The sequence below is a fragment of the Wolffia australiana genome, chromosome 10, assembly GCF_029677425.1.
Source record: "Wolffia australiana isolate 7733 chromosome 10, ASM2967742v1".
In the NCBI taxonomy this organism is placed as follows: Eukaryota; Viridiplantae; Streptophyta; class Magnoliopsida; order Alismatales; family Araceae; genus Wolffia; species Wolffia australiana.
In genome coordinates, this window is record NC_135844.1 from 8587460 (window position 1) to 8731638 (window position 144179).

Sequence of the window (144179 nt, forward strand, 5' to 3'; positions counted from 1 at the left end):
CTTTGGACAATTGGATTGATCCCCTGAGGTTACTCCCTGAAAAGGCTCTCCTGGCACTTTGATTCTGCGTCCCAAGTCTCCACAATAGGAGTGACATCCTCCAGTAGCCAGGCCGCTACCATCTCCCTCTTGATGCCAACTTCCTGCAACACTGTCTCTGCCAACATATAAATGAAAAGAAATAGAGAAGAAAGAGGAAAAATCAATGTGCAAGGATAATAGGAAGATAGTCCAAAGAAGTGGAGATGTAAGAAAATTGCAAGTCCAACAAGCCACGTAAAAGAAGGCAAAAGACAAAAGGAATAAGAACAAAAAGTTGTAGAATTGTTTATTTAAAAAGAATTAAACTTCTACAATTTTAAGTTGGAAAGTTTGGTCGAGAAGTTATAACTGAAGTCAGCAAAAAACTAACTAGTGGCATCATTTCTTTGGCTGGATGACATATATATGTTATTTACAGGGATATAAAAATTAAAGTGAAAATATGATTATCTTGTCTATTTGTTTAAACCTCATGGAAATTTTTTTCTCACATGAATATATACTTGTACCGAGAATTCTGAGAGCGGAACTATTGACTAAACAATGGTAAACGTACCAACACCGTAACATTATTATTTTATTTGATCAAGATAATCTAATCATATTTTTCGTAATAAGATGTATCAGATCCTCAATCGTTCAATTAATTTGCAGACATATATGTAAAATTAAAATTTATGGTATTGGTATAAGACGAATTGTGCTAGTCGTGCTTAAAAAAGAAAGGCTGAATGTCTAGAGGGCGGAACCTGTAATTCAAAACACAGCATGAGTATCTTCCTAATTTTACCGTCCATACAATGTTCAAGATATCTGATGTGTATGGGAGAAAAAAATTCTGTCTAATGAGATAAGATGTTCTTATATGAAACATAACTGGTCAAATATAAATGACTCTTATTTTTACTTCAAATAAATCAATATAAGTGTTTGTAAGAGATTATATCTTGTTGTTAGGCTTTAATATATGCTTCAAGTAAAAAATGAAGGGAAAAAGATTTATCTGATGATTTTATATTGCCTCCAAGAAACTCATGTACAATATGTCATTTAAAGTTCATTATTTTATTATTATTTATTAAAATCCTAGCATGATTTAGTAATTAAACTAATGATATAGGCATTGATGAGCATAATAGAGGAAGATTAAAATATAATGACTGATAATATATAAATGTGTATCTTAAACATTCATTTTGATTGTATACTTGACAATGACATCAAAATATCTAAATATAGTAGTAATATCTACTCCTGCTCATATGATGGTCATGGTTGATTCTGTAAGCATTTGTGTCAAGATACTCACAATCAATAATGAGAGCTCTTTAGAGAAAAATTTCACAAGGATCCATTCATATGAATCCCTTGATGGTCTCATACAAAACTATTAATTAGGATGATTCATGTCACAGATCTATCAGTGATTCATAGACCTTAAAAAGATATGACATCTTGTGGATGCAGGGATGTATTTTATCCTTGGCTTAAGAATCCCCAACCATGGAACTATACACAGTAATAACACGAATACAATGAGAAGTTGACAAATATGTTTGTGATGCAACCCTCCACTTTTGGTATGGAAAAAAACACAATTGTGGAAAAGAATGAAATGCAATACATAGCCAATGAAGTAAAAATGAAATTGGGTTATTCAATTATTCATCATGAAAAATTCATAAATCGTTTGATTAGGTTTTGAAAATTGTCCATGTCCTAAGTACATGGGAAAGGTTGATTGATGATACCAATCAAATTATATGTCAAAATTGAATTTATTGAGTTTGATGACATGATATTTGTAGAGACATTAAATTGTTAGTTTAAACTATATTTTTTAGGAATTTTATGAAATTAAAAAATTATTATATTTGTTTGAAGGTACTGATGACTATTTGATGGGGGATCATCTAGCTTCGAAAACCTGGTATTAACCAGTTTGTCGAGCGAGGGCTGACACGCAAGATCTGGCCTTCAAAGTACTTGGCCTAGTCAATAGGGCCCAGAGGTTTGAGTTTATTTTTCACATGTATTTCTTATTTTGTAGGCCCTGTATGTGTGACCGCATATGTGTTTTTGTGTGTTTGTTCACACGTGTTCGGGCCTCTGTATGGTCCTGCATGTTTGTGCGTGTGTGAGCCCGTGTGTGGGCCTGTTTGTGGGCCTCTATACTAGTAGGAGCCCATAGGACCCTTTATTTGGCCCTTCTCCCCTTTATTTCTAAGGAGGAGGGCCCATATTTACCCCCCTATAAGGGGGGAAGGCTACCCATTAGAAGGAAGAGAAAAATTGTGACCTTATTGGGGTTATCTCTTTTAAAACTTAGGTGTTTCTAAGTTAATTTTAGGGTTTTGGGTTAATTACAAAACTACCACCGATTGAAATCTGATGGGGGCTTCCCTCCTGTCGCCACCATCGCTGAAGCGACGGGCCACCGCCGCCATCTCCAGACTGATGAATATTTTGTGGCCATCAAGCCAATCACACCACCATGTTTATTTAAGTTCATATAATAAAATATTAACGTTCATTATTATTCCGGTGTGATTTTTATAATGAAGTCCACGAATATGTGCAATGACATAGTGAATTATGATGAGATCATGATACAATGATCACTAGTCTTTAAACATGTATTCTAAATATTCTTATTCGATGGATAGTCGAGACGGACATCGAATTATCTGGATAGAATAACACTACCTAATCCTACTTATACGATAAGTATAGCTGATCCTATGGCTATTAGTATGGAGATATAGCGGGTGCTCTTTGGAGAAAGAATTCACTGAATTGATCCGTACGAATCCCTGAATGACATTATACCTAAATGTCTATCAGGTTGATTCATGTCACGGTTGTTTAAGTGATCCACTAACATGAGACACCAAGGACATCTCATGAGTTGACGACTACATTTTGACTATGACTTACGAGCCTCTAATCATGGGATTCAAACAAGTCATAGCTCAGATGTAGTAAGAGGCTCACGGAAATGATTGAGTGGTTAAGGCGGGATAATCCGCACACGGTATAAGAGGAGATTAACTCACGGAAGACGATGCAGAAAAACCCGTGTCCAGGGTAGTCAGGATATTGAGGAAGGCGTTCTCCCTGTTACGCATCAGTACTGATCGAATGACGGATTAGGGTTTGACGATAAATCATACCCTAAGTCATTAGAGAGTCTCACACAGATGATGGATTATACATGTACAGTAACCGATGATGGTACATGTTCCATAGGAAAGTTCAACACTACTCAGTATCTTCTAGAGCACGAGGTGTAGCTTAGCACCCCACGGGTTGGAAACTTAACCTATCGGTTGGGTTAAATTGATCCTTATTTAGTTAATCTATATGTTGATATAGTTAATTAATAAGGTTGGTCAATGATTATTATTAGGTCATTAAAGTTATTAACTAGAATGATACATGGGCCTAGAGGGTCACACGCATAAGGTCATAAGGGCATTGGTGGATATAATTTACTTTTAGGGTTTTTGAGAAAAAACGTTCAAGTGAAATATAAGGAGGGAAAGGGCTCTCATTTCAAGCACCCAGGCCCCTCCCTTTCTCCACTCTCTTCTCCACTTATCAAAGGAGAGTGTCTTCATGGTGAGAAGATCTTCTAGATTTTCAAGAAGAGTTCAAGAAAAAGACATGGAGATCCAAGCGCCGAGTGATTGTGTGGATACTTCTAGAGGCTGGATGCATGAACGGCTTCAGAATGATCTCAGGGCGACAAAGTAAAGGGTGGAACAAGTTCCCCAAAAGGTACATTCAATGTTTGATTTTAAAGATCGATTATGAATTGATCAACACACTTTCACATCCATGGAATTGTGTTTTCCATGGACGAACCAAGGCAGAGAACCCAACATGGACCGCCCGCCACGAGTGCCGTAGGAAGACTGTGGCGCCCCCTATGGCCGACTTTGCTGCCGCACTGACTTCGCTGGAGCACTTCCTGCCACCGCACACACCGCTGCAATGTTGATGTGTCGTGCCGTCGTCACACCCACCGATAGAAGGTGTACATCGAAGGTGCACACACTAGCGGTAGTAGCTGTGCTCGCACCCTCAGCCTTCAGCCCGTCGTCCGGGTCATCGAGAGCCTAGTGGCATTCCCAGGGCTGCTTACCGTGGCTCAGTGGTTTTCGGTGTCTGTTGACTCCGGATGTTATACTTCTCATCGATTTTATCGTCGTGTTATCCTTTGCATTTCACCCACATTATTCATCTCTGCTGCATAACATGATTTCTCTAATCACCCTTTGGTGTAGCATGAACTGTTCGATCCTGACGTCTGTCGTGTTACATCACTATTTTTGAGTTTCTGATAATTTTTCACATGTGATGATATAATTGTTTTTATTACAGCCAATTATTTCAAGAGGAACCATTATTACATCACACATTACAATGCTATACTGGCTAATCATGAGCTGACATTCTGTTTTTTGTTAAATGTGTAGGGACATGTGCCCCAATAAAAAGAAATACAAATTTAAAATTTATTAAATATGTTGCTGAAGAACGATAAAGAAGAAAAAGTGTCTGAAAAATATGATAAGCACTTGCCTAGTCGCTACATAAGCAAATAAACTATGGTGGAATCTTTGAAAAATTTGAAGATTTGCTGACACACTGTCAATATGACATGTGGATTGATAAAACTCCACAATGTGATATCTGGCCAAATTCAAGGTCAGCTATGTCTTTTGATTGATCATATATCCATCCATACCCTCTATCTATAAATAGATCCTCTATTTTCTATTTAAGTTATATTGGAATTAATCCTACATTTGAATGGTCTGTGAATGAAAGTGCTTTAGAGATCTATCAATTTTTTTGGTGTTCGTCATCGATAGAAATCGAAGGCGAAGGAGAAGTGTAGAGGCTCTCCTGATATCTGATATTGCCTTAACCATGTTTGAATATAAGCATCTCACATTTCCTTATGATCTGGTTCACCATATTATTGATTATTTTAAATATCTCTTCTCATACTCTAATAACTATTTCAAAGACATTATGTTCCTGTATGAGTTTCTTGTGGAGAGGGCACTTGTTCATATTGTCTTACAAATCAAGGCGTTTTAAATTTTTTTGATTAAACTAAATATCAATGGCAAATCAACACCCCAAAATTTGAGTTCATTAATGGATATGATATGTAAAAGAGCTGTTAAACTCCTTCCATCTTTATTAAGCATAATGGGTGTTGGGACCTTGCTTCTTGCCAAGTGGACCTATTAATTAGATTTAATTAATAATATATAAATCTATATATGTGTCAGGTATAGCAAGTTAATTGGGAAAACCATTAGAAATTTGTTTTGAAAGCGATTTCATTAATTCAATCGTTAATTTGGCCTAAAGGGTCAAGCACATAGGCTTTTCATTTGATCCTAGATGATACAATGATAATATATAGAATTTTTTTCAAGCTTCATTAAGTGCAAAAGGATATTAAGTCCTAGGTGATAATGAACAAAAAACACCTCTCCTTGGCATCCTACCCTGCTTCTCTTTTTTCTCCTTGAATGCCTACCCTTCTAATATATCTAGAAACGGTGAGAATATCCCCATTAATATCTAGTGATACTACTCGGTAAGTAAGATTACATATTGAACCAACATGAATACTTGTAAAGGCCAGATATCTGTGGAGCTTGAAAAAATGTAATCAAAGAACAAAATGACTGAACATTAAAATATTTGGGGATCTATTTTGAGTTTCTTCCAAATACCCAGTATCTTTTTCTCTTAACTCGCACGACACAAATTTGATCTGGGATCAATCATGGCCAAACCCAACATGCACAGTTTCCCCTTCTTGGCATAAAGTTCTCCAAATTTGCTCTAATTTTAATCCCCTTGAATAATTACATAATTATATGCAGCAAATTGAAGAGCACCAAAATAATGGTCGGTATTGATCAACTATAAAGTCAGTCTTCCAAGACTTCATGGTGGGTCAGTCCTTCGTCCATTCCATAAGAGCCCACAATATCTCTCTCCTTCTCTATACAAAATGTGGGTACTCTCTCTGGGTATTATTAAAGAAGGGTCTTCCTTCTGCATTGTTATTGAAGCTTTAAGACAAAAATTTTAACCCAAAATTCTGGTTTATCAGTCACCAATAATCATAAGTATTTTGAGATTTTCCTTACAAACACTTATGATTCACACGTTATTACCTCTCTTCTCTCATAACATCTCATTTTTAATCCATTACTTTCACTTTCTGAGCATTAAAATTTTATCTCGGAGAGATGATCTGCTCACTAGGCAAAGAAAATGACACTCATAGATTACTGCACATATTTTAATCTGGACAAATTTAGGAGATACTGATAGAAATGAAGGTTTAATGAAAGTGACTACTTTTTGAACATGGATGGGTGTAGGGCACGTTATGTGAAGACTTTATTTTTATTACTTTATTTAGAAACATTGGAGAAGTTTGACGTTTTACATTTCCATCAATCCTTATATAGTTTGCATGACCCCCTTTAAAAGTCGTATCATTATAGTTACCTCAAAAGAAGTGAATTAAGCATTTGTACCCACACGAGAAATAATTGGAAGACTAATATAATTATACGCATGGAAATAAACACTCATAAGTATAGTTGCGATGATTTTAATATCTTTCCCACTTTAGTATCCATAAAAGTCACCTATTTACACCATCTATGTATGCCCTTCTGTGATTTTGAATCTAATAACAATATCAGAAAAGCAAAACGCTAATTCAAAGATATTTACATGAAGAAAACTCATCTTCCAACTCAATGTTTTCAGTATGAAGGAAACTTTTAATAATCCACGAAAACTTTAGCTGGCATGTAAGAGTAACTTATGCGTAAGAACTTAGGATTAAGGGATAATGAGTATATTACCTGACAATATTTGAAAGGGAACTCATTAGCGTATCCTGAAAGTGCTGGCCAGCCCCAACTTTTTATTCATATATCATGTGTTTGCATTAGTATTTAGTCCACTGTGTGTAACATCCAATGATCCACGTCCACATTTCAAAAATAAATACAATGTTGACAGGAATGCACGAGGAATAAAAACGAACATAGAAAAACAAGAGTATTTCTACTATTTTATTAAGCATTATCACTCACATTCTCTTAAGCAATGAAATATCTAACGGGTACCAACTAGGATTAGTCCAAACAAAAGAGACCAAAAGTCCTGCGACATGATTCACTCTCCTCTTAGATTTATCATTATTCCATTGATTCAACACAGAAAGGTATACATTTGATTTGATTTTCATGGGGCACACAAAGGGATATTTTTGTCCTTTAAACACAAGAAATTTCGAACCACGTCATGTAAGTAACGGGATACAAGTATTGAAACCAGAATGAGTTTGACAAGGAATTTTGCGCATAGAAAATCAGTAATGAAATAAGTTAAGTCAAAAGTGGGTTAGAAATGATCAGGAGAGAACTTATAGAAACAGCTATCCGAAAAAGAAAATAACATGCAAATAGCTCAAGAAAACGGATTGCAAGGAAGCAACAACATCGACCATTTTTGTAGGATGATACAAGACGACCTCCACAGAAAGAGGGTCGAGAAGCGTAAGAGCAATACCAAGTATCTCCCCATTAATGCAGAGAATGACGAACACGCATCACAGTTTATTACACAAGGGGGAGAGGCTCCCAATGAGAACAGAGGGTAGAAAGTGACGGACCTATTGATTCATCAGTCACCAATTTGGGTGTTCTAACTGGTTACTTCTTCTCTGGAGATAAAATGCCCTTCTAGCAGACGCAGACTCATTGCTCCATTAATGCCGCTTCAGTTTCAGAGAGAGGTGCTGCAAGAAATATACACAAGCAAGAATTAGAGAAAGACAATTTTTCTTCATTTTACCAGTTCAGGAAAAAGAATCAGTAATTTATTTTCTTTGCTTTCCCTTCTTTCCTTTCTTTCCTTATCATTTCTTTGTTTCTCAATGGACCAAGTAATATTTAGGCCCACTAGTAACCCTCTTTAAGTACCAGGAGCATAATGAATGTATTAGTGTTTTTGTCTTCCTGAAACCCTATGATTCAAAACCCTAGATGCTGTCAGGTTTGCCACCAGCTGGAGGAAGTAGGCTAGCCGATCGACAACAGAAATAATCCAGAAAACTGCTCGTGGGTCAGTAGTTTCAGTTTACGGGTTATGATGGAAAGCTGACTTTAAATATTCTCAGAATTAGTTTTCCCCCCATCTGTCATCAAGTCCTAAGAATAAGATAAGAATCAATAAATATTAGAAAATTTGCAAGCGAAACGTACCATCACACGTAGTTTTTAGAACAATTTTGTGTTTGTGGATGATTGTATTAATCATCATTATCCTTCAAAATTAGTGATTGTATTAATCATCATTGTCATCGTCCACTGTTTGTGTTGTCTTGCTTGACAAAGACAACACAAAGTTATCGACCTAAAACATTTGCCACAGACACCATAACACGTATTATTTGTGATCAATTTACCATTTGTAGACAATTACCAAAATTGACAATCCTCATCCAAAACCCATCATTTGTCATCTTTTTTCAGCTTGAGTGCTGATATTATTTTTTTGTCATTGTCATCCTAGTCACAGAAGAATGACGATTTTGTCATTATACATCTCTTGATACTTCTTGGCTGCCCTCATAAAGGAGGAGTCCCCTATTTAAAGGAATTACATAAGGTCTAAATGATTAGAATGCCCCTATTGGGCTGAAAGACGAAAGAGACCTAGACAAGAGGAGGGTCATATCATCAGCCACTTTAAGCATATTACAGATACAGGAGTAAAAAATGAAAGGACAAAATTCTCATATACAATATCATTTTTACCATTACAATGAAACCTTTGTTTTCTCTTCATTCATCAAGTATTGAGATTCTGTAAGAAATAATAAAGAGCCTCATGCTCCAGCGGTCACACATTCTGAAAGTGTCGCCATTAATGCTTCCAATTTAATTTCACGAATTAAGATATACAAAGCTTGATTCCTTTGTAATGAAGAAATGAAAAATTGAAATCAACAATTACAAAATAAAATGGAATATACATAGGAAGGATAGCTCACCTAGCAAATCCTCATATGTATCGGAGAGGAACGAGGAGTCTATCAGCAAGGGAGGCGAAAGTGTTTGGTCCAGAGCTCCATGGATACTATGAAGGGAAGGATGTGCAAATGGCGTTTTACAGTTTGCATCACTAGCTTGGAGACATTTACGAAACTCAAATCCTTTGCAATCAGTTTCACTGGAATAAGAGCCCAAATTAGGCACTTCATTCCTGCTTTTTGCATCGGGGAATTTAGGGCTGACAAGGCTCTTCATCTCACTCCTTAGGGGAGAGAAAAGCAGTGGATGCCCACCTCTGTTAGGAGATGCATCTACTAGTCTACGAGAATCTCCGCTCATTGATAGAGGTAAAAAGAAGTGCCTTGAATCATCAGACTCATTCTCATCATCAGAATGACCAGTCTTTTTCTCTGGATCAATGAAGTCTACCGGCTCCTGGCATGACAGGGCAGCTTCTCGAACAGAATGCTTTAAGTTATTTATATAATGAATGTCATCACCTAAGAAAACAACCGCAAAAAAAATTAAAAATCAGATTTAATTGGTACATAAAACTAAAAAATTAATGCATAATTTTTTTTAAAAAAGGATAGGGGAGATCACACAAAATTAATGCATAAATGAATCTGCATTAATCACAAAACTAGAAAATTAAACAAACTAATGAAATAGTAAACCTGAAAAGGGCACAAAACCTTCAATGTCAGCAGGGCCATCCGTAAAAGATTGCTTAGCATTTTTGTCTTCATAATATTGTTTTGATGAGTTACCACTTCTGCCAGATGAATTTGGAGCAGCACCGAACAGCTGAGGTAGCCTCAGAGAGGGGGTCACAGAAGACTTTTCAAGTTTAGTGCTAGATAATTTTGAAGCCAGCTCAGAAACTTCCTCGTTTTTTCCCTGCTATATAGTTAAATAAATAAGAAAGCAAGTTGATGCAAGATTACACGTAAAGGCTGCGCCTTCAGCCATGAGATCTGTAGTCGCAAACTGAAGAAATATTTATCGCAAGAATAGAATGCTTACAGATGATCTTCCATTTCTTTGTGAAGGAGGAGATGCGACAGTATTAATGCTGTATTCAGGCATTGGAAACAAATGGCATGCGTTGGTAACTTCATCGGTGAGGTCAGCTATTGATCTTTGCATGTTTGGAACAGACTCCTTCAGCTGGTTTATAAGACCCTATGGAGAACAAAAATAAATTTCACAACCCAACGAGGAAATCAAGTAGTCAAAAAATGTGAAAAGCTGACATCACTGATATAAATTGATAAGAACAGATATCATGAAGCTGCCATTCTTTTGTAGTAGAACCATCTAAGGTTGCCTCTTATTTTGTCACTTATTGGTCTTCGTTCTGGTCAGTATGTCTACCCGCGAACTTCCTATCATCCTCTCTCTTTCTCTCTATTAGGTGGAGAACACGTCAAGGGTGGAGGAGGGCATCCGGGGGTGATGAGGCGGATGATGCGTCATAGGGGCAGTAAGCATCTTTCTCTGCCATTCTGTCTCTCCCTCCCTCCCTCTCTTCCTCTCTCTATCGGCTGCTCTCTCCCCCCAATATCTGGAAACAGATATGTGATATCCAGAAGCGATATCTGCTACAGCACCAATATCTGGACCGATATCTGATATCAGCATCTGACACCATCTAACTGATCTCTCTCTCTCTCTGCCATTGTCCCTCACTCTCTACCATCTGTTGAAACACAAATCTGAAGTAGCCACAATAATTCGTTGTTTTACAAACCCACATCTCTCCTCAATTGGGTGATCTTCTTTATTGTTCAAAAAAAAGAAATCTCTCCTCAATTGGACGTAAAATCAATCAATTTCACACCACCAAGAGGCGCGAATCCATCAACTATTAGACTGATAGTATTTTGAAAGAGCAGGGCATCGTACACAAAACCTGATATTCCTATAACCCACAGCAATATGCTGTGCCTGAGCACAAGCTGGGTCACATTCTCAAAAAGACCAGGGCACTTACCATTCAGAGTTTGGTCCCCAAGAGTTCCTGTTGCAAGGCTACTATGTTTTTGGTATAGCTAATCAAACGATTTGCCAACTGTAGCTATCCACAGGAGCACACACCTTGAAGTCCTTGCAACCTCTTATCCTAATCTTGTGCGCTGTACTAGTTTGGAACTCAAAACCTTTCAGTGTGAATGTAACATCCATTTATAACCTCATCAAACCAATAAATTAGTCTCCTGAGCACTTCTGTCATCATTGATTACTCAAATACCCCAAAGGAAAATATATGCTAGCGCCCCTCCATTAGACATACAATTAATTCTAAAGATGTCACATTCAATGATTATTCTAGAGTATTTAATTATTATTAATATAATTTTTCTAGAGTATCGCCCCCAACTGAAAATATGTTCCCCCCTATTTCAGCTCATTCTACCGTAATTACTTATTCACCTCAAATTGCTTCATCTGATGAGGCACCTGCAACGATCTCCTCAACGACTCTAGGATCAGGTAGGAATACACATTCTACTCTCATATGTTACAAACTGGAACATCTTCTACCAATGACACTGTTACCTCAGCCCTTGGTTGAGCAAATTCACCCCCCCCTACTCGCATCTCCCCATATCCTCACCAATATATCCACATAAAGGTTAGAACATTACCGTCTCATGACCAGCACACTTCCTCTCCATCCAATTGTTCTGGCCCTTCCACAGAAGCTAATGAATCTCATGAGGATAGTATGCCCAGTCACCCTACACCATTTTCCTTCAGTGATATTCTCACTTATCAGAATATCATGCCCCCTTATCGAACTTTTCTGATGGATCTTCAATAGGTCTTTTTCAATGAAAGATAGGAGAGATCACACAAAATTGGCGACCCTCATGTCGCGAGATATAAATATGAACGTTAAGTACATAAATAGCCTATATGGCTGCCCCGTGGCATGACAATAGGCCTTTAAATCATGTAGAGGTAAAATATGCCACTGCTTGTACAACAGCATCTGTCGATGCTTCACGTCCATTGAAGATGACTCTGACGGACTGTCCATTGCCCTCTCGCCCCCTGCATGCAACGCCTTGTATAGAGTTCCAAAAGGTCTCCGCTGAGGAGACATCCACCCCAGGATTGGCTGATGGGTAGACTGACACTATCCTCTAGTACCGTTAACTGGTTTAGCAAAGTAGCAACTGGAGCATGAGATCCTTCAAATTCAATATCTATCCACCCTACTCCAACTCACCGATCTTCTAACCAAAGTTCTGACTAAGATTCAGCATGAGTACCTTGTGCCCAAGCTGGGTATGGAAGATCTCCATTCTCCAGTTTGTGGGGAGGTGTTACCACAGAGCATGTGGAACTCACGTGCTCCTCAAACCTAGCCGTTGCACCCTTACCCTACAGGGGGGAAGCAGTTTCTCTATATGTACTATTTTGTTATCAATAAATGATCATCAATGTGCTCATCTCTAATCTCTCTCCCAGTGCCCAATCAACTTCTTGACAATTATCATACAATAAAATATTCATAACATTCCACTCTTCTACATTCGATATGTCCATACCCCTGAAAGTTTTATACTCCCAACGTCTAAAAGTAGCTAAATAAAAGGTCCACCAGAGTGTCATCAAGCTTCTTCAATGGTTGGCTGCAGCCAAACCGCCAGTCAGAAAAAGGAAAGCGGAGAAAATAACCCTCTTCACTTGTTACTAAGGTTAAGCTGGTTTAAAACTGAGCAAGATACATCATGGGCTCGACCCACATGAGTGTGACTCAACAAGTCACATTTGCTAGATGACAAATAAACCTCTTACGGGACTCACATATGCAGAAATAATAAATAAAAAAGGGAAAAGATAGGGCATCTGCTGACACAGACAGTTTATGCTTATTCTTGTTGTTATATTTCTTTTCTGGACTAATGGGACAATATTAGCCTATTACCTGTATTTAAACCAAGGTCTCGTTAGCAAAAAAGTTAAGCCCTCACTGTTTGACTCTGGTTTAGTTCTCACTATCCAAGGGTTTCCTAGAGAAGATGAAGTTTCTAACTAAGTACTGGAGACACCTATCACCATTGACAACATGAAATATTATTAAGCACATAATATAATCGGATGAATTCAAGTAATGTAAGCTTTGAAGTACTCCAGAGAAAATCTTACTTGTGAGGTACTTTAAGAAATTCTTCCATAGAAACATCACGGAGAGGAGGTTATATAGCAGACAAAAATGGATCACAAAGAATAAAAGACAAAAGCTTCAATTACCTGCATGCTAATGAGATGTTGGCGATGTTCAGCAAGTGTAGCAGTCAGGGACTCAGTATGTGCATTACCAGACGCATCAGAACATTGAAGGAGCTCGGGACCGGATCCATCATTGGTCTTCACCTAGAAAAATGCCATCAATAAGAACCCCACACACCAATAATGTTGACCATCATTGATAAAAAGAGACAATTCGAAAAAAATGGAATTGTACTTTTTTTTTTTGAAAATTCATGAGGCGGTCACCCGAACTAATCGGTAACCACTCGACAAGTACACGCCTTGAGCCCTGAGGCTCTATTACATCTATGTTTGTCCTCTTCCCTCTACAGCCCCACCTCGAGGGAACCATGCCGCCATGAAACCTTCTACCTCATGGGCTAGCCCGTCCGTTGAAGCCTTCCCCCCTCTGAAGATCACCTCGTTTCTATGGATCCATATACCCCAGAGCACTGTCATCGCTCGTCCCCCCATTTCTCTTTGTCGTGGGCCGATTCTCTGGAGGGACTCCCGAAAGGCCTCCTCTGACGATACATTCACTGCCAATTTTGCATGGGTAGCCCAAACCGTGAGGGCGAACGGGCAACCGAAAAAAAGGTGATTGCAGTCCTCGTCGCCACTTGTACACAGCACGCATACTGACGGGGCATCTGGATACATCCTCTTGCAGAAGACAAGGGTCACCAGCCTCTTTCTGGGCAAGAGCCACCCAAAGATCTTTACCTTTAGCGGAACCTTTAGGTGTCAGATGACTCGACGTGCCCCGGTTGTTACTTGGTCTTCCTCATTAATCTGTCAGATCCGAGCGTACGCTTCCCGCACTGAAAAGGGAGATCCTGTCCACTCCCACCCATCTTTTTCCTCAGGGTGAGGGTGAATCTGACTCAGAGCTTGTAGCATACCCAAGAAATCGGTTAGTCTTTGGTCTGATAAGGCGCTGTCTACCCTCGGGCTCCATGTGCTGTCCCAGCACTCTCCCACTGTCGCCTCAGGGCAGCGGGTGAGCACAAAAAGCCGAGGGAAGGCTTCGTACAGGGGTCCATGCGGCGACCAGTGGTCTACCCAAAATTGAAAGATAGAACTGTCACCCAAATGAGCGGATGATAAGCTCCTACTTTTTGTGCTCTAAGAAGAGAAGGAGGGCTACTTCTACTCACGTCACATATGCAGGCTGATCTGGCATGTTCGAGCTTTGAATAAAAATGCACGGGAAAGGGCGCCGAAGCGGGAGAATATAAATAGCAGAGAAGGAGACAAGAAAGGGGGTGATTATTTTGTGTTTGTGAGCTACAGGAGATTCTCCGTTGCTGGTGCTGCCCGATCCGGACAGCAACTCTCCCGATCCGGGGAGTTTTCTATATCTTTTATCGATTATCTCTTCTATTGTGATTCAAGAACTCTTACACTTCTAAGATCGAACTTGAGTTGTGAATTGGGAACGATGCCACCCTAGGTTGATTGTGTATGAATGCCCGTTGTTTTCTTTGATCTAAGATCAGAGAGTCCAGTAACGGTATTTCGTATTATAGCATTATATCGATAAGATCCGTCGAGTTCTTTAGGATCTTAACAGCGGAGTAGAAATCTCAAATTCTTGGGAAGATTTTTCTGAGTCCTGCCCAGAATGCTGATGCCCCCTTAATGGGGCTTTTTTCGTGTCCCAATTCAATCCCCGACCAGTCTCTCAAAATTTGAATAGTTAGGTCCTCGCATGGTTGCATGATCCGTGTCACCCATTTAGATAATAATGCTGTATTCATGCTTTGGATATGCAATGCCCCTAGGCCTCCCAGTTTGACGGGCCTGCATACCATATCCCACGCCACCAGTGCCAGCCCTCGGCTTTGGTCATTTCCAGTGCCTTTCCAAAAGACGCGTCTCATCAGGCCTTCTATTCTCCGACAGATTCCAGTAGGGATCTTGAATACAGAGAGATAAAATATGGGAATTGCCGATAGGACTGCCTTCGGTAACACCAGCCTGCCACCTCTAGACAGCACTTTGGCTTGCCATCCTTCCAGCCGCCTCTCGACCTTCTCAATCACCGGCTGCCAATCTGCCTTAGTAATCCGGCCTTTGACTAATGGAAGGCATAAGTATCTCATAGGAAGGTTACTGGTCGTTGTTCTCAGCTCCTCCGCGCATTGTGTCTCCTCCTCTTGGGAGAGACTGTAGCTTACAAGTGCTGACTTGGCCTCTGGTAACTCCTATGGTGTTCCATCCTGCCCTCAGTTACGGTTCTGGCAGTTGAACTCCTGGCCCCTACTCCAGCTTTTTTGGACATTCTGTTTGTCGGTGACCTGTCCCCTTGCATTTGCGGCATACCAAGTTCCCCCGACACTCCCTTGCCCTATGTCCTTTCTTCAGGCATCTATAGCAGTATGCTTCTATTTCTTCCCTTCTTATACTTGAGAAGCGATTACGATTTCTGCGCCGCTGTGGTCCGACTGTCACCCATCCAGCCTCCGCTTCCGATGGTTGAGCTTCCCCTCCTCTATGAGCGGCTGTGGGCAACAGGTCTGTCTGTCTCATGCCGTTCTGGTGGTCTACTGCCTGTGTCATGGGCGTCCTCTTGTCTTGGGGGACGGGCTTCGCGAACGGCCGGTGGGAGTAGTTATTGCATCTTGCCTCCGTTGCCGTCACGCCCCCGACTTCAGCTTTACTGATCTTCTTGTCCCTTTGTGTCCCGGCACCCTCTTCTAGCGCGCCCTTTGACCTCCATCTTCTGTCATACATGATCTCCCTGTCTTCTCGTCGGCGTTGAGCTCGAAGTATCATTGCTGCTTTTGAGTATGGGGCCTGCCCGCGTAGCATTTTCCGCCCAGCTCGTTCAGCTCCTCCGGCCCTTTGAAGAAACTGCGACAATCCCAGCATCCTTGTACGGCTTCTTTCAGGGACATCTCTTTCACTTCTCCCTGCATGACTTTCATCCCAGCCGTTGCCTGTGCACGCTACTGGCCTTGTGCTTGCGGGGAGTACTCTGCTTCCAGTCGAGTATTGACGCGACCTCAGCTTCCTCGTGTATTTTGCACTGGACCTCCCCTCGAGCATTCTCCGGTGCTCCATCCTTTCCTTAGAGGTTTCCTTCGTCCCCGCCCTCGACTCGTTCGGCTGCCTCCTAACCTTGGTCCTCCGCCTAGCCACTTCCTCTTCAGCCAAATCCCGCTCCCGAATCACCTCCTCTGTCTCCTCCAAATCGGACTTTCCCATTTCTATGCCGCGCATTTCGGCGCAATCAGTCCCCTCTGTGGTCAACAGGACGGGCTCGCACGGCGGAGACTGCCGCGCGGGGGGTGGGGGGTGCGGGCTCGCACGGCGGAGGAGACCGCTGTGTTGGGGGTGGGGGGTGCGGGCTTGCACGGCGGAGGAGACCGCTGCATGGGGGGAGGGCCCTATCTTCTAAAATGAAATTGCAATTGTTCCACAAAACAGGAGCAGGGAAGAATTTCTCAAGGTATTTCCCTGGAATATTGGATAAAAAAATCCAGAACATCCCATGCTGTGAAAGAAATTTGGAATTGTGCTCAAATGCCCATGCTGTGGTCACCAAAGAGGACTTCCCAAGCTGTCACTCATCCTGGTACTGCTGTCGCCCAAGCACGCTTAACTTCGGAGTTCTAATGGGATCCGGTACACTAGTGTGCTGATACTAGTGTACATTCCTCCGACAAGAGTCTTAATTTAACACGAGCCAGATAAAAATTCCGTAAGCACACCACCTATGCAACTTTTTCTTTCTTATAAAGTTTCTCACAAAGTTACAGGCAGAAACAGAATATATTCTTCAAAAACTGGCGAAGGAAACAAAGTTTTCTTGAATCTTCCAGGCCTTTACTCTTAAATTAGAGTGCAAGGCCAGTCGAATTCTGGTTGCAGGGATTATCAATTAACCATAGGAGATGCATAAAAAATGAAGAAGTCAATAAATAAGAGGCGGTTGTTCATAGGAAATCAGATAGAGGCTCAACCCTCATAAGATATTTTAGGGCGATTGCAAGATATTTATAAAGAGGAGAGAGAATCCAAAATTGGGCCAATGCTAATGGAATGTCACGAACAGATACAAGAGATAGGGAAGAAGCCCATTCAACACTTCCCCTCAACCTGGTGAGTGGATATTATCCATTCACAGCTTGCCACACAATTCTTGGAATTGTGGGGGAGAAATTCATTTAGTGAATATCTCCTTGCTATTGAGCCAAAGAGATGTATGGGCCTCCACAAAAGGCTACTCATTCAAGTGGACCTCAGCCCACTTACCTTTCACTGGAAATTAAAGCAATCAGCAGAATAATAGATGAATTCTTTTTGGCAAAAACACTACTAGGAGGAATTGGGTGGCACTGGAGAAGAAGCAAGGAGAGCTCAAATGACAAGTACCATCCTTTTGGCCTAGATGAAGCCACCAAGAAACTAATCTGACAAGTCATAAAATCATGTCATAGCTAAAATTAAGTCTTCCTTTCCACAACTAGATCATTAGTAATTAATACCTACGTGATAAAGCTGTAGGTATACTAGGCCCAATCCATTAGGTCTCAAAGCACATATATAAATGTGTCTTGAATAATTAATGATCAGATGATGTGCAGAATCCAAATAATGCCTTCTGGACACTTCATTATACCACCGTAAGATTCACAAAGAAATACGTGCAATCTTTGAAAATCGTGTTTAATACATCAAGGAGGTGGCACTGCTGAAGAAAATAAGAAATAGATCAAAGACGGAAAACTTCTATCACTTAGTCCAATATCAAATAAGATCTTACCAGCTGAACTGATTGCTTATGTATCCGCTGCAGAGCATGAGTCCAACATCTAAGAATCTCAGCGATATCAACAGTGGGTTCCACCCGTCTGCTTTCATTATTTCGACTGGCAGGGTCAGAGTGTCCTTGAGAGCCACTACAGGAATTGTAGTTCTGCTCATCGAATAGCAATGGGATGTCGTCCAAGTGAGCGGGGATCGCATCTGACAAAGAGACATCAGAACTTGGGTCCATTGCTGCAAGTAAAGACGACCCAGAGATTCGGTACCTGGGAATAACATCAAAAAATAATTACAGTCAAAAGAATGCATCCGCATCATTAAATGAGAACACAAACAAACAGAAAAGGAGAACCTGTGCTCACGATGAGCAATTAAATCCTCGATTGGCCCGGATGCAAGGATTTCATGCTGGCCTAAAGAGAAGAAATGACAATGACAGATCCCATCTCTTAATCTGAAAAGGCATAGAGAAAGAAAAGGGAAAACAAAAAGAAGCAATTGCAACCATGGGCAATCCAAAAAAAATACATGTTTGATTTTTGGAAGCAGCAGAACTATTACTTCTCTTAGACCATTCTTTAAACGCCTAACCATTTCAACTGTCTAACTCAGCGTCAGACTAGAAACACGCAATAAAGGAATCTTCATGACGCAAATCATAGCGAAACATTGATGATCAGACTATGCATAGTTCAGCCTTCATCAGGGCAAAGAAAAAAGATTCATAGCCGCAAAAAATGCACGTAAATTCAAACCTAATAAATTATACTTGATAGTCTTCAAATTCTATTGAAAAATTATTTCACGTTTCATGAAGAGAAATGACGTTGTTTGAGAGCTTCTAGCAGTGGTCATAACCGTTAAATAGTAGTGGTCATAACCGTTAAAGTTGCATAATCAAAAAAAATAACCGTTAAAGTTGCATATTTGAAGATCAAAAAGGGAAGCGAGGGACGACTTGGCAATCAATAAGGCATGCCACATGTTGATGAGGCACAAAGTTCCCCTTAAGCTGGTTACTGAGGCAGCGGAAGCTGGTCACACGGGTCTATCAGTGAAGATGGGCCCCCACTGCTCCCACTGATTGTCCTATGTGCACCAGGGGGGAGGAAGACTGCTCACACCTATTCTTCACGTATCAGTTCGCCCAGGAAGTCTGGGCATCGCACCAGGTCCAGGGGTGAATATCTCCTCGGACAAGATCTTTTGGGTTTCAGCCATAGATGGGAGATACAGAAGTAGACAGGAATGGGAGTGGTTACTCGCGGTGCTCTGGGCGATATGGCTACATTAAAATGAGGGGTGTTTAAAGGGGGACAGCTTCGGTGGAGAACGCCACTCAAGACGTGGAGGCATTAGTGTCCATTTGGGTCCTGTCTATATATCGTTTGTACAAAACCTTTATAGTTAATGATAGCATGTAGGCCACCGGTTTGGGGTGGTCTTCTGTATTTTCTTTCCAAAAAAAAAAGAATCAGAATATGCGTATCTGGTAATCAGAATAAGCGTAATCTATGAGGGATTTTGACTCCCATGGCTGATCTAGGTCTGGGATCAGATGACGAGATCCAGATTTAATATATTTTGTGAGGTCTTTATTTTTGTGAGGCCCTCATCTTCAATAAAATTCAAATATATTTTTAAATATAATTGGTTACTTAAGTCATGCTACATAATGTTAATTTTGATATCTGTCGAATGTATAGGCAGAAGTATAAGCCTAAAACTTATTTTTTCTCTCACTTCCCCTATCTGGTCCGGGTAGGCCCATTACCCGATTCCATATCGGAATCGGGTAAGTTATAACGGCTAGTTTAATAGCCGTTATAAACTAGCCGTTATTAACGGCTAGTTATCCCTCTATAAAAGAGGACAAACTATGTTTATTTGTCACCTTTTTTCATCTCTTAATACACTTCTTCTTTTCTTGTTCTTTTCTGCCTCTCTTTCTCTATCTCTCTCTCCCTTTCACCGTGCCAGAAGTTAACATGGTATCAGAGCAGGCTTGTGCTTGCCTGTGATTGTTGGAAACTGAAGCTCCAAGGTTGCGGCTAAGGAGAAGCTCATCCCACGGGAGGATCTTCTTCTATATTGTTGGAACTAAAGTCTATCTTACAAAAAGTTCTCTTGTCTCTATTCTATGGCAGACGAAGCTGCAAAGAATCCTTCTCAAGTGGTCTCATCAGGCCATCAGATCCTGTTCGCTGATAGATGGCTCACTCAATTTCCAGTGATCACCAAATGCAATATATTCAACGGAAACAATCTCCTGTTATGGGAGAGGAATATCCAAGGCAGTCTTGAAGCCCAGGAAACTCATCCATCATCTCTCAGAAGATCGTCCGGATAAGACTCATCCAAATTATCCTAAATGGATAACAGAGGAGGAGTCTATCTTTGCCTGGATGCTAGATTCCATAGCATCTGAGCAGTTAACCAGCTTATCTTCTTATGGAACAGCGAAGTCATTATGGGAAGCAATTCATCGAAGCCATTCCAAAAGGAATGACAAGACAAAGATTATTGAGCTTATTGTAAAAGCTTACACTCTCAAGCAAGGTGATATGGATGTCCTAACATACTCCAACAAGCTGAGGGATATCCATAATGAGCTGGATCACTGCCGCCCACCATCTACAGACCCAGTTGCCAGAGCTCGTGAAGCTACAAATCGACTGTGCCAGTTCTTACAAGGGCTCAGACCTGAGTTTGAGATAATCAGAAGTCAATTATACAACAGGGAAGAAGACCCCACGTTTGACCAGGCCGTATCCAAAACCATGCAAGAAGAAAGTCGCCTTAGTGCAACTCGTGGAGTCATTGAGAATACAGCCTATGTTACAAAGAACCAGCAGTCTGCTGGCAATACTGGTGCTAAAAATTCAACTGAGAAGAATTGGCGTGTAACTACTGCAAGAAAAAGGGCCATATCAAAGATAAGTGTTGGAAGCTTCATGGAAAGCCTCCACACATTGCCAGAGCCCACCTAGCCCAACAAGGAGCAACAAATTCAGAAAATCTTCCTTCGGCCCAGGACCTCCATAAGATGATGCAAGAATTCCAGACCTTAAAGTCAATCATCTCAGGTGGTACTGTGATTGGATCGACATCCATGGCTAATACCGGTAAAGGGAAATACTTACTCACATTACTTTATTTACTAGGAACCCAGAAAAAGCCTGGATCCTAGACTCAGGAGCAACAGACCATATGTCATCAAGAAGAGAAATCTTTATAACATATGAGAAGATTTCTCCTGGCAAACATGTCCAGACTACTGATGTCACACTACTTCCAGTAGTTGGCATTGGTAGTACGAGCATCCAACCCATTGGTGAAATAACTAATGTGTTGCATGCCCCAAAACTATTTGTAAGCCTAGTTTCAGCACAACAGCTTGCAAAGATGAGGGAGTATAATATATTTTTCGATAATTTGGATGCCTATTTGTGTCATAAGGACCTCGCGTGGAAGATTGGACTAGCTAAGGTTCAACAAGGACTCTACGACCTACCTTGGACGTTGTCTAGCACCCTGATAAGCGACGAACCCAAGGTGGCAGCAATATCATCCCAACCCTCTATTATGGAGATCCATCAAAGAATGGGTCATCCTTCTTTTCACCTTCTGAAACACATGTACCCATACCTTTTTAATGATATTTTGGTGGAACATGTCATTTGTGAAGCTTGTCAATTAGGCAAATTCAGAAGGGTTCCCTATCCAACAAGTAACACCAGAATGACTAGACCATTCCAGAATATACATTGTGATGTATGGGGACCATCCCCTCAACTAGACATACTAGGACATCGATATTTCCTAGTATGTACAGATGATTACAGTCGATATAGTTGGGTATTCTTACTCAAAAATAAGACTGAAGTTACTAAGAACCTGAAAGGACTATGCCACCTTATCAAACGACAGTTTGGTGACCCAGTCCAAGGATTTAGAACTGACAATGCAAAGGACTTCCTTAACAATGAACTTATGGAATTTTTCAGATCTGAGGGAATAAGACATGAAACCTCATGTCCTTATACACCACAACAAAATGGTCTTGCTGAGAGAAAACTAGGAGATATTGTTGACAAGGGGAGAACTCTCCTCATACATGGAAACGTCCCTGCAAACCTATGGGGTTTTGCAGTAATGACAGCCACTCATCTTATAAATCGACTACCATCTAGAGTTTTAGCATTCAAAAGCCCTTTAGAATTGCTAGAAACACACTATCCTACAGTGAATTGAAAACTGGTTTACCTGTCAAAATATTTGGATGTGTTGGATATGTATACAATCACACATATAAACAGAATAAATGGTCTACAAAAGGCCTGAAGTGTGTCTTTGTTGGATACTCTGTTACTCAAAAGGGATACAAGATGTATCACCCTATTACTCAAAAATATCTGGTCACCAAAGATGTAGTGTTCGATGAACAATTGTTTTACTACAAACCCAAAGGTACTGAGAGTCATAGAGAGGTATCTCATTTACTCAATAGTGAGAAGGATAATCTCCCTACTGAAGATAATGTTTCTGAACATGAGCCAGATACTATACCTATTCCTTTGGTCGATTCACATGTTGAAGAGAATAAAAACACCAGTGATAATTTAGGCATCTCCAGTAGAACAGATGAGACAATGGAAAACTCAGAAGCACTACATCGAATATCCCCATACCCAAAATATTATCAGAGGAAAAGAAAACAAAGGAACAAAGATGTCACGGATTTGGGTGAAGGGGGAGAAGTTTCTAACAAAGGGGAAGTGATCTCTGGAGATGAAGAAAGACTCACTGGTAATGGAGGAGATGATTGGCCGATTGCACTGAGGAAAGGAACTAGAACTTGTGTAAAACCAATTCCTTATTCAATGGTTAATTATCTAAACTACCAGAAGGTGTCGCCTAGATACAAGGTTTTTCTCACCAAAATCCAAGATATTCCTATCCCAAAATCTCCACAGGAAGCTAGGAAGAATGTCAGATGGAAAGAAGCAATGGATGAGGAAATGAAGGCACTAATACAGAACAATACCTGGGAACTTGTGGAACGATCCAAAGATAAAAAACCTGTAGGTTGTAGATGGGTATTTACACTCAAATGTAGATCAGACGGTAGTTTGGAAAGATACAAGGCTCGACTTGTAGCTAGAGGGTACACTCAAACCTATGGAATCGACTACCAGGAGACATTTGCTCCAGTAGCAAAGATTAACACCATCAGAATCTTACTTTCATTAGCAGTCAACCTGGATTGGCCTCTAAATCAGTACGATATAAAAAATGCTTTTCTCCATGGCGACCTAAAGGAAGAGATCTACATGGATGTTCCACCAGACTATGAAGAACAAATAAATCAAGGAAAGGTATGCAGGCTTCGAAAAGCTTTGTATGGATTAAAGCAATCACCTAGAGCATGGTTTGGAAGATTCACCCAAACCATGAAGAAACTTGGATACAAACAATGTAATGGTGAACACACTATGTTTTTTAAGGAGATGTCTCAAGGACTGATAACGATTTGATAGTATATGTAGATGATATTATAATTACAGGAAATAATCTAGAAGAAATTAAAGGTCTTGAACAACACAGATAGGAATTTTCAAGTCAAACAATTGGGGCCCCTAAAGTATTTCCTAGGAATAGAATTCGCACGTTCTAGTGAAGGAATTTTAATGACACAACAAAAGTATATCTTGGAACTTCTAGAAGAAACAAAGCATATAAATTGCCACATAAATGAAACACCAATTGAAGTTAATCATAAATTAACTATCAATGAAGACGAACCTACGGTAGATATTGACTTATATCAAAGTGTTGTTGGAAAACTCTAATATCTGTCACATACCAGGCCAGATATTTGTTATGCAGTAAACGTTTTAAGTCAATTTATGCACTCACCCAGAAAAACTCATTTTCAAGCTGTTAACAGAATTCTCAGGTACCTAAAGGGAACTCCAGGACTGGGCATTGCATATCGGAAAACAGGTAAACTCGACCTTATTTTATATACTGATTCTGACTATGCTGGGTCTCGTCTTGACTACAGGTCAACTACTGGGTATTGTACAATACTTGGAGGAAACTTAGTGACTTGGAGAAGCAAGAAGCAAAGTGTCATCTCCAAATCCAGTATGTTTCGAGCTATGTCCAAAGGAATTGATGAAGCCATGTGGATTAAACATGTGCTAGATGATCTGAAGATTAACTATATAAGCCCAATTGTCATCCGCTGCGACAACAAATCTGCTATCAGCATAGCACATGATCCAGTTGATCACGACAAGATGAAGCATGTCAACATTGACCGATTCTACATTCAAGATCATTTGGAGCAAGGAATATTGAAGACAGAACATGTCAAATCTGAAGAACAATTCGCAGACATCTTCACCAAGGGCCTACCTACCGAGAGCCTACAACATTTGATATCCAAGCTTGGAATGGCCAATATCCATTCCTACACTTGAAGGGGAGTGTCAAATGTATAGGCAGAAGTATAAGCCTAAAACTTATTTTTTCTCTCACTTAACCTATCGGGTCCGGGTAGACCCATTACCCGATTCCATATCGGAATCGGGTAAGTTATAACGGCTAGTTTAATAGCCGTTATAAACGGCTAGTTATCCCGCTATAAAAGAGGGACAAACTATGTTTATTTGTTACCTTTTTTCATCTCTTAATACACTTCTTTTCTTGTTCTTTTCTGCCTCTCTCTTTCTCTATCTCTCTCTCCCTTTCACCGTGCCAGAAGTTAACAGTATCAAATCTCTTTATGACGAAGACCAAAATTTATTTATGACTAGAGTAACCTTTCGGAGGGAGCCAAGAAGAATGAAATAAGGTCTCTTGTCTCCCCTCTCCACGTCTAGAACCTCTCTCTCCCTCGACGATCTCCCGTCCCTTGTGATTGTCTCTACCTCACTGCATCTTCAGGTGGCTCGTCCTTGGCCAATCCCTACCACTCTGCGTAGCCTCCTCTCATATCCCTCCCATTTCTCCTCTCTACCCCGGGAACTTCTTCCTCGACTCACCCACTACTCCCCTCTGATACGAGCCTAAATTAAGGTTCATATCAGTAACCTAAAATAAAGTTTCTAAAATTTCTATAGCATCTTCATTGTCAAACAAGAACAAAACAGAAACAACTTATCTATGCACAACAGATAGACGTCATTCAATCAAAAGGGTGGTGGAGAATGAAAAAAAAGGGAATGAAGTTTAATATCAAGGTGATTTCTTACCCATCCGTCCTAACATGGATTCCCACAGGCGAGTTGCCTTCTGCACAAGTTGAGAGTTTTGACTTAGAGAGCCAAATGAGTCATCACGTGATTCACCATCCAAGTTTGCTTTGTTTCTCAAATATTGAAGCTTTTCCAGCTCTTGTTGCAAGAACGCCTACAAAGTCAATTAAAAGTACAATAATATCTAAAATCGAGGAAATGTTTGGGCAATAAGGGGCATTGAAATTGTCATTTACCTCCTCAGCACAAAGAGATCGAAATTCATTAGTCATTTCTTGGGCAAGGTTAGACCATGTAGCTTGTCTTTGAACAGCAGTAGCAGCAGTTTTCAGAAACTTTCTTCGCTCCAGTGCTATCCTTGCCTGTCAGAGAAGAGAACAGGGGATGCCATAAGAAATCACAAATTCAAGCGATGCTATATGTTTGCAACTGAACGAGGATAGAATGAAAAAATAAAATTCAAAAAAATAATGGTTCAGTACAATCATGTGATGATGACTCATCATCTAATCCACAGAGGAGTGAAACGCAACCTTCTTAACCCATCAATCCTAAAATAGGTTTGTAACGAGAAATTGAAGCAAAGCCAAAATCCCTCCCTGGGCATTTATACCATTTAATCCCACAAAGTGCATTTTTGGGTTTTCATGCTGTAGGCTTTCCCCTTTAAATACGTGTAAACCTCCCATTAAGAGCGCAAGGAGAATCGAATGAATGGTCACATGGTTCTGTCCTGTTGACTCCTTGTCTCGCCTTTCCTCTCAGACCCTACGCAATCCCCGACTGAGATCATCTCTACCTCACCAAATCTCTCACCTGCTGATCCCATAACAATCCCTGTCAGCCCCAATTGATCTTTCTTGCACAACCTTAACAGGTAGGAACCTAAATGAAGGCTTCTAAAGATTCATATCAGAGATTAGTTCAGTCAGAGACTGGGAAGCACATACATATGCTTCTCCTGCAGACAAAACAAAGGTTTTTCGATACCCATGGGTAACTTAAAGACCTGATAGATGAAAAATCAGAATTGCGGAAAGCACTCTGCTCTGCCACCCTAACTCTCCAACTTCTATATCACTAGCTGCCAATCGGTGGTCAAAAGCTTTTTTCTTGTTAATGGCAGTCCTGAATAATGTGTGGTTAACTGTTACGATCCCCATGAATATCAAACGAAATCAAGAAATGGGGTGAGGAGAGAAGAGAATGGGAGAAATGGAAGATGTAAGAGAGAAGAAGAGAGAGAGATAGGTGAACAAACCCTCAAGAACTTCTGAATTGAGAATTATTACCCTCACGACTGCTGGATACAGCTACTCATGCCAAGAAACAACAAGGTGATTATTCATCAAAAGTTCCTCTAGTAACCTTATATGGGGGTATTTATAACCTTACGACTTTCAAGAATCGGTTTTCTTATCAAGACTCCAACAGTAATGTTATAATGGTTATCCCCAAAGCCCCAGATCACTGTGCCTCCTCATGAGAATAGCCAAACCCCACGAAGGCTGATTTGGCTCGACTGATCTGTAGAACCAAAAATCTGTGAAGAGGTCTCATTGAGTGGAGAGGATCCTAGCCTCTTCCATGGAGCCTTCTATGAAGAATGCAGTGCCACCTGCATCTTATCGTAGTGAAATGCTCATTGGATAGCTTGTTGTCTGGAAGCCTCACAGTAAGTCATTTCAAGATGTTTGCATTGTACTTGTTGCCAGGGATTCCACTGCTAAGATAAACAGTAATGGTGCTAAGGGACATCGCTGTCTGACTGCCCTTTGCAGGTGGATCCAACCTCTCTCTGGTTTTCTATTCACTGGAACCAAAAAAGGAGTGGGAGGCAACACATCAACAAACACATGCAACCCAATCAGTGGGAAAGTCTCTCTTCCTCATAGAGACCCACAGAAAACCCCGTCAAGAAAATCATATTCTCTTGCAAAATCAACTTTCCCCATAGAGGCCCTAGTCCCCATTCTCTGCGAAGCCTCTAGAATTTTGCCCGGAACGAATGCAGACAGGAAAGGTCTGACAAGATATTTAATCATCTCCCATAAACTTCTTGACCAGTACTTTTGCCATGATGAGGGAAATTGAGTTAGACAGTGACATAGGCTGAAAATCTCTGATGCAAACAGCCCCTGCCAATGACGTTTCATAAGGGGTCCATGAGGCACCACCAACTGCATGTAACACATCATATTTCTGGTCCCCCACCTGCAGCTTCCATATTTGATTCAACCTCATCCTTCCATTTGTTGTGAGATTAAAAATTCTAGTTCTAGCAACACCTCCTTCAACTACAGTTGTCGCAATATTTGCCTCCAATCCATCTCCATTCTCTGATCTTCCTCAGCTACTGCATCATCCCTACATCCCTATCTGTCCCTCTTCTCCTAATCCAACTATGATAGTCTACATAAGGCATTATTCCTCTAAGTTTTCCTCTCTCCCGAATGTGCTTCCCCTGACCCTAATAAGATACCTTCCGAGCCCAGCTAATTTTGTAGCCAGCATCACTGTTCTCACGGTCTGCCCGGGCAGTGACAGCTACCACATCACCACTGAAATATGCAGACTGGCACCATCCCTCCTGTGTCTGCCATGCAATTCGGAGCGCGATCAGACAATGGCCTGGGGAGTGTCCAAGGGAAACGCTCCAACAATTCCACGGCGCATATATATCTCTCCAGACTAGATAGTTTTTCGGGCCCCTAGTACTTCTCCACCTCTATATATAGTCCATAGGATCCATTTCCTTCAGTCTTGACCCAAATCTGAAAAACTGAACATCTGTCGCACCACCGGTCTTGCCGGCCAGCTCAGTTACATCTGTCCCACATCTGTCCTGTCACATTGGAGTCCCCCCCAATATTCTATTCCCTCGTCTCACAGTTTTCCATCATGGTCACTTGCAAGCAGGCCACTGTGTCAACCCACTCGTGCAGGTAACACCCACCACGCCTCGCCATTGCTCAGAATCCATGCATGTTGTACGAGACACACTTCATAGCTAAACTTTGTCATCACTCTCCACCTCCACCCTGTGTGTGCACTCTTTACAGGCCCACTGCCTTGGCCATCACTCTCGCCGCCAGTTTGCGAGGAGATTCACCCTTTTGTGCTCCACGACTCCTCCAACACAGCCCTTCCCACCCTCCTTTCTGCCATGCACCAACATCGCAGCTTCCCCCCCCCCCCACACTCCAACATCATCTTTTTGGCCAGCTGATTTCCTTCCCTCTTACCTCACTGCTGGCTACCTTCTGGGCAGTGGCGGCCCGCCTGAACTGGCCAGTACATTGCAGTCCACCCGTCTTTGCCTTCACCTTTTCCACCCTTCAACATATCTACCACTGTCAACCCATGCAGTGATTCTCCACTGCTAGAATGAGGACCCTAGCTTCACTGCTTGCCTGCTGTCTCTTCAAAGGCTATTAAAGTACATAATCATTTTCTCTACCGCATTGCCGCCAGAGTTGGGCATGTTTAACATCCATGAAGCAAAGGGAACACAAATTATTGTTAAACAAAACTCAGATCTTTAGTAAGGTTCAAGACATCATAATATGATTTTGTCACCTTTAACCAAATCAACAAGTATGACAGACAAAAAAGTCAAAGAAGGAAAATAAAGCCATTAAAATAACCTTGGTGATTGGAAGCAAGGATGCAGCGTGCAGGTAAGAGAGATCCGTCAGTGCGGCAGGAAGAGGGTTATAGGTCACACCAGAACCAAATATCCGTTTGTGAACCTCGCGTAACGCATGGACAGAGAGCTGCCATAACAACTCAACAAATCTGGAACAAGTCTAATAATTTAGGCAAAGCACAAAAAAAGAGCATCCTATGGCAAGATACATTTTATCATCTCAACTAAAAAACCTTGGTCATAATAAGTGAGAGCTTCGCTGAAAATGAATAAAACTTCCCACAGAACTTTTTTGAAGATAAAAATCCCCATCTCACTAAATACGATTCTAAAGAAAGAATACGATAGGGTAATAAATGGAAGGTGGGCCGGGGTGGAACGATTTAAGAGGCAATGGATGGCAGAGAGGCAGAGTAAAGAGATGAAAGATATTAAAATCATACTCTTCAATACCAATAATGAAAGAGAAAGGTATGCCCACACGGACTAATGACTACTGTGTTTTTAGCCTAGATTTCGATGAACATTTAGGCTATGAATTCTTTAAGCATAAATCGCACACTGAAATCAGGCTAGCATTATTAGAGTCATCGACTACAAATACACAATCACAGCCAATAGTTTCTTCATTAGAAATCCATCTAGCAGATGTGCCATAGTTTACGACTCCAAAATCGTTAGTACAGCTTCCAGACGCAAGATATTGTTTGGTTTCAGAGAACAAGACCCGGTTCAGATTCATTCCCACGAAATGACGGTGGTGGATAATATATCAAAAGTACTTCAGGCGAGCCAAAAAAAAATTTCTTTTTCATAGTGTTTGGAAATGTGAAATTGGACAAAACCATAGTACATATGAAGACAGGCGTTTAGGAAAGCCGGAAAGTGAAAATATAAAAGATGGGTAGCATTGTTAAGATCCACCTTAGCCCGCAGCATGTAGCGAGTGACGAAACCCTAGAGTTGCTCCTGGGCAATGCACCCTGGGATTCCAGCTCACATATGATCCCTTGAACGATCTAGTCAACCAAGATTAACAAGGACACAATGGAGATTTTATCAAGTGTTAGAACACCAACGATTGCCTTGCAAAGTGGAAATAATACTTAAAACTCACTTTACGGAAGTCTCGAGACTGGCTAGAATCGAAGATCGGCCACACCTTGTCGAAGTCCTAAAATATTACGCAAAATGGGAACAAAACCGATGAAATGCAAGAGATTGAGCATAAATAGATACACAGGATCATCGAAAGGGAAGAAATTCGCGCTTGCCTTGGCGGACTGCGCCGGGCCGCGAAGCGCCGATAGGAGGAAGTAGAGGAGTTGTTCGCCCAGTCTAGGGTTGGAATGACGAAAGTTCCCCACCCGGGGAGCGCCACCGCCTGGTCCGACGCCGAGACTGGCCGGATCTAGCCCTAGAAGAAGGCAGTTGGTGTACATTGCTCCTTCTAACTCCGCCTCCCTCTCCTTCCCCCTGTCCGTCGCCATTGTCGAGCCAGAGCGATCTTCCACACCCGATTACACTATATACCAACAACTTTTCTCTCCTTTACTCGAAATCTAGATCGCAAACCAGCGGCCGATCGCCATTAATCTGCACTCGGAGGAGCTGTTCTTCGACCAGGAAGTGCGCTAGAATTCGTAGACATGGAATCTCTCTCTTTCTCCCTCTCTCTCTCTCTCTCTCTGAACTAATTTGATGGGATTCGAGGTTTGAATTTTGATGTGGAAGACAGGACGGACACAAAAGGAACTTAAATTTAAATAAAAGTTCTATAAGTTAAATTTGCAATAATAAATATACATCCTATGTCCTAAGTTTGCCCCTCTCGTCCATTAATTTGCAACCGGGACTATCGTCCAGGACGTGGACGACGGACGGGACGGGACGAATATCGTCCTGTCCTATGTCATTAGTTTTCGAAGTTTGTCTGAATCGCCCCGTCTAGAGTTTGCCCAGTCCAAAATATTTTCTTCCACATCCCATCCCGTCCAAGACATTCTCTTCCCGTCCCACGTCCAGGACGAGGCAGTGCACTAGGCCACTCGGAATTTGACATGTGGCTCACCATGTGACAACGTCCAGCTGGAGCTCTCAGACTAATACATGACCTCCGTCCAAGGCCGTGGATGGGACGGTTATTTCATCTATGGACGAAAAAATCGTACCATCGGGGTATGGTTGGATTATTCTTCGTCTCGCCAATCATCCGAATTCCTCTACGAGACGATCTTTTTCATCCACAAACGAAATTACCAGGACCGTAGGTCCTCAATTTGAGGGTGGACCGGTTTGTCCGACAGGTTTAGGTCCAACGGACAAACCAGACAAGAACCGGAAGTAAATTATTAAATATTTATTTAATAAAATTCTAGAAAAATCAACTGGAGGTTAATATTTTGACTATGACATTGACTTGTCAACTGGAGAGGTTTCTATTGAGCTTAAATTTAACTTAAATTTATTTAAACTTAAATTTAACATTACCATGAACATAATTTTTTTTATTTTTGACAATGACATTGACTTCTCAGACGGAGAGGTTTCTATTAAGTCAGCGTAGGCGTCATATATTTGACCATCCGTGGGCATCCACTTTCTGTAGAGGATATCTGAACTTAGCTTTAATATAACCATGAACGTAAATTTTATATTTTGACTATGACATTGACTTGTCAACCGGGGATGGTTAAGTCTTTGGTAAAAATCCAAATCAAGAGGTAATTCACAGATTAGGCGTCACTTCTTAAGAGTCCACGTGGCAATAGTTAATTGGCTGACGCGTTACCCGGCGAGTTCACTCTGTTCATCCTGCTCGGGCTTCCCCAACCGCCTTTGGCGCGCGAGTTCTGTTGTTCGCCGCCGGCGATTGGCGTGGATCTTCCGTTCCATTTGAGATTGAGGAATCGGAAGAATTTTGATTGCAGATTGAAGTCGATAATCTTGAAATTAACATCTCGCGGCGATCTAGAATGGCATCATCGGCTTCGAACGCTGTCGCGAACGGGCTCGCGGGGGCCGGAGGAGGGATCGTCGCCCAGATCATCACCTATCCTCTTCAGACTGTGAGAGAATTTGAGTTTTTGGTTCAATATTTTGGTTCAATCTTTCGGTTGATCTTATCGGCAAGCAGCAGCATCTTCCGATTTGTTGGTCAATCGATCTTTTTCTCCCACGATGCAGGTTAACACTCGACAGCAGACTGAGAGGATTTCTCGTCAGAACAAATATTTTGTTAAAGAAGGAAATCGGAGGAAGACAACTGAAGCAGCGGGAACGCTTACGCAGATTCTGCAAGTTATACGAAATGAAGGATGGGGGGGTCTCTACAGCGGTCTGAAGCCATCACTGATCGGCACAGCAGCTTCTCAGGTGTTGTCTTCGAGAGTATAACCTGCAGAATTTCCTCCCATGACGTTTTTGCATTCAATTGTTGCAGGGAATCTACTACTACTTCTACCAGATCTTCAAAAACAAGGCGGAGGCAATCGCAGCTTCACGGAAGAAGAAAGGGCGGGGTGATGGGACTGCGGGAATGATGTCCTGGCTCATTGTCGCAGCCATTTCTGGGTAAAAACAAGCCATGATTGTAACTTCTAAAGCTCACAGATCGTACTATGACTGTCGTTTGATTTTCGTAATTTTTCTTTTGTTGAACACTGAATTCATGTCTCGACGTTCTACTTTTCAGGTCGTTGAACGTTTTGCTGACAAATCCGATATGGGTCCTTGTGACTAGGATGCAGGTAGGTTGAGAATCGTCATTTCTTCGCATCATAATTAAAAGATTTGTTTATTTGGTTTCTGGGAAGAAAAGGCGATCTTGTTCGTCCTTGAATTGAAAATTTCGAGACTCGAGATTACTGAAATTATCGTAAGACGGGAAATGTAGTGACGGTATTTTCCTGAATCGAGGGTTGAAAACCTGAAAATGAAATTAGATATCGACCTTTAGCTTGTGCGTTGATGCTCAAAGCAACATATCACGTATGAGTAGAAACTGAAAATGTAATTTACATAAAATTCAGAAGTCAGCGTTAGAAGTGAAATTAATTTTGGGATCCGGTCAATGATGGTGGAAGGAATATTTTTCTTTTTCTACATTATCATTGTCTTTTATTTGTTATTCAAAAAAAAAATCATTGTCTTTTATTTGTTCTTCAGACTCAGACCCAAGCGGAAAGGAAAATCATGGAAATTAAAAGGGAGACTATTATAAGGGAAGCAGCTGAAAGCATCTCCAATGACCAAAGAACCTTGGAAGACAAGTTGGCTGAGCTTGAGTCTACAAAACCCAAGCCATATGGAACTCTCCGTGCGGTATATTTTCATCGACTTTTGTTGCATTTGCCATCAATAGATAGATGTCTTATTCAAATGATAGACAAAGAATGATTGGATTCCCCGGGCCCTCGTTGGGGGCATTCTCTTCCTTTTGACATTAAGGGCATCTAGGCCCCTCCCCTCCATGTTTCCTTTAAATAGCACAGCCCGCCTTCTAGGAGGGCAGACTGGAAGTTGTTCTTAAGTACTGTTAGTTTCCCTTCGCGTATCTCTTCGGATGACCAAGCTCTGACTCCCCTCCCGATCCCCGTCCTTGTGATCTCTACCTCACCGCGTCTCCAGGCGGTGAGGTAATCCTTATTATTTTAAATCTTCAAAAGCCACCTTTCAGGGTGAGCTAATCCTTATTATTTTAGATTTTTAAGACTGATGTGACCAGCAAGAATGTAAGGCAATGACACAAAAATAGTATTCCTGACGATTCAATTTTGAGACCTACACAGGCAACCCTAAACAAGAAGAAACCCTAAACCAATGGCGTTGTGAGTTTAGAACAGGGTGGAACAAAAGAAACCCTAAACAAGAAAAGAGTGATTCTTCATTCCACAAAGACCTCTGGCTTTAATACCAGAGATCGATATTACATAGACATACTAATGGGCAGACCCATTAGCCTGGATCTGATAGAGTAAGTGACCCGTTATGAAACAGTACAACGCTATTGGCTGACAGGCAATGACACAAAAAATAGTATTCCTGACTATCCAATTTTGAGACCTACATAGGATGTTTGACATTACAGTAAAAATAGAAAGTTATTTAATTACAATCCATTGGGGGCAGAATTCTAAAATGTTAAGCCAGCTAGTCAAGTGAGTACATGTCAAAAACATTTCGTGCGCAACTGGATCCTTCAGCCTCTGGTTTCTGATGTTGCTCTCTTTCTTATCTTTCAAAAAAAAGTTTCTGAAGTCTTAGTATGGACTTTGAAAAATAAGGTCAATTGAGATTACTTCAAATTTGATCTTTAAGTCTATTTTCTTTAACAACAGAAATGCTTGAAGAGACGCTGCAATGCAATCCTGATCCTTAGGTGTTTTCATCATTTGTATCTGTGAAGTTGTATCTCGGATCAAGAGGACAGAGTAGGAGAAGAAGAATCGAGGTCTGTTGAGAGGGAGAAATAAAATCTGCAATGTCTTTCATTTAGGGTTAAAGAGATGTACAGATCATTTGGGGAACTTTACTTGCTGAAGTTGCATTAAAAGAACTAATGTATGGTTGTAGTACACTGGTCAGCGGCCAGTGCAAGGAGCTTTCATCCTTTCAAACTTGTTGAGTGGTATCTTCAAAATTGAGCATAAGTTCCCAGTTGAACAGTTGGACTCTAATACCCTCAAATGTGGGCCAAAGACCATTGAGGTAGTTGTAAACCCTGTCATGGAGAACATACTGTCTATCCACAAAGTCAGCAATAAGAGGATGATGAAAGTCTATTTCCATCCAGTAGGGTTCATTAGCATATTCCAATCAAGTGTGATTTTCTTGATGAAGAGTCATAGATAAATCAAGATCTGCTATTTTGTATTCATCCTCCTGCATGGAATGACACTATTGGATGAGATCCCATAATTCTTTGACCAAGATCTAAGTGAAGAGTGCATCCTCTTCCCAACATCACGGGAGATATTTTGAAGAAGATAACCTCTGGGTAAATTCGGTTCTCTGGTACAAATTGCGACTGGTGAACAACTTTTGTGGAGCAACCTGGGGAAGTGTGTACCATTTGTCTCCCCAAGATGGGAGAGTAACACACACAAATCGGCCCCAGACATATGTTCTTTAGCCATACCTAGTAGGAAAACAAAGAGCACACAGCTCTAACAAGAGAAGGAGATATAGAAGCAATTAATTGCTTGTGAGAAGTATATAAAAATTGCAACATCAAATCCAGTAACCCAAATCCCAGTCAATGGGGTTGGTGGTCGTTGGACTTCTCTTGATGATAAGAACTTTTTGCAAGTCCCTATCAGTCTGGAAATCAATCTGAGGATGTCCACCAGAGTACTGAAGAAAAAAGTTGACAGAGAGCAGGCTGGGCTGAGCTTCAGACATAGATGATGGTGGCAGAGAGGTGAGGTTCGTCAGCTAAGGCATCGACAGAGAAGCAAGCTTTTGGCAGTAGTTTGAGGCAAGGACAGCAGAAAGCAGACAGGAGAGCTTCAGCTATTGCGGCAACAGAGGTGACCGGATAAGGCGAGTTTCAGCAATAGGTATTCTCAGATACAAGTGTCAGCAGTTCCTCCTTGTGGATCCTTCTGAAGCTCTGATACCAGATGAAATTCTACATTGGATCAAGAGGCCGAGTTGGAGAAAAAGAATGAGTTTCTGTTGCTAGTTAGTAAAAACCGGAATTGATTCCGCTTACAGTTAATGGTATGTGCAGATCGTATTGGGCTTAAGGAGTCATGGCCCAATACAGAGTTACAACGGCTATGTTAACGACTAGCTAGTGCCCCAAACTATGAACCACATCTGACACTTGATAGGTCATACAATATTCGCTGGCTTAGTGTAATTCCCTTTAAATTCTTGTAGTTACCCCCAAAATATGCCAGTCAAGATCTCATTGAATTGGCTGGGAGATTCTCCCTAAGGGAGTTCAGGCACCAATGCAGGCCGGTAATTATTATTACTTCATCTTTCTCTTCTCTTTTTCTACCCTTCCAAGATCATTCTAGGATGGATATCTACCAATGGTTTCTAGCAGATTGAGTTTGGAACTCTTTTGGTCTCGCAATAAACATTCCAATGAACACAAACAGTTCCTCAATTATCAAGTGATACCCCTCTTGGTGTCACGTCAACGATGTGTTCTTGAAAAGAACATATCAGTGCTGTTAGGTCATTGATACGTTCTTTAATAGGATGTATCCAAGAAAGCTTAAGAGGAAATATCTGTTGCTGGAGCCATGTCAGGGGATGGTGGCAGGTGTCACCTCCTTTCAATAGATGGCCCAGCACAAGATAAGGTCACTGGGCATTTCAAAATTTGGTACCAGAATGGTGGTCGGAGTGACCCGGGCCAGGGAGCAGCAGGCACCATCGTGGCCAGAGGAGTCCACTAAGGACACTTCTGTTTGTCTATATTTTTCTCTCTCTAACATTCTATTGGATATTACAAATAGATTTGGATTTCAATTCCATCACGTTGATCAATTTTCTTCTAGCTTACCATTTGAACTGACCATTGATACAGATATATGTATCAGTCTTCTTGAAGTGCAAACAGTGATTTCATAAGAGTCATGGCACAAATAAAATTACAATAACTTTCAGGTGACGAGAGACCTCCCAATAAAGTTCAAACTGATTTTGTTTCCCCGCTGCTCAGATGTGAAGAGCTCCCAGAACATCAACTTACTATCGCTAAATCATTGGCTGACAAACCTCAATCACTGTTGCTCTACTGTAGCCCAGGGAATATACCTGATGTCTAGAACAAAAAGTTAGGCATTTACTTTTACCTTCATTTATGTCTCGCTGTTTTGTAAGGTATTTGTTGGAGAGCATTTTTTTAATTCCCTTCATATGTTTGTGGGCTACATGTCTATAAGTGGACTGACATGACTTAACTATTCAGCCACTTATTATCCACACATGAGAATAAGTGACTTAAACTGAGTGGGCTCAGCCACACACTTTTATTGATCTGGTATTTAAACCATCTGTAATGTGTGAACCAATCAATAGAGTTCCATTCTCATTTTCTAAACCCAAGCCACCATCAGAGAGGTCTAGAAGAGCGCGCTGGAGAGGAAGAAATGGAGCTTCTGAAGGGGAACTATAACAGTATTTTATTGAAATATTCCTGGGGTAACCTTTTGCTTCACTGGAAATTCTTTCCTCTTATGCACTACTTTTGAAAATGAGTACCTTTATCAGCGATTGTTTTTGTTGGGAATCTTTTTTTTGCGCCAGTACTCGGGTTTTTTCCTTATCTCAATGCAACTGCTAACCTGATTGATGCAAGTATAGTATTTTATTCATTCCTTTTGTTTAAGCAGGCCCAAGAGGTTTATGGTGAGGCAGGAATCAAAGGGTTCTGGAAAGGAATTATTCCTACGCTCATAATGGTTATGCCTTTACTCAGAATTCAACCCAGTATGATCTTGGTAAAATGGAACCTTGTTGTTCTTTTTTGTGATGACAGGTTAGCAATCCATCAATTCAGTTTATGATTTATGAAACTTCGCTAAAAAAGGCAAAGCATTCCGCAAATAGACGTGGTCGGGGGAATGTCACTATGTTAGAGGTAATTTAAGACATGGATGTATTTCCAAAGTAGTTTTATCTCAAGAGATAAGCATTTATCCATGAGCTGAACTGTTTTATTGTCCACAGGTGTTTTTACTTGGAGCCTTGGCCAAACTGGGGGCTACACTGTCGACTTATCCTTTGTTGGTGGTGAAGGTAAGTCCTATGTTCTCTCTAGTTGTGTGGATAAATTAATGAATTAAAAGTGCCTAGATGATTTAAGAATTGAAATCACTAATTTATTGATCATTTAACAAAGACTGAAGGTAAATAAAAATAGCTAAGAGACAGATGATCTCTGGTCTGGGGCCAATAAACCATTAAGCTAGGATGAGTTCATGGGTGATATTTTCAAGGAAATCTTTGTTCTCCTTGCCTCAAGGTGAAGAATGCCTGAAAAACGAAATAAAACTCTCATATTGCAATATTAGAATCCCGTGTCAATCGAACTAGATACCCTTTTGAATTTTCATTGTAATGCACATTATACAGTCAAGACTCCAAGCAAAGCAAGAGATCGGGGGAGACATAAAGCATAGATACACAGGTATCTTCTACCTTACTACGCAATTTTTTTCTTATTTTCTCTCTTATTTCATGTCTCATATTTTTCATCCTTCAATAAGATTCTTTGTATATGCCTTTGCTGTTTAATCTCAAGCATATATATTTTTTGGCACAATCTAGATACGTTGAAGGAACTTGCTTCTATAGGTCTTAAAGGAATGTTCCTTATTTGTCCATTGATCTACACTGAGTACTATTAGTGTTAGGAAATAGGTGGTGTGGCCTATCAGGCCCACTAGACCCTTAGCCCACTAAGGGTTCCCTTCCTTAGTCCCACAAGCATCGAGTAAGAATGAGAGGAGTAAGACCACCGGGATGATGAAATACAAGCATCGAGTAAGAATGAGAGGAGGTCACTAGTCCCATTACCTTTGGGGAACACAACATGTAGGTTGTTACTGGATCTTCTTTGTCAAGGATCAACTATGTGGACATCGAGATGTATAAGGTCTACTTAATGATCTTCTCTCGCACGGCTTGGGCCTGCCAGATACTCTCAAGGGTGTAGGTGACATCTGAAATGGCTCTCTGCGACTCAGTACAGAATTGCCAGGGAAGAGGAAACAAGGAAGGTGGTTGAGCACTAGCTGTGTTGTGGGCCATCTGGTTGTACAGAAACGAGGTGCTGTTCAGGGGAAGAACGACTTCTACAGATGGAGACATACATGAAGCGGAAGGACTTAAGGCAGCATGGTTCCTGCGAGCGATGGGAGGAGAAGGGCAATTTTGAAGATGTTTGAAAGGAGGGTGAAGGGCCTATAAGGTCCTGATGGGAGGTTCACTGATTCTTGGGGTGTCCATCCCTTGTTATATTTCAAAAAAATAAATAAATAAGGCCCACTTAATGGCTCGAGGGTATATACAACGATATGGTATCACCTATCATGAAACCTTTTGCCCTGTGTTGAACATAAATACAGGAAGAATAAGTATTTCGTTTGCAGCCATCAAGGGGTGGGGTCTTCACCAGTTGGACGTTAAAAATGGCAGGTTCCCTGTCGCCTCACAGCAGGGGCCTCCCTCTGGTGGGGATGCAAAGAGCCAGGCCGACTTGCACTGAGATTAGGTCTGACAAGTCATACCAATTTGGCCACACTACCCAATGGGCCCAAAGAGCTCTGGGTTCTCTTTGGTTGTCTGATTCGGGTTTGAACTCTCATGGATCGGGCTCTGTTGTCTCGGGTTGGAACTCACATGGATCGGGCCCTTTGGAGGGGCCCAAATTCTTAATATATGGATGGAATGGCCCACGTGCGATCGACACGTGTTGTATCAATGAACCATCAAGAAGGAGATAATTAAGATTCGTCCCCCTTGAGGTGCCAAACCAGTAATGATGTCAACATAGATGGTTGTGGAACGATCAGGAACAGTGGCAGCAGAAACAGTGGTTGCGGCAACGGCAACGATGCCGGCGATGGTGACAGCATGTGATACATTTCAGGTTACCTTCCAGGTTGAGTGCATGTCTTCTAGGTCGAGTGCATGTCCGCTTCCCTTTTCTAAGGGCAATCGGCCATTGCAGGTCTTCCCTGCATCAGTATCTTCAAGAATAATTGGACTAGATACCTCTCCTGACGGATGGTGACTCTCCTTAATTAATGTAGGTGTAGCACAGTTATCTTCTTCTTGCCCGCCTCTTGTCACAGTGGAATCTAGGATAAGTCTCTCTTCATTAGTGTTGCTTGATGAGTTGTAATACATTTCTTCTTTATTAAACGTCACATCTGCTGAAATAAAAGACTTCCTCAAGTTCGGGCTGTAACATTTGTAACCCTTCTAAATGGGAGAGTATCCCAGTTGTACACACTTAATTGATCTTGGCATGAACTTGCTACCAGGCTGGTGAGCGTGAGCAAAAATAGTACACCCAAATACTCTTAGGGGAATAGAAGAGTGCATCGTTGCCTCTGGAAAGTTCCTTGACATCAACTCCAGTGGGTTATGATAACGTAATGACTTGGATGGAAGCCCGTTAATCAAATATGCAGCAGTTAGAAGTGCATTTCCCTAGAATTGGCTGGGAATCTGGCCTTGGAAGAGTAATGTCCTGGTGGTAGCAATCAGATGTCCAATTTTCCTTTCTGCACTCCCATTTTTCTGGGGAGTATTAACACAAGAGGACTCATGGATAATACCATGATCACCAAAGAAAGTTGTTAAGGAGCTGTTGAAGCAATCTTTTGCATTGTCCGATCAAAACTTTTTTATGGTGACCGAGAACTGATTTTTAATCATCATACAGAAATCGCGAATGATCTTTGATGGTTCAGATTATATTTAAACAAATGTACCCATGTCACTCTAGTGCAATCATCAACAAGTACGAGGAACCAACTTATCCCAGTAATAGATTGGGTTTTGCATGGTCCCCGAATATCACTGTGAATCATATCAAATGGACGATATCTTCTTTCACTATTGCCTGAGAATGAGGTTCGCTTGTGTTTTATAAATTGACATACATCACAAAATAATTTTGATAGACCACTGTTTTTAACATAAACAGGGAACCTTTTCCCAAAACATCAAAAGATGGGTGTCCAGTTCTGGAGTGCAAAATCTTTAGCTCTTTCAGTTTCTCAGGTTTTGCACCCTCATCCCCCCTTGGTATAGGCTTGGAGCTCCCCACCATCAAAGCATCTCCAGGCTTCTCTTCCACTTGAATAAGGCCGTTCTTCATTTTAATGGATCCAATCCTTCGGTTGAGTACCTTGTCAAATAAAAAACACTCATTAGAGTTTAAGACCAGAACACAATATCTCTCACTAGTCGTTGTAGAGAAATAAGTTGTGCTCTCAGGCCCGGTACATGCAGTACTTCTTTAAGAAGCCCCAGATGACTAATGAAGACAGTTCCAATTCCAGTCACCGGAAGTATCACTCCACCAGCGATGATCACCTTCCTTGGAGTGCAGCATGGAGAGTATGTGGTGACGATAGGTTGACTTAGGGTCATATGGTCAATTGCCCGTGAGTTGACTACCCAGTCCAGCTTCAAGGGAGCAGAGTAAAATGCAGTTGAAGTTAAATGTTCACCTGATTTCACCATAAAAGTAGAACCGAGCATATTCTTCAGCTTTTCAATTTCTTCTCTCACAATGCTTAATTCGCCACCAAGAGTAGCTTGAGAAGGCTTTCTTTCTTCTAGGTGTGTTTCTTTAAAATCATTTTTGGTTTCTTCCTGGGCAGCAGTAGTATTTGTTTGACTTGTGTGAGGTGGACATCCATGGAGTTTCCAGTTGTCATCAATATTGTGATTCCTTCTCTTACAGTACTTGCAGAATAGTCCATCCTTTGATTGGAACTTCGGATTCTTTTGATTGTTCTTGGTTGACTGAGGCTTCCGTGGTACTGTCTTGCACATAAGACTTGTGCCACAATCTTCTGCAAGTGGCTTTGAAACCACTCCAAACCTCTCTTCTTCCCCAACCAGTCGAATAGCCTCCTCCAGATCTGGAACCTTCTCGCGGTTCAGAATCTGGCTTCTTACAGCTTCATATTCAGCATTCAGACCCATGAGGAATTTATATAGTTTGTCCTTCAATACATAGGCCCACCCTTCAGAATTTGGATTCCTTACATGGCAATAATGATCGAGCTCTCTCTATAATGTCACATTCCTCTCGCCTTGGACTAGGTTAGCTGCCCTGGTCACCAAGCGATAAATTCTCCAGTCTATGCCTTTGAAGCTTCCCTTCTGTGCATGATCCCATATATCTTTCACTGTCTTCAGAAGTAGAAAATTTTTGTACTCTTCTCTGGCCATACTTTGCAGGAGCCATGCACGGATCAAGGCGTCTTCTCGTTTCCAAACTCTGCATCCCCTATCTATAGGATTCAGGGAAACAAATAGATGTCCTGAGAGATCCATACCTTCTAGAATAAGCTCAATATATTGACCCCAATGCAATGGGTTGAGGTCATCATATCTTAACTGCTCTGGAACTCCAGGAAATATGATCTGAGTTGAAAGGTCATACTCTTGAACCAGTTCTGGGTTTCGTCTGATTGCTTGCGTTATCCCAGAGCTTGCTCAATCTTTATAGTCAGCTATAAATGGACCTGCTCCTTCCTTCTTGTAAACCCTATTCTGTCACACCTCAAACAGGGTGAAAGAAGAGAAGAGAAAGGTGATCCGAATCAGGGTTAGACTGCACGGGGCTTCTAGTGTTCCTCCACACGAAGATGCTCTGATACCATGTCAGCTTTCAGCTGATCTTGGAGAGAAGCTATGGAGAATCTTCTTCTCCACTTGTCCAAACCTTAGCCACCAGAGGAAAAACGCAACTCAACCAATAATGATGATTGATTAGGTTTTACATCATAACCTAGTACTTATATTGGGTTTTACACATATCGAGTCTCATGGACCCGATATGAGGGATCCGGTATACCCAAAATTATAAGGGTAGATGTCCAATAAAAGAAATACATGGCTTTAAGAACATAAAGAAAAGAAAGGTGGACATTTGCTGACATTAATTTAAATAATGGCCTAATTAAAATAAAAAAATACAAAATTACCTATAATTGACAAGGACCATTGGTGTAATTTCCCATGACGAAAATTAAAACATAAAGGGAGGTCTAAGAGGTGGATCATTTATACAGGGAATCACAGAATAAAGAACCTTAGAAAAAAAATAAAAGCCGTCTATCACCTGCCTCCATTATGGCCAAGATGGTCATCTGTCATGCTTTTTCCCTGGTTTACATTCCCATGGGGGATTTTTTTTTTGTTTTTTTTTTTTTTTGAACGATAAAGAAGACCACCCAGAACCGGTGGCCTACTTGCTATCATTAACGATAAAAATTGTGTACAAACGATGTACAATCATACTCCAAAAAAGGCTATCCTCTCCCTCCACCCCAAAACGACTTAAGCGCCTCCACATCATGAACGGCATTCTCTACTGAAGCCGGCCTCTCGTTAAACACCACCTCATTTCGATGTATCCATATCGTCCAAAGCACCGCGAACTACATTCCCATGGGGGATACTCTGTTTATCGTTGGAAGGTTAAAAAAATAATCCTTCCAACTATAATTCCTTGTTGACAAGAAAGAACTTCAACAGATTCAAGAAGGAGAGACAGAAAGAATCTTAACTTCTTCATTGATGCAATCAGTTCCTGTGTACCCCTTATATAATGGGATACAAGGGAGTTACATGTAATGGAAAAGGAAATAACAGAAAAGGAAAAGTCGAAATATGGAAATAGCAAATTCGGAGTCGCTAGCTGACACTCCCCCTCAAGCTGGTAGGTAGATGCTTGTAACTCCCAGCTTGGAGATCAGCTTTTGGAATGTAGTCCCTGGAACACTTTTGGTGAGAAGGTCTGCCACTTGGTCGATAGTTGGCAGGTACTGTAGCTTGATTATCTTTTGATCCACCTTTTCTCTGATGAAGTGTCTGCTGATTTCAATATGTTTCGTTCTGTCGTGCTGTACGGGGTTGTGAGCTATATCTATTGCTGACTTACTATCACAATAGAGTATAACTGTTGTATCCAGTGGATTTTGTAGTAGATGAAGATCTGAGAGGATAATCTGCAACCACAACCCTTCACAAATGCCTTTAGTGAGAGCTCGAAATTCAGCTTCAGCACTAGATAAAGCAACCACCGGCTGTTTTTTACTTTTCCAAGTCACCAAATTTCTACCAAGGAATGTACAATATCCTGTAGTTGATCGTCGATCAACACATGATCCCCCGTAATCTGAGTCTGTATAGATTTCCAGATTTATGCCACTGCCCCTTTTGTACAATAATCCATGGCCCGCCGTACCTTTTAGATATGACAATACTCTGTAAGCTGCTTGCATATGTGGTTCTCTGGGGCTGTGCATAAATTGACTTAGAAGTCCCACGGCAAATGCAATATCTGGTCTTGTGTGGTTTAGGTAAATTAGCCTCCCCATCAGACGTTGGTACCTCTCCTTATTTACTGGAGCTGATTCTTCACTTGATCCTAGTTTAATATTGGATTCGAGTGGTGTTGCAGCTGACTTGCACCCACTCATCCCTGTCTTCTGCAACAAGTCCAAAATAAACTTCCCTTCTTTGAATATGCAACTTCAATGCCCAAAAAATATCGGAGAGGTCCCAAGAACTTAATTTCAAACACCTTTGACAAGCGAACTCCCAACTGCCTTGTTTCTTCCTCATCATCACCTGTAATGATTATGTCATCTACATAAACCAGGACTGATATATGTCCAGAAAGAGATTGCTTTACAAAAAGAGTGTGATCACCATGGCTTTGTGTGTACCCCATATTTCTGAGACTTTGGGAGAACTTCCCAAACCATGCCCTTGGGGATTGTTTGAGGCCATAGAGTGTCTTCTTCAGCTTACAAACCTTGGAACCAGATAGTTTGGAATAATATCCAGGAGGCAATTGCATGTAAATTTCCTCCTCCAGATCACCATGTAGGAAGGCATTCTTAACATCATATTGATGTAGTTGCCATCCCAAACTTGCTGATAGTGCAATCAATATACGCACTGTATTTAGTTTTGCTACCGGAGCAAAAGTTTCCTCATAATCAATTCCATAACAATGTGTATATCCTTTGGCAACTAATCGGGCCTTAAGCCTTTCTATGGTCCCATCTGCTTTGTATTTTACTGTATACACCCAACTGGTCGTTTACCTTTAGGTAAATCGACAATCTCCCAAGTGCCACTTTTTATAAGAGCTTCCATTTCGATATTCATTGCTTCTGCCCACTATCATCTGTTAATGCTTCCTTAACAGTTTTTGGAATTATCGTTGACTCCAGCGTAGTGAGGAATGTCTGAAAATTGGAAGAAGTGTGCTCATAAGTCACAAAATTAGAAAGAGGATACTTGACTCCTTGGGTACATGTTCTTTTCCCTTTCCTCAGGGCAATGGGCCACCATAAGTCATCATCTTGATCTGGTCTATTCAACTCAGTTTGGATCTCTTGATCTGGTACACCCAACTCAGTTTGGGGCTCTTCATTTTGAGATACAACGACCTCTTCAGTTGTGTTGAGATATGTTGTACTAACAATGGGCCTAAGGCCACATGTAAATGTAATAGACTAACTCTAGGCTGATAATGAAACTGCTAACGCCTCTAGAAGACTGCTAATGGGCCACTGGAAGGCCCCTTAGCAGCCCTGTAATGGTCCCTTAAGGACCATTACTCTCCCACTAAGGGCCCATAAAGGGTCCCTTAGTGAAGGCCCACTAGGGGCGGAGATATCAGGCTCTTAGTGGGCCTGATATGGTCTGGGCCTGTCCTAGACAGGCCCAGAGTCCAACGGCTATTTAAAATAGCCGTTGGACAGGCCCTCCAACGGCTCCTTTTCCATGACCCATATCGGGTACCTGGGCGACATTGGGGGCGGTCCATCCTCAGTGAGATGCGGAAGGAGCCCTCTAGGTGTTAGGGCAGTTTCAATCCTTTGGGACCAAAGGATGACGTTGTGCCCATTAAATAAGCATGCTTTGGGCAAAATGGGAAGAGAAGTCAACCATCTATCCATGGAGATGATGGAGGCCCTTCCCTCTGGTTGCCCTTGAACTTCAGGCACTTCATTGCCGGAAGTACCGCTAGAGGCTGCAGAATTATTGGCGGCCATTGAGCAACAATACTGCAGAAGATAGCGGAACCTTGCGGAAGCTTTGAAAAAAGTGCTGCCACTTGAAGAGATCCCTTAGGATGCCTTGTCAGCAGGCTTCAAACAGCAAACCGCCACTGGCCTCAAACTGCAGGCTTCAGCAGCAGTACTTTCAACAGCCACGGGCTTCAAACAGCAATCAGCAAACAACACTTGAAGAGAAAGTACCAAACAGCAAGCAAATAAGTGGCAAACAGCAAGCAAAGAACCCTCTGGATGCGTTAAGGAGCCTCCCGTAGGATGCCCTCAAGCTCCAGATGATTGCACCAAAGACAGGCTCAGGATGCCTGCTCTGATACCATGTAGAACAAGCAAAATTCGGAGGAGAGAGAAAGTCTAGAGAGAGAAAGTAGAACAAGCAAAATTTGGAGGGCCTGTCCAACGGCTATTTTAAATAGCCGTTGGACTCTGGGCCTGTCTAGGACAGGCCCAGACCATATCAGGCCCACTAAGAGCCTGATATCTCCGCCCCTAGTGGGCCTTCACTAAGGGACCCTTTATGGGCCCTTAGTGGGAGAGTAATGGTCCTTAAGGGACCATTACAGGGCTGCTAAGGGGCCTTCCAGTGGCCCATTAGCAGTCTTCTAGAGGCGTTAGCAGTTTCATTATCAGCCTAGAGTTAGTCTATTACATTTACATGTGGCCTTAGGCCCATTGTTAGTACAACATAACTCAACAAGTTGTGTCATCCTCAATTGATCTAACATCTTCTGAGGTTGATTGGTTAATAACAACAGTGTCAATCGGATCTCTACTAGTAGATGGATGTATCTGCTCCAACATTTCTCCATGAGCTGGACTCACAGTTGTTGTCTCAAATATATCCAGAGAGTTATTTTCAAATGATGCCTGAGCTTGTATGTCTGATCTATTTGCAAAGAATTGCTCATTTTCAGCAAATGTTACATCCGCAGTTATAAAAAATTTCTTTGACTTGGGGTCATAACACTTATACCCCTTTTTTCATTGCGAGTAACCAACAAATATACACTTAACTGCTCTTGGGCTGAATTTATCTATAGGAGTATATATGTAAACGAAGGCTGTACATCCAAAAACTTTCCGTTTTAATCTGGTCTTCAAGTTGACATGAGGAAAATATTAAGAGATACTATCAACTGGACTGATATATTTCAATACCTTGGAAGGTAGTCAATTAATTAAGTGTACTGCTGTCAGTATGGCCTCTCCCCAAAAATATTTAGGGACATTCTGATGAAGAAGAAGAGTCCTGCGGTATTAACTATATGACCTATCTTCCGCTCAGCAACGCCATTTTGTTGTGGGGTGTATACACATGAAGATTCTTGTAGTATGCCGTGTGTCAAGAAATATGAGGACAAACTTTCATTAAAGAATTCCTTTGCATTGTCGGACCTGAACTTCTTGACAGATACGCCAAACTGGTTTTGAACTCTCACACAAAACTCTTGTATAACCCTTGTAACCTCTGATTTATGTTTGAGCAAGTGTACCCAACTAAGTCGTGTACAGTCATCAACTAGGATAAGGAACCATCTTGCCCCTGTTAGTGATGTAATGGGAGATGGTCCCCATATATCACTATGGATAATAGAGAATGGAGTCAGACTCCTCTCGCCATCTCCCTTGTATGTTGCCCTTTTATGCTTTGCACATTGACAAGATTCACAAATAATTTTTGAAATTTCAAAATCCGTCGCAAAAGAGGGAAACATCTTTTCTAGCAAAGTAAAGGCTGGATGTCCCAGTCCAGAATGTAAAAGTTTAAACTCTTCAAGTCGGTTGTTGCCCTTCACTTCCGATATCTGAGCATCTACCATCAGTCCTGCTTTTACTTCATCTTTGACGTAGATCAGCCCACTTCGTTCCTTAGAGTGTGAAATCTTCCTGTTCTTTACCTTGTCTTAAGTAAAACAGCCAGAAGAATCAATAATTAGTGTGCAACCAATATCTTGAACTAACCGTTGAGGAGAGACATTTTTAATTACTCCCAATCTCCCTACCTTCACATCACCAATACCAACTACCGGTAATATTTCTCCCCCAGCAGTAAAAACCTTCTTATCTCCTTCATATGAAATATAAGTGCAAAATTTTGAATGATGAGGAGTCATATGATCAGTAGCTTCAGAATCCAGAATCCAGTCTAAGTAAAGATGACATTCAGAATGTAGCAAATTACCTGATCTAGTAGCTGTTCTGGCCATGGAGGTGGAACTGACTATGGCTTTCAACTTTTCAAGCTCTTCCCTGAGACTGCTAATCTCATCACTGTTATGTTTTGGTATATGCTTCATTGACTCATGCTCAGATGACTCCCCATCTTCTGGACTCTTACCTTGAGTATTTACTGAGTGAGCTTGGAATTTGGGAGGTCTTCCATGCAGATCCCAGCAGTTGTCCTTTGTATGCTTGCTTCGTTTACAGTAGTTGCACACAATATTACTTCTATATACTTTGCCTCCCTGGTTTTTCTTGTTTACATCGCTCCCTTCTGGTACACTATTCTTTGTTGCATTCTTGGAGTTAGGATCCCAGGCAGTCTTCTGACCCTTGACTTTGACCATAAGTCCCATTCCATTTTCATCTTTTGGTGTACTTGAAGCTACTTGTGGACGGCCTTCTTCTTCCAATATAGTATTAATAGCCTGCTCCAGGTGGGGAACCTTTTCCCAATTGAGAATCTGGCTCCGTAGTGGTTCATACTCCGACTTTAGACCCATTAGGAATTTGAACATTCTATCTCGCAGTGTATACTCCCACTCGTCAGAATTTTGAATTGGTCGGTAGTAGTCCAATTCTAACCAAATAGCTTGGAGTTCATTCACATAATCTGTCACAGATCTGTCTCCTTGCCGTAAGTTCCATGCTTTGATGACGAGTTCATAAGTTCTCCAAAGATTGCTCTTCTTTAGAGTATTCTTCCGAACATAATCCCATATCTGCTTGGCAGTCTTTAGGAAAGACATTTTTGGGAGCTGATCTGTGGTCATGCTCCCAAGTAAAAAAACGTGGACACTTGCATCATCTCTCTTCCAAGCTTTATATGATGGATGAGATGGCTCCATCTCGACGATCAAGTGAACATCTAGTTCCCGGCAAACCAGCGTCAACTCTACTATCTGCCCCCATTGGGCAAATTTTTTTCCATAATACCGAATATGTTCAGCTACTGGAGGGATCAATGACGGAATAAGGCTCCGTGATTCCACTGCGGATCCTTGGACGTCATTCTCTAGATGGGATGAGGCTTCACCAGACGGCATTTTGCACTAACTTTTGAGCTTTGCAGGATGTCCTCAAATTTGGAAGAGGGCACTTCTTGACAGTTACTTTAGTCGTAGCTTCACCGAGGTTTAGAGCATCTTGCACGTCAATATACTCCAACAACCTTGACAATGACTCCTCAGCACAGTGATAACTATGACCTTGTCGAGTGTCCACGATATTCTTGATGAATTCGTGGAGTGTCCAAAAATCCAGAACACTCGTTTCTTGAACAATCGAGTGTCCACGATACTGTTGATGATGATGATGACGATCGTAACCCTGCTGATGGCTTTACTCCCAACAAGCAATGGCGAAAAACCCCTCAGCACGACGACGACCGTAACCTTGCTGACTGCGATACTCTCCACCGGCAATGGCGAAACGGACAACGTGTTCCTCACGGATCACGCTCTGATACCATGTTGGAAGGTTAAACAAATGATCCTTCCAACTATAATTCCTTGTTGACTAACAAGAACTTCAACAGATTCAAGGAGAGACAGAAAGAATCTTAATTTCTTCATTGATGCAATCAGTTCCCGTGTACCCCTTATATAATGGGATACAAGGGAGTTACATGTAATGGAAAAGGAAATAACAGAAAAGGAAATGTCAAAATATGGAAATAGCAAATTCAGAGTTGCTAGCTGACATTTATTCTTGATTTTTTTGGTAAAGTTCAGTTTGATTTCAAATTTTCCTCTGAAGAAATATTTCTCATGCAGGTACTTTTGATGCTATTCTCAAAATGATTCGTTATGAAGGATTGGCCAGCTTTTATAAGGGGATGAGCACAAAGATTGTACAGAGCGTTTTTGCTGCTGCACTACTATTCATGATCAAGGAAGAGCTTGTTAGGATGTTTACCATTCTCGTTGAAACAAGCAAGAACCTAATGATCAGAAAGAAGAAGCTAATACGTGATTTTTGACAAAATGTGGATGAGCTCGAGCATCTCCAGGGTATAAAATAGGTGGAGCAACTGCAATTATTGCTAATTGAAATGTCTCATGTTTAAGATATTGTAACAAATTCTATTTGACAAATGTTAAATGAATTGTGCAGAATTCTCTTCATCTGGATAGTTGAAACTTATTATTTTACTAGTTGTTACATATTCTGGGTATACAAAACCAGTCTTTCACTCTTTTCTGTACTGACATGCTGTTGCTTTAACAGAGAATCACCCGTTTAATTTCCCCACCTCACTGTATTTTTTTGAGTTTCTAAGTTATCATTTCTAACTTTAACCTGACGGCAACAAAATCGGCTGTCTTAGTTCTCCTCCCAGGTAGTTCTTAATCAGCAGTCTAGGTACGCCTATTTTCCGAATTATTCATTTCCAAATGTTCTTGAAATAATCTAGTATAATGCATTTTTCTGGAGAACCGGTCATTGATAGTATTAGCTTCTCCTCATCATAGTTCAAATTTATTACCATGATCTGTTTGATGTTATTTGCAGAGAAACTTTCAAAAATATTTAAGATCTTAAGATAAACATTTAAGACTTTAGTTCTATGTCGGATGAATTGTATAGAAGTCTCAATGTCTAGATGCTTGAAGAACTCTTATCATCTGTATTGGATGATCTTCCTTAATTATCATCTAGATGGATGAAGCTTATTTTTGTTCCAGCCTTTACGTCTTCTGCTGTACAAAAGCTGATATCATCAATTAATATATGTAATGAGAGGCGGACAGATGCTTGAACTATATACTTTTTTATTCTATATTTTCACAGTTTCTGAATTCACTGGTACCTGAAGATGATAACTTAATCTGTCTAATTCTTCCTGGGAAGCTCTTAATCAAAAGCTCTGGAAAGCTTATTTTTTTAACGATGCATGTATTTGTCTTGAATCTACCTGGTAATTTATAAAGAACCCGTCAAAGAAAATAGTTTTTCTTCATCGTATTTTCAATTTCTAGCCATGATCTCAATGACGTTATTTAAAATGATCTACCAAAAGATTAATTTCTTGGAAGAACTTTGAACAAAACTTTGCATCCAACACCCAAGTCAACAAATTGGACTATATTTTCCTGAACACCGTTCAAAATTTGAAAAAAGTGGTTTGGTTAGGGAAAAAATAACTTCAGATGCGAGAATCAACAAATAAACCTTAAGTATTATCACTGAATTTCGATTTCAAAGAGTTTTATCCCTCGGAATTCCTAAGTTACGATTCTATTCTGGTTTTCACATTGCAGAGTTCCTCAGAAAAACAAGAGTAGATTCAATAAAATAATGTTGAACGAAATGGAAATTATTGGAAGTAGCTCAGTTCCAACCCTGGGATTGATAATCACTGATTTATTGGTTGATTATTCATGCGAATATGAAAATTAAAATTAAAAAATTAAGCTCCCGCACAGGTCCTGCAGTTGCCCTGAATTTGAACAAAATGAGCATGGCTGCAGATTGAATTCTGGCGCATTAAACAAGAGGACCAACTAATGAGCCCAAGGAAATTAGATATGATGATGAGGAAGATGACTATGATGCTGATGGTGGTGGTGGTGGTGGTGATGATGATGACGACAGTGGTGGTGGCAGTGGCGATGATGGTAACAGTGACGGTGACGGTAACAGTGATGGTGGCAATGATGATGGCGATGACTATGATGATAATGATGATCATGATCATGGACTGGCATGGATCGCTTGACCTTGAGAGAGAGGATGAGGATGAGGCCTTGTCTTGAACATATGATGAGTATGAGAAATGGGTATTTAAAGTTTTTGCTATAAAAAAGAACTCTTCTGCAACAATGCAGCCATATAACCTGTATCCATATAAACTTTGAAAACTTGTAACATTTATATAACCTGTATCCAGAACTCTTAGGTGAGAGAAAGAGGGGGAAGGCTCTCGCTCAGACAAAAACTAGATAAAGTTAGTGTTAGATCATCACGGCCCATTTAGGGCAGATTGGACTGACTTATGGGCCAAAGGCCATGTACATGTAATAGAATAGCCCTAGGAAAATGAATAAAAAACCTAACTAAAATCAATCTAAATAAGGGCCCGTTAAGGGCCCATTAAGAGCCCACTAAGGGCCCATTAAGGGCCCAATAGTGAGGGGCCCATTAGGGCCATGTATTAGGTCCACTAAGGACCTAATATATACTGGGCCTGATTTACATCAGGCCCAGACTCCAACGGCTGGAAAACTAGTCGTTGGACATCCAGTTGCAAAAAAGGGCAGCTGGATGTGATAGGTCCCAACGGTCATATTTTTCAAAAATATGACCATTGGAGGGACTGTTTTTCTCTCTCTCCTCAGTGCATATTTGTATAAAAAGGGCAAAGGATTAGTAATGGATATTCCAACCTTTTTGTGCCCTATTTTCTGGTGTTCCTCTCCTCTTCTTCTCATCATTTCCTCATCTCTCTCAAGAATTTACAGTTAGACCTCAAGGAACAGAGAAAATAGCAAATGATTGACCACCAAAAAGATTTTTGAAGCAAACAAATCAGAAAAAATCACATGGTTCTAATGTCAAATCCAGCAGAGAAGAAGGTGAAGCTTCAGTTGCCAAGAACTTTATGAATATGAGATAAACTGAATCTCATAGCAAGATAGGCCAAAAATCACCAACACTAGTGGGCCCTTGGCACATTAGCACAGAATAGGAGTGATTAATTGACAAGTAGATATTTATAACTTTTCTACTAATTAATCATAAAGAATCTTCAAAAAAACGAATTAATCATAAACGGAGTATCACCGATCTCAGGTGATCTTCAAAAAAAAATTAATTGATTCATTCAAGTCCATTTTTGCCATGCCAAAATTCTTCCAAGGTGTCCATAAAATAGGAACCTATCCAAGAAAGAAAGCGAGGATCACCCTGATGCTTGTCCAAGTGTAACAGCTTGTAGGCCCCATTCCTGTAACCCTACTCCTGATATGGACCAAAAGGCAGTTAAACTCGGGTCCCATCAGGCAGTTCCACAATGTCTATCCCCCATCTCTAGCATTACATTGAAGTCCCTCCAAGCATCAACGGAAGCCTGTGAGGGAAGAGATCACTCCAATCAACTCCTCCCACTGGGTGTCTCATACAATAACATTAACTGGCCCATAGACTGATGACACAGCCTAGTTAAATCTATCTCTCTTCTCTATCATGAATTGCCCTGTCCAAAATCCCTCTTTGGATAATGCCATCTTGTTCCAAGCCACCAAGCCACAGGATCAAGCAACCACACTCATTGCCAGAAAACCATCCAGGAAGCCCCGCCCAACGAATTTCGATCTTTCACCTCACAGCTTTGCAGCATTGCCTCTTGCAAGAAGGCCACCATGGCAAACCACTCATGCAGATATCTTACCACCACACCGTGCCACTGTTGATCAGAGTCTGTGCATGTTTTATGAGATATTTTATATCTAAGCTGATGGCTCCCCTCCCTGCATATGCACCCTTACAGGTTCACTGCCACGGCCATTGTATATGCCCTTCTGTTTGTGAGAGGACAATTCTCTGCATCCTCGTCCTCTCTGCCGCGAGGGAGCTCTTTTATTGTACCTTCTCCCAACCATGTGGATTTTCCCTTTGCATCGTGTCTTGGTGCAGCAGTTTTCCCGGCTTGCTCCGCCTCCAATATCTGCAATCTGATGTTCTTACTGGCCACCACCTGCGACCTTCTTCCTGCCTCATCGCTCGATGCCAATGTTTCCCATCTGTATACGAGGTCCTTGTAATGTAGACTATCCCATCTATATGCCCTAGACCTCTGACGAGGCTGCACCCTCTCCTGTATGTTCCCCTTCACCTCTGCTCGTCTCCTTGCATGTAGAGACCAGGGTCCCAAGCTCGGCCTGGACCTCCATCTCCAGCATTCGGTGATTATTGTCCTCTGGTGTCCATGGTGACTGCGTTGCACATCTGGCTCCATTTATTCTGCTGTCTTCACTGGCATTTATCATCACTGGCATCTGCAGTCAGGGGTTGTGGTATCACCCTCTCCCAGTGACCCTTAATCTGTTTCAGCCTGATCGAGCATTGGAGGCCCTCTGTCTATGGATTCATGATGAATCTGAGGATGCCCTCATTGGCAGCCCCCTTCTACTTGCTATAGAGGAATCTGAGGGTGTTGCTGCTCCAAATTTAGTGATCCCTACTAGTCCTCACCTGCATACCCTTGATCTTTGCGGATGAACCTGGTGCTAGCAAAGGGAGCCATAGTCTCAGCGATACCCAGAAGGTACCCTCAAAGCCTTAAATCCAAACAATCACTATCATTTGCTATCCTTTAATCATCTCCACATCTAGTATCACCATGTTCAGGTCCCTTGATGCCACACCTGGCAGGATGACGCCTAAAGGTCCTAAAGGGTCTGACCATAGCCTCCATCAATTAACATGTTCTAGAAAAACTGTCACTGGCTCTCCCCCTCAGTTAGATCCTTCAGGAGAACCCGACGCCATCCTACTGTCATGCACCTGTTGACCCTCTTTATCAAGCCACACACCGTAGCATAGGCCGCAATGGATGCTCCTCATGTGAAGAAGAAACATGCATCTAGCCGCCATAATTCCGTCCGGGCCGATGCCAGAAATTCCTTCCATAGCTCGCAGTAGACCTCCTCAAGTACCGGGGAGCCCCCAACCATGTCCGCCGCCAAACATTTCCACAAAAGAATAATGCATGGCTCAGCCATCCCCACTATTTTCAGGCTCTCTTCCACCCTTGGATCTCTTCCTATGCTTCACCCTCTTACACACATCCCATCTTGCCTCTACCCCTCCCCCGTGGGCAGTCACATTAACCGTGACCTGAGCCTCTGCACTGTTGGCAAATCAATGTCTCTCTGTAAATCAAAAATAAATGCGCTCCATGCTATGATGCTCCCTTGGGACCTTCCCTCGTCCTGACCCATAGTGTTTTATCTCAATTTGGTCCATCTTTCAACTAGCCTTCTTTAGCATCTTGGCCCACGGTCCTATGTGCTTTGCGCTTGAAGAATACTAGACAATTAACTGATTCAGCGTTCACAGGAGATTCGCCCCTGCCACCTGTAGGGAACCCATTTTCCTTTCTCCGAAAATCTCCCTGCATGATGCTGTCTGACAAGCACAACATTCCACTTGCTTTCACAGCCTAATGCAACCCCCCAAGCCTATCAAATAAGAATGGACTTGTCCCTTACCGGTGAAACGGGCCATGGGACGGACCACCATTACTGCCTCCATCCCGGGAGTGGATGTTGTCTCCCTCCAATTTCTCTCCTATTATACTTATATTGGCATCCGCTGTCACAGCCTTCCCCACCACCTCTGATGGATGCTGCCTTCTGTTGATGAGGCCATGGATGCTGGCAATCTGCCAATGGGCTGTCTGCACAACGTCTGTCATCTTCCCCCATTTATCCTTGCCATCAGTCCCCAAATAAGATGCCTTTTTACGTACTTCATTTGCTTCTGCACTGCCACTAAACCTGCCCCTGTCAACCCTTTGTAGCCGTCTCCATCCGCCCTCCACTAGGCTGATCCAGAGGGCAGACCACCATCAACTCAATGCTGCTGACATGGTCAACTGACCCACTGCAGTTGAAAAGATTGCCTCAGTTCGGATTGTCCTCTGCAACTCGGGAAAATGATGATAGAAAGTCTTCGGTCATACTGGTAGCTGATCGATCACAAAGACCCTGCCCCCTGCGCCCCCCCCCCCCCCCAGTCTAATAGCGCTCTTGTCCAGAGTGAAGAGAAGTGTTGAACTCCATGCTAGGGCTTGGAGGAAGGAGAGGAAATGAAATCCTTAACTAGAATGTACATGAGGAGGGGTATATATACCCTAGGAGAGAGAGAGGAGAGAATATGAGTTAGTGATAAGTGAGGGAGCCTAGTGGGTTTATAGAACATGACCCAATAGGAGAGTCCTCTCACTAACAGCCCCCCGCAAGCGAGGTATGGATGTCATCCATGCCAAGCTTGGAGGTAGCACGAACAAGGAGAGGATTTGATAATCCCTTCGTGAGAACATCGGCCGCCTGGTCGGATGACGGCACGAAAGACAAGTCGAACAAGCCCTCGTCCATCCGCTCCTTGAAGAAGTAGCGGTTGATCTCCATGCTTGATGCGACCCGTCTGGCCCGGATTTTGAGCCAAGGCAATAGCCGATTTGTTGTCACAATAAAAGTGGATCGGACGGGTGTACTCGACGCGAAGTTCGCGGAGCACCCCGTGAATCCACTGAGCCTCAGAGGCCCCATCCGCAAGTGCCCGGTATTCCGCCTCTGCACTCGAACGGGAGACACGATCCTGCTTGCTGCTTTTCCAGCTCACAAGGCCCCCGAAGGCAAAGATGCAAAGACCGGTGGTAGACCGGTAGTCCACAGTCGAGCCTGCATAGTCAGCGTCTGTATATACCTTTACAGTCGGCTCTGAGCTCCGGGGGAAGAGTAAACCCTTCCCGGGACAGCCCTTCAGGTACGCGAGCACCCGGTGAGCGGCCTGACGATGAATCTCATGCGGAGCATGCATGAACTGACTGAGAAGGCTAACTGCATAGCTGATGTCGGGACGCGTGTGGGTCAGATAGAAGTTTCCCCACCAACTGCTGATATTGATGGGTGCTGACCGGCGGAGAGTCACCCCGGCGCCCAACTTGACGTTGGGGTCGATGGGGTCTTCACAGAGCACAGTCGGTCATACCGTCAAAGTCAGCAGGTCCACCGTATATTTCTGCTGGCTGATGAAGATACCACGAGCCGAGTAGGCCACCTCGAGCCCCAAGAAGTACCGAGCTGACCAAGGGCCTTGATCTCGAACTTCGCGGGCAAGGGAGCGGCTGAGGCGTGAAGCCGGCAGTGTCCGACCCGGTGATCAGGATGTCGTCCACATAAACGACCAGGATAGCGACCCGGCCGGGCCGTGACGGAAGAAGAGTGGCTTCCCATTGCTCTGGGTGTACCCTTCGCGCGCATGACGGAGCTGAAGCGGCGAACCACATCGCGGTGACTGCTTCAGTCCATACAAGGACTTCCGCGGTCGGCAGACGGTCCCGGAGGCCCGAGAGGGTAGCCGGAGGATGATGCATGTAGACCTCCTCTCGGTAAGATCGCCATGAAGGAAGGCATTCTTAACGTCGAACTGGCGAATCAACCACTCATGATGAGCGGCCAGCGCCAGGAGGAGGCGGGCGGTGTCCATCTTCGCGACCGGAGAAAACGTCTCAAGTAGTCGGCGCCGTGGGACTGAGTGAAGCCACGAGCGGCGAGCCGCGATTTGCGGCGTTCAGGAGCCATCTGCGTTGTGCTTGGGTGTGAACCCACTTGCAAGAGACGGTCGTCTTCCCGGGTGGGAGAGGAACCACATCCCACGTGTGGTTTTGAGCAAGCGCGCATCTCCTCATCCATCGCCGCTTTCCAATGAGGACAAGCGATAGCATCGGTTAAGCGGCGTGGAGCGAGACAGAGTCGATGCGGGTCAAAAACAGGCGGTAGGGAGTACTCAACCTGGCGAAGGAGCGATAGTGAGAGAGGGGGTAAAGGGGAGTGCGGGTGCACTGGCGGACCCTTTACGCAGCGATAGGCAAATCAGAGTCATCGTCAGCAGGAGAAGAAGACGACTCGGAAATGGCTGGCGGAAGAGAGGAAGGCGCGGACTCAGCAGACGGGGAGGAGCGGAAGCAGGAGGCGAGGATTCGAGGAGGAAGATAATGGAGTAGGCGCAATGGGTGAGGAAGGAAGGCCGACCAGTGGAGGAGAAGAAGAGGAGGATGGGAACGACTGTGGGAGGAGAGACGACGGTGGGAGGAAAGGAGCAGCGGGCTCCAGAACCAGATCCGGCTCCAAGGAGGGCCGGAGGAGATGTGGGAGAGAAGAAGGGTTGAAATTCAGAGAAGGTGACATTGGCGGAGACGAAAAACCACGAGAAGAGGGATGAAAGCATTTATACCCTTTCTGAAGCGAAGAGTAGCCAACAAAGACGCATTTGAGCGCCGGGCATCCAGCCGACAGGAGGGCGTCGTGTCGCGAACATATGCCGTGCAGCCAAAGACGCGGGGAAGAAGGTGAGTGCGGAGCTGCGCGGGCGGGAAAGGCAGCCGACAACCGGTCAAGCGGAGGGCTGAACTGGAGGGTCGGGTGGGCAGCCGGTTGATGAGATGAGTACTCGTCGAACGGCTTCCCCCAATAAGTCCACGGGCGTGGTAGTCCAGCAGGAGAGTGCGGGCGGTCGGCGTGACATACCCAATACGCCGCCGGCAAGGCCATTCTGCTCGGCGCCGCCACGCAAGACGCCTCGTGGAGAATCCCATGTGCGGTGAAATACGAGGTCAACTCCTGGTTGGCGTAGTCCCGCGCATTGTCGGACCGGAACCGCTGAATAGTCCGCCAAACTGAGTCTGAAGCATGGTGCAGAAGGCTTGAACAGTCGAGAGACGGCGCTCTTGGGCGGCAACAAGTAGGTCCACGTGTAACGGTGGCCTCATCAACAAAGATCAAGAACCACCGGTGTCCCTTCAGGCTGGCCTGTCGCGACGACCCCATACATCGCTATGAATGCGATATAAGGAACATCACTGTGAGAAGTCGACGGAGGAAGGAGGCCGCGATGCTTCGCCAGTTTGCATGCATCACAAACAACAGAAGAGAGGTCCAAGCCAGTACACAATGTCGGAAAAGTCTTTTCAAAACATGGAAAGACGGATGCCCGAGCCGCTGGTGAGTGAGTAGAAGCCGCTGCCGGCGCTGGTCCTCGATCGTCAACAAGCACCGCTGCACGGGTTCCCGACCGCCCTCTCGTCCAACAGCAGTAGGCCATCCGAGCGCCTAATTCGCAAAGTCTTCCCCACCTTGTCAGTCAAAAGATCCCATCAGACTGAATGTGGAACGAGCAATGGACCGCATCGGACGAGTCGCTGCGGTGACATAAGTAAGGTCTGAAGGGACGGAACATGAAGGGCGTTGTGAATGATACCAAGGCCATCCACATGGATCGACCCGATACCAGTCACGCCAGTCGTCCCCACCCGCCGTGTGGACAGCTCGACCACCAAGGTGCGCCGTAGGACAGAAACCGGTGGTTGAACGGGTCATATGCTCTGTGGCCCCAGTATCAAGCACCCAGGTGGTATCCGAAGCGAAGGAGCTTGGAGGGCGAGTGTCCACAATACCACTGATCTGACTTGGGAAGGAAGAACGCACGAAATCACTGAAGTGAGCCACGGTAGGCTGCGAAGAAGACCCGGTCTGCAGGGCAGCCAGCTGGGAGCTGAGACGGACAAGTTCGGCAGTCAGCTGGTCATTAGTCATGGCTGGATGGCTGGAGCTAGAGGCGGCGGGCGGTGCCTGGGCAAGATGGGCTCTGGCTGCGGGACCGGCGAGACGGCGAGGCAGGAGCTGATGACGCAGAGGGGCGACCTCCGGATCCCGGTACTGTCCAAAAATTTCTTGATGCACCGGGCCTCAAGATGATTCGGCTTACGCAGAGGAGCAAACCACCGGTGCCCGAGCCCGAAGAAGGCTTGGGCAGCAAGGGAGGTTGCTCCGTAGGGCGGGACAGGAGGGCAGCACTCTCGCCGGGGACTCGGCAGGCAGGTCCAGCAGCGGGACGTTGGCGGCGAAGGCTGCTTTCAACCTCCGTCAACTCCTTAACCAGACCATCAAGTCCGGAAGAGGAGTCTGGAGTGAAGAGCCCGACGCCTGACATCCGCATATTCCGGATTCAGCTTGTCGAGAAATGACATGTAGCGGAGCTTGAGAGCATGGCGGCGGTCGACGCAATTCGGATCCCCACCGGCATGTAATAGTCCACCTCGCGCCCACGGGCTTGGTGGGCAAGGCTATAGTCCATAATGGACATGGTGCCATGTCGGAGTACACTCGCCCGCTCGGCCAAAGTAAAGATCTTCCAGTCATCAGCATCATGCCCGCAGAGCGGCAGCGTGCTCCCAGATCTCCCGCGGAGTCGTCAGGTGGAGGAACTTGTCATAGACCTCCCGAGAGAGTGTGAGTCAAGAGCCAGGAGTGGACGAAGTACTGCTCGGCACTCCAGGCCGGGAAATGCGGGTCCGTGACAGGAAGGGGCTGGCAGGTGAGATGTTTCTGGAGCAGACGGCCGCGCAGAGTGTACTCGACGAACTTCAGCCACGACATCAAGTTCGGAGCACTGAGACGGCAGTTATCCGGAGCCGGAGGGAGAGGAGCACCGATTTTGCGACGGGAGTTCCCGCAAAGTCAGCGCGGTGAAATCTGCTTGGGTTGACGTCGGGCGGTGGATGCAGACGGATCACTGCCCATGCTGGAGGTAGTCGACATGACGGCAAACAGCAGCAGCGGCAGCGAACGAAGAACCGAACACGGTCCGAAGACGGGAGACAGTTCGTGCAGACGGGCGAGCGGTCCGTGCGGGCGCTGCTCGCGGGCGGTGCTCGCGGGCGGCTGCTTGCGGGCGGCTGCGCTGCTCGCGCGCTGCTCGCGGGCGGCTACTGCGGCGGCGGCTTGCGGGCGGCGTCCGTCGCGGCGCTGCTCGCGGGCGGCTGCTGCGGGCGGCTGCTGCGGGCGGCTGCTCGCGGCGGCTGCTGCGGGCGGCTTGCGGGCGGCGCTCCGTCGCGGCGCTGCTCGCGGGCGCTGCTCGCGGCGCTGCGCGGCGGCTGCTGCGGGCGGCTGCTCGCGGCGGCTGCTGCGGCGGCTTGCGGGCGGCGCCTCGTGCGGCGCTGCTCGCGGCGGCGGTCCCGTCGGCGCTGCTCGCGGCGCGGCTGCGGGCGGCTGCTTGCGGCTGCTCGCGGCGGCTGCTGCGGGCGGCGCTGCGGCGGGCGGCGCTCCGGCGCTGCTCGCGGCGCGGGCGGCGGGCGGCTGCTTGGCGGCGGCGCTTTCTGCGAGCAAGGAGAAGATTGAGAGGGTGATGGTGAAGAAGAAGAAGAAGAAGAAGAAGAGGAAGAAGAAGAAGCCCGCACACAGGCTTAGGGCTAGAGATGGGGATCAAGAGCTTGGCTCTGATACCATGTTGAACTCCATGCTAGGGCTTGGAGGAAGGAGAGGAAATGAAATCCTTAACTAGAATGTACATGAGGAGGGGTATATATACCCTAGGAGAGAGAGAGGAGAGAATATGAGTTAGTGATAAGTGAGGGAGCCTAGTGGGTTTATAGAACATGACCCAATAGGAGAGTCCTCTCACTAACAAGAAGGTTCTAAAAGAAAAGTGCCACTTGACGGACAAAACCAAGACGATACAATTGAAAGCTAAGGGACAAGAACAAGTCAACCGAGCCAAGAATTGCCCTTACCATGGCATATTTTACCATCTTCCAAAGAATTTTCAAAGGCCTCACATCATTTTCTCGGACTCAACAGTCAAAGCCAGAGGATAGGTTAATGTTGGTACATCTATCTAGGACATGAAACAATTAGAGCTTGCTGGAATCGGAGTGTATATACAAATTGTAACTCATGTATGTAATTCTTTTTCAAAGGAATGTGTGTACACTTTTTACTCGAGTAAGCTTCTACTTTCATGGAGTTCCATTGACAGTGACAGGAGACATGAGAACTTGTTGCAAAAGGCGAGCAGCAAGACGCTGCGATATTCCTCCAACAACCTGGCCACCAAGATTGCGACCTCGCGGCTCCTGTAGAACCTGTCACCACCATATGGGCACTGTCAACCAGGAAATTTATCCAAGTATCTAGCTATTTCTAGGTGGCAGTAGCTTAGTCGGCTGAAAGAGCATTACATAGGTGAGCTGGGAGCAAAAAAAAGATAGACCCTAAGTTCAGGAAAGGGAGGGGATGGAAACCCTAAAATGTTAATCTCAAAAAGGTTAAGTCTATGATACTAGCGATGGGGTTTGTTTGGTGTTAGTCATCATTGTACAAGGCCACCGACATCGGATTCTTTTCTAGATACATGGCTTCTTTTTTGAAAATTTTTCGGGGTACCGGATGGATATGTTCTTAATGCAAGTATACTAAACGGAGGACAAAGAATGAATACCTGTACAATAGGCAGAAGAATGCTTGGATCGAAATTTTGTGAAGATCTTAGGAGACCCCATATTCTGAAAACTCGGTCTCGCAGTTCCAGCATTTGATCTTGTTCGCCGTCTTTCAACTTGAGAGGGCCCAAAGAACCTCCATTAGGAGCAAATGACCGCATGAATTCAGGAAGAGCATTATAAGTATCGATTGCAGAGCCAATGACAACAGCTTCTGTTACATAAACAGCCTCTCTGACGACTAATGAACGAAGTTCCTCCCCTTCAGGATCTAATAACAGCTTAAGAACAGGTTGCAAGGCATCTTTCGAGGTGAAATCTCTATCCTTGCGGCCTTGAACTAGAAGATTCTCGAGTCTATTCCACCTACAAAAAATGAATAACATACTACTAGTCAAGTTATGACTTAATTATGCAGCGACATCATCAAACTTCCTAATTCCACAGGAGCTAAACTCACCTGAATCTCCCATCTTTGAAAATCAGTTCAATGAGGGCATCTCTTAGATACGGATTTGGATCCGTGAGAAGTCTTTTGGCAAAATATGGATACGAAGCCGCAAGTACTTTGAAATTTGGATCCGCATAAAGAGCTAATCCTTCCAGAACAGTCAGCGACCTAAGAATTAGAGCATAATATGCCGGAACTGTACACGTCATGAAATTACACCAAAAGTTAGGTACCCAAGCATAAAAGTACTCCATATCTTCACAAGAAGAAAGGTCAGAAAAAGTAGAATAAACTCCAGCACTATTCAAAAAATGACAAAATAGAGTTTCATACCCCCAAAGGACTAAGGCTATGCAGTGGTACCCCTCTTCTGAAGGCAATTATGTTTATTCAAGACAATTCACTTTAATCCTAGATACTTCTGCTTATTGATGCATCGTATTCTATTCATATTGCGAAAATTCTGGGCCTTTTGGAGGAGATAGTTAAGACGGTCCATTTTTCTAGTTCACTCTCTCACTTTAACATTAAGCTAGGTATTTTGCCATCGATTCTTCTAAACACAGGACAAAAGAAGGTTTTTAAAATTTTCCCAGAATACCAGATACCTGATTCTCCAATCTCAGCAGAACGCAACCTGGATTCTTATGGTACAAAGAAGAATGAGGCAAACGCATGTGTACACACTATAGGAGGAACTTTCTTGAAATGATGGGTACTTTCACAGCTAAAGGAAGTGAGCTAAAGCATCTTCTTTTTCACAGATAGAAGTTTACACTAAAATCTAAAGAAAAAAAATGATGGCAGAATTTATTTTTTGGTAACCTTATTATCAAAAAGGCATCACAAATGGGCGAAACTCACCATTGAATGGAAATTGGTACAAGACATTGCCCAATCCATCGACAATAGTCTTAAAATTCAGTTCGCTGACTGTTGAATTCAGAGCATCATCAAAGAAGTTTCTCAATGCAGGCACAATTGGAGAAACATCAATATCAGGGCTCAGGAAATTCAACGCATAATAATCCTGAGCCATGGCTTCGTAATCTCTATTAACCATGTGAACCACGTGGCCTATGATTGCTAGCCTAGCTTCCTCTGGAGTCTCGCTCATCATTCCGAAGTCAAGGAACGCCAGTTTCCCTTCTGGTGTTGCAAGCAAATTCCCCGGATGAGGGTCAGCATGGAAATATCCGTACTCAAGAAGTTGCCTCAGACTGCACTGAATTCCCGTGTTTACCAGGTCCAAGAGCTTCAGACCTTGCTTTTCTATTGCTTCTTGCTCATTTAACTTGACCCCGTCTACCCACTCCATTGTCAATACTTTTGCACTGGTGTAATCCCAAAATATGTCGGGGACTAACACATCTTCTTTGTCAGCATATAATTTTTTAAATTTTCTTGCATTTTTTCCTTCCTGCATAAATTTTCATCAAATTTTGAAGAAAATACTCTGAGAAAATATGATAATCATAACTCAAGCACAATATTTGATGAAAATTTCTGCATCTTCATCATCATCGTCATCATCCTATCCATGGACTAGTGATGAGGAAGATGACGACTAATCATTTGGAAGAGAAAAAAAAGTAGAGCGACAAGAGAACAATGATGATTTGCCATACGTCATTGTCATCCATTGCCATGTAGGGATGATGATTTTTTTTTAAAAAAAATGTAGGGATGACGATGCCAATGAAAATTTTGTAACTTGTAACGCATACCTGAACGTAGTTGAGTTCTTGGTAGACTCTTCTTGCAAACTCATCAATGAGAGCAACCACATCACTTGTTATGATGTCGACATACTTATTTATAAGTTGGCCAAGGCCTCTTAGCAGGAAAAAGTCCAGGCCGATGGCTGCTTCAATGCCGGGTCGCTGCACCTTTACTGCGACTATCTGCCCGGTGCTCTTAAGCTGCGCCTTGTATACTTGTCCCAGGCTGGCAGCAGCAATTGGAGACGGCGAGATTGATGAGAAGATGGCGTCAAGAGGCAAACCCAGCTCCCTCTCTATGCAGGAAAAAGCCTCCACATTTGAAAATGTTGGAAGCGCATCCTGCTCAAATCAAATCACAGATAGCGCTTGTAAGCACACCTTGTGGGAAAATTCAGAGAAAGTTAACGAAATGGTAAGAAAATTTTCCTGGTGGAAATTGAAAGGGAGACTGCATTAAGAACAAATTGCACGAAGATATAACGCATCAATTACTTTTTTACGTGAAGATAGTGCATGGCTAAACTATACTCCACCATGATAGTTTCATATGATTTATAGAATCTTCCTCAACGCGATTTCAGCCAGACAGCCCAAAATCAGTCTAGACCAAGCCTGCACCATCGAGCTGTGCCAGAATTACCGTTTGTGCAACAAAGAATCATTGAAATGTGGCGGAAGGATTGCCCCAGTTCTTCCCAAAATCGAATCAACACGAATTCAGCCAGATAAAGCTATAGCTTCATCTAGATCAAAACAACACACCGATGTTAGCCAGATTTACTCAGATTTTGCTTGAGAGAAAATCAATGAGATGCGGCAGATGGATCGCGGAAACTCTTCACAAAATCTCATTCAAAGCGATTTCCGCCAGATAAAGAAAGCCATGGATTTGTCAAGAGCAAGACAACTCCATGGAAGCCCGCGAGATTTATTCTGACTTTGCATCAAAGAATCATTGAAATGCCATCGCGGCAGACTTCCCCAATATCTTCTTGATCGCAATTTCAGCCAGATCAGAGAATGACTATGAAAGTACCTGCAACTCGGAGAGCTCCTCGAGGTACTCAGGCGGGCAGATGTCCGGCCTGGTGGAGAGCCCCTGGCCGATCTTGACAAAGGTAGGCCCCAAGCTCGTGAAGATCCCTCTCAGCTCCGCCGCCCTCTGCCGCTTCCTCTGCTCCAGCTGCCCGCTGCGGTCGTCCAAGAACAGCTTCGCCGCGAACGCCCCCAGCGCCGTCAACACCTCCACCGCCCTCTGTGCCACCTGAATTCGACAAAACCCAGACAAATTCGACAAAGAATCGAGACAAATTCGACAAAGAATCGAGACAAATTCAAAAAAACCCAGAAAAATTCCACAAAACCCAGACAAATTAGACAAAACCCAGTAAAATTCGACGAAACCCAGACAAATTCGAGAAAGAATCGAGAGAAATTCGACAAAACCAAGACAAATTCCACAAAACCCAGACAAATTCGACAAATTTGAAAGAGAGGGAAAACATGCTGAATATCATTTGATTGAATAGTTGCCTCAGCTCAATGTTGTTCGAAGAAACCCTGCCCTTCCATTGGTCTTCTTTCACGAAAAGCAGGCATGAGATAACGAATCAAGTCTTTCCCTAAGATTTCGAATATCAGTCACGAATTCAAGTTGATTATATTTCGTTTCTTCCTCAGAGAAAGACGATCAAACAATTCCAAACCCCAGCCATTAGCTAGCCTTATCTTTAAACGAGATCCCAATTCCAGCAACGGTTGAATTACACATCTTACAACTAGAATCCCCTTTTCTCTCCGATCCGGATAACGCGAACCCCCTTTAGATTCGCGCACGATACACTTTTTTATGCATTGGGAGTCAAAGAATCGAGAGAGAAACGCGATGAACAGATCGAGATCCTCACCTTGGCGGGGCGGGAGCCGTACTTATCGGCGAGCAGCTGAGGGCTGTAGACGGTGGCGCCGACGGCGCGGGCCATGGCTCGGGTCTCGGCCTGCATATCGTCGGTGCGGTCGCGGAGTACGGGGGCGAAGGAGGCCGCGCCGGCGCCCCGCTGAGCCAGCTCCGCGCCATAACGGTCTCCCGGCGCGCCGTCCGGCCCGGCGGCGACCGGCGGGGCCTCGGCCAGCGCGGCCCGCCAGGGCGAGGCGCGGAGCTGGGCGGGTCTGGGCCGGCGCAGGGGTCTGAAGGCGGCGGCCGGGGGTGTGGCCGCCATTAACGAGGCCATTGCTGGAGCGAGGAAGAAGAAGGAAGGAAGGAATTGCAGTAGAAGGGGAAGATGGAAATGGAAAATCTTGAGCTCGAAGGCGGGTTCTCTGCTTGTGGTCGTGGGCCGGCCTGGGCCACGACGCCAGCGTCCTCGCCACGAAAACAGGAGAAGAAATCAACAGGAATTAAATAAAAGATCTTGGAATTTTTCTTGTGCATATCTATAGTTCCGGTATATAAATTTCCCCGTATCTATAGTTCCGGATCATCTCGGACGTTTCGAATCGGTGCAGGGACGCGGACGGGACGGTTTTTTTGTCCGAGATCTCTGGACAGGTCGGTTTTTTTGTCCGAGTGGACGAAAACCATCCCGGCTGAAGGTCTCAGGATGAATTTCCAGTCTTGATTTTCGTCCAACCTCGCGGACGGGACGATTTTTTCGTCCTGCGACGAAGATACCGTCCTGTCCGCGTCCCTGTACTCTCTAGTTTTGATCGTCCAGGACGTTGACGATGGATGGGATAGGATGAAGATAGCCCCGTCTGACGTCCAGAATCAGTGCAGGGACGTGGACAGGACGGTTTTTTCATCCGAGTGGACGAAAACCGTCCCATCTGGAGGTCTCGGGACAAATTTCCATCCCGATTTTCCTCTAACCTCACTGACGGGACGCTTTGTTCGTCCTGAGATGAAAAAACTATCCCGTCTGCGTCCATGCACTCTCTAGTTCTGGATCATCCAGATCGTGGATGATGGACAGGACGGGATGAAGATAGTCCCGTCCGACGTCCGATATCAGTGCAGGGACGCAGACGGGACGGTTTTTTCATCTGAGACCTCCGGACGGGAGGGTTTTTCGTCCAACCTCATGGACGGAATGGTTTTTTCGTCTTGGGATGAAAAAAAACGTCCCGTTCGCGTCCCTGCACTCTCTAGTTTTGGATTGTCCGGGATGTGGACAATGGACGAGACAGGATGAAGATTGTCCCATCCGACGTCTGGAATCAGTGCACGGACGTAGACGCGGCGGTTTTTTCATCTGAGACCTCCGGACGGGAGGGTTGTTTCGTCCAAGTGTACGAAAACCGTCCCGTTCTGAGGTCATGGGATGAAAAAACCATCTCGATTTTCCTCCAACCTCGCGGACAGGACGATTTTACCATCCTGGGACAAAAAACCGTCTTGTTCGCGTCCCTGCACTATACAGGTATCTTCATCCGGTACTACGTCCCAATTTTTAGAAGTTTGTCGGGATCGTCCCCCATGGAGTTCTGGACAATCTTCCAAATATTTTTGTCCACGTCCCGTCCCATGTCTGCGACGAGGCAGTGCATTAGGCCACTTGGAATTTGATATGTGGCACAACATATGTCAAATTCCAGCGGGAGCTCTCACACGGATACATGACTAACTTCCTGTCCACCATCCAAGACCTCGGACGGAATGGTTATTTCGTCTGGGAAATGGCAGACAATTATCAGTCCTGTCAATCATCCAAACTCCTGGACTGGGTGCTTTTTCCATCCACGGATAAAATTACCGTCCTGTTTGTAAGGTGACATCTCCGCCTAAGCAATTGTCATCCTGAGATGGTAAGGTGTCATCGCCGCATAAGCAAGTGTCATCATTTCTCAACATGGGGGAAAAGCTGCACAGGTGTCAATTCCTATCAAACTTTAACTTGAAAATATATGAATATATTACATACACAATCATAAGTCCAAACCAAAAAATATGCATGCTTCCAAAACCTTAGTTGGGAACATTAAACTATAACATTGCCTTTTGTTCTTCAGTTGTGTTGTTCTAGTTCTCTCCCTCATTCTCAGGCTACCAATCTTTTTTATCCATCCAGATTCTTGTATGTTCTCTACTTCGAACCATGGTATCACCCCATCCCCTATAGTAGACTAAAGAAGCCTCTTCAGATGAGGCCATTGTTCAACAACACAGCGATGAAGAACAAGATCGCCAAAATGAGCAGTGGCGCAACATACTCTAAGTCATATTCCCCCCATGGGACTAAAGCTCATCAGGTTGAACAATCCTTTGTGTTTGAGATGAGTTCAAGCCACAATATTCAAAAAAAGTATAAGTCAATACCTGAGTCATGATGAGCCCTCTTCATCTGTTTTCAGACCCATAACACCCCTTGTGGAAGATGGACATGGCCATCATTGCCACCATAATTAAGAACATCATTGATGTTTTTTGTTTGGATAGGCTTAGGCACATATGCTCTTAAAAGGAGTAAACAATATGTGAACACAACCTACTTATGGTACTGTTGACTTGGGCATATTGGAAATGGAAGATTACGTAAGTTTCAGAAGGATGCATATTTTGGTTCGTTTGATTTTGAATCTTACGCAACTTATGAATCTTGCATTATGGCTAGACTACCCAAATCACTATTCTCAGGGAATGGGGAATGTGCCTAGAATATTTTGGAGCTAATACATTCTAATGTGTGTGGCCCTATGATTGTCCAAGCAATAGGCAGTTTTTATTACTTCATTACTTTCATTGTTGATTTCTCCAGATCTGGATGGGTATAGTTCATGAAGTATAAGTTCAAATGATTTGAGAAATTCAAGGACTTTATGAAAAAAGTAGATAAATAATCTGGAAACAGTATCAAAACTCTTAGATCAGATGAGGAGGAGAATACTTGGGTACAAAATTTACTAACTATATGAAGGAAAATGGCATCCTGACTCCACCATACACACTACAAATGAATGACATGCAAGAGAGGAGCAATCAAATCTTTTTGGAGATGGTGAGATCAATCATGTGCTTCTCAAAATTATTAGTGTTCCTCTAGGATATGTGCTTGAAACAACGACGCCTATACTGAATATGTTACCTAGCAATTCAGTAACTTCTCACACCATATGTATGCTTGAATATGGGGATGTCCTGTCCATGTGAAGAGGCACGACCCAAGCAAGCTGGAACGCAAGATTGAGGTATTTAGTTTTGTGGGATTTCCAAAAGAAACAGATGGATACTACTTTAATGCCCCAAGGAGCAAACATTTTTTGTTTCAAAAAGGGTCATCTTCCTAGAGGATGAATATCTTCTACGAGAAGATAGTGGGAGTAAAGTAGTTTGGGAAGAAATTCCAAATCATAAAATAAAGACTATGACCAGATGAGCGCTCAGTTCCTTAACATGTTCAATTAAGTACACAAGTCAGGAAGATTAGTGAGACAACAGGACCACTATATAGGACATATTACATGAAGTGAATTCAAGATACTAAATCTTTAGGATGATCATCCTCTGACATATGATGAGGTGGTTCAATATTTTGGCCTTAGAAATGGCCAGAAGCAATGATTTTTGAAATTCACTCCATGCACCAAAATCATGTATGGTACTTGGTTGACCCTCTCGAAGGTATAGTACGTATTGGGTGTAAGAGAATATTTAAGAAAACGATCAGTGTAGATTAGTTGCAAAAAACTATCGTCAAAGGAAAGGAGTTGACTATGAAACAACATTTTTATCAATTACCATGATTAGGTCAATTATAATCCTTCTCGCCATAGCTACATACCATAACTAAGAAATTTTTCAAATGGATGTGACATGATACAACCCAAGGAATATGCATCCAAGGAATTTCCAGATAAGGTGTGCAAGTTTCATAGATACATTTATGTAAGCTTCAAGGAGCTGGAATCTCAGATTTGATGAGATTATCAGATATTAGGACTTCATTATGAATGAAGATGAACCATGCGTGTGCAATAAAACCAGTGGGAGTGGCATATGAATGTTGTCATTAGTAAAGGCATGGTTGCCCAAGAACTTCTCCATGAAAAATTTTGGGAATATGTATCTATAGAGGTAGATCAAAAAGGTTTCTAGGATTGCCAGATCCATGTTCATAAACACAATTGCCAAAATGGTTGGCATGGATAACTCCATGAAAGGTCTTATACGGATGAGACTCGGAGTTAAAGTATCTAAGGAGTACTCACCTGAGTCTCCTATAGATAGAGTGATAATGGGGAAAGTCCCACATGCTTTGGTTATTGGATCCATCATGTATGCAATTCTGTGCACAAAGCCTGATGTTGCATTTATGTAAGTGTTATAATCATATTTCAAGCAGCCTAGGAGAGGAGCATTGGATATTAATGAAAAGCGTCCTTGAGGAGGACTAAGGGATTTTTATTTATTTATGAAGGAGAGGAGCTGAAGCTCCATAGTTATAGTGACTCAAGTTTCTAGCCGTATCCATAAGATAGTGATTCTACATTTGTATTTCTTCTCAAATTCAATAGAAGTGTGATATCTTAGAAGAGTTCCAAGTAGAATTATACCCTTAGAGTCGATAATAGAAGCTGAATATGTTGCTGCAGACGAAGCCATGAAGGAGGGAGTCTAGGTGAACAAACTCATCACGATTATTGGTGTTTTCCTTGGATCTTCCAACTTAGTTCATTGTTGCATGACAACAATGGTGCAATAACATAGGTGAAATAGTCACGTCTCATCAGAATTCAAATCACATTCTGTGGTGATTACTCTTGATCAGGGAGATCATGGCTCAATGAGATATTATGATGGAAAGAGTTACCATCAACTGTCAACATAACATACCCACTGATGAGGACCTTGGCTCACGAAGTTTTTGAGCATCACTCTGAAACAATGGGATTGTTGAATAAGGGTATTTGACTTTAGTCCAAGTGGGATATTGATGGGTATAATGTGGTTGTCAAACCAATCACACCACCATGGTTTTATTTAAGTTAATTGAATAAAATATTTAAGTTCATGGTTTTACTTTAGTCCAAGTGGGAGATTTGAGTTCACAATGAAGTCCATGACTACATACAATGATCTAGAGCATTATATGATGATATCATAATACAATGATCACTAGTATTTAAACATGTATTCTAAATATTTATATTTGATGGATGAGATGAATGTCGAATGGACTGTTGGGAGTCTTCACCATAAACTTCCGTTTGATGTTTATTTTCAGTTTTTTAAAACCATCTTTCAATCATTAATAGAAGATATAATGAGCGATTTAACTAATCACACATCATACTATACTTCTAAATTGTTATGATTTCAAAAAAGAAATTGAATCTCCTTCATTCATTACTAAAATATGATTAAATTTGCTAATTTATTAACAAAAAATAAAAACTGTTTTTAACTTTGTACGCATCATGTTATAATTTTAAATTGCTTCAATCTTGAAATGTATATTGAATAGTTTATGTAATGCGTTATTAAAAAATATATAGAAATATACCCATTTGCCATTTTCATAACTTAATATTCTATTGATCTTATAAATTCACCTGACTTAGAGAACTCTCTTTCAACTGGCTTTTGATTATTAATAGAAGACATAACACATGCTTGAAATTGTCATTGGAAAACATAGAAATAATCCCTGAAATGAGGATAAGGATTAGATGAATGAGTTTAAACTAATGTGGTTGTCCTCACATTATGCTTCTCTATATATTACTAATTATATGTTTAAAGTAGAAAAAATAACTTCTGTTTCACAAATAGAGTTAAAATAATAGGGATTATCATAAACATCCGGACAATTAAAATGTGGTTGAAGATTAAAAATATCTAAAAAATAAGAAAAAATGATTTAATTCCTTTGAACTACACAGAGAAGACCTTGAGGATATTTCCCTTATGAAACAGTTCATCAATGAGGGGTAAATCAACATGTGTATCACTTGGGTAGCTGAACTCTGAAATCATTCTCTCCTCCTGAAAACTCAAACTCAAATCATTATCACCTGGAATTGTCTTGATGTGTTAAGATTGAAGCTCCAACCACCGTGCCAAAACCTAAAGATGAGAAGATGGGAGCTACTGCACTTATTATCACAGGCAGGATGTTAAGTTCAGTATTCCCCCACAAACATATGCCTTTGAACACAAAACATTTTTTTTGGGATTTAGACCCTCACTCTATTAAAATTCAAGAACCTACAACAAGTGTGATGAGAACAATCTCAATGATATTATTATTATTCTTAACACAGATAACTTTTAATTTATGTCACGAAACAAAATTTTAATTGGAAATCAATGATATAACAAAATTTTAATTCAAGAACCAATAAAAGTGGTTATCTTATTTCAAAATATGAAAAGCTTGTGCGGTGCGGTCCGAAAATTCACTCACATGTGTGAATTTTTCAGCTCTCACATGAAACAGTGTCTGATACCTAGTGCAAATTTGTGCGAAAATTTGCACTACACAGTGTAAATATTCGCACTGCGGGTGGCTCATTATAGTAATATTTCTTACTTCTAGAATAGCATTATAGTGCAAAAAGTTTATTAAGGTCATAAAATAACTATTGGAGTGAAATGAATTTATTAATTATTGGATTTCATGACTGCACATATAATAATTATAGTATTATCCACACTCGGGGCATGTTTACTAGTGCAGTGCCATTATTTAACATCACATCACCAATTCCTTGATAATTATTGGACCCCACCACTACATAGATAATAATTAAGTTTTTAGTCAAACTTTTGCTAATTATGATAAATACTTTGAGAACACGAGGATGAAGGTGGGGATGATCAATTTATAAAATATTTATGAGTCATAGAATATATTTATAATTGTTAGCTTTCAGCACTAAGTATTCTCCAAACTATTCTCCAAACTCGGGGGCATGTTTAATAGTAGAGTGACATTATTTAACATCACAATTACATTCCTAGTTGTTGGATTCCACCACTACATAGATAATAATTAAATGTTAAACAAACTAAGGGGCATTATGTTAAATATTTTAAGAACACTCGATTAATTTGGGCATGAGTATTTTATAAAATATTTACGAGTCACAAAAATGACTGTTAGATTGATCATCATCATATTCAAACATATAGGCATTATATCTAAAATTTAAGAACAATTAGGTTAATAATTTTTAGCATGGTTTATGAATTTTTTTAAAAAATTGCTATGAGTAAAAACATTTGAGACATTATAGGAATGGATGTGGAAATATATCTTCATGAAAAAATATGATTGGTCATGGCATGTCGCCCATCAATACATAAAACATTGTTTAAATATTTCAACATGTTGAAGCAACAAATAAGAGAGTCAGTCTAATCAACTCGTGGGTCGTCATCACTGTCTTCGTTATCTTTGTTGGTATCATTGTTGATGTCATCCACCGCTCGCCACCAACACTCCAATGTCACGAGTAGCTTGATGCTCTCTACTATCGACCTAGATTGCTTGTAGTCAATGACAACACGATCGGCGGAGAAAAATCTCTCTAAGGTCAACCCTTAGACCCCCTCAACCTGCGTCTGCGTGCCCTGTTTACCATTTAGGTTTTGCCGCCCTGCCCCGAACCCCGCAAGGGGGTGACTCCCCCATTGACCCCCCACTGACCGCGTAATCGGATTTGCGTCCGGCCTGTTGGAGTGCACATTATCCACTCTCGCCACCAAACACCTCTAAAACTTCCTGCATTGCCTTATCATGCTATGCCAGTGATAAAGGTCCCCCCTTACCTCCTTGGTGATCTGCATTATTTTATCCGGTACTTTCTCGCATGTTTTTCCATTGCCGTCAGACTTAGTAGAATAGGTTAATTGAATAGGTTTGCAACTTCGCGTATTTGACCGTTTGGGATATTGGATTTCAAGCTTTGTTTCCATTGTGGTGGTTGTAAGATAGTCCTCCCACCCTCGACTGAGGAAAGGGTTAGCACCATCATCATTTTCTCCAGAATTCAATGTTCGAAATCGATCATGTTGATTTGTGGTCTGTTTTATCAATCCTTAGTTGATGTCAGTCGTAGTCATCCTGCATAATTACATCATAATGATAAAAACGAGGAGAGAAGAAACATATTATTCATCATAATGTTATGCATACCTTTGTTTTCAACTCAAACTCAACCAAAATGTGGAGGACGATTGCACTTATATTTTCTCCACTATCGGGGCCTTTCAATTGGCATATGCCAAGCACACACAGAGTTTCCACTCCCATGTCTACCCAATGCAAAGTCACCCCTAAGAATGCAATGTTTTTCTCTTGAGTCCACAAATTAAGTGTTAGTGATACATGGGCAACGTCGGCCAATTTTGTACGTATGCTATTCTTCATATCCTTGAGCATTGCATGTGCTTTTACTTTGATAGCGTGCACTAATGTGATACCTATCTCTTCTTGTGCAATGTAATAGAGAAGTCTTACAGAGTACTTCTTTCTACCCATTGCCCATGGCGAATCAAAAAGACAGATGAAGTGGACTAGTCCTTTTGTATTCTCGATTATACGACCAATATAATATTGCCTCGTACTACCTCATGCATCAAAATAATCAGCTATGAATCTATCTCCTGGTTCTCGTCTTCCCTTGCCCTTCAACTTAACATGCACTTTACAATGAAACCTCTCTAGACATCTCTTGAGAGGGGTGCTGTTGTGATATCTACTATAGTCTACAATGACACTGCTTATGTTGCACTTGAACTTCTGTCGTCTCACAGATGTAAAGTACCTTAATGCAGGACATGCATTATGTGAGTTTCTCTCTGTTTTCTTTATGAAATAATATCATTGGACTCATCCTCTACAGACATGATTTCGACATCCTGCTCGTGTGAGGACATTCTATTAATATAAACTTTTATGAAATGAAGGTACATGCATCTAGAAACATAAATTACAACTTGAGAGAAAGAAAAATAGGATTAGTTGAGAGGAACTGACCTCCTTTAATCCAAAATATTTAAACAGTAAATACTTGACTTTATCTCTTACTCAAGAAACCTGTTTCATCAAGGAGTAACATAAACAACACATTGTAATTATAAGAATAACTGACGACTAAAACAAAAAAATGTACTAATTTTAAGACACTTATGAAAAATTAAAGTCACAGTTGCCCTGTCATACTAGCCCATGACTGACTCATAAACATATGTTGAATGTTGTTTATGTCAATGGATCAGTTAATATGAAAAAAATTGAGAAAAAATACAACTCCCCTTCTTCTGTTCCATTCACACAAATGGAGAAAACTCATGGATTTCCATCTCATCAAGATACAAATTCCTTGAGATACACATTCAGAATTAGATACATCATTCCATTTGAATCATAAGCATGAATTTCTATTTCTACACTTAGTTTGGCATAAAATATCAATGTAGAGTGCTTTGAACATACACAAAGACAATATGTGAATAATGTGATTGATCTTCTTGTATAGAGTATCACAAATCATTTATTTTAGGATTGATTTCCTTTAAAATAACTCAACAAAAGGGTCCATTTTAAAAATATTAATTTTCATTCAAAGTGTTAATTCTCATTTGAAAGACTGATCCAAATAGTTAAATTGCAGAACAAGAAGGAAAGAGAGAAAGAGTTGAATTGAGGAATTGATTCAAAGTGTGAATTAACACTTGTTGGATTTATTCAAAGTCATTGCTAAGCCTAATATGTTGGGTTATAGAGGCCTAGATCTGGATGAAGAAATCAAAACGACCCATAGCGGAGGAATTTTGTGAAATCAAATGATATCGATAAAATCATTTAAACGAAGTACCTTTGCATAGATCGCATCCGTGATTTCTTGGATCTGGGAATGAGACGAGTTGAGCTGCTCAAGTGTGAAGCCTCTAGATGTATCCACACGGTTCTAGGCATATTGGATCTCCTCCTTCTCTTGACAAGCCCCGTTCAATCTCTGTCATCGTCGTTACGGTATCTCGATCACATCAGGGATGGAGAAGGGTGTGGGGAGAGGGGAGAAGAAGGGGAAGGCCCCTGAAAAGTTCTGGCCCGAGTAAATTTTGTTCAGGGCCTTCCCCTATTTATCCTAAGTGATATTTCTCATAAAATCCCCCAAAAAACTTAAGTATATCTTCCGACGTCTAAAAGACCATTTGCGTGTGACCCTCTTGGCCCATGTATCAGTCTAGGTAACAACTCGAGCAGCCCAATAACCTTTATTCGCCTTCAAAATTAACTAAATATATTGACACATAGATTAATTAACATCGGATCAATTTAACCCAATCGATAGGTTGAGTTAGTGTTCACCCGTCCCGATACTGGTACCGAATGACGGTATTGGTGAAGATTTTAGATTATGAATTTTTATGAATTTCAAAAGTCAAGAAAAGATAACAAAATGACAAGGGCATTTTGTTATGATAAGAGTTACAAGGGCATTTTTGTAAAATAACAAAATGCCCTTGGACGAGAGCAAAGAAAAGATGTAAAATAAAAGGAAGATAGAAGAAAAAAAAGGGTGTGAGTGTACGAAGGAAAAATAGGCAGAAAGTTGAATGAGAGCAAAAAAAGTTAAGAAATTGATAAAGCTTTGGTGAAGAAATTGTGGTTCAAGGCAACGGAGAGCTGAAAAAGTCTGGCTGCAGTGCGACTCAAAAGATCAAGGCATTCGAGCTGAAAATCAGGCTTGTGATCTAATTCTATTTTTCATTGTTTGTGAAATCCTTCTATCGCTGATCTATTTCAGGAAACGTGATTGAAGATCGACATAGTTTAAAATCGTTTTTCAAGAATCGTGATTGCAGATCGACATATTTTTTAAAAAAATCGTTTTTCAAGAATCGTGATTGCAGATCGACATTTTTTTTTAAAAAATCGTTTTTCAAGAATCGTGATTGCAGATCGACATTTTTAAAATCAATTTTTAAGAAACGTGATTGCAGATCGACATTTTATAAATCGTTTTTAAAAAATCGTTACTTTCAGATCGATAATTCTTTTAAAATCGTTCTTCAAGAATCAAGATTGCAGATCGACAATTTTTTTTTAAAATCGTTCTTCAAGAATCGTGATATTAGATTGATATTTTTTAAAATCGTTTGATTACAAATCGAATTTCAAAAATCGTGATTTCAGATCGACAATTTTGAAATTGTTTCTATTACAAATCGAATTTCAAGAATTATGACTGTTGATTTCATGTTCTAAAATCTCTGTAATCTGAATTAGATCTTAAAATCCTAACTGCTGAACCCACGGTTGTAAAATCTCTGAATTGTGAATCGAATCTTAAAGTCACAACTGTTGATTCACTGTTTTTAAATCCCTGCATCTCAAATCGAAAGTTAAAATCGTGACCGTTGAATTCTCATTTTAAAATCTCTGGATTTCGAATTGAATTCTAAAATAACTGTCGATTCTACAGTTTTTAAACTCCCCGTATCTGAAATCGAAAGTTAAAATCGTGGCTATTGAATTCACATTTTGAAATCTCTGGATTTCGAATTGAACTCTAAAATAACTGTTGATTCTACAGTTTTTAAAATCCCTATATCTGAAATCGAAAGTTAAAATCGTTACTGTTAAATTCACATTTTAAACTCTCTGAATTTTGAACTGAATATTAAAAATCTTGACTGTTGAATCTACGTTTTACAATTCCTATATTTCATATTGAATTTTAAGATCGTGACTGTTGAATATTTCAATTACTGTGACTCTCATAATCCTAACCATGAAAATTTGATAGTCTTAAATCAAATCCAGAATTTGGGTTACCTTAATCCAAATTTAGTAATTACTTTTCTGGTGCAGGATTTAAATTCTAAAGAATATTTTTTTTTGATATTTGTGATTGCGGAGTGTTGAACATCATAAAAAATTGATATTCAAATAGATTTCTGAGGTTATCAGATTAGATACCGCTTTCTTAAATCTGTGCACGAGAAGCAGCAACTGTGACTGAAAATTACATAATAAGGAGCAACGTATATTCTTACTTAAGTGAAAATTGTTTGTTGAAATTGGAATATTCTTAGCTAACTTTTCAAGAAAGTTGAAGACACGTTTTTCAATATTTTCACAAGTTCTTTCAGCACTTGTGAGACTAGAGATACTACTTTGAGTAATGGCGATTTTTGGAAGCTGAGAAGGACTTAAGTGGTCCATTGGAGAAGAAGTGAAAGCAAGGATACCGTCAACAGGCTAAGGGGGCTCAAGGTCATTCTTGTTTTTCAATTTCTAGATAGGAGGTATCCGTGTATCCCTATTACTAGGCTGTTTTAGCTTGGGGGGCTATAAACTTGGTTAGGGACATATTATAACTCCGATTGGATACCTGGGGACAGGATTAAGGGATTAGCCCTAACCTGTATAAAAATTCTGGGTGTCCAATTCGTCACTCTTTATAATAAGGTAATAGGTATAGATATCAGGAAAATAATAATACAATAATAATAATAATAAAAAACAACAACAAAAACAAAAGGAAGGGAGTGGTCTAATTCACCCCCCCCTTAGACCATTCGTAGGGTATTAATCCAACAATTGGGACGGATGTTGTATCGGATACCGGAAAGGGAATTTTTGGTATCCATTTTTTTTGATATCCAGATATCGGATATGGATATCTAATATCGAAATCCGTCTCGATGTCGTCATCCACCTCCGTCTCAAGGGGGAGGATGATGATATCGGATATCGGTGTTGGATATCGGATTACGATATCCAACTTGGAAGGGTTTTATACAAATATATTTTATTCATTAGTAATGAGCGGTTGACGAATCAACTTGCGAAAGAGGGTATTTAGAGCTTTTTAATTTAATTAGTGGTACATTTAATATATACAAGTCGAACTTTCTTTTTTCTTCTTCCACATGGGATAACAGCAAGATTCTGAGTTTAACAAACTCTGAATACTTTATCCCATATGGAAGAAAAAAGAAATTCCGGGCCGTATTTATTAAACGGAGTACTAATATCATAAATATATTATATATATAACCGGCTTACAACATAATAAATATTTATTAAAATATTGTCATTTGATTTAATAAATATTATACCTTGTTTAATATATACAATGCACGATTTCGAATATCTTCCATATGGGATGACAGGATTCGAATTTTAATGTGAACTGCGAATCCTGTTATCCCATATGGAAGAAAATAAAAATATTACACTATGTATATTAATCAAGGTTAATAACATCTGAAAACGTAAGTCGTTAGATATAAATTAATCATTGAATGAGATGGATCGCATAATTTTTTTCAATCGATACCGGATATCAGTATCAGGATACCGGTTCCAATATCCGGATATCAAAATCTAATTTCTAGTATCGGATATCCAGATCGTTCTTACCCTTCCGATATCTGTCCGCGATATCTGTCTACACCTATGGACGAAATCGTCCATTATTGGATATCTGATATCAAACACCATCCCAGTTTTTTTCCGGATATCTGATATCAAACACTGTCCCAGTTTTTTTTCGGATATCGGATATCGGACGGATATCGGTTGGACAAAAACTAGGTTGAGTCTCTAATACATGGTGTGCCAAGCTACACCTCGTGTTCTAGAAGATACAAAGGAGTGTGTATCGACTCACTCATATGTTCATCATCGGTTACCGTGTACGTATAGTACCTCATCCACTTGATGCTCCTAGGACTAATTAGGGTATGGTCAACAAGCAAACCCTAATTGGTCATCCAAGTTAGTACTGATGCATTTGGAAATCATCGGAGAACTCTTCTCTAATATTTCACTACCTCGGCCAAGGACTTCATCGCATCCTCTTCCTTGATCTGTCACCTCTTATAACGAGGGTGAATGATCCCATATTGACTACTCAATCATCTTCGTAAACTTCTTGATGCACCCGAACTAAGACCGTTTAGAATCCCCTGATTAGAGACTCATTGGCCATAGTCAAAGTACAATTGTCTATCCACAAAACGTCTTTGGTGTCTCAGGTCTAAGTACCATTTACACAATCGTGACGTGAATCAACCTGATTGAAAGTTTGGTAAAATACCATTCAGAGATTTGTACAGATCAATTCAGTAAACTCTTTCCACTAAAGACCACCCATTATCTATCCTTAGTGTCTCCACACTAATGGCTACGGGACCGGCTATCCGGATACTTCGATGTCCTTCTCGTTTATCCTTCGAATAGGAATGTTTAGAACACATGCTTAAAAAATAGTGATCTCTATATTACGATCTCATCATAATTCACTAAGTCCGATCATGTATTCATGGACTTCATTATAAGTATCACACGTACACTATAATGAATATGTTCTATTAATGAACATGGAACAAGATGTGGAATGTGTGATTTGCTTGCCACCCACATATATTTTTATCATAGTAGATATATGCCGGCGTGCACTTTATTGCACATCCAATCGAGGACATTGACTTTTTTCAGAAACATACAAAGAGAGATCAACCATAATTCCCATTTAAAGAGCAAGAACTTTAGAGATGATCATACACATCAATAAAGAAGAAGTCGTTTGTTGCATTTAATGATGGACATGCAATTACACATCAGCTCTTCACAATGAGGACCTCCCAATAAAAAGGTAGCATGAATTATAGTTCTGGATCGTCCAGGACGTGGATGATGGATGGGACGGGATGAAGATTGTCCCATCCAACGTCTCATGTTTTAGAGTTTCATCCCACCCCTGCCTTCTAGTGGTTGGTCGAATGTGAGTAAAAATCATCCTCACCCGAAGTCAACCCAATTCGTCCCATCTGGATTATTCTCGTCCCGTCCTTCGTCTGGGACGAAAAAATAGGCCATGAAAAAAAATAGTGTTTTCTTGTTTTTTTGAGTTAGACTCTGCGTTCTCGCTTTTGGTCTCTAATCATCACCTCTGCATTCTCCCTGTCGGAAATTTAAATCTCGCTATCAGCTCTATGTTCTCCCTCTCGGATTCTTGGTGATGTCATCTCTGCCTTCTCCCCCTTGGACTCTTAGTGCTGTTGCCTCTGCGTTCTCCCTCTAAATCACAAACCAGATTGCAAATCCCTCAAAAGTTGATGACATTGTTGAGAAGTTAAGAGTATCCATTCTCATTTCTGGGAGAAGCTGCTCTCGTCCCAGAAATTGTTGTGGAAGATGCTGTACACCCGCAGTTCACAAGGCTTCAATCGTTAAAATTTATTGCTACCTCGAAGCCGATTGATCCTATTAAAAGTGGGGTGGCTTTAGTAAGTCAATATCCACTTTTTTATTTTTCAAAAGAATAAATCGCCGCCGGAAGAATGATCATTTGATGCCCATATGTAGGAATTTTAATTATCTAGAATTAGGAATTCTTGTACTCGGAAAATTCAACAGCTTTCAAATGGACAGTATATTTCCCACTTTAAAGACTTATTTGTGTGCAACCATTCTAATTTAAGATACCAATTGTCTTAAAGTATAGTAATAAGTTTGTGAGTGTGCGTTGATCCTTAGGTGAGAATGGTTCAAACAAATTGGTACATTAAGGCTTGTGCTAGATACTTCTATTTATTGAGACAGTATATTCATGTATTTGTTTGAGGTTACCTAAGGTTTGCCCAATAAGAGGGGGGCTGAATTAGACACAAAAATTTATTACTGCCAATATATGTGTATTGGTGTTCAAGGAAGAGGATATAGTATAAGGCTATGATGCAAAGCTGTTGTATCCATGTTTGGAAAATTTTACAGCACCTTGCATCCAACCCCAAGTACTCGTCTTTCCCAAATCCTCGCTCACCAACTACCCAAGTTTAAAATATAATATCCGATTACATCAACATTGTAAATTGTTATATTTTGAATCTCACTTCACTAGATTTCCCTCTCCTGATATATTTAATATGCATATAAATGTCTTTTATCGTCATTTTATGAACTGAATTATTTGAAATAATGCACGTTGTTTTTTATTTTATGCACTTTCATATCATTCGTGCATAAGCATTTACCTACCTAATTTGTTATCATCATAGTTTAATTAGGTATAATTTTGTATGCCATCAATTGGAGATCAAATGATGCTATGTATTTTCCTGCGACATTTTATTGGTACATTTTTTACAAGTATCGAACATATACATTAATTCGTATGATCATAAGATGATATTTCCTTTGTGGTGTGGAAAATTTGCATTAATATTTCCTGTGCATTTGAAGGGTCATCGGGTCATTCTCTGCATGGAATGCTATCGTATATTTTCTGTATGCAATTTCCCATCTTTTTTGTCTGTCATCGTGTTGCAAATATAATATTGTTGGGGGCGAGTAAGATTTTCTGTACACAATGTAAATGGGGCAGATTTTTTTAGAGCAGTAATTTTATTTAATATTAAACTTAATGCATGATTAATTTAAATCAAAATGTTGTGGAATGATTTTTTTGTGATCATCAATTCGCTTTTTGAATTTCAAATAAAATTATTTGAATTATCAGTTTGCTTTTTTCTACTTTTAGATACCCTTCTAGTATTTCTCTTATTTTTAGATTCCCTTCTAGGATATCAAGTATGTTGTGTGAATTCACATAATTATTTTATACTTACTTACTCATATGCTCCTGTACGAGCCCCGTTCATAAGCCAATCAATCTTCAACTCGTTTATCACACTGGCCTAGTTTATTACACATGATGATCATTGTTTTTCAGGCATTGTATGAATCAATGATTAGATATCTGATGCATTGTATGAATGAACTTTTTTACGATTGACACATCATATTCATTTTATGAATGAATGAATCATTTGAATGAATCTACATATCTTTTACCCATGCTCATGACTGTCCATGATCTCGCTTGCATATCTGTTAATTTTTTTTATTTTTTAATGTATTTTATTGATTATTTGTTAGATAATTTTCCAATCCATGTTCCTCTTATGGTGACAAAAAATAGAGTAATGGAGTCTACATTTGGTACCACCCCGAGTTCGACTACTAGGGCTATGCCGGAAGTATTTGCTGAATACCTCAGGATAGAGGTTAATGACAACATATCTCAAAGCAAAAGATGCAATCGGTCCAGAATTTAGATGGATTTATTGAAATTAACTCGGAGAAGTAACAGTGTATGGTTTGTCAAGCACAAACCCCCCCCCCCTCTCCCCATAACATCATCATCAAGAGAAATAAAGATAAAAGCATGAACGTCTTTTGGAGACATCTGGAGAAAGCCCACCGGAAATTGCACGATGACATCAAGGGATGTCCGATGAAGCAGAGAAATCTTCTCCAATATGAATTGTAGTCCAATAATGTGTATCTGCGCGGCCTCACCATGGAGCCAACTAAGTAGGAATACGTTATGTTTATTTGCGACAATGATCTGCCTTAGAGACTTGTTAAGAAGAAGTTGTTCCAAAGACTATGGTTCTATGGGACACAACTGGTGGGGGAGGTCTCTGGTCCGGATGTTGTGAAAGCAATAGCGGAAAGGATGTATAAAGAAGTGCAGGGAAAATTGGTGGACATGTTTACTGATATCCACATTATCTTTCTTACTACAGATGCTTGGACATCCTGAAATAGCATCACCCTATTAGGTGTCAATGCCCATTGGGTCGACACCGACTGGAAGCTCTTTGAGCTACTTCTTGGTCTCCGACACATCAAAGGATCACATAGCGATGTAAACTTGGTGAGGATCATCATGGAAGTTGTGTACGAGTATGACATTGAGTGAAAGCTTTGTGCCATTACTACGGAAAATGCATTTAACAACAAAATGATGTTAGCCGCCATTGTGGATTCACTGAAGACCATGAATCCTCAATTCACTATGAAACGCCATGCGTTGTCCATGTCCTCAACCTCGTAGTCCAGGCCAGACTTAAGATTATTCGTAACCTAGAGGCTCCAAGGAGTAATACGCTATGCGTACAAGACTTTTGCACGAACAAAATGATAGACACCTATGAGCCATTCGAGTCACCCATGGATGATAATACATCAGCCTAACATGCACCTTTGGGAGCAGTTGTTGCTCGAGTGAGAGCCATCATCAATGTCATTCAGGATTCTATGAAACGAATGGAGAAATATGGTGACCTCTGCAAAATGTTTGAACTCCCAAATTCTAACAAAATAAAGGTTTACTTCCCAACACGTTGGAACTTCACTCTTTGAATGTTAGAGAATGCTCTTTCCAAGAGAGAAGTGCTTGACAATATGGGTTTAAGGTTCCTATTGACATCAACTTATGGACTACGACATTTCTAAAAAAGACTGGGAGATGCTTGGTGAATATGTGGGCATCCTCAGATCATTGTGTGATGATTATGTTTTTGTTTGTTCAACAAAGAAATTACTGATCACCGAAGTAACATCACTAGTCACTGACCTTACAATTCACCTTGAAGAATCTATGCAGAATTCAGTGCAGCTTTAGAATTAGAGCAGAGGAATCATTACAGACCGCCTGTTGTGATATGCATACTAAGCTGATGCAATACACAATCTTACTTTGGCACAATCAAAAATTTGATAATATGGCCACATTGGATCCATTTTAAAAAATAGAGGTAGTAGATCCGTCATGCTGCCAAAATGTGCTCTCTTATCTTGGCAGTCTGCTGAACTATACATCAGATTCAAATGCAACTGAATGTGACTCGGAGCAGGGAGAAGTGTTAGAAGGTTGACGCCCTGTACACTATGTAACCCCGATACGGTAGTATGTGCGACTGAGCCATCGTTAGCGACCACATTCAACACCCGAATAAGAGCTAGATAAGTATCTCAACATGCCATGCAGCGAAGAGGAGGATACTCTATTGAGCTGGTGGAAGGAGGTCAGCACGCAATACTTTCCAAATTTGTCCAAAATTGCGCTCCAGTTTCTTGTCATAAGCCCGACAAGCGCACTGATGGAACGACTTTCCCCAGCAATTGAGGCATCACCACATATCAAAGATCACAACTAGATGTAGAGAGTGTTGAGATGTTGATGATGTTACGAGCATGGTTTTGATGTCTAGACCAATGTCCCTCAAACTCTGATGATGACTACGATGATGATGACAATTTATGTTCTGGTAAGTTATGTTAAATCACTTTCGATAATTTGCACAGTTATGCTTTGTACTAATAATTTTTTCTACTCCATCTAATAGAGTAACGGAGGGGAACACCTAGAAGGGACTCTATGGGACATTGACACAACTTCAGATGCATCAAAAGCGGTGTCAAACTGTTCATCAAACTACTGGTTCTATTGCCACAATGATTCATGACTTTTTAATTTGTTTTCTTATTTCTGAATGTCTTCTTGTAGAAATACTTTTAGAATTTGAAAAGTACGCATAGCTTAATGTCTCTCTGAACATGTTTCTTAAAGGATTTCTCTCTTATATCGCTCTCTCTCTATTCCTGTGGATGTTGATTTGCCTAGTGCATCTTCTTCTTCAGAAGATTTTCTTCTTCTTGTGAAGATCTTACTCTTCTGTAGATCTTCTTCTTCCTGAGAAGATCTTCTTCTTTGGAAGATATTCTTATTCTTCTTCAGATGATCTTCTTCTTCTCATTTTTATATTCTTCTTAGTCTCTCCTAGATGAGTCTATGTTTGCTTCTCCACCACTAGTTCGAAGTCATCTGTGAAATATTATCCTGTGCAGATAAGAAAATATAATGGGTTCACTTCTCACTCTCTGAACTTAAAATACGCGGGTCTTGGATGGTGGCTGCTAAAAAATTGGGAGGTGGTCACCAAACTACAATTAGCACTCGCTCTTCATACATATTTCAGAAACTAAAGGAGGTTAATATCAAAGCTGAACCAAACTTATGGTTCGCTTTCAGTGATAGTAGATAGAGACCGGAGATGATGAGCGACATATCGCATCTTAATTTACCATACAATTTCATGATTGGTTTTCTTTTAGTCCGAAGCGGCACATGAATATGAGTGAATTAGCTTTCCTTAATTTATTTTCTAATCATGAGAAAACTAGGTTACCTGTGTCATCTGAGTTTACTGGAAAATCTAAATTCAAAAAATATTATAGGATAAATGATACAACAGTTTGGCCTAATTCCCGTCGCATAGTCTACACCTAATAATAGAATCCTTCTTCCGCTGGTGTTCTATATCAAATCCAATATATTCCTTTTCAAATCATGTATTTTAATTACTATACCATTCGAATATAACACTTTTATTTTTCTAATTTATTTTATGAATGGAAGTTATTTTGATCATCGTTGCCCTCTACTAAGGATTCTCAACGTGGGGAAAATAAAGTACATACCCTTCAAATTTGTATAAAAATATTAGGTGTTTTTATCTCACTAGATTCATAGTAATTTACTTGGAAGATTCATCATTACGTTATTTCTCTCATAACATAGACAGTGGCAGTGCTTGACTGAAACATTTGGCTTGCTCAAGAGTAGCTATGAATAGTGATTAGTATTCAACCTCAACATTTTACATCGATAACTTTAGGTTTCAATTAAAGTGCATCCAGCATCTAGACTTGATTGATACTTCTACTGTGATGACCTTCAGATAAATGTGTGCTTCTATTTCTAGTCGGAAAATTTTGACTATGTTTATCTATTTTGAAAAAAAAGTGTCTTTCTGTTCTTAACTGATAGAAACCTGTATCTGTATATTTTTAATGGGCACATGAAATTCATTAACGGATAGAAACCTCCATATTTAAATGCAATAAATTAAAATGTTGGACCATGATAGATCCTAAATTTAAATGTAATTAATTAAATTGGTCCTTCCTTTTTGTCCCTCGTCCAAGGCCTCAGAATGGGACGATTTTTTTGTCCAAGGATGAAAAACCGTCCCACTGTTTTGTCCACAAATGAAATCCCATCCCATCATTCATCTGACCTCACGAGCGGGATGATCTTTTCGTCCTTGGACGAAAAAACAGTCCCATCTGCTTCCCTGAACTATAGCTGGAATAATCAATATGCCCGTAATTGAGATGCCTATGAACATGTAATACTATTTTTTTATTAAAAAGTTACTCTGGCTTAAGGTAAGTGAACATGACCTGTAATAGTCAGATTAGGGTGCTAAACATACCGCATCTAGAGCATACTACATACAAGTGATCAGAAGGGAAGAGGCCCATATTGGGGTACTTTTCATGGATTCTTGATGTAACACGACGTGCTCGGCTTGTTGCGTGGCACGAGTAGAGTGATTATTTTGACTACATCCAATTACTAAAATGCAAGCAATTTTAAGAGAGAGAGTAAACGAGAAACTGCGTTGACCAGCCGATGTGAGACAAGGATCAGGTGTCAACACCAAAGGATCTGTGTGAAGACCGACGGAGTGGGGGACGAGGCACCGTCCGATGGCGTCCGTGCTATAGCCGATAACGAATTAGTCCAAAGACAGCCAAAGGTAGTACTATCAAGACATGGTGGCTAATCCTATCCGAAGTAACGAACTCTCACGGCAGGGGAGCAGTCGGAGACCAGCACTGGAACAGGTAATGATACTGTAAAATAAAGGGGAAGCGGGAAGAGAAGTAACCTGTGAGGGAGGCAGTAATCCGGTCCGTGAGTGACGAAGCACGACTGATAGCTGGGAGCAAATCGGGCAACTCCCCAGGAACTCCATTGAGCGAAGAAGTGGTAGACTCGATCGCTCCAGGGAAGGTAGATAAAGATCATCACAGTAGGCATTGGTCAATGACTAAGGACTTAGGGGCCGGAGTATCGTTCAGCCCTGAAGGAGAGAGTCGAGGAAGGAAGTTTTCTTCAGGGGAAAAGAAGGTGGAAGGGAGGGGGAAATCGGCGAGAGAAAAAAACTAGGAAAACAACATGCAAACGTTCTTGTCATTCAAAGAAACAGGTCTGACGAAAACAAAGCCCACCCCTTCCCTTTTATAGTGAAAGAAAAAAAAGGGGGTGGGGGGTCACGTGGTGCCCTGGTGGGCTTCTTTAGGGGAGAGGTCTTAGTGGGCCTTTCCCCTCCCCTAAGGATGACTTAAGGGAAAAAGGACCATACATGGCCTTTCTCCCTTTCAAAAGAGTAAACAAAAAAAACGCGACGTACTAACTAATGGGAAATGGGAGGAGAACCCGCGCACACGCAGGAGGGGGCCGTCCCCACAATTCGACAACAATAAAATTAAAGCGACGATGTGACGAGGAACATCTGTAAAACCCGCGAAGGTCCTCCAATAGACAACAGAACCTCACGAATACGAATAAAACAGCATGATGCGATCTTAAACCTGGTAGTGGAAGCTTGGATTCTTCGCGTCGGCTCGGGCTCCGCAATGAGTTTGACGACGAGTTGGGGTGTGCTCAATGGGATGGTCCTCCATCAATTCTGATATAAATGCAACAATATCATAACCAGACCTTATATGGATCATAATCTATATAATTAAACAGTTCATATTTCTTGCATTATAATGCAAGTGCAACATCTCGAGTTCTAGTACGTATAACTTAGTCAATATGGATTCATCTCGCGATGAGGGATACACATAGTTTACAGAGTGTGTAATCTGAGAGTTGATAAATATGTTCCTGATGAATTTGTCGAACCGAGCCAGCTGAAGAGTACGTAGAAACTGTTGATTGACAAGAGATACATACACCTTCCAATGTACGGAAAAAGGACCCATCCCTCAAAAATAGTTTATATTTCTTCAGCGTTTCAGAAAAAGAAAATGACAGTTAAATGATATAAGAGTTACTCTCTGACATATCACTTAGTTGGAGAATAATCAACATAACTCAACCACTGATATTGTTTTCTACTAAGTTTTTGTGTAAAATCTCAAGAAGCAGGAATGATCAATTTGATAAAAGCATTAATATGAGAACATTAGTACATAGTGTATTTTTATCTATCCCATTCCAAGTCATCTCTTCCAAACGATGTGTACTGAAGATCCTACTGATTGAATAAATAAATAATCTTGAATTCCTGGGAATTGAGGCCAGACGATCATAACAACATCGCTTTGTTTAGCCCCTTACAGATGATCATAACACCATGGTTGATAAATCAGACATTCACAACATTCAAGAATGTTGCATTATGAATGTTGAATTTGTAACACATTGAGACCATTTGGACAAAAAAAAGATTAAATAGTGTGATATTATGATGCTGAAGCGTCTCTGATCTGGATGGCCTATATTACTTGACAATGGCACATGAAAATGAGAATTACATGACAGAGTTATGCAGATGACGGAATTAGACTTGGAGGTTCAGTAAATGCAGATGTAGGACTCACTAGTGAGATCAGATGCAAGCTCATTGGCAGAAGAACCACATTAACGGCTTTTTGAGGCTCTAACACCCTACAACGATGAAATCATAAGAAGCCCGTTGTTCTCATCACTCTCCAAGTTCAAATTTCCAGCTCATTCTTCTATACACTCTATTAAAAAATTCGGACATATATTCGCATATTGGCACCGCATACAGCCTTATACGATGTGCAGTGCAAATTACTTGTGACATGTTCGATGTGCGATCTGAAGATCAAACTGAACCGCACATCGCAAGATTTTTACGCCGGTCGCACGGAACAACCTTCCCTATTCAAAACCGAACCCCATTTCTTAATCCAACTCGGAAGGCGTGTTGACACGGAGTAAAATCAGGTCGATTCAAGTCACAGCAACTTGTTCATAGTTTTTTAAAATCATAATTTGGTTAAGTTCCATACTGTTCCGAGTTATAAAATCACTGGGAAACTGTCCACACGTTTTTGCATATTTCAATCCTTACTAGCCGTGGGTCTATCACGAGCAGACGGATCAAGAGGAAGAAGATGGCTGGAGTTGTGCTCCGCACGAACGGGCTACTCCATCCGATTCCGGAGCTCATCGGGCTGTGCAGAGGCTTTCCTCTAATCTCGTCCAGGCCTTGCTCGAATCCATGGCAGAGGGGAAGATCCTACTCCTCGCGGATCAGTATGAGCCTGAAAGCCGGCATCGTGGGACTACCCAATGTCGGAAAATCGACCCTCTTCAATGCAGTCGTGCGTTCTCCTTCCCCGGATTAAAATTCTCCGCCAAAGATAATCTTTCTTAAACTGTGCAGTCTATTGTCAAGTTTTCAAAAAACTCGTGGCATGAGTTTTTGCTTCCTTCCCTAGGAATCTTTTAAGAAGTGAAAAAAATAACTTTTTCTGATGTTTAATTAGTGGCAATTTTTTGTTGGAAAACGCGATAGAGTGACACAATTTTCGGCAGGTTTGTTTAATTAGTGCAGGGGATAATAGACTGGGGAAATGGTGATTTTTGGTGTTTTTTTGATTGCTTCGCGTGAATTTTCAGGTTGAGAATGGAAAAGCTCAGGCGGCCAATTTTCCATTTTGCACAATTGAACCCAATGTTGGAATAGTCGCGGTGCCTGACCCACGGTTGAAGGTTTTGTCTGATTTAAGTAAATCCCAAAAAGCAGTGCCAGCTTCTATTGAGTTGGTGGACATCGCTGGGCTTGTGAAGGGAGCCAGCCAAGGGGAGGTACTTTAGACTGTAGTTTTCGTCTTTTCTCATCTTAGATTGATTTCTCTTAATAGGCATCTTTGTTTAGCGATTGATAATCAACAAATAATTTCTTTCTCATGTAGGGAGGATCATGGATGTCGGGTGATCTTCCCTCCTTCAAAAAAAATATATATTTTACCTTCTTTGCGAAGAATATATACTCGTCGTGGTCTGCTAATTCATTCCCCACTGTCACTCAACCAGTGCTTACCTAGGAAATTATGTTTATATAATAGGCACCTCAGTGGAAAAGTATTTTCTTAGTGCTTTTATCTGGTTCGACTTGTTAGGATTTATCTTTAGAATTCCTGATTTCATAAAAAATGTAAAGAACCCTTCCTAATTGCATTTAGGGGTTCTTCTTGTCACCCTGCTCTCACATCTCCCTTTCTCTCTTCTTTATCTAGCCCTATTCTTCGTGTCTTCCCCTACCCCTATGAAGTTGTACACAATACATGCGTAATATCAAAGGGTCAGGAATATCGTGCGTAATATCAAAGGGTCAGGGATTTCTCTGGTTCCTGGTACGTTATATCTTGTGACCTGTCCTGTTGACAGACTCTTAATCTGTGTTTCTTTATTTTCAAATTTTCAGGGGCTGGGAAATAAGTTTCTTTCACATATCCGTGAAGTTGATTCTATCCTCCAGGTTAGCTGTGTAGAAATTGGAACGTCCTGAGCCCATATTTTTTTTGTCTGCATCAACCTGTTCTGGGTCCCTTTCAATTAATGTCAACCTGTTCTGGGGTTTCTGTTCAAATCATATTCTTAATATCTACATTTTGTCAGGTGGTTCGTTGTTTTGAAGATAAAGATATTGTCCACGTCAATGGCAAAGTTGATCCCAAGTCTGATATTGATGTCATTAATTTGGAATTGATATTTTCAGATCTTGATCAGGTATATATCAGGAATCCTTTACTCTTGCCGCGTGCAATTACCTTGAGATCAAGATGTTCAACAAAATGCATACTTGTTCAAAGATAATAAACTATGGTCATTGATATACCAGGCTACGATACTGTGTAGTGGTGAATAATGCAATGTCATAAGATTATTGCGACTGTAATATCGGTTCAAGTTGGATGTTCTGTTTATTCTATCCTTGTGGATGATATTTTTGATTCAGTCCTTTTAAAAAGTTTAGATTGAAAAAAGGCTAGAAAGGCTCAAAAAAAGCAAACCGAAGGATGGCCAATCCAAGCTGAAGGTATGGCTTCGGTTAGAAGCATGCTAATCATCAAGTGAAAACTGCCCGTAATCAATATATACTGATGTCCCACTTTCTTTATTTAACACAGGAGGAAGCAGAAAAATCTGCACTTGAAAGAATTCAGAAGTCTCTTATGGATGGAAAACCTGCAAGATCCGTCCCCTTATCAGATTTTGAAAAGGAATCTGTGCGTCAGCTCTGCTTACTAACCATGAAACCTGTCATATATGTGGCCAATGTTGCTGAATCAGATTTAGCGTCTCCTGCCGTTAACCCTTATGTCAGACAAGTGATGGATCTTGCCTTGGACTTGCAATGCGGTATGGTCATAGTCTCGGCGCAGGTTCGTCCTTCATAATTGAGATAGCTCTAAAATGGTTAATTCGTAAAACATAATCGTCAAAATAATGGCCTCCTCAAAATACGGAAGGAGAGCCGAATATTATGGGGAGAACGAGAGAAATTAACCAAATTAGAAAAGGGATGTGGGAGATATCTTCACTATGACTGCTAATTCTCTGGATTGAGTGTTTATGTGTCACAACTTATTGAGTAGGTAATGATTTTTTTATTCAGAGTACTTTGCTAGGAATCTCTTTCCCGTATCAAAAGCATGGACAATACTTGCTAGGATTCTCTTGTGATGTTTTCAACACTTTAGGGATGCTGAAATAGGATAACTCATCTCATTGATGATGTGACTATCATTTATTGTCCTTTGCAACACGCTTTTGCAAATTATTCCATCCTTAATGCAGATCTTCCAAAATTTTATGATATGGTCGAAATTTGACTGTCAGGTTGAAGCTGAGCTCACTGAACTTCCATATGAAGAGAGAGAGGAGTATCTTAATACCCTTGGTGTTAACGAGGGTGGACTGGGAAATCTTATCAGAGAAACTTACAGCCTTTTGGGCTTGCGCACTTACTTTACGACTGGAGAGAAGGTTCTTTTGGGTTCTTTGCAGGACTTTTTTTATTTTTACCTTGAAATTTTAATAATTTTCAGAAGTCCAGCCTTTCGCTGACCACATCTTTACGTGTAGGAATCAAAAGCATGGACGATACTTGCAGGTATTTTCTGATTTATTTTAGCAATGATGCATCCCAACTGTTCTTTACTGTCTGTGCTTACCTCTTTTTCATATCAATGATCTGACGCACATACAGGCATGACAGCACCACAAGCAGCAGGAGTTATTCACTCGGATTTTGAGAAAGGTTTCATACGGGCAGAGACTGTAAGATTCCTTTTTTTTTCACATATGAATTAATATCTTGAAAGACACGAGCGAAAAATGAGAATTTGTTTATGTTATATCCGAGAAGACGCCCCTTTACCTTTCTCAATTAAAAAAAATTATGGTGCAGTGATATTTTACTATTTCTCCACATGCTTCGTATGATTTCAGATGGGAAGGAGGTGTGAGATGAATAACTTTAATATCAATTCTTGTCAAGCACTGCTCCATCAGTCTTTTCTTAGCCGTCGTCATTGACCTCAATGCTAAAGAAAAACACCTGAAAGCTGGTTTAAATTCCAGTTACATTAGTATGACCAATTGTAACAGCACTGTTGCGATGATGTTGAGACTTCCAAGAAACAGAAGATCAAGACCAATCCAATGATCGATAAAGCAAGGGAAGGAGAAGAGAGAAAGGAGAGAGGGTCGCTATTGTTGCCCCTGGAGTATGACCTCCACAGATCAATTAGAAACTGCCGTGGGTAATAGAGGTGGGAGAAGTTAGGTGAGGGAGATGAAATGTAAGGAAAGAAATGACGATGTTGATGACGAGAGGAAGAGACTTATGACTTATTCTTGAGAGATCCTTGTTACAATCCCCATGTATATCTGACGAAATCAAAGAATAGGACAAGGGAGAGAGAGAGAGAGAGAGGAGAACGGGAGAGATGGAAGACATAAAAGAGAAAAAGAGAGCGATCGTTGAACAAACCCTCAAAAACCCTGAAGAACTACTGATTCGGAAGTTCCTTTTTTCCTCTTTTTTTTTAAAAAAAGAGCTTCCTAATCAAGAGTTCTTGCCTCATGACAGCTGGATACAGCAACTCCCATAAAGAAACCTTAAGTACAATTGATTCACATATGTGTTACGAATTTGTTACTTTCCCACCAAAAGCTCAGTCTCTGACTGAGCCTAGTTGACCAGGTGTTGTTATCCTTATCAGGACTCTCACAGTCTTGCTTCCCTGAATTTATAGCAGTCTAGTGTTGCTGACCTGGCCCTCCTTGGGCTTATAAAATGGTCTTGAAATGGCACCGGGCCGGTGTTTGGCATAATAATGGTCCTGTATCATATCAGCTTCTTATAAACTTCCTCATCTAACTCACCATGCAGCAAGACATTTTTGACATCAAACTGATTGAGGCACATTCAATAATTCTGTACCTCCCTTCGGCCCATCATGTACCTCATGCAGTATATGATGAACCAGCTGAGATGATCCCAGAATAACCAAACTGCCTTTCAATGTCAGAATTCCTTGCTGTAGGTTCAAACTTGAATCCGTTTTTGTTGTTTTCTTTTGAAAACATCTATCTTTTGTTGTTCCTTGATTGCCTTTGTAATTTTGGAAAGGTGGACCTAGGGGGTATCAATTGTGGTTGGTTGAGTATGACACAGCTGATGTGATGCTGTCCTGACTAATGTTCTGTGCGAGAGGCCATGACCTCCTTTGTTGCTGGCCCTATCTTGATATTGAATCTCAAAGTTTTAGCACAATAGCTTCAACAGGAGGCATCAAAACGGTGGAAGGAATTTGTTTGCCTAATTTTGAAAGTATTATGGAACTTAGTATGCGGGTAACAATTCTGAAGATGTTCCAAAGGAGTTTATTAGGTGAATTGAGAACACCTTACTCAGTTGCCTCCCCCCAAAAAATTTTTGGCACCTTACTCTGGATGGTCAGAGCTGTTGTTTTTCCAAAATCTGCCCCATTTTCCTCTCGGAAACTCCATTCTGTTGTGGGGTATAAGGGCATGCGCCCTCTAATCACTCTAAGGATTCAGCTGAAATCCAGAATTTTTGGATGTACAACATTTTTTCGTGAACAAAGGTTGGTGGATAAACTTAGTCCAAGATCTGTGCTATGTGGGCTTGTGGGCTATTCACAAGTGAAGAAGAGATACAAGTGCTTTGACCCAAAGACTAGAAAGTTCTTTATATCTGTGATGTGACGTTTGATGAAAAAGAGAGGTTCTTTAAAAGTGAAGAAGAGACACCAAACAATAAATAAGTGGTAATTGGGAGAGAAATGATGCTGGAGCTGATGGTGAGTTCCCAATAGAAACAGTTGGAACATAATCAAATGAACTTGTGTCTGAAAAATGAGTAACCGACAGTAGGACTCAGAACATGTGAAGTTGCAGAGGAGACTATTTTCCAAAGGTTGGCCAATTGCACTAAGGGAAAACAAACATGCACTCAGGGAACAAAATATACGTTGAAAGTAATAAAGCTGATGTGTGTGTGGAAAGGTATAGTACCAGACTGGTAGTTAAAAGGTATACTCAATGTTATGGAATTGACTATGACGAGACCTTTGCACCAGTGTCAAAGATAAATACTGTGTGTGTTCATTGAAATATCAGCACATCTTGAATGCATCAGTATGATGTGAAGAATGCCTTTGTACATGGTGACTTGGAGCTTCCCCCAGGTTATTATCCTCAACTATCTGGTTCTAAATTTTAGAAATTAAGGAAAACTCTATATGATCTCTTGCAGTCTCTCAGGGCATGAACTCTTGGAGGAAATCCAGTTACATGGAGGTGCAAGAAACAACCTGTTGTAGCCTTATCTAGTGCAGATGCCATATATGGAACACTGAAAGTGGCCGTATATGGCTACAAGTTATTCTTGATGATCTTCGAGTACATTGCAGACAACCCAATATGTTATACTGTGACAGTGGATCGGGCATTAATTTAGCTCATCATTCAGTAAAAAGCACTTTGGAAATCAACAGGCATTTCATACGTGAAAAAATAGATCAAAAGATTATCCAGCTCCAGGATGTGTCCACCGCTCTACAATTGGCAGATGTACTCACCAAAGGCCTCCCTGGAAGCATCTTTCAGAAACACATGTCCAAGCTCAGAGTTAGAAGTATCTACCTACCATCTTGAGGGGGCGGGTGTTGGCTAACAAATGACTACCCCTATTTACTTTCATATGCTGTATATTTTCTGTTTTTTGTACTCCATTATAGCGGTACTGGGTGTACTTAGGGCTAAATGAAGCTTTTTCTACTGTTTCATCTTCCACCTATTCCCTAGGGCTCCAGCCCTCCAGATTCTACACTGTCGATGAATCATTTGAACAAATTCACGTATGGCGGTGGGAACTGATTTAGTTTTCATGAAAATAATCCAATTGAAGTATGGAAATGGAACACTACTGCAGAATGAACTGGAGACTTTGGGTTGTACTGAGTCGTACAGCAGCAGGACGACAGTAGATGACTTATTACAGCAGCTGCAATGCCAAGATGGAGAAGTCAGCAATGCCGTCTGGTTGTTCTGCCAAAGCCAATGCACAGAAACCTCCAGCAGGGCTTACTTTTAATTTGCGTAGAGCATCTTTTAATTTGATCCACAGACTTTTCATCTCTTTCATCATTCAATGGCTTCTAGAAGAAACCAATTAGTGGAACCAATTTTAATTGCTAGTTCACAAATTATGTTCATTTTAGATGAATTATTTTCTGCCAATTGAAGTGTCGTTGTTCACCTGTAGTCTTTAACTGTGGATGTATCTTAACCAGGTGGCTTATGATGATTTTGTCAACGCTGGTTCTTTGTCTGCAGCCAGGGAGAAGGGACTTGTAAGTTTCATGGATTATGCATTTAAATTTTAATGGTTTCGCTCATTCCCTCTTATGCTTTTCTGCATCCTGTATGATTAACAAGATTTTATTATGTTTGATGTATTGACTGTGCATCTCTGTTGAGTTTCAGCTAAGGTCTGAGGGAAAAGAATACATTGTTCAAGAAGGGGACGTCATGCTCTTTAGGTTTAACGTCTAGAAAGATATGGATATGAGAAAACTGTTGAGGCACAAAGGCATGTGATTTTGTATCGACATGTGTAAACGATTGTAATGTGACTATTCATCATAATGATTGAGATAAATGATTCATTACCGACTTTAAACGTGCACTCTTCAAATCCTTTCAATTTAGCGGTCTGAGTACTTTATTTCCTTTAGCCGTTTGAGTATACACATTTGAATTATTCTTTAGAGACTTACAAAATATGGTCAAAATTCTGTCTCAAGTTTATCTGAAGAATTTACAATACAGATCCACACCAAAGTTTTCTTAACTATAATTCCGCACTTAAACTTTAATTAGTATAAGTTGAGCAGACAGACACCTTTTGATATAGTCTCAGCACGGTAGCAAGAACAAAACTTGGCCTTGCATCTCATAAGAAATTCTCTAAGAGTTTGTATAGATGTTTGGCCCCTCTTTGCCAACGAATCTAAAAGTTTGTAATGAAAAACAGGTGTGAAGATCTTATCCCAACCTCGGGAACAAGTCCACAGTACCCATGTTTAGTCGGCCTGTTCGCTAGTTGGCCATTTGCGCCCACCCATGACTTGCACCGCGTTCGCTTTTGTGCCCAGCTGTGACTTGCATCACTGATATGCCACACTCGCTGGCAGGTCCTGCTCACTATCGACTCTTAGAACTCTCATACAAACAGTTGTGTACACACAAACACAACCCTAATGCACACTTGGTTCGTATCACCTGCTTGCTCGCTTTGTTCATGTCCCCTCCTTTCTTCCATGGTCTGCCTGCTTACACAGCTTGCTTGCCTGTCTGCTCTCAATTTTATCCTTTACACAGCTTGCTCGTGCATACCACACCAGCTTGACCTTCACATATCGATCTCTTTTTTGTCCATGTCTGTATCTCGTGCAAAGGACTCTTGCTTGCTTTCTGCCCCAATTGGCCACACAAAAAACCACATGGCCAAACACAATCACTCATTTCCTCATGTACACAAGTCACATCCAATTCCAATTTATGTATCCACATATTACATACCTAGAACTTCCACTGACCACCTACACAAAAAAAACATGCATATCAACAACACATCTACCCACACACTGAAAAACTAACAACACCATTCCACACATGCATCCATTCACATGTACACAACTAGATGAGCATAAACACATATAAAGACACATACGCAGCACACCTTCACAGCACACAAGACATAGACATAACTGCACACCACACCTCTCCAGAAAATCCACACACCCAACTCACATACCCCCAAAGATGCACTACCCCTCACCACAATCACAGCCCTAACATACCCACATAGACATAACTGCACACCACACCTCTCCAAAAAAATCCACACACCTGACACACATACCCCCAAGGATACATACCCCATACCACAATCACAACACCAACACGCCAACGTAGACATAACTACACCACAACTTTTAAAAAATCAATCCACACACGTACCTCATTCCAAAAACACATCCACACACATACCTTATACACAAATAATCACAAATAAAACCAACAAACACTCCTTACTGGAAACAAATACCCACACAAAGACACTGGGATAGAGGGGTAATGATATGGGGATAGAAGACTGACGGTGGATTGGATGTCACCATGAACTGGAGATGGAGTTGATGCCACCATCTAGTCAAGGGGGAGAGGAGTCAGTGGAATGGACATTGCATAGAGGAGTCAGCAGGATGGGCATTGCACAGAGTGGACAGTGGTAAGTCCAAATTTAGGAGTTTTATGTCGTTTCTATTCACACTTAACCAACACTATTTATGAAAATTTCCATTTAAAAACTCTATAATTATTATAGATCCGCAAAGAGGCAGAAATTTAATTTCAGAATTTTTCTCAAGCTTGGGATGAAAAAATTGATTTTAAAACTGAAATACTATTTCTGGAATTTTTCTGGATTTTAGGTAGTTTTTTTATATAATTTCCTATGATTTAAATTGAAGCAGAAATACAAAGAAAAACACTAAAAGTATTTTATTCTAATTTTCCTATTTTTTAGTAATAGAAATAAAAAATAAATATTTTTAGAATTTTCTGAAATTTAATTTACACCAAAAAACACTAGAAATATTACAAAACGAGAGTTAGAGATTTTTTTTATAATTATTTTTTATGTTAAAATCACTGTAAATGAGTTATATGAATTTTATAGATTTTTCCTAATTTGTTTCAAAATTTTAAAAATAGAAAATAGTATTTTCTAATTTTTATGATTTTTACTGATTTTTAAATGCTACAAATATATAATTTACCTGCTCTCCCAATCGCCGGCGGCGGTGGCAGACTGGATGGGCCAGCGGGCCTGGTGTGGCCCGTGTAGGGCTGGCCTTAGTGGGTCAGGCCATTAAAGTTCAGCCCAATTTGGCTAAGTCAAGACTTAACCAAATGGGCTAAGCCCTATTGGGCTTGACCCAATATGGTCAGGACTTGGCCGATTCGGCTAAGTCCTGCACAGGGCCACCCTGTACCCTGCAGTCGCATGTGCTGCCCGCGCGCGGACCGGTGGGCACAGGGCTGTCCCTGCCACACAAGCACCACACAGCACTGCGCGGCAGCGCATGGCGGCGGCTATGAGAGGGAAAATCTGAGTTTTGAAAGGATAAAAAGTGATATTTAAATGCGATTTTTTTGGGATTCGAAGTGAGAAATGCTTTAGGGTCTAGAGATAAATAGGAAGAGATTTTAGAGATATAAATAAACATTTTTAGAGAGAGAAGATCAAAATGAGAGGATTGAGAGAGAAAATGAAGGGATAGAGAGAGAAAATGAAGAAATGGTGTAAAGAGAGCTTGAGAGGGAATTTGAAGGTATAAATGAAGGAGATTTTTTATCAAATTTTGAGGGGGTGAACTAGGGATATGGATGGATGTCTAGAGATAGAAATAACCAATTCTAGGGAGAGAAAAGATCAAAATGAGGAGATAGAGAGAGAAAATGAAGAGAGAGTGTAGAAGGAGTTTGAGATAGAATTTGAAGGTACAAATGAAGAAGATTTTTATGAAATTTTTAGGGAAGTAACTAAGGATATGATTAAGTTATAGAGAGATAAATAATTTATTATAAAGAGATAAAGTAGAGAAAATGAGTGTTTAGAGTGAGAAAATGATGGATTTTAAGGGTAAATAGATGGATAATGAGGGGGAAAATAGAAATCTAAGTTCCTAAAACCTCAATGCAAGTTTACTAAGCCCTAAGTGCTTCCTGTCAAATCTTTATCCTTATATATTTCAGGATCAGGCATTTTTCAATGCAAACAAGAGATGAGATCAAGAGAAAACTTCAATAAACTTACATTAAGCAGGTTGAACAACCTAGATTCTGAAAAATGCCTTGTCCTGCTAGCCAACCACTTGCTTGAGCACATCCAAAAAGAGGGGAAATGAGGGAGAAAAATTCTATTTATACATTGGGGGAATTAATAAAATACCCTTTTGGGCATTTTCTATTCTCTTTTCTTGCCATTTTGCCTCTTTTTCTCCATTGGTTGAGAGCTTCCCCTTGTAATCTTTAGCTTCTTTCTTTATAAGGCTTTTGCGAACCCAATGGGCAGGTCAGGCAGTGGCCCATCTTCCTTCAATTTCTCTTTTGAAGGTCCACAACTCCACTTGATCCTTTCAAGCCCCTTTGTAGAATCACTAAGCTCCCAAAAATTTTCCAACTATTTAAGAGTTACCATCTTCTCATTCCTATAAATTTCTGCACATATGAAACTATAGAATACTCATCAGTCATACAATTGCTTGACTTCAAAGAAGTCAAGGAGTTTAGTGAAAAATAACCATAATGTGCAAAAATTAAAATTTATAGCTAATGATAGCATAATAAATTATAAATTAATAATACCAAAAACATCTAAAATGTATGAAAATATACATGCATTTATAATGTTATCAGACAGTGCCTTGAACTAGAAGCTGAGTGGACATCTAGTACAGAGAGAGGGAGAGATAGGGACCCAAATACTTTTCAGATTTACTTTGAGCCTGCCCTAATTAAATGAGGGCTTTCTTAATTAAAGGAAATATGAGTAGAGTGGGAAATGACTAAAACACCCTTATCAGGTAAATAAGACAAAAGAGCCCAGCATACAATGTGAATCATATTAATCCTACCTAGGAGTTTGTATATTCTCTTTATCTTTCCATCACCTATACTCAATGGCCTCATACACTGTGGCCAATCTGCATGTGTTTCCTTATTTGCTGTGTAAATTTGGATAATTCAACACAATTGAAAAAAACATTGTATGTTTGAGAATGTTTGAGACTGAGCCACAAACCTTGAACCCATTTTTCATGCTCACATGCCCAGACGCCATGTTGACCTATATTCGGGGGACACAAAATGGACTTAGCTGCTGCAACTTGATGAAAATCAGTTGTTTTCTTTGAAAACACAGGAGGGAAAGATAAATCTTCTCAAGCTTCTCATAAATCATATGCCTAGCATCTATAATGTCACTGATGCTTCCAATACCAGCTCCAATTGAAACACCCTGAACGTTTTCATTAAAAACATCATAAAACAATGAAGGAGATCTCACATTTGGTCTCAAATAGAAAACAGGAATACCGCGGATTCCGACTTCTCCACTCCGCTGGGTTTCCAATTGGCATGATTTAGAGTTTTTTCAGTTGCACACAACGCATATGCTATAAACCTGGCTATGGATCTATGATCCAAAAAAAAAAAAAAAAACCTACACATTATAATCGATTCACATTAAAACACATATGCACCCAATACATCAATCACCCACACAAGGGCATGCCCCCTTCATGTCAGTCACCCAAACACATAATGCATGCAAACGCACACAATGCATACACATCCCAACACAATCTCACCACAATCTCCACTGACATCCTCAAATACAATACACAATACATTCTATGTCTAGACGCAACCACCTATAAGCAAACACATAAAATGCTCACATATCCACGTACAAACCAATTCACCAGCACACATTGACCACACACACCCAACACATTGATGCATACCCTAGAACAAAAGCACACTCGCTCATACATACAAAAAAAATTGTATTCTTATCTCCATACTGTCTCAAGAACAACCCAACCTACACAAACACCAATTTTCACACCCAAATACATTAACAGGCCTCTGCTTACAAACACAGACATACCATCATACAATCACACAACCGCACTGGAATGCAAACCCTCTTCATGCATAAACCCACACAAACAAAAAACTTCTCATCGAGAAGATGAAATAACACATTTATAGATACCAAGTACTAGAATTCACAAACACTACACCAAAGGCATACAACACATAAATGCACACTAACACTCTCATACACAAAAAATTGTGCACATACAAACACCACGGCTAACGCACTCATACACAAAAACTTTGCACGCAACAGAACACCCAAGACATCCCATCCCAACATCAGCCCTTTAAAAACAAAAAAGGCACATAACACACACATATGCACACACTAATACATTCATCCACACCATTCCATTGACACAGACCCACCTACATGCACCAATACACATACACAACTGATAACATCAAATTAGATCAATAAAATTACAATTTTATACTTGTTATTTACCACATATTTTTATATTTGCACTAGCATTATTCACTGTTTAAGAATAAAATGAGAAAATATTTATTTATTTTTCTGAGCTCTATTTTTATGTATATTTTATTGCTTTTTTTTAAGACTAACCCCACTTGACTCCTTGGAGTCTAGTGGATTTCTCACATCTTCTTGTTCAAAAACAGGACTTAGGTAAATACAATGGTGGATTTGGGATACAAATGGGAGGAGAGCCCACTCTAGAAGAGACCCAATACACAAGAGCCCACTCTAGAAGCCCATTCAAACCGCCTTAAAGACTGTGCCAACTAAAGGCAAAAAGTGTGGAACTAACCCAAAAGTTGAATTTGAAAGGCCTATTTTCAAATCTGGAAAGGTGGGAACCTGGATCCATGCTAGAAATCAAGAAATCCTATCCCTCTAAACCCTTGGAATTAAATCCAATGGCTGGGAGAGTTAGGTATACTACTATTTATTCTTTTCTCCCCTCTCTTTGTATCTGATCTTGGATTTCTGCTCCCAACTTGTAGTGCATCACATTTCTTTGATTCATTCTTATTCTAGAAAAGTGTGTGTGAGAGAGTGATCAAGATTCTTGGAGAAAGAGCACCACTTGGCCCTTGGGGGAAGTGCCAACAAGATTTGTGTGATCTCTTGAATGTTTGGTTTGAATTTTATCACAATTTTATCTAGGTAGGGGGGTCACATTCCTCATGTAAAGATAGTGGTTTTTCAAATCGAAACTGTTTTCAAGAATCAGAGATTTCCTTGTTCGAGAGTTTGCCAAGTTTGTTGCTTTTATTTTAAGGGTTTGACAGATGTAATAGTTCACAAAAATAAGAGATTTCCCCCCGAGGGGGATTGAGAGGGTTCACGTCTATCTATCTTCTCTTTCCTTTCTCTTTTTTTATTGAAATTAAGATTTCTCGGTACTAAGGGACTTTATTACAACGCCGATGTGCTTTTCTCAAAACTGGAGTTTTTCATTCTAAATGAAGGATCCTACGTCAAAGTTTCTTTCACAACTTTTCCTTTATGGAAACCCATTACTCTTGTTTTCTTAAGGACTAAAGAATTTTTTATCAGAAGGATTAATTGGATGAACTTATGGATTACAAGAATTAATAGAGCTCCATTTTAGGAGTTCCAATGCCCGTTAAGACGAGGGGCTTTACTCTCTCTGGTTCTCCTCCGGAGATGGAGTTAGCTATTTAATTTTGTTTGAATTCAGATTGGAAAAGGTTTTTTCTTTCATGAGCAGAATCTAGCATATCCCAAAACAGAAGCTAGAGACAGGCACAATAGAGGGAAAAGCTAACCATAATCCTGTAAATAACATAGAGACTGGCCAACTTGTTCTTCGTCCAAACAAGACTATACAGTCAACTCCAAGATCACATCCGTATGGAGCCACCGTCCATCAATTGCCTTAAATTTTCCAAAAACCACCCTTTCTCAGCAGGAATAGGAAAAAACTGAGATAAACTAGGGAAGGTGAAATAACCCCGTAGGGTCTGGGCATCACCCGTTTATCAAATCTTGATATCCGCCCTTGTCTTGCTATCAGGTGTATTAAGCTAACCAAATTTTCATTCTCTTGAGAATCTAACCCCACTCATAATCACTAATTTATGCATCGCAGTGAATCTAGCATTCTAGACAAGGGCGAGTTAACTAGAATCTGGAACTTCTAGCTCTAGATGATCGGACAGGAAAGTTCAAGCTCAGCCCAATTCCATAGGATAGCGTAGACTTCAAGCTTTCCAATGCATCAAACGGCACTAAAAAATTCCTCCAGTAAAAAGTTACAGTGATTTTTGTCCACTACTTGTTTCTGCCGCAATTTCCTGGCCGGAAGTGCAGCTCAAGGTTTTATTTGTCCTTAAAGTTTATTTCTTGCCCTTAAAGTTTACCATTGTTTCAAATATTAGAGGTATTTATTTATTCATAATAGATAAGTTTGAGTTTTTAAGTGTTAAAATTCTTTTCTGCACTCATTAATTCCTCTAAATTAATGAAAAGTATATCTTTTAAAGTGTATTTTATGGCAAATTCTTTCAAAAACTTGTGACATACTTCTATAAAAAAAATAGAAGTTTTAACTGATAAACTCTATGAGGGTTAATCATTATAGTGTTTTTATTTCGGTTTAAAAAATATTTTTTGAAAAATACTTACTCACTATAATATGGCTATTTATTTATGAGTAGGCTTGTATCTACATGAAATGAGGATTAGAAATTTAATTGGCTTTAATAGTGAAGATGGTGGTGAGAAGGGATACTTATATGGTACGTGCTAGAGAGAATTGGGAAACACTTAGATTGAAAGGTGAAAGTGCATATTTATAAAGAATCTGTATTATGAATATCAATGAGGAAGATATAATATATATACATCATGAGAGAATTAGAAAGAAAGATAATAATGTCGGAGTGAAGGAATGATGATTGGATGAGAAGAGTGATATAGATGTACAGATAAATATATGCATATATAGATGAAAAGTGGTGGAAGGATGAGTAAATATGATACGGAAGGGCTTATGAAGTGATTTGATGGAAGAAAAGGGAAGTTATGAAAAAATAAAACATGTAAGGCAAGGAAACACACCTTAGGTCCTTATGTTCCACCAGGAACAAGGTATTTTCCAGATACAGGTGAGCTCCTCCTCAATCAGCCAAGAACCCCAACAACACCTTGATGGCATAAAAGGATTTTACATCATGCATTTTTCATTCGGCCAAATCTCCTTGCACACTAAAAAAATAAAAAATAAAACATACCAGCTCATCATTGGCTATTATGAAATATCCATTCAATTTTATTTATGCCCAATAATTGAGAAAAATAAGTTCGATGAGCCACACATATGTAGGGAAATAAATGGGTATGTTTTTACCTTTGGGTTACTAGACCTTTGACTGTTGTTCTAAGAAGACTATGCTGTTTAGGTACCACATATAATTATACAGAAATGACAGGGAAGATTGTGAAACTAATATTAGAACTTGTAGAAGTGATGATGAATGGGACCGATGAATATAATTTTAGAAAAGTACAATATATTTTTTAAATAAGTATAGTAAATGGTATCAACATCTTTCAACCATCTGTTTTTTCTGGTTAGAACACATCCATTAGTTCATTCCAAACAGATTCATTCACCTTTTTATTTCATAGAAAGTTGTAAAACCCATGGATTAAGGAAGAGATTATCTAATTATATAAAGATTATTTGGGTGATGTACATTACGAAAATAAAAATCCCTAGCACGTATTATTGTCAAGTGTCAAAATTAATATGTGGAATTTGCAACATACTTGTGGGCCACAATTAATGTTTTAAAGAAATTAATATTATGGAAGTTTACGAAAGTAAAAGTGCATAATACAATTAATATTTTTTATATATAATAGAAATAGTTAGTAAAGGAATAATAAATCTGACGGTTTAATAATAAGGGGAGAGTGTAAGATATTAGTGGAAGGGTTATTTTAGATTTAGAATTAAGATACAGGAGTAAGGATACTAAGCTTAGCATGATATTTAATTATAATGATTATTTATTTTGATTGATATTAAAATTCTATATAGGATAGGATAGAGAAATATAGTAGTAATGACGGATATAACGAATTATTAATTTTGGGAAATTCAACAATTTTTCAGGAGAATGTTGCAAAAATTTTAATTAAGTTCTTCCCCGCCTTTTGGTGCTTCAATAAGTTTATTTAACCAATATTTATATTATTAAATAAAGTGAAGATTTGAATTAAGTAATTTACCTGTATGGTTAAATGTGAATTATAAATTTTTGAGAATTCAACAACCTTTTAGGAGAATGTCGCAAAAATATTTAATAAAAATAAATTCTCCCCCACTTTTTGGTGCTTCGACATGGTTCGTGGAACAAATATTTATAATACTAAATAAAGTGCCCATTTGAACTATGTACTTTACTTGTTTGGTTAAGTGTGAATTATTAATTTAGGGAAATTCAACAATTTTTCATGAAAATGTTTCAAAATTCAATAAATAAAAATATAAAATTATATACATGGTCAAGTCTAAATTTTTAACAAAATTCACTAACTATATAGGACAGTGGTGCAAAGTTTTAAACAAAGGAGGTTCTGTCAAAAACACGCCCTTCCCCTAGGAATTTGCCCATTGCTCTGTCAGAGGTTTGTGCTTACTTGGTCATCACCTGCGTAGCGAAAGTTGAGAAATAAATAACGATGATTACATAAAAAATGGCAAAAATGTAGTTCATGTACTTGATGTGTACCTCGAGCACATGTGGCCACACCATCTTGTCCATTGTCACCATCCAAATCTAACTCAATGTAAGTGTACCATCGTTTATTGTCCGCACAGAGCCAACACTCTACAATGATGAGTGTTTTGATGCTTATCGGCAACAGAAGTGATCTCTTGTATGTGACAGTAGTGTTGCCCACCGAGAACATGCGCTCGCCAGGAGTGCTTGTCGCACATACCGACAACAACTCCCTCGTAATGGCTGCAAGTAAGGGAAAACGCTTCGCCCCTGTGCTGGCCCACCAGGATAGTGGTGTGAACACTCCCTCATTAGGCACGACCTCCGTTAGGTATTGGTTGAACTCATCCCACGTCTACCTCATTGGCGCACGTGACGGTTGGACTTTCCGCATAATGCACTGAAGCCAAAAGTTCAACTCTTTACCTCTTGAGTATCCCTCTTCAGCGTCCCCTCTCGGTCCACGCCTCGGTGAGTCACATGGTAACAAGGACCGTACGTATGCGATGGTTGCTTCTCGGACGCGCGGACGAAGCATTGACCCTTTGTGGAATGGATCCACCAATGCTGCGGCTGTGATTGCCTCATTCGCCCACAAGATCTCTGCATACTATGCAAGCTTGTAATGCATCGCCTTACACGCTTGCGCCATGTTGGAACGATCTCCTTCATGCAACCGTCCTACACCTGTGAAGAAATTGACATCTTTGATTTGCTCTACCACTTCCTCCATGTGTTCCTTGAAGCCGTCTATGTGATATAATACATCACAAATCGCCAGCATCACTATCTTGCAAACATGGTCGGTGGATACGGCGAAACGTCCAAGGATGCGACAAAAATCTTTCACCAATTCCACTCGTACTTCGACATCTTTTTTGCCATCCCCTTTCGGCCAAAAGCCTTCGACACTTCATCAATTACATCACGCTTCTTCATGGCGGCCGCTAACATAGCGTAAGTGCTGCTCCACTGGGTCGGACAGTCTAAGACGACCATGTTGGAGTCCTCGACTTCGGGGTTGTCTTCACATGCCTTTGCATAATGTTCTCTCCGTTGCATAGAGCTCCAAATACTGCGCACTAGTGTTTGCACCTTTGCAACTGCATAACCCAAACATGACGGCCGGCGTGCTCCATCATTGTCATTAAATGCTGATACAATATCTCCAAGTTCATTGTCCTGGTCGCTGTCGTACTGGTCTGTTGTCCTGGTCACGTCGCCTTCTTCGGGCTCTACAGCTTGGGCCGAAGGAATGCCGAAGCTTTTTATTGCTGCTAGCACAACAATGTTCAGAATGTGTGCAACACATGGGACGTGCCTTTTGGCGCTAAACATTAGGTTAACGATCTTTATCTTTCTTACATCAATGCCAACATCCTCTTATTCGTCGTGGCATTATCAATAGTCATGGCGTAGACCTGCTAGAAGAATTCTGTCTGCGGCCGAAGGTCAGCATTCACTGTCAAACTTATCTTATTAATTAAACTCGTGACATTACATGTGGCCAAAATTTGTGCAGGTAATGTCACGAGTTTAATTAATAAGATAAGTTTGACAGTGAATGCTGACCTTCGGCCGCAGACAGAATTCTTCTAGAGACTGGAGAACGATGGACGCCAATTTTTTCCCATCGTGCTTGCCGATAATTTCTCGAATGGCAGGTACCCGCTCTCGGTACACCCATTTGTCGTCCACCCAATGGACGGCGATACCTAGTAGTCCAGTACCGTTCTCAGCAGTCCACGCATCTGGAATGAGTGATACTCGGTCCAAGTTCTCCCATAGCTTCTTCACATCTTGTTTCATGCGACCATGCATTTGGATGGTCCACTGCTAAATGACCTTCGCACTTGTAGGATCCAAGTCGAGAAGTGTCGCGTAACGCCGCATCTCCTTGAACGCGACATTCTGAACAATGCTCCACGGTGAATAAGTCATGCATATAAACCGTGCAATGACATTCTTCATTTCCTCAAGCGTATGCCCTCTCATCGGCCCTTGTCGGCTTGGCTCTCCCTGTTGTTTGCTTTGCATTTTGTCGAATATACGCGGCTGATCAGGGTCTTCCAACACCTCGCCCTTAAGCTCCATGTGACGCGCAGGATGGCAAGCTTTGAATGTCACCAAAATATGTTGGTGCTTTTGTCGGCCTGCCGCTTTATCGCTTTTCTCTTATTGTGCGGGTTCATCTCCTGACACAGTAAGCATGCATACTATCCATCACCCATGTGTTGGAAGTAGTCAATGATGACTGAACGGTTGGAATGAGGGTGACTCTGTACAGCACGAGAAGTTCCCGCGTCCGTACGTTCTGGACCTATAGCTCCTGACCCAGATCTGTCTTGGGTTGGTGCACTGCCTCCGGGTGTGTTCATGGTTCTGATGGCATAATTTGGTAAGCAATGGTTGTTTAATATGACATCGCATGAAGATAACGCAACAGACAAACATAACATTGAGAGAGAATGACAGAAGCATGAAATTCACTGAGAGAGAATGACAGATAGGTGAATGCGAGAGGAGAGAGGGAGAGTTAGGGAGTAAGATAGAATGAGGGGAGAGAGGAAGAAATAGAGAATAAGAGTGTGAGAGAGAACGAGGGAGAATTAGGGAGTATGAGAGAATGAGAGGAGAGAGGAGAATAAGAGAATTGGAGAGATTGAGAGGAGAGAGGCAGAATTAGACGGTGGGAGAGAATGAGAGGAGAGAGGGAGAATCAGAGGTAAAAAAATAAAAAAGAAGAGAGAGTGATAGAAGAGAGGAGGAGAGATAGGCAGAATTAGAGAGTGGGAGAGAATGAGATGAGAGAGGCAGAATAAGAGAATTGGAGAGATTGAGAGGAGAGAGGCAGAATCAGAGGTAAAAAAGTAAGAAAGAAGAGCGAGTGATAGAAGAGAGGAGGAGAGAGAGGCAGAATTAGAGAGTGGGAGAGAATGAGAAGAGAGATGCAGAACTAGAGAGTGGGAGAGAATGAGAGGAGAGAGGGAGAATTAAAGGTAAAACAGTAAGAAAGAAGAGAGAGTGATAGAAGAGAGGAGAGGAGAGAGGCAGAATTAGAGAGTGGGAGAATTAGAGAGTGCGAGAGAATGAGATGAAAGAGGCAGAATTAGAGGGTGGGAGAGAATGAGAGGAGAGAGGGAGAATCAGAGGTAAAAAAGTAAGAAAGAAGAGCGAGTGATAGAAGAGAGGAGGAGAGAGAGGCAGAATTAGAGAGTGGGAGAGAATGAGAAGAGAGATGCAGAACTAGAGAGTGGGAGAGAATGAGAGGAGAGAGGGAGAATTAAAGGTAAAACAGTAAGAAAGAAGAGAGAGTGATAGAAGAGAGGAGAGGAGAGAGGCAGAATTAGAGAGTGGGAGAGAATGAGAAGAGAGAGGGAGAATTAGAGAGTGGGGGAGAGTGAGAGGAGAGAGAGAGAATTAGAGGTAAAAAAATAAGAAAGAAGAGCGAGTGATAGAAGAGAGGAGGAGAGAGCAGCAGAATTAGAGAGTGCGAGAGAATGAGAAGAGAGAGGGAGAATTAGGGAGTGGGGGAGAATGAGAGGAGAGAGGGAAATTTAGAGGTAAAAAAGTAAAGAAGAAGAGAGAGTGAGAGTTAGAGAGATAGAAGAGAGGAGAGGAGAGAGGCAGAATTAGAGAGTAAGAGAGGGTGAGAGAGAAGAGGGAGAGTTAGAAATAAGAGTTAAAAAGTACCAGAGCACGAGAGAGAATGAGAGGAGAGAGGGAGAAATAGAGAGTAAGAGAGGGTGGGAGAGAATGGAGGAGAATTAGAGAGTAAGAGAGAATAAGAGGAGCGAGTCAGAATTAGAGTGGGGGAGAATGAGAGGAGAGAGGCAGAATTAGAGAGTGGGAGAGAACGAGAGGAGAGAGGCAGAATTAGAGAGTGGGAGAGAACGAGAGGAGAGAGGCAGAATTAGAGAGTGGGGGAGAATGAGAGGAGAGAGGCAGAACTAGAGAGTGGGAGAAAATGAGAGGAGAGAGGGAGAGTTAGAGGTAAAAAGGTAAAAAAGAAGGGAGAGTGAGAGAAGAGAGGAGAGGAGAGAGGCAGAATTAGAGAGTGGGGGAGATTGAGAGGAGAGAGGGAAATTTAGAGGTAAAAAAGTAAAGAAGAAGAGCGAGTGATAGAAGAGAGGAGAGGAGAGAGGCAGAATTAGAGAGTAAGAGAGGGTGAGAGAGGATAGGGAGTTAGAAATAAGAGTTAAAAAGTACCAGAGTGTGAGAGAGAATGAGAGAAGAGAGGGAGAAATAGAGAGTAAGAGAGGGTGGGAGAGAATGAAGGAGACTTAGAGAGCAAGAGAGAATGAGAGGAGAGAGGGAGAATTAGCCCGTTGATGCCGCCATCCACCGTCCACCATCCGCCGATTCCGCCGTCTACAGTTCTATTTCCGCCTTTCATGTATTTTGGATTCAAATTTTCGAATCCAAAATACACAAAATTACTTTAAGAATAAAACTCAATGTGGATATCGAAAACAGATATCCACACCCGATATCTGATATCGTCATCCTCCCCCCTGAGACGGAGACGGATGACAACATCGAGACGGATATCGGTATCGGATATCGGCACTGTAGCAACCGATATCCGATACCGATATCCGATATCCAGATATCGAAAAGAACAGATATCAGAAATTGCCTTTCCGGTATCTGATACAGCATCCGTCCCGATATCGGCATCCAGTACCGGTATCGGGACGGGCAAACATTAACCACAATAGATGCCACTTTTGGATGTACACCACTGGAGTGAATCATAACACCCAAAAAGGTAAATGAATTCATTATTTTTTTGCACAGAAAACTTTTATATGCATCAAATCTAGCGTGAAATGATTAAATCAATTTTTAGAATGATAATGTAATTTTTCTTAATTTATTTTTATTTTTATGTTATTTCTGACATCATGCTCATAAAGAAAATATTTTTCTAAAGTCTATATATTTTTGTAGAATTTTATGACATTAATTTTTTTTAGAAAATGATGATCGACATCATAATACTTATTTAATATTTTATGAATTAAAATGTAATTTATGGATTGTTTTTAAATGTTTTCAAATTTTGTGAAGGTTATCCATGTGTCTTGATGTGTTGCAATCCCATTAATTTGGATTAAGGCTAATCATTAGTGACAGCCATGCTGAGACTAATGATTAACCTCAAATCATAGGATAAATGTACCATTATAGCTTTATAAATAATGATCTCATAATTGCCAATCTTTTTTTTTACATTTCCTTCCTTTTTATTATGCATAAAGACATGGTCTAATGTGAATTCAAAATCGGAGAAATCAAGGACAAGAGGACCAGTGAAAAAATGGATCAATTTTAATCATAACTCATATGATTTAGAATGCCAGAAAAGATAATCAACACAGATCATGATGCATATTTTTTAAGATATTCCAAGCACCAGCTTTTTCATGATGGACAGATCATGATAATCAACACAGATCAGATTATTGAAAATCCAAAAATGTGGTTGCAGAATATTTTGAAATTTGGGATAATGTGACATGTTGGCCATCCAGCATGCGGATTGGTGAGGGTGAAAATTCCAACAGCTGAAAATGAGTCAACTTCAAATCAAGATAATGGACAAACCAAAACGAGTTTCTGCTGAAATTTGAGAGTAGTTTTGCTTCTCTCCATCTTTCCTATCCTTCCCTCTGATCAATAAATAGACCTCTATGTCCATGTAAAAATCATCTTGGAACTATGCCTACTTGAGTAGGTTGTGAATCATTGATACATTTTTTTAATTTCAAAATAATGGATCCATTGTATGGATGAGCAAAATTTCACAGTGAGAATGTAATAATCTGAAAATAAAAAGTGTGAAATAAAGCAATTTTTAAATCCGTTGTGTTTTCTAGAGCACATCGTTGATTGAAGAAGTCAAAATAGCAGTGAAGGGGTTCTTCTGTTGTGACAAATCACTTTATCCTGGCAGAATATAATGATGTATGTTGAGTTTCCTTGTGCGTACCTCATAATTTTCTTCTTACCATCTATCCATCTACATCCATCCCATCCACATCCATCTATCCAGGCCTAGTCATCCACATATATCCATCTATTCATATGCTTCATCCATCGCTTATTTAATTCACCCTGGTTACAGTATCCACCTCGCCAACTTATGTACATTAATTGTTCCATATATCTATAACTGATTACCATTTTTCCAACCTCACCATATTTCTTGCTTTATAAAATATATATTCTCATCCCTAATTACCATTTAAAATGATATTAAAACCCTAAAACATGTTCCATGCAGAGATGACATGCACATCCCCCATCACCCATACATCAGTTCTGGATTAACAATTATGGGTCATCTGTTTATGGGTCTGAATGATGACATGACAGATTTAAGGGGGTGGGACAGAGGGTTACCAGCCCTCTGTCCAACAAGCCTACACAGTCAATTTGGGACAATCTGGGCATGAAAGTTCCAACCATTCTTAATCTGGGACAATCTTGAGCAGAACTCTATTTCGTTAAGATTTAACTATAGATAAACATGGAGATATATTTTATGCAGAATATCGGTATGCCCACCAGATTTAGTGAGAATAAGATAAGTTGGATAAATAATATTGAAAGCCTAACAAAAAAAAGGAGGGAGGAAGATGATTGGATGATAGATACAAGGTCAGCTGGTCAGGATATGGTCTAATCCCCCCTGCATGACAGAGATACGGCCCGGGGAACTGACATTGAGCAGTAGCTGTTGCAGCCACCGGCGAGTTGTTTGATCATCCTACAAGCCGATTACAAAAGGCCGCCAACATATGAGTAAGGGTTGTTTTTGCAAGGTAGAAAGAGGGGGCAGGGATGAACAAAGCTCACCCGGAGACATGGAATGAAGGTCCCATCCCTGAGCATCTCTGGCAAGCAGGATTTTAGCGCTTCGCATGCCCTGCAAGACCAATAAGACCAAAATTAGACTGACCACGACGAAGGGAAAAAGAGAAAGAATACCTCAATTAGGGAAAAACGAGACAGAGCTAGAGAGTAGTAGAATGCGAGAGTGAGATCTAAGAGGTAGAGGGTGATGAACAGCCACAGAATGAAAGTGACAGAGAGAGACCTCAGGATAGAGACAAAATAGTCGAAGGAGCTAGAGAGTAGTAAAACGAGAGAGAGAGAAGCATGAGACTGAGAGAGACAGAGACGGGAAGAGAGAGAGAGAGAGAGAGAATACACCAACTAGGGAAAGAAAGAGACAGAGCTAGAGTAGTAGAATGAGAGAGTGAGATCTAAAAGGTAGAGGGTGATGAACAGCCACAGAATGAAAGTGACAGAGAGAGACCTCAGGATGGAGACAAAATAGTCGAAGGAGCCAGAGAGTAGTAAAACGAGAGAGAGAGAAGCATGGGACTGAGAGAGACAGAGACGGGGAGAGAGAGAGAGAGAGAATACACCAATTAGGGCAAGAAAGAGACAGAGCTAGAGAGTAGTTGAATGAGAGAGTGGGATCTAAGAGTTAGAGGGTGATGAATAGCCACAGAATAAATGAGACAGAGAGAGAGAGTTGGGTTTAGAGATGGAAAGAGAGGAAGAAGCTAGAGAGAGGTGGTCCTCAGCCAAGAGAGAGCAAGAGACATAGACGGTGGATGGGTCTAAAAGCTATATCAAGAAATAAAAAGAGAGAATAGCCAGCTGGACTTTAGAGAGGGAGAGAGTGAGAGGACCTTGGATTATCAGAAAGTCTTAGATAACAGCGAATAATATGCTTGAGGAGGCGGGTGGATGGCTGTTCAGCAAGAGACGCAACCATGGTCGCAAGTACGCGGCCCACGGCAAAGAACCGTTCCGCTGTAGCACAGATGTACCGCAGACCCACATCGTCGAGCAGTATTTTCTGCATGATGAACGTCGCCACCTAAAAGGCACTCAAAAATAATCAATGCAACAACGAAGCCAGAATTTAGGAACGATAGTTTGTTGAAGCTAACTCACTGTTTTCGAAAGCTCGCTGCCCATCTCCATTGTGCGCAGGCAAAGAGGGATTATCTCAGTCGACAGCAGGAAGTTTATCACTTCTGTGTCATCAACCTGCCGACCAGCATTACCACTAGAGAAATCACAGAAGGGCAGGAGGGGCTGTGTAGCAGAGGACATGACTCACCTTCACAAGGGCACCAATGACGCCGAGACTCGTGAGCCGGAGATACTCAAAGGGCCTGGTTTTACTGGTAGTGTTCAGAAAAGGGTACAGATAGAGCGGAATGTGAGCTGCAGGTAGAAAGACACCCACGGGATGAGCAGAAAGACTCTGTTCTTCAGCCTCATTTTCTTGCCGGATATAAAATTGATTGCCTTTTCTGTTTCACTAAACACTTAGTACAAAAATTATTTAATATTTGAAAGAATAACTTGATCGTCATTGTGTTTGACCTGGAAAGTTACTACTAGACTATGACCAGCATTAACTTCATGTAAATCAATTTTAACATTTTGAAATTTTTCTATAAATCATTTTTTGAAGAAATCATGTTTGTTTTGTCCAGTTAGCAACCACTTAAGCGAATCAATTATTTTCATAAATTTAAATTTATATAAAAATGGGTGACAAAAAATGACTATGATTAGAAGAATGACGAGAGCTATCATTTTCTTTTAACAAACGTGAGAAAATTTAATTTTTGCTCCAATACATGAAAGCCAAATTACCATTCAAGAAATGAATTCTCGTGTCTGGATGTGATGCCACACACTGTAGAAATTAGAAATAAAAGAAAAAATAACGATGATTAGAAAGCTACTTCAAGACAATAATATGAAAATTTAATGGAGAAGACCAAAACAAAAATCTAAGTTCGCCAATACTTGAAAAAAAAAAGACAGCAGACGGCAATAACCAAAATTTTACACCGCACCGCACATGATTTTCGCACAATCGCCCGTTCGCACATGATTTTCGCACGAACAGGCCTTCCCTAGGAATGAGTTAGACCATTACAGAACAGCAAAAAACCCTGACACGGAGGAAAGACTGTATGTTCAAGAAAACCGAGTACATAAATTTATTTCAGGTTTGAATGCACAATTTGACACGATTATGACCTTACTTATTGTCGAATGTACATGCCAATAAAGATGAAAAAGTGTTTTTTAATAGGCCCATTAGTTAACGGTGTAATGGGCTTATTATTGCATTACCCGAACGGCTTAAATGCCAGATCGGGTAAGTAACGGCTAGTCAAACTAGCCATTACAAACTAGCCGTTATGGCAAGCCAGTATGGCACTTGTATATATAGACCATGTGTCATCTTAATGAAATTTTTTTGGCGCTTCTGTTCCTCTACTCTTCTCGTCTTTTCACTCTCTTCTCAAGGCATTAATATAGAATCGACACTTATTAACAGAGAACGAACTCCCACCTTTGAAGAAGCTGTCAGCCTGGCCATCCGAGAAGAGAGTCATCTACAACCAGGAATTATAGATCATATTCAAGAGACCACTGCCTTTGGGATCAAATCCTTCACAAAGAAGACGCCAAACAGTGGCTCCACAGATCAGAGGGGCCAAATGATCGCCACTGAAGATGATCCTAAAGCACATTTGTGGTGTAGTCACTGTGGTAAACAACGCCATATGAAGAATATGTGTTGGAAACTCCACGGGAAACCTCAACCTGGGCAGAAGAAAACATTTTTGGGTCAGATGCATGACGAGATTCCTTGGAAATTTCCACAGGAGCAAACAATTACAGGGACGGCCGCCCAATCACACGGATCTTTGGTTCAGGACAGCCCCAATATGTCCACAGTTATCTCTACAGAGGAGATTGAAAAGCTGAAATAGGAACTAGACCGTATGCATCAAATGATGGCTGCCGCATCTGTCGCACCCTCCAACATTTCATCTGGAACAATCCCTTATGCTTATACCAGTTTAATATCTCAAAATGTACCAAATGAACCATGACGATCACGTGATCTCTGGATTTTCGATTCAGGAGCCACCGATCACATGACTCCACATAAACACTTGTTTTAGTGATTATAGCCCCTTCCCGACTACTCAGAAAGTTTTGACTGCTAATGGCCATCTGATTCCGATTACTGGCATTGGCACTGTCCATAGTCCAAATATCAGTTCCTTAACAGGAACCCTCCATGTACCATGTTTATCAGCCAATTGGATTTCTTTAAGCAGGCTGAGAAAGTTGACAATACATGGCTTGATTATTACTAAAAATGGTTTCTTTCTTGTGAATCAGACTTCCGGGCAGAGGATAAGACTCGCTACAGAACATCACGCCCTGTACTACCTTGAAGAGCGGGCTGAACTATGCAATGTTAATTCTGTCGCGAAGGCCTTTCAAAGTACCACATCGACCTCAAGAGTGGCACTATTGTTTCATCAACGACTAGGACACCCATCTCTCCCAAAGTTACATTTATTGTAGCCTGAAGTCTGTACTCAATTAAACTTTTTAGATTTTGTTTGTAAAACTTGTCAATCGGCCAAGCACACACGTGCTCACTACCCTCCCTCTCTTCAGAGATGCTAACAACCATTTGAATTAATCCACAGAAAAATCTGGGGGTCCTCTCCCAGTCCAACTACAGGCTGCAATCGTTGGTTTATCACCTTTATAGATCACTGTACCAGAATGACATGGGTATTCTTAATGCCTCAAAATTTTGATTCTGTGCAAATAACCATTGAATACTTTAAAATGATCCACTTACACTTTTACACGAGAATCAAACGATTTCGTTCAGATATGCAAAGGATTATGTAAACCATGAATTACATCATTTCTTCCTCGAACACGGTGTGTCATGGACATCGTGTGTAAATACCCCTCAACAGTATGGAGTTGCTGAGTGGAAGAATAGGCACCTATTGGATGTCACTAGGTCTCTCCTTATCCACAATCATGTACCTACATACCTTTGGGGAGTTGTTGACTACTACCCATTTGCGAAATACATGACCTACAAGAGTACTAGAGAATAAAAGCCCCATTGACGAAGTTGAACAACACCTGCCTAGTGTTAGATTACGATCTCAACTTCCATTAAAGGTCTTTGGCTGCACAGCATATGTACATCGCTATACCACCAAGAAATTAGAACCTCGAGCACTCAGATGTATCTTTGTCGGTTATTCTATGACCCAAAAAGGGTATCGCTGTTATGACCCCAAGGACTGGAGATATTATGTGACCTTGGACGTTACCTTTCATGAACATGTTCCATTTTATGCTGGGACACCAGATCGATCTGATCCTGCCCAGTATCCACGCATGATGACCAAGACGCCACGATTTCAGAACTACATGAAATTCAGCTTCAGAGTAATAATGACAAAATAACCACACCCCCTGGACTAATTGTTCCAGTTGAGAAGCACACTAGTGAACTAACTGCTAAAAAATCCCCCTGACGCACCTAGTGAGCATATGTTTTTACCAACCCAACGGTTTGGTAGGCAGGTATACCGTCGAAAGGCCAATCCAGAACCGTACAATTTCATAACCAGAATGGTGGGTGAGAAAGAAAATAGTCACTTCCCTATCCAAGCTTATGTCTCCCCTAGACTACTCTCAGAAACCTACCAAGCTTTTATCTCCAAAGTTGGATCTATACCTATTCCTACTACTGTGACAGAAGCCCTGGAATATAGTCAATGGAAAACGGCAATGGAAGACGAAATGCAAGCCCTACATAAGAATAAAACTTGGTCCTTAGTTCCATTACCACATGGAAAAAGAGTGGTAGGATGTAGGTGGGCCATTACTTTTAAATATCGCCCAAACGGTGACATTGACAGGTATAAAGCTCGGCTGGTTGCCAAAGGCTACACACAAACTTTCGGCATCAACTACGTAGAGACATTTGCCCCAGTAGCAAATATGAACACGATGTGAATTTCAATTTCCCTTGCCGCTATTAGAGGATGGAATTTGCATCAACTAGATGTCAAGAATGCTTCCTTACATGGCACTTTAGAGGAGGAGATATACATGAGCATCCCGCCAGGCTTCAAGACAGAGTGCACTCAAAATATGGTCTGTAAACTGAATAAAAACTTTGTATGGTCTCAAACAGTCACCACAAGTATGGTTTGGGGCATTAACCAACTCAATGAAACGCATAGGCTATACACAAAGTAATGGTGATCATACATTGTTCATAAAACATACATCAAAAGGCATAGTTATTTTACTTGTTTATGTAGATGACATGATCCTGACTGGAGATGACCAAACAGAAATAGAGAGGTTAAATGAGCAATTAGCAAAGGACTTTGAAATCAAGCGATTAGGTAAACTTCGGTATTTCTTGGGCATTGAAGTAGCATACACAGAGGGAGAGATTGTATTATCACAGCTTAAATACACCTTGGATCTGCTAACTGAGACCGGGATGATTGGGTGCAAACCTGCGCCAACACAAGTAGATCCAGACTTTAAGTTAGGATTGGGAAGCGATAACCCACCAACTGATAAGGGCAGGTATCAACGACTAGTAGGAAAACTCATTTATCTTTCACATACTCGGCCTGACATCTCATGTGCCGTTGGACTTGTCAGCCAATTCATGCAAGACCCTAGAAAATTACATGAAAAGGCAGTCCTCCGCATACTTAGATACTTGAAGGGGACACCGGGATATGGGCTTACTTTTAAGAAAAATAATCATACCAATCTTGAAATTTTTACTGATGCTGATTATGCAGGAAACATCGCTGATAGGCGCTCTACTACGGGGTATTGTTCTTTCTTAGGAGGGAACCTCATCTCTTGGCGGAGTAAAAAACAGTTGGTTGTGTCACGCTCCAGTGCAGAGGCGGAATTCCATGCAATGGCGCATGGCATCTGTGAAGCACTATGGCTTAAAGCCATCATGGAAGATCTCAAGATTCCATTTCAGACTCCAATACATCTCTTCTGCGACAAGTCGGCAATCGAAATTGCCCGGAACCCAGTCCAACATGATTGAATCAAGCACGTGGAGGTGGATCGACACTTTATTAAAGAGAAATTGGAGAGTGGCCTAATCAGTACCCCATATGTCAAGTCAGAAGATCAATGCGCTGATGTGTTCACGAAAGGCATTCACAGTCCTGCATTGCATTGTCTCATCTGCAAGCTGGGAATGAAGAACATACACTCTCCAGCTTGAGGGGAATTGTTGACAAAGCTCCCTTTTGTTTTTTGGCTTTCATTATTTTACCCTATTAAGTTAGTATAATTATCTATATGTCCTTTTTCTTTTTTGACAGTTGTACACCCTATTGGGCCTCATTAACGATTGATGGGCCCAATCATTCTGTATAAGCTAGGGCTTGTTGCCCATGGGAAATATACATTTTTCGTTTTCTCCTTTCTGCTGAACCAGACCCTTAGAGTTTCTCAAATCTACACGCCCAAGGCCATTCGATGTGGATGCTGCTGCTCTCTCCATTCTCCCTCAAGCTGCTCCACGGTGCTCCACTATCTCGTTGTCTCTCTTCTCGCTGAAGCCATATTCTCCTTCAATTACGAATAACAGTGACTTGCTTAACCACCCAGGGCACAGTTACAACACAATTGGCTACCAAATTGTCAGGTTTGCATCTTCACTTGATGAAACTGAAGAAAAAGATCCGAGAAGAACGACACAATCGTAGAAATGAGGCCTTGTCACGGGTCCAACAGCTCGATGCATTAGAAGACGTACAGGGCTTAACCGATGCTGAACGCTCAGAGAGAAAAAGTTGCAGAGGAATAGTGGGGGAGGAAGGCAAGAAGCTCGCGCTTAATTGGAGGAAGCGCTCTCGCCAACTATGGCTATCTGAAAGGGACGCCAATACTCGATTCTTTCATTTGGCAGCGAATGGAAGGCGTCGCTCGAATCAAATACTACGTTCAAAGGTGGGGGATCGAGAGGTTAACGGGACACAAGCGGTTGGAGGAGCGTTGGCAAACCATTTTAGAGAGATGACTAAACAAGGGACTCGAAATCAATGGAAATGGAGCTGGAGAAGCGCATCCAAGGTGACACAAGGACAACAAGCTGAGTTGGTGAAGCCTTTCTCAGTGGAAGAAGTGCGATCAGCGATCAAAGGTTTAAATGAAGAAGGTGCACCAGGTCCGGATGGATTCCCTGTCTTTTTCTTCAGCGAATTCTGGGAGGTGGTTGGGTCCGAGGTGGTGGGTACACTAGACGAGTTCCGGCGAGGAAATTATGGTCTGGAGCAAGTCAACCGATCCCACTTATTTCTACTGCCCAAACGACCTGGCGCCATCAATGTGGGGGATTTCAGGCCCATTGCACTGTCAAACTCTATATACCTTATCATCCCCAAGGTATTGGCGAACCGGCTAAGGGTGGTAATTGGGGACCTAGCCGGGCCGTTTCAATCCTGGAAGACAATTGGTGGACAGTGTGGTGGCGGCGGGGGAGATTGTATCATCATGGAAGACGAATAAAACTAAGGGTTTCATGTGGAAGGTCGACTTCGCTAAAGCGTACGACTCACTCGACTGGAGATTCTTATGGTCGGTTATGCGCAAACGCGGGTTCCCCGAGGAATGGGTGAGATGGGTGAGGCAATCCGTTACGCCTCACTCATTCTCGATTCTGCTCAACGGTCGAGCTGAGGGTGGATCCACCCACAAAGAGGAGTCAGGCAGGGATGTCCGGTAGCACCATTGCTTTTTGTTCTTGCAGTGGACACCTTGGCCACCTGCACACTTAAAGCTTCCAAGCAGGGCCTACTACAGGGTTCTCAGACGGCGAGCTACTCAGAGGGAATCCCGCTCCTACAATATGCGGATGACACCACTTTCTTCATTGAGGGCTCGATGAGAGAAGCTCGTATTTTATCCGCATTACTTGGAACTATTTGCGGACTTCTCGGAGCTACAACTTAATCGAGCCAAGTCGGCCTTTGTGGGTTTCAGACTTTCTTCGGAGGAAAAGGCACAGTGTGCAAGAGCTTTAGGCACACCTCAAGACTCGCTCCCGATGGGCTATTTGGGTCTTCCGTTGACCGGGAGCCGGATTGTAGCAGCAGAGTGCCATCCGGTAGTCGAAAAAGTGGAAAGGAGGCTCGAAGGTTGGCAGAACAAGACACTGTCAATGGGGGGTCATTTGGTGCTACTATGGTCAGTCCTGTCAGCAATCCCGTTATTCTACTTGTCAGTGTTGGGAAATAGGTGGTGTGGCCTATTAGGTCCACTAGACCTTAGCCCACTCAGGGTTCCCTCTCTTAATCCCACATTTATAAATCTCCAATACTCTCTCTCTCTCAATCCTATATATGGGCATGTATCCCTTCTTTTTCTAAGTAACAAAGTTCTATCTTTTCTATCTTCTTCAACATGGTATCAGAGCCTAGGTCGATGACCTAGGGCTCCTCTTCCGCATCGGCACCAGGGCGGCGGAGGTTCCCCCTCTGCCGCCCTGCATCATCTCTCGGAGGCGCATCTCTCCGGCGACTCCTTCTGGCAAGTTCTCTCTCATGCGCGCGATTCTCTCTCCTGCGCGCTATCCCCTGCATCTCCGGCGGCGCATCAACTTTCCGGTGAAATCATCTCATGCATGCGATCTCTCTCTCCTGCACGCGATGTCTCTCTCCTGCGCGCAATCTCCACATCTTGGCGACGCTGTATCTTCTCCGGCCGCCAACCTGCATCATCTCCGAAGGCATTTCCATCCAGATTGGTGGCGATCCTTTCCGGAGACGCCCTCATCAGCATCGGCGGCTCCAATTGGCGGCGGCGTCTCCTCTCGGCGACTGCAACTCCGACCGGCGCTGACCTATTGGCTACGGCCTCTTCTTTCGGGTCGGCGATCTCTCCTCCCCGGCGAAGATCTCTCCCCGTCCTGCATCTCCCTGATGATCCATCTCCCTGGCGATCTCTACATCGGCATCATTTCATCATCGCCGGCCTCATCCAATCATCTCCATCGCAGCGATTGAACGGCAGCGCCATCGTCCTCTCCAAATCCGGTGGCGGCGTCTCCCTCTTCAGATCTGGCGGCGACCTCTCATCCGCGAGTCACCATCTTCACTCGCTAGCCAACCTCTCCGTGAGCCCGCTGCCATCTCCACTCATCACCGATCATCTCCTCATCGACAACCATCTCCCTGAAGATTCGAAGAGGACGAATATCATTCCACTCTCCATCGGAGTATCTCCATCGGGCGTCAGCTCCTCCTCAGTGGCGATGTCTTCTCCGGCGACATCTCTACCACATCGGCAACGCTTTCCTCCATCATCAAATACGTCAACCTCATCGTCGGCATTTTCTCTCTCCGGCGACCTCTCCAACCTCCGCCCTGCATCCCCTCCAGCGATCCCTGCGGCGATATCTCCTTCTCCGGCGATCTCAAATTCTTCCGCCTACCATCATCTCCATCCGGCCATCTCCGCGCATCTGGCCATCTCCACCCGTCGCCGACTCGTCGGTCATCTCCGCGCATTGCCTATCTTCCCTCTCAGGCTTCTTCCGCCGCCTCTAACGCCTACGGCTGCCTCGGGAGCCTCCGGCCACCTCGGTTGCCCTCGGGCTTCCTCCGGCTGCCTCGGTCCCCTCAGGCTTCTTCCGCCGCCTCTGGCACCTACGGCTGCCTTGGGTGCCTCCAGCCGCCTCGGTTGCTCTCGGGCTTCCTCCAGCTGCCTCGGTCCCCTCAGGCTTCTTCAGCCGCCTCTGACCTACGGCTACCTTGGGTGCCTCCTGCCGCCTCGGTTGCCCTTGGGCTTCCTCAAGCTGCCTCGGTCCCCTCAGGCTTCTACAGCCGCCTCGGCCGCCTCCGGTCGCCTTGGCTGCCTCGGGCTCCCTCCACCGCCCTCCGCCGCCTTCGGCCGACTCTGGCGCCTACCGCTGCACCGGCCGCCTCCGGTCATCACCGGCCTTCTCCGGCCTTCGGTCCTTCTCTAGCTGTCGGGCCTTCTCTGGCCTTCTCCGGCAGTCACCGGCTGTCTCCGGCCGTCGGGTCGTCTCCGGCCATCACTGGCCATCTCCGGCCGTCTTCTGCCGCCCTAGCTTGGACAGCCCTCGTTGGCCATCCTCAGCTCTACCTCGGCAGTCTCAGCTGCCTCAGCAGCCTCTGGCCGCCCCGTCGCCTCGGTTTCCACCGGATGCCTCAGTTGCCTCAGCTGCCTCGGTCACCTCCGGCCACCACCGACCGCCTCGGCTGCCTCAGCAGCCTCCGGCGGCCTCGTCGCCTCAGTTTCCACCAGATGCCTCGGTTGCCTCAGCTGCCTCGGTTTCCCTCGGGCTCCCTCCTCTGCCCTCCGCTGCCTTCGGCCGCCTTCGACGCCTACGGCTGCCTTAGTCGCCTCAGCAACCTCGGATGCCTCCGGCTGCCTCCTGGTGCCCCCACCGCCTCGGCCATCTTCTCTTTGCCAACCGTCTTCAGTCTCCAGCCATCCTCTGCCATCTTTCCGGCCATCCTGCTCCACGCTCTACACCGCCTCCTACTACATCACAATCTGGGCGTGGATGACGAGCATCCATGCTCCAGCTTGCCGGGGAGTGTTGGGAAATAGGTGGTGTGGCCTATTAGGTCCACTAGACCTTAGCCCACTCAGGGTTCCCTCTCTTAATCCCACATTTATAAATCTCCAATACTCTCTCTCTCTCTCATCCCTACATATGGGCATGTATCCCTTCTTTTTCTAAGTAACAAAGTTCTATCTTTTCTATCTTCTTCAACAGTCAGTATTCAAAATGCCAGCAGTAGTGGTAAACAGATTGGAGGGGGCAATGAGAAGGTTCTTTTGGGGAGGCACTGGAGAGGAAGGGGGCAAGGGATTGCCTCGTGTGGCGTGGGAGATATTGTGCAGACCAATGAAGCAGGGAGGGCCGGGGATCCTTCATCTGGAGATAGATTGTGCAGACCAGTCAATGAATCTGGCATTGTTGGCCAAATGGGTGGAACGGATTATGAAGTCAACAGAGGGCCTAGTTTTCAATGTCCTAAGAGACAGATATGGCTCCAAGCTAGATTGGGAGAGGTGTTGGGCTCATGTCAGGGGAGAATCCCCCTTCTGGAGCGGTCTACGCCAAGCAATACCTCATGTGCGGGAGTTCTTTGAGCCCAAATTGGGGGATGGGGCAAGGTTCCATTTCTGGACTGATAATTGTTCTAACCAAGGTACCATGAAGTTAAAGTTCCCAAGACTATTTGCACTAGCAAGACACCCAAAGGCCAAAGTCAGTGAGTGTTAGGACGAGGCGTGGGTCCCTATATTGACAAGAGCTTTATCAAAGCCACGTTTTCAGGAGTTTTTGGGGATGCCAGAGTCACTTCTACCACTCAGCCCCTCACTTGAAAGTGGAGCACGGTTGGACGTGGCGGGGGTCGTCTTTCTCAGTGAAAGAAGCATATTTGTAGATTAGAGGAGAAGCGAGGGATGACGTGACCATCAATAGGGCATTCCACATGTTGATGAAGCTCAAAGTTCCACTGAAAGTGCGACTTTTCAGCTGGTTATTACAGAGGCAGAGGCTGATCACGCGGGCCTATCGGCGGAGATGGGTCCCCATGGATCCCGTTGACTGTCCTATGTGCGCTAGGGTGGAGGAGGACTGCTCACACCTATTCTTCATGTGTTACTTCGCCCAGAGAGTCTGGGCATCGCAACAGGTACCGGTGGTGAATGTCTCCTTGGATGAGGCCTTTTGGACTTCAGTCATAGAAGGAAGACACAGAAGCGGAGGGGAATGGGGGCGGTTACTTGCAGTGCTCTGGGCAATATGGCTACATCGGAATGAAGTGGTGTTTAAAGGAGAGGCATGTTCGGTAGAGGCTACATCTGTTTGTACATTTTTTGTACAAACATTTACAATTTAATGATAGCAGGTTGGCCACCGGTTCCGGGTGGCCTTCCACATTTTCTTCAAAAAAAAAAACTAACCTGCCCCATCCAAAAGCCCAGACCGAGGGACCAGTCGTAGGGGTACAGTCTACTTTTGTTTGATCCCATAAGCATAACCCATCCTGCCCTTGAACGTTCATAATCCTAATCATTACATAGGATGACATTATTCTTTGAGTGGATTGCCAATACCGGACCAATCACAACAAAAAATGTATGAATTTGACATGAAAATAAGCGTGCATTCAGAATTTTTTAAAAATGCACTAACCAGCATCAAGAAAACACTTGAAAGTTACGGTAAAGTGAAAAGGACACTAAGAATGCAGAATAACAAAAACAGAGTAATGTTGAAAGAAATTCAACCAAAATTAAAAGCCTGAGAACCATGTAACGAATGATAAAACATAAATCCTTTTCATGCATTTTCTTGAGAAGCCAGGAGTACACAAACCTGAAGAAGTGCCAGAGCATTGCATACTCGATTTGAAGCAGCAGGTGTAAGCGTTGGCGGTGAAAGAACAGGATATATCGAGACTATCTCCTGCAATACCATGAATATGCTAATCACATCAAGGGACGCACCAAAATATTCCATGTATATCTGAGCATGAAGTAATCAAGACAGCAGAAATCAAAGGATATAGGTACTTTCCAATTATATCCCCATCTTATACCATGTTAGTTCCACGATTTCACTACGAGCACTTTGGTCATTTCCCCCTTCAATATGTAATTCCCTTCAGAAAGAGCAACTCTCCCGTTTGGAGACCAGCCATGAAGTACCAATGATAACAGCCAATAAACTTCTTTGGACGATACACTAATTTGCTCAAATATAGGGTATAGCCTCAATGAAATTATAGGGCTCTGAAGGATTTTTTAACTATTTTTTTCTGAGAGAATCATACTTATCGCTACTCAAAGAGATTAACATTTGTAAAAAAATAACCAAGATTTAATGCTCATTGATGTGGAAAGAGAAATACCTGAAGCAGAGCAGCAATAGTTCCAAAAGAGTTCCAAAGTAGTGGGGCTAGATCTTGAAATATCTCCCGTTTCTATAACCAAAAAGATGTTAAGGTATAAGAAGGCTAAAAGTACGACATTTCAAATTCAAAGTTGATAAAATTATGAGAATGTTCAACTAAACATGACATGTTTCCAAAACGCTGGGGATTCAACGATAATATGTAAACCTTAGGATACCCCAAACTCAGGAAATCATGCAGAGTGTTCAAGAGATCAATTAAATAGAATTAATCACAAAATAAAATTTCCAAGGGTATGTGATTGGCGCACACAGACTGAAATAAGATATGGTGTTTTTACTCGAAATATAGACCCTTTAAAGGAGAAATTCGAACAAGCTAATAAAAAAAACCATCGTAACGATGCTTGTCACAATCAAGTACTTCACTCAGCTAAAAAATGTGAAATTAACCGCTATTTTCAAGGCATTTCAAAAGTCCTGTAAGGATTACATGGATATTTCAATAGAGAAATAAATACCACGCTCGTCCTAGAATCTCTGACCCACAAACCAAAATAAGTCGAACAAGGTGGGTTTTACATGATAGAACTAACGATTGAAGAATATATGCGTAACCAGAATTCAACTTTCCCCAATTTCACAACACCTTGTAATCATTCCTCCACCCCATTTTACCTCGTACGAGAAGAGACGAACACAGTTCGCGACTAATTTGACGAATTAGTAAGTAAAGCAACCGATTTCCTAAGGATTAAAGCAATATTCCTGTCGCATATCAACGGTAAATCAAAAATTCCAAAACACCCATATCAACAGCTCGATCGACAATCGCTGTGCCTAATCTTACGCCCGTAGATGGGATGGAAAACCGAATGGAGACCCACCTTGGAGAGTTCGAGGAGGGCATTTTCGCGGAGGTCGGCGTTTCCGAGTTCCAAAACGAGCTGTTCCGCGGACGCCAACTTGCGATCTTTGGCGGCCTGTTGGGCGGCGGCGACGGCGGCAGAAGAGACGCCGGCGAGAGCCTGCTGGGGCGTCGCCGGCGCTCCGACGAAGGAGGGATTGAGGGAGAGAGATTGCTGGAGATTCGCCATTAAAAGGGAGCTTCGCCCGTAGCTCGAAGAAACGGAGACGCAAGAAGAAAAGCAGTCGCCAAGGGCTGGAAAAAAGCCGCTCTTTTTCCTGGTTTCCATTACTTCTGACTATGGAATTCCACGCCCGGGACGTGAAGGAACGGATGACGAAACTGATGACTGGATGGATGACGGGACGAGACGGACGGATGACGTGCCTAAACTGTTATTATGTCACCGTCCCGTCGCACGTCCGAGGATTTCTAAAAAGTACGTCACATTTGCATCACCATCATGGTTTGCAGTGTCCCCATCACATCCCTGTCGCCGGACGGCGCCACCATCACGTGTGACGGGAAACAACTATGCAGCGGAGAGAGAATATAGGGGCATATCTCCAATTATCTTTGGATGGCATCCCTTTGCGCGCGTGAATTAATACAGGGACTTTTCTGTAAAATGCCAAGACATCAAGTTAGCGACACCAGGTGGCAAAATCTCAGCTTTCAAAAAGCTTAAATCTTTCGATATTTAAGCTTTTTTGGTCATTTTTAAAAATCCGTCTCTGACGTCGTCCGTGACGGCCATCCCGTCATGTCACTTGTCCGAGACCCCCCATTACCATTGCGTCACTGTCACTTCCACTTCATCATCCATCATCGTCACCGTCACGGGCCCCTAATTTCGTCACCGTCACCGTCACGTTGACGTCACCATAACGAAGTTCGACCAGACCGGATCGGACCGAACCGGCTCAGGAAATTGGTCATCTCTCTCTCCCTTCTGTCTCTCCCCCCTCCATTTCCCTCTCTCTCTCTCTCACTCTCCCTCTCTGATGGCGAGGATGCCAACACATCACCGTCGGACGCATCGATACGGTCAACCAAGGTCAACATCTCCGCTACGGACACAACGGCGAAGTCAACCAAAGTCAACATCTCCGCCACGAACACGCCGCAACTATCATCACACACGTCTCCACCCGCATATGTCCCTACGCGCATCATGACACGTCGCCAGAGGCAGATCAACAACTGCCCTTTGGCGTGACATGAAGCATGTCTTTAATTTCTCGTCATTTTCTCTTTCCTCCAAGACCTGTACATAAAGGCCATTGTTTTCAAGAAACACTTAGGCAGTCATATTTCAAGAATTGAGTTTTGTTTAACTCTTCTTGGAGGACTGCCCAAGCCTCCCTATCTCGCCAGCCCTAGCGCAGCCGCCACGGCTGCCGCCGCCTCGCGACGTCGACCTTCCATCCTCTCTCTCCATCCTCTCTCTCTTACTCTCTCTCTCTCTCTCCCTCTCTCTCTCTTGCCTTCCAAAGGATGCCAAGGCCACTGCCAGGGCGCCCGCTTGGGGCCGTCCGAACCTGAGCCGCCCAGGCCGCCCACTTGGGGCCACCCCAACCCGGGCCGCCCAGGCCGCCCCTGCTAGGGCCGTCAAGGCCGCCCCCCAGGCCGCCCGCTTGGGGCCGCCCAAAGGCCGCCCAGGCCGCCCCAACTAAGGCCGCCCAGACCGCCCCAACCAAGGCCGCCCAAGCCGCCCTACAAGACTTCGACACCGGCGGCGCCGGTCATCGTCGACGCCGTCCGATGCTTCAAGCCGCGCGCACTCTGTGCGCTCAGCGATTATTTATTTTTAACATCAGTCGAAGTCCATAGAACTTAGAATCGCAGTTTCTGGTGCATGGTATTTCAAGATTCGAGGAAAAGAAGGCTGGGTTATGAACTTATCACATTCTCAACCCTGTGATAAGTTTATAATTTTTAGCATATTTTTTATACTGATTTTGAGCTTTTGTTCAACCTATGAACTATTTCTAACATTCATACAAAACCAAAGAAATTTTAACCACATAATTTGGTTGAGTATGGAAAGAGTTACAGGGGTTTAAAGTTGGATAGGGAGGAATCAAGTGGTAAACTTAGGACATTGAAAGATTGATCTCTGGAGATTTACCTGATTTTTTTTTAACACGTTGTGTGAGATAGCAGTTGTGCAAAATTGTATTAAAAACTATTCTAGGTGGAATCATTGCATTTGGCAGAGTATTGAAAAAGATATTTGATTTTTAAGCATCAAAGGTCAAACGTGAATAAAAAATTTCATCCAAAGAAAAACGAGGAGAATAGGACTGAAGAAAGAAGGACCACAAACAAGGAGGTATTACTTGTAAAAAATTTGACATAAAGTATACTTGTTGAAATACTTAAAATTGATCCTTGTCTTGAATACTATTTTAAGTAGCCATCAATACTAAGTGTTGTTGTGGAGAATACATTATTCAGAAATGTATTGTTATTGCTAAATCTTTGTGATCACTCAGGTCAAGGCTTTTAGGGCAATAAAAAGAAGGCTTTGAGGGCCAAGTTGAAGTAGATCAAGCAATGTCATTCCATGGAAGCCTTTGAGGGTTGAGGATGATAAAGCGTCATCAAAATTTTCTTTTATCTTGGTATCCTTGTTCAGCCCTATTTCCAAGTGATTTGCTTGGGGGGCATTCACACCTCGAGACGGATACCCCCCAAACAACATTATGGATTGGTGATGGAGGACCAACCAGCTGATCGCGTCCAGACTCGTCGCCAGCCCTTGCGCAGAGCCAGAGCCGACGTGAAGAATCAACACTTCCACTATCAAGCTTGAAGAAACAGTTGCGTCGTCTTGAAGAGTGCTGAGACATCTTCGTGTAGTTTTCCTTTTCATCGTTTTAAATTGTTGGAGGCCCCTCCTGCGTGAGTACCGGCCTCCCCCCCATCGTTCGTGTTTATTTTAGTTGTGTATAAGTGTCATCTTTAGGAGGGAAGAAATCCATAATGGGCTTCCTCTCCCCCTAAAGATTCCCTTTTAAGGGGAGGCCCAATTTGGGGTTCCAATGGGCCTCCCCTTAAAAGGAGGCCCAATTTGGGGTTCCATAACTGCCACTTCCCTACCTTTTAAGAAGGGGAGAAGTGGAAGTTAAGGGAGAAGTAATTGTGTTCAGAAAACCAGATCTCGTTGTTCATCGTTGGCAGTTATTTTCTCTTCATCGTGTTTGCTACTTGGAGGAAGAAGAAAAAAGAGTTGTTATCTCTTCCCATCGATCTAGTGTTTCTTTATCTTGGTGAACTGTCTCTGGCCTGGTTGTGTTCGAATTGATCGAGCTGAATATCACTCCGCCAGAAAGACGACCCCGTTGATCATTCATCTGTTTTACTAGGAGATTCCCGACTACATGCGATGTGTTATTCCTGAATTGATTCAGAGAACCATCAGAGATTGCTGAAGATTATCTCGTTATATTGTTGTACCCGCCATAGCAACGGGGTCATGGATCGTCTTTTTCCCCATTCTTAGACGACGGAGGGGACGACGACCGTCCTCCAGCTCCAATTGGTCGAAGAACGGTCGCTGATCGGAATCCAAACTACAACTGACGGAGAACGTGTCCTTTCCCCTGATTTCTGCTCATTTGATCGTGCTCCTCTTTGTCCATTCTGCCGTGTTGAATGAACTCTCTGGAAACTAAGCGATCGCCTCCATTCTGCCAACGGCCACCAGTTCTGGAATCTTCTCAATCGGGCGATCATCAGCGACTATTAGAAATCCTAATTTGCTCCATTGATTCCGCCTCCAAGCTGCATCCGTTGAGGCTGTCCGTGGGCAATTCATGTCTGGTTGCCATCTGCGCTACCAGCGAGTTTCCTGTTCGTTCACCGTGAAGCTCAGAATCTTCAAACGCCATCCTCCAAGTTTGTTTTGTCTGATCATCTTTGTTAGACGGTGACTCCTCTGCGCATAAGGAAGCATCTAGCCTCCATCAGTGGTTTCTCTTCTGGCGACATCAACACACCTTGAATTGCACATCTTCACAGGATATTTCCACACCAAAATCTACAGAATCCGGCTCGCATATCCTGTCTGTACCACGAGCTGGACGTCTGCTATCCCATTCAACAGTCTTGCTATCGACGGCCTGTCCCCGGGCTCGCAGATTTTCCTACGCCAAGCTACAGTTTGGAGCTCTTCTCTTCCACTTGGTTGACAGCCAAGAACCATCGCCTCCATATTATTGAAGTTGTGCCTTGGGTCTTCACTGGATCTGCTTGTTAATTTTGGCGCTGACGGTTCTTTGTCTGCCTGCACTCAACTCCCCCCGTCCTCTGATTCTAGCATGCCAAGGCCAGGTGTGTCCGTTCCCTACTCTTCAATCGCCGTGGTGATTAGTTCTTTTAGTGCCGTTCTCTATTCTTTTAGTGAATTAACGTGAATTTAGGATTAACCACTATATCCAGAATAGGCCATTTCTTTGTCGGCATTGGGCTTATTCAATTACGTTGATGGTGCGGATGCTCTTGGACGAGAACGTCCCCCATACGTCGTCTTTCAATCTATTCACAACGGCCATTGGAAGCTTGATTGTGACAAAACCCGTCACGTGTCGTATAGCGGGTCTACGTCTTCAGGTCATTTGATGTTTATAATGAAGTCCTTGAATACGTACAATGACATAGTGAATTATAATGAAATCATAATACGGTGATCACTAGTCTTTAAACATGTATTCCAAATATTCATATTCGATGGATAGTCGAGATCAAATTATCTGGATATAATAACACTAGTTGTTCCTACTTATACGACAAGTATAGATGATCTTGTGGCTATTAGTGTGGCGTCACTAAGGACAGACACTGGGTGCTCTTTGAAGAAAGAGTAAACTGAATTGATCTGTTCGAATCCCTAAATGGTATTATACCTATATGTCAATCGGCTTGATTCATGTCATGTTGTATACGTGATCCACTAACCTGAGACTCCAAGGACATCTCATGAATGGACGACTATATTTTGACTATGACTTGCGAGCCTCTAATCATGGGATTCAAGTAAGTTATGGATCAGATGTAGTAAGAAGCTTACAGAGATGATTGAGTGGTCAAGATGGGATCATCCGCCCTCAGTATAAGAGGAGATTGACTCAAGGAAGACAATGCAGAAAAATCCCTAGCCATGGTTGTGAGGATATTAGAGAAGGTGTTCTCCAATGATCCCCGTTATGCATCAGTACTAATCAAATGATAGATTATGGTTTGACGATAAACCATACCCTAAGTCGTTCGAGAATCTCACGCGGATGATGGATTATACATATATGATAACCAATGATGATAAATGTTCCATGAGAGTGTTCAACACTACTCGGTATCTTCAGAGCACAAGGTGTAGCTTGACAGCCCACGGGTTAGAAACTTAACATATCGATTGGGTTAAATCGATCTTTATTTAATTAATCTATATGTTGATATAGTTAATTAATAAGGTTAGTCAATAATTGTGATTGGACCACTAAAGCTATTAACTAGAACGATACATGGGACTAGAGGGTCACACACAAAAGGTCATAAGGGCATTGGAGGATATATTTTACTTTGGAGGTTTTTGAGAAAAAAACTTTAAGTAAAATATAAAGAGGGAAAGGGCTCTCATTTCAAGCACTCAGGCCAGCCAGATTTGAGAGCCCCTCCGTTTCTCCATTCTCTACTTCACTCATCCAAGGAGAGTGTCTTCATGGTGCGAAGATCTTCTAGATTTTCAAGAAGAGTTGAAGATGAAGACGTAGAGATCCAAGTGTTGAGTGATCGCGTGGATACTTCTAGAGGCTGGATGCGTGAACAGCTTCAGAACAATCTTGGAGTGGAGCTCGACGAATCCCCACGAGTCGGGCCTGCACGTACATCTGCCTAGGTTCATTCACATCACGTAGTTTGTTAGTTAAGTGCTTATCCTCCTATTGGGCCCTATTCTATAAGCCCTTTAGGAGCTCTTATTTCCTCTCTCTCATAGGGTATAAATACCCCAATGTAAGCCACTTACTCTCTTATGTCAATCTATTCTCTCATTTCTCAACCTCCATCGACCCTTCTTCTCCTCCAAACCCTCTAGGGTTTGTCATGGTATCAGAGCCCTAGGGCTCCTGATCTTCCCTCTCCTCTCTAGGGTTTGACATCACCCTTTAGGGTTTGAGATCCCCTTGATCTCACCCTCCCTCCCTCCTTCCTCATTTCTAGGGTTTCTCCTTTGAAACCCTAGAAAGGCTGTTCTCTGCAGCCTTCTTGGTTTGATCTCTAGGGTTTGATCTCACATTCTCACCGAGGACTTCACAGCCGCGCGACCAGCCGCGCCACTACCAGCCAGCCACACAACAGCAAGCCGCCTGCACAAGCTGCCAGGCGCCCAGTGTCACACAAATGCCAAGAAGCCAGCAAGGCAGCTTAGCAGAGCCAGTAGCCGACAGCGCAAGCGCAGCGCAGTCACAGAATGCAAGACGCCAGATAGCGCACAGAGTTACCAAGATACGGCCAAGCGCTGGGCACACCAACAGCACAGCCATACGCAGCCAGCGCTACCAGCGGCGCCAGCGCAGCCTGACATAGCGCGGTCAGCCTCTGGCCACCGCGCAGCGGCGCCTGACAAGCGCAGCCAGTCGATTCTGTGAAGGTCTCTCGCACTAACGTCCGCTGCGATCGCGCCGTCGCTGCAGCCGCCGCCCCAGCTTTTTTTTTTCTTGAGGAAACCATGCCTTACACAGAGACCGACTTTGCGGAGAAGCCGCTCTCCTACAAGATCACTCATCCGTTGCCTCTGGTCCCGAATCAACTCTTCTCCGCGCCCGATCTTCTGCAGTGGTCTCGCCATCGAGACCACCCTCAAATCCCGTCAATCTGTACAAGCACTGCACCGAGGATCCCTTGACCGCCGATCACCCTCACTATGCGGCTTGGGACGCCGAGGAGCAGTTCATTCTGGGTGGCTGTCCACGCTCACATTGGCCCCCGATTTCGCGACCGCTTTCCCATCGAAAACGGTCAAAGGTTTTGGGACCAAGCCACGAAATTTTGCGGGCGGGAGAATGATTGGTGGCGCATCTACGCCTCGCTGCTCAAGCTTCCAACCTGAAACAGGGCTCTCTGTCGATCTCGATTATGCTCGCACACAAGAAGGCGTGGGATGAAGTGGACCACTACCCGCCAACGGACGACCCCAAGTGCAAGACCTATCGTAACATGCTTATCCTGCGCATCATGGGGTTTCTCAACGGCCTAAACCGGGAATATGAGGCCATTCGTCGCCGGGCCCTGCACAACAAAGATGGCCCTCCGGATCTCGAGACGTTGGTTCAGAGCTCCGGAGGAAGAGAGTCATCTCCTTCTCCATGGGACTCCCACCTCCACCCGGCCGAGTCCTCTGCTCTTCTGCAGCACCGCTGCCGCTGCTGGGCAGTCCTCGGCCCTCTTACCGACTCCGCAGCGCTGCCCGCCTTGCAAAAACACCCGCCTGCACCTATTGCGGGAAGCCGGGCCACTGGAAGAACAAGTGCACTAAACGTCTCAACGATCGCGAAAGAAGAAAGAGGCGGACAGCAAGGCCATGTTGGCCCAATCTGAATCTTCCCGGCCCCGAGCACGCCTACCACGGCTCTGGACAACATCCAAGCCGAGCTTGCCCGGCTCCGTGATCAGGTGGCAGCCATGCAGCCTTCTTCGACCGCCTACTTCGCACATTTGCGCGTCTTCCTCCTGCCGACACTTGGTATTGCGCCATACAGCTTTCACTCGCCGGTCGACGGACACGACTTGGGTGCTTGACTCGGGCGGTGAGCACATGACCCCTCAACACTCGGTTCGTCTCCTACGTCCGGCATAGTGGTGCACGCATCGTTCTCACGGCCGGGGTGGACGACTACGTGTGGCTGGAATCGGGCAGTCTATGTGGACGGCCTTGGTGTGGTCCGCAACGCCCTCCACGTTCCCGACCGCGGGCTGTACTTGTCACCACAACGCCTTGTTGATGCCGCCCAGTGCTCATTTCATCTCCAACCTGGACGACATGTTTCGTTCTAACAAGGTCGGCCGGACTACACGGATTAGGCGGCAGAATGGGCTGCTGTTGCTGGATGATGGGGACGGTCGCAGTGCCGCGTGCACCGGACACTTCGGACGGGGCTGAGCAGCGGTGGGGACGACTCGATGACGCACCAGCCGGGCCACCCGCCTTTGCGACTCTTCAGCGTCTTTCCCTGAATTATGTTCTGGCTTGGACCTTAAGACCTTGGTGTGTGACGCTTGTCGTTGGCGAAGCATCGCCGTTCTTCCTTCACTCCGTCCTCGGCTCACACATCTGTCCCGCTGTTCGGTGCATAGCGACGTGTGGGGACCTGCCCTGAAACCTAGCTTGAAAGGTCATCGGTACTTCCTTCTACTTGTGGGACGAGGCAAATCGCTATACGTGGGTCTACCTCCTCACCGCGGTCGGAAGTTGCGCAGAATGTCCGTCATTTTTGTGTGATGGTGGCGACGCAGTTTGGTCGGGTATCCAGCGGTTTCGCTCGGATAATGCCCGCGACTTCTTCAACAACGACCTCGACGCCTTCTTCGCCGACCGGGGATCCTCCACGAATCTTCATGCCCGCCACCCGAGCAGAACGGACTAGCCGACGCCGCGCCGGCTATGTCACCTCGATGGCCCAGACGCTCCTTATCGACGCCAAGGCCCGTGGTCGTATTGGGGCGATGCTCGACGAGCACCCATCTCGCCAATCGCATTCCCACCCAGCTGTTGGCGTTCTCAGCCCCTCGACCGGATGAGCGCGGCCTTCCCGACACGTGCTCGCGGACGGGTCTCTTGCCACGGATATTCGGCTGCACGGCATATGTCCACGACACGCCTCCGGGCCGGACAAAGCTTGACGCCGTGCTGTTCGCGCGTCTTCGTTGGGTACTCCTCTCTTCAGAAGGGTATCGGTGCTACCATCCGCCGTCTCGGCGATACTTCATCTCGGCAAATGTCACCTTTGCCGAGCATGAACCCTATTTTGGGACCACTCTTCCTCATCCCGCCTCCCGTTGGATGAGGCTCCTCGCTCCCCACTTGGGGCCCGTTCCTCTCTTGGAGCCCACCGCTCCCACATCTTCTTCCTCCTTCCATGATCCTCTCCTTTGATTCTTCTCCGTCGGTGACCCCGAGGGGCCTTTGGACGTGCTGTCCTCCCCATCTTCGCTTCCCGCCATCCGGCATGCTCCTCTTCTTCCTCCTTCCTCCGATCAGTCCTCTCGAGTCATCCTCCTCGCTTCCCGCTGCGCCTCCTCCCTTGATGACCCTTTCCTTCCCTCCCATGACGAGTCTTCTTCCCTGCTCCGTCATCTGATTCTCCCGTGGAGGTTTCTCGCCCTCCCGAGGACTCCCCTCCCCACTGCTTCGCTCATCTTTCCGTTGGCCGAGCCATCCTCAACCTCTCTCGACGATGACGACCAGTTGGGATGGCCCATTGCCCTCCGGAAAGGGATTCGCTGCACTCAGATGCCCCGTTATCCTCTTTCGCATTTTCTTTCCTTCGACCGGCTGAGTACTCCTACCGGCTGTTTCTTGCTCGCATCGAGTCGGATCCCATCCTCGCCGCTTAGCCGATGCTCGCTTCTCCTCATTGGAAAGCGGCGATGGGACGAGAGATGCGCTCTACTCCGAAACCGCACTTGAACATCGCCCTCCCTCTTGGCAAGCGGCGGTGGATTGCAAGTGGGTCCACACCAAGAAGCATCATGCGGATGGCACCCTTAGCGCTACAAGTCTCGACTTGTGGCTCGCGGGTTCACCCAGTCTTACGGAGTGGACTACTTGAGACGTTCTCACCGTGGCGAAGATGGAGACCGCTCGCCTCCTCCCGCCTCGCGGCTCACTTCCGTGGGCTATCCGACAGTTCGATGTCAAGAACGCCTTCTTGCATGGCGACTTGACGGAGGAGGTGTACATGCAACAGCCGGGTTACTCTCTCGGCCCCGCCACGTCGCCGACTGCGGAAGTCCCTTTATGGACTAAAGCAGTCTCCGCGCATGTGGTTCGGCCGGTTCTCCGCTGTTCTGAAAGCCGAGAGTACACTCAGAGCAACGGAGATGCCACTTTGTTCTTCCGCCACCGTCCGACCGGGATCTCCATCCTTGCTGTGTACGCCGACGACATCCTCATCACGGATCAGATGCTGCTGAAGCCATTCGTCTTAGCACCGCCCTGGCCAAGGAATTTGAGATCAAGGCCCTTGGCCTTCTCCGATATTTCCTCGGCCTTGAGGTGGCGACTCCTCACGGGGCCTCTTTGTTTCATAGCAGAAATACGCGCCGACTTGCTGACTTTGACAGAATGACCGGGTGTGCACCAGTGAGCACTCATATCGACCCCAACGTCAAGTTGGGCAAGGGCGAGACTCTCCTTTGACGAATGCTCACCGCTATCAGCAGTTGGTGGGCAAACTCCTCTACCGACTCACACTGCCCGACATTGCATTCGCGGTCAACCTGCTCATTCAGTTCATGCACTCACCGAGGAGATCCACAGTCAAGCCGCCCACCGGTACTTTCAGATCTCAAGGGCTGCCCGGCAAGGGACTCCTCTTCCTCATAGCTCGGACAAGACGGTGAAGGTGTACACCGATGCCGATTTTGCTGGCTCCGTTGTGGATTGTCGGTCTACCACGGGTACTGCACGCTCGTTCTTGGCAGCCTCGTCAGCTGGAAAAGTAGCAAGCAGGACAAGGTGTCCCGCTCCAGTGCCGAGGCCGAATTTCGTGCTCTTGCTGATGGGGCAGCCGAGGGACAGTGGATCCACAACATCCTCGCCGATCTTCACGTGAAGTATGTGGGACCAATCCACTTCTTCTGTGACAACAAATCCACTATCGCCTTGGCCAAGAACCCCGGACAGCAAGGGCGCATCAAGCACATGGAGCGCAACCGCTATTTCTTCAAGGAACGTATGGACGAGGGCCTCTTCGACCTCGAATACGTCTCCTCTGCTGACCAGGCAGCAGATGTCCTCACCAAGGGACTGTCCCGGCCGCTGCTTCAACGTGCTGTATCCAAGCTCAATATGGACGACATCCATACTTCGCTTGCGGGGGGGTGTTAGTTAAGTGCTTATCCTCCTATTGGGCCCTATTCTATAAGCCCTTTAGGAGCTCTTATTTCCTCTCTCTCATAGGGTATAAATACCCCAATGTAAGCCACTTACTCTCTTATGTCAATCTATTCTCTCATTTCTCAACCTCCATCGACCCTTCTTCTCCTCCAAACCCTCTAGGGTTTGTCATAGTTGCATCCCCGTGAGGGAATTATCCGTTGGACAATGTCAGTGACGGTGACCGACATCATCTAGGTATCTGAAAATTGTCTTGATACCCGACCGGATGACGTCCTTGACAACATCCACCATCAATCTCGGAGCGAGGCGAGTTGACCTGCTCTAGAGTGCAGCCTCTTGATGTATCCACGCGATCTTGGGCACGTTTAATCTCCTCCTTCACCCATAGAAACTTTGCTCACGTTGCGTTGTCATTGTTACGCCATCCCATTTGCATCGAGAGTGGAGAGGAGTGTGACAAGGGAGGAGATGGAGAAGGCCCCTTACACATTTCTGGCCTGGGTGAATTTCGTTCATGGCCATCCACTATTTGTATTAAGTGGTATTTTTCATAAAAACCCTTAAAATTTAAGTATATTTTCTGACGTCCAAGGACCATTTGCGTATGACCCTCAAGGGCCATGTATCAGTATAGTTAATTACTCGAGCAGCCCAATAATTTAGTGGCTTTCCAAATTAATAAACTATATCATCATGTAAATTAATTAATGTTGGATCAATTTAACCCAATCGATAGGTTGAGTCTCAAACACGTGGGATTCCAAGCCACACCTCGTGGTCTAAAAGATACAAAGGAGTGTGTGTCAACTCATCCATGGAACCTGTTCATGAGCGGTTACCGTGCATGTATAGTCCCTCATCCACTTGACACTCCAAGGACAACTTAGGGTATGGTCAACTATCGAACCCGAATTGATCATCCGAGTTAGTATTGATGCATTTGGAAATCATCACCGAACTCTTCTCCAATATTTCATTGTCGCGGCTAAGGACTTCATCACATCATCTTCCTTGACTTGTCTCCTCTTATACTGAGGGTGGACAATCCTATGTTGACCACTAAATTGTCTTTGTGATTTTCTTGATGCACTCGAACTAAGATTGTTTAGAGTCCCATGATTAGAAACTTATAGGTCATAGTCAATGTGCAACTTTCCATGCACAAGACGTCTTTGGTGTCTCAAGTCTAAGGACCACTTAAACAACAATGACATGAATCAACGTGAAAGTTTGGTATAATACCATTCAGGGATTCGGATGGATCAATTTAATGAACTCTTTCTACTAAAGAGTACCCATTATCTATCCTTACTGTCTCCACACTGATGGCTACAAGATCCGCCATACTCATAATATGAGTGAGGCTAAGGCTTTCGGGGCTAAGTTGAAGTAGGTCAATCAAAGTTGTTTCGTAAAAAACTTTAGCAGCTGGAGACGACAGAGCTTCATCAACCTTTTCCTTTTTTTAGTATCCTTGTTCATCTCTATTTCCAATTGATTTCCTTGGGGGGCATTAACACAAAAAATGATTACAACGCATCATCACCTTGGGACGAATACCCCCAAATAGAGTTAAGGATTAGCTTAAGCTGTCTAGAAAAATAACTGCATCTCTCGTTTCCTCAACCTCATTTCCTAGGTAGGAAAACCCTAGGTTAATTAAAAGATAAAAAATAATATAGACAGAGAACTTAATTCAACACCCTAGGTTATCCGTTAGCCACTTATACTAACAATAATAATAAAAGAATATATGTCTTACACATCCAAAGGGTAGAGAAAATAATTCATTTTAAACTTATTTTGGAATCCATATCATGATAATAACTTAAATGTATAAAGTATTATGAAATTTATGATATATCGATAAAGTAAAAATAGTTTATTTTAAGAATTATCTATAATTATGTCTTGGATCTGCTGGCTTGGACCAGTATTTATGAGAATGTATGTGTGTGCTCTTTCCCTTTTTATTTTTGTAGTCATGATGAGAACAAGTTTTACATAGCATTGAAAAAATTCGATCACAATGATTGAGATTAAATAAGTTGCGAGAAGATCTTATAAATCTTGTCTGAAGTTGTAGGTCTCTCTTCAAAGAGCAAAATAGGCAGGCCTCAAAAATATGTATTTAAAAGATAAAATCTGAAATATATGTTAGAATGCTTAGATCCATGGTAGAAGGGTTATCGGGAAAGTCCACATGAATTTAAGAAGTTGAGAATGCACAAAGAAGTTGAGAGGCCACATCTTATTTGATGTCCAATCCAATAAGAATAAATTTATCGATGTTAAGAAAATAAATTTACACAAAGGTCTTGATTCAGTTGGCCAACCAATCCAAAACTCACAAAACCACATGCCTCGACATGGCTGAGGTCAGATCAGGTTGTCCTATAATACAAATAATGCTGATTTTTCAGTTAAATAAATTTGTGATTATACATTTGTAGTATATGCCTCAACTGATATTGGGAAGAACATCTTGGGTATCCTGACCCATTACGCTGAGCCTCTCAACCTATAGGAGAAAGTTATCTTATTAGGCCACTTGAGGAAAATAATCAAACCCATTATGCCACCCTAGGGGACCCAATACACAAGCCCCACTTTCTTGTAGGAAAGACATTTATCAACAAGAAGTGAGTTTTTGAAAAAGAATGTACATCATCTACAAATAAGTGATACCCATCCACATGCATTAAAAAATGTGTGTTCACTCCTATCCATTATATCAGACCATAAAAGAAGTAAATTCCTCTCTCATATTCATTACCTATTTCCAGTAGGAGGGGGGTTGACTTACATATACAATGTAAATTATTATTTAAACTGACATCAAAGGCATCAATTTTGACATGCGATATAAATTTTTAACAATCCATTGTGATGTATCTTTGTTTTCGAGGAAAATATCCATGACTCAAGAAAAATTAATAGAGAAATTAAATCAATAAAGTGTTATACTTGATTTTACATCTTATTTTAGGTTTTGACATGCATTAACTACCATTCAAGGGTTAAAATGACAAAATATTGAATTAGTTAATTAATTACTATTTTCATGTATTTTATCAATTTCTCAGGCTAATCCAATTTGAGTCCTCTTACTTGAGTACATTTTTCTCAAATCTTCGTTGAGTTTTAATTGAAATACACGACTAAGGTAAATTAAATGGAAATTTGTGGATAATAATGGAATAAAAATGAGAAGCCTAAAACACAACCTAGGACTAGTTGGGGAACCCAAGCCACTAGATGAACCTAAAAAAGACGCCTCATACACAATAAATCTATTTTTTGAGCCCATAAAAGCCTATTTAAGAGCTGGATATAATATCTGAATTTGAATGAAATATTAGAACCCTAGAACTAACCAAAATTTTAATTTGAATTGTATATTTTCAAAGCTGAGCAATAAGGGACTTGGATCTAGGATGGAGATCAATTCATCATAGTCTGTCAAATCTAGAGTGAATCCAAGGTCTAGGAGAGTAAATACACTTCTATATAATATCCGTCCCCCACCCTTTTGTATCTCATCTAGAACTTTTAGTACCACCCTCTTCTTGTTTACCTAGTACATTATATTTCTTTGGTCTATTACTATTTTACAAAAGTGTGAGGGATAAAGTTTAAGTTAAATCAAGATACTTGGATAAAAATACAAATTTGACCAAGGGGCAAGTGATAGTGGCATTTGTGAGATAATTGGTCTTTTTATTTTAATACTCTCTCCTCTCATTAAAAATATGTTAGAAGATATCCTACGCGGGACGTTTTTCAATTCCACAAATTATGCCCAAATATTCCTATTGGAGAAATTGTTTTAACATAGTTCCATAAATGAGAGTCTTACACCACATATTTTTAATCAATTTGTGTTTTATCGAGGACTATGAATGAAAAAGTAGGAGTAATTATGGTATTTATAAACTTCCCAAACTCTTATGAACTTACACACATCTATAGATATTTATTGGGATAACTTGTTTTTCAACTAGTAGAGGCTAAAATCTGCATATTCTTAAATAACGTTTCCAAATTTAAGTTGTAGATTAGTTTCATAATTCTTGGGTTTATTTAACCCAACTCTTAAAATGGTCTAAAGAGTCTCTAAAAATGGTGTTGGTATGTATTGAGCCTCCTTTTTAAGTTGAATCCATGGCATGAGTTTCATCCATTGATATTGTTCCAGAGTACATACTACGTTTTGGTGCCACTACATTGAGAACTCACCATTTATGTTACCCTGGACATGTATTTAAAATAAAACTCCAGGAAATGCAAAACAATCCATGTGGCTATTGATAATCTCAAATTTAGGGGTTTAAATTCATCATTGGTAATTGATATTATTCAATAAAAATATATTTTAACTGTAAAGAATACTTCATTAGTGACGAGTACAGATCGACTCCACAGGGAACGATGATTAAGGAATTAATTTCTTATTCTAGTGGTGATATACGAGAGGATAGATGAAGACAAGATTCGAGGATATGAGCTAGTGATATCAATAAAAAAATATGTAAGTTATATGTTGATTTAACTTAGAGAAAAGAGACATTTACCTTGGATCCTTACGCTCCCCATGATCACGGCAAATTACAAGTGCCAATAAGCTCCCCCTCTTCTCCAATACTTCTCCCCACACACCCAGTACACCAAGAACACTCTTGATGGATGTCAAAACTCATTATCTTTCAATTAGACTACACAAGATGAATTTCTCATTGATCCAGACCTCTATTTATAGATCGAAGGGTATGAATGGAAAGAGAAGAGGAAGACGAAGCAACGCTGAAAATTTCAGCTCAATCGGAGTTGTAGATCAAAAGTTATGGCCGTTTGAAGTTGAGTCAATCTTAGCCCTTGATTTCCTTCTCTCCTCATCAGTGTCCTCATTTTCTGTGCCTGTTAAGAAGTCAAAGTGCATGATATTCCGTGCTTTCGTATTCTTTGCGGACACTCTTTGTATTTTGTGCCACGTGTACCTGAAAAAGGACAAAGAAAATAAAATAAAAATCATTAAAAACTTTTTCTCGAATGCTAATGTGGGGGCGCGTCAGCGTGCCACGTCACCCTCTTCTTTCTTTTTTTGTTTTAAATGAGTGGACGTGAGCGAGCCACGTCCCCTTGCAAAAAAAAGCCAAAAATACCTCAAAAAATCATATTAAATAAAGTAAAATCCCAATATATATATATATATATATATGTTGACTTAGAAAAATCATATATTTTCAAATTAAATGTCTAAAAATTCCACAAAAAATACTCTGT

At 42.2% G+C, this 144179-nt stretch overlaps 5 protein-coding genes across 9 annotated transcripts; 2 read left to right on the forward strand and 3 right to left on the reverse strand.

Moving 5' to 3' along the window:
- Positions 1-7565: 7565 nt before the first annotated feature.
- AUG6 (HAUS augmin-like complex subunit) lies at positions 7566-30841 on the reverse strand. Of its 4 annotated transcripts, none has more exons than XM_078581716.1 (13): positions 30386-30841; positions 30229-30285; positions 30036-30130; positions 29110-29260; positions 25699-25824; positions 25460-25616; positions 18550-18610; positions 18196-18463; positions 13425-13541; positions 10185-10343; positions 9836-10061; positions 9158-9658; positions 7566-7900 (listed from the first exon to the last, which is right to left on the reverse strand). In XM_078581716.1, exons 1-13 carry the CDS (start codon positions 30599-30601, stop codon positions 7860-7862), a joined length of 2175 nt encoding a protein of 724 aa, XP_078437842.1. In that variant the 5' UTR covers positions 30602-30841; the 3' UTR covers positions 7566-7859. The 4 variants fall into 4 exon arrangements, with proteins under 4 accessions (XP_078437842.1, XP_078437841.1, XP_078437843.1 ...); XM_078581715.1 differs by having other exon boundaries at positions 9836-10058; positions 13425-13547; XM_078581717.1 differs by having other exon boundaries at positions 9854-10061; positions 13425-13547; positions 30386-30840.
- Positions 30842-31909: 1068 nt separating this feature from the next.
- Positions 31910-50292, forward strand: LOC144708454 (peroxisomal nicotinamide adenine dinucleotide carrier-like). Its single transcript, XM_078581784.1, has 10 exons — positions 31910-32179; positions 32298-32486; positions 32554-32684; positions 32806-32860; positions 33279-33434; positions 37466-37534; positions 37612-37713; positions 37803-37871; positions 38208-38262; positions 49915-50292. Exons 1-10 carry the CDS (start codon positions 32087-32089, stop codon positions 50118-50120), a joined length of 1125 nt encoding a protein of 374 aa, XP_078437910.1. The 5' UTR covers positions 31910-32086; the 3' UTR covers positions 50121-50292.
- An 11249-nt stretch (positions 50293-61541) lies between these two features.
- On the reverse strand, positions 61542-66660 carry LOC144708378 (Protein kinase superfamily protein). The gene is made up of 7 exons (XM_078581645.1): positions 66227-66660; positions 65356-65583; positions 64323-64658; positions 63460-64015; positions 62605-62791; positions 62144-62510; positions 61542-61787 (listed from the first exon to the last, which is right to left on the reverse strand). Exons 1-7 carry the CDS (start codon positions 66548-66550, stop codon positions 61662-61664), a joined length of 2124 nt encoding a protein of 707 aa, XP_078437771.1. The 5' UTR covers positions 66551-66660; the 3' UTR covers positions 61542-61661.
- Positions 66661-90074: 23414 nt separating this feature from the next.
- LOC144708651 (GTP-binding protein-like protein) lies at positions 90075-97248 on the forward strand. Its single transcript, XM_078582067.1, has 11 exons — positions 90075-90349; positions 90648-90836; positions 91456-91509; positions 91650-91760; positions 92008-92070; positions 92162-92416; positions 92874-93020; positions 93120-93147; positions 93244-93314; positions 96860-96919; positions 97053-97248. Exons 1-11 carry the CDS (start codon positions 90140-90142, stop codon positions 97119-97121), a joined length of 1257 nt encoding a protein of 418 aa, XP_078438193.1. The 5' UTR covers positions 90075-90139; the 3' UTR covers positions 97122-97248.
- A 16302-nt stretch (positions 97249-113550) lies between these two features.
- On the reverse strand, positions 113551-128038 carry LOC144708566 (Cell differentiation, Rcd1-like protein). 2 transcript variants are annotated; one of them, XM_078581956.1, is made up of 10 exons: positions 127755-128038; positions 126866-126937; positions 126331-126420; positions 125916-126020; positions 115716-115758; positions 115171-115277; positions 115002-115097; positions 114734-114924; positions 113889-113958; positions 113551-113799 (listed from the first exon to the last, which is right to left on the reverse strand). In XM_078581956.1, exons 1-10 carry the CDS (start codon positions 127962-127964, stop codon positions 113692-113694), a joined length of 1092 nt encoding a protein of 363 aa, XP_078438082.1. In that variant the 5' UTR covers positions 127965-128038; the 3' UTR covers positions 113551-113691. The 2 variants fall into 2 exon arrangements, with proteins under 2 accessions (XP_078438082.1, XP_078438083.1); XM_078581957.1 differs by lacking the exon at positions 125916-126020.
- Between the last annotated feature and the right edge of the window lie 16141 nt (positions 128039-144179).

Bases quoted from the DNA above. Each gene is read 5' to 3' on its own strand.
- LOC144708651 (XM_078582067.1), top strand. From the start codon at position 90,140: ATGGCTGGAGTTGTGCTCCGCACGAACGGGCTACTCCATCCGATTCCG. The intron at 91,510-91,649 runs GTTAGCTGTGTA...ACATTTTGTCAG, and splicing joins AAGTTGATTCTATCCTCCAG to GTGGTTCGTTGTTTTGAAGA. The intron at 93,148-93,243 runs GTATTTTCTGAT...ACGCACATACAG, and splicing joins AGCATGGACGATACTTGCAG to GCATGACAGCACCACAAGCA.
- LOC144708454 (XM_078581784.1), top strand. From the start codon at position 32,087: ATGGCATCATCGGCTTCGAACGCTGTCGCGAACGGGCTCGCGGGGGCC. The intron at 32,487-32,553 runs GTGTTGTCTTCG...CAATTGTTGCAG, and splicing joins TCGGCACAGCAGCTTCTCAG to GGAATCTACTACTACTTCTA. The intron at 37,872-38,207 runs GTAAGTCCTATG...CACATTATACAG, and splicing joins ATCCTTTGTTGGTGGTGAAG to TCAAGACTCCAAGCAAAGCA.
- LOC144708378 (XM_078581645.1), bottom strand. From the start codon at position 66,550: ATGGCCTCGTTAATGGCGGCCACACCCCCGGCCGCCGCCTTCAGACCC. The intron at 64,016-64,322 runs GTATGCGTTACA...AAATTTATGCAG, and splicing joins AAGAACTCAACTACGTTCAG to GAAGGAAAAAATGCAAGAAA. The intron at 62,511-62,604 runs GTGAGTTTAGCT...CATTTTTTGTAG, and splicing joins TTCAAAGATGGGAGATTCAG to GTGGAATAGACTCGAGAATC.
- LOC144708566 (XM_078581956.1), bottom strand. From the start codon at position 127,964: ATGGCGAATCTCCAGCAATCTCTCTCCCTCAATCCCTCCTTCGTCGGA. The intron at 126,938-127,754 runs GTGGGTCTCCAT...TTTTGGTTATAG, and splicing joins CCCTCCTCGAACTCTCCAAG to AAACGGGAGATATTTCAAGA. The intron at 115,098-115,170 runs GTGAGTCATGTC...GCTGGTCGGCAG, and splicing joins TCATTGGTGCCCTTGTGAAG to GTTGATGACACAGAAGTGAT.
- AUG6 (XM_078581713.1), bottom strand. From the start codon at position 30,601: ATGGCGACGGACAGGGGGAAGGAGAGGGAGGCGGAGTTAGAAGGAGCA. The intron at 30,286-30,385 runs GCAAGCGCGAAT...GTAATATTTTAG, and splicing joins GCCCGGCGCAGTCCGCCAAG to GACTTCGACAAGGTGTGGCC. The intron at 7,901-9,157 runs GTGAGCTATCCT...TATTTCTTGCAG, and splicing joins TACATATGAGGATTTGCTAG to CACCTCTCTCTGAAACTGAA.